Source organism: Ochotona princeps, chromosome 2 (genome assembly GCF_030435755.1).
Source record: "Ochotona princeps isolate mOchPri1 chromosome 2, mOchPri1.hap1, whole genome shotgun sequence".
Taxonomy (NCBI): domain Eukaryota; kingdom Metazoa; phylum Chordata; class Mammalia; order Lagomorpha; family Ochotonidae; genus Ochotona; species Ochotona princeps.
The window spans coordinates 94,246,780-94,390,132 of record NC_080833.1 but is presented as its reverse complement, the minus strand read 5'-3'; the positions used below and the strand labels follow the sequence as shown (position 1 = coordinate 94,390,132).

The 143,353-nt window shown below is 42.0% G+C and overlaps 4 protein-coding genes across 15 annotated transcripts; 2 read left to right on the top strand and 2 right to left on the bottom strand.

Annotated features, from left to right (window-relative positions):
* Positions 1-11,696: 11,696 nt before the first annotated feature.
* On the bottom strand, positions 11,697-29,680 carry LOC101517227 (chitinase-3-like protein 2). 5 transcript variants are annotated; one of them, XM_004581930.3, is made up of 11 exons: positions 29,260-29,676; positions 27,531-27,560; positions 27,122-27,323; positions 26,821-26,877; positions 20,471-20,621; positions 19,136-19,260; positions 18,433-18,562; positions 15,428-15,610; positions 13,856-13,972; positions 12,911-13,050; positions 11,697-11,716 (listed from the first exon to the last, which is right to left on the bottom strand). In XM_004581930.3, exons 1-10 carry the CDS (start codon positions 29,297-29,299, stop codon positions 12,913-12,915), a joined length of 1,173 nt encoding a protein of 390 aa, XP_004581987.2. In that variant the 5' UTR covers positions 29,300-29,676; the 3' UTR covers positions 11,697-11,716; positions 12,911-12,912. The 5 variants fall into 5 exon arrangements, with proteins under 5 accessions (XP_004581987.2, XP_058516022.1, XP_058516020.1 ...); XM_058660037.1 differs by lacking the exon at positions 11,697-11,716 and having other exon boundaries at positions 12,635-13,050; positions 29,260-29,677; XM_058660038.1 differs by lacking the exon at positions 11,697-11,716 and having other exon boundaries at positions 12,636-13,050; positions 27,122-27,289; positions 27,399-27,560.
* Positions 29,681-56,388: 26,708 nt separating this feature from the next.
* Positions 56,389-73,464, top strand: DENND2D (DENN domain containing 2D). Of its 4 annotated transcripts, none has more exons than XM_004581933.3 (12): positions 56,389-56,564; positions 61,527-61,702; positions 62,527-62,639; positions 63,203-63,272; positions 63,992-64,069; positions 65,063-65,203; positions 66,288-66,436; positions 68,604-68,781; positions 71,540-71,581; positions 71,994-72,078; positions 72,274-72,513; positions 72,959-73,464. In XM_004581933.3, the coding sequence occupies exons 1-12, from the start codon at positions 56,507-56,509 to the stop codon at positions 73,033-73,035; spliced, it is 1,407 nt and encodes a 468-aa protein (XP_004581990.2). In that variant the 5' UTR covers positions 56,389-56,506; the 3' UTR covers positions 73,036-73,464. The 4 variants fall into 4 exon arrangements, with proteins under 4 accessions (XP_004581990.2, XP_058516019.1, XP_058516018.1 ...); XM_058660035.1 differs by lacking the exon at positions 56,389-56,564 and adding an exon at positions 56,980-57,107; XM_004581932.3 differs by lacking the exon at positions 56,389-56,564 and adding an exon at positions 60,171-60,950.
* A 2,952-nt stretch (positions 73,465-76,416) lies between these two features.
* CEPT1 (choline/ethanolamine phosphotransferase 1) lies at positions 76,417-115,001 on the bottom strand. Of its 3 annotated transcripts, none has more exons than XM_012926076.2 (9): positions 114,870-115,001; positions 107,320-107,730; positions 100,097-100,244; positions 97,831-97,972; positions 92,444-92,528; positions 78,929-79,060; positions 78,306-78,464; positions 77,790-77,915; positions 76,417-77,199 (listed from the first exon to the last, which is right to left on the bottom strand). In XM_012926076.2, the coding sequence occupies exons 2-9, from the start codon at positions 107,656-107,658 to the stop codon at positions 77,080-77,082; spliced, it is 1,251 nt and encodes a 416-aa protein (XP_012781530.1). In that variant the 5' UTR covers positions 107,659-107,730; positions 114,870-115,001; the 3' UTR covers positions 76,417-77,079. The 3 variants fall into 3 exon arrangements, with proteins under 3 accessions (XP_012781530.1, XP_012781528.1, XP_058516013.1); XM_012926074.2 differs by lacking the exon at positions 92,444-92,528 and adding an exon at positions 84,681-84,765 and having other exon boundaries at positions 114,870-114,999; XM_058660030.1 differs by lacking the exons at positions 92,444-92,528; positions 114,870-115,001 and adding exons at positions 84,681-84,765; positions 114,454-114,833.
* Positions 115,002-115,003: 2 nt separating this feature from the next.
* DRAM2 (DNA damage regulated autophagy modulator 2) lies at positions 115,004-141,505 on the top strand. 3 transcript variants are annotated; one of them, XM_058660031.1, is made up of 8 exons: positions 115,004-115,149; positions 124,859-125,003; positions 130,019-130,086; positions 131,218-131,357; positions 138,411-138,588; positions 139,105-139,187; positions 140,105-140,197; positions 140,646-141,505. In XM_058660031.1, the coding sequence occupies exons 2-8, from the start codon at positions 124,873-124,875 to the stop codon at positions 140,751-140,753; spliced, it is 801 nt and encodes a 266-aa protein (XP_058516014.1). In that variant the 5' UTR covers positions 115,004-115,149; positions 124,859-124,872; the 3' UTR covers positions 140,754-141,505. The 3 variants fall into 3 exon arrangements, with proteins under 3 accessions (XP_058516014.1, XP_058516015.1, XP_058516016.1); XM_058660032.1 differs by having other exon boundaries at positions 115,028-115,144; XM_058660033.1 differs by lacking the exons at positions 115,004-115,149; positions 130,019-130,086; positions 131,218-131,357 and having other exon boundaries at positions 124,886-125,003.
* Positions 141,506-143,353: the final 1,848 nt, after the last annotated feature.

Genomic DNA, 143,353 nt, shown 5'->3' with positions numbered 1-143,353 from the left:
TGGACTAGATCAGGGAAAAGCCAGGCTGGGCTGATTGTTCCTACTGGTGCAAGCATAAATTAGAGTGGGTGAGGGATGTATGGGCTTAGCCGCAGCTGGCACTGGGGACTAATTCTGTCAAGTCAAACCACAGAACCACCTAAAGAGTGCATAAACCAGGAGTGAGAGAGACCTGGGAGGGAAAAAGTGGGTTCCCCCTTCTTGGGTCACTAGTCCCGCAGGAGGGCATGAAAACTAGGACGGGGGCTGGGGTGGCTAGATAGAGAGGCACTCAACAACACCCGTGAGGGCTGGATGATTGAGTTGGTTAGATAGAACTAAGTTTTAATACCCATTGACAAGTGCCAGAGCCAAATGGGATGGGGGACAGACTGGTCTACTGCTACACATACTGGCAAACCAGGGTAGGGGGCGGGCCTGGTGGGGGTTATTGTGGGTCGCCCCGACTAGGCTGCAGCTCCCACTGGTTGATGTGAGGGCCAAGTACGTGCTGGGCAGAACCAGACTGGACTGCAACACCCATTGGTTCCAGTGCAACTCGGGACTGAAAACAGAACCAACCCAGCAATTGCAACCACCAGCTGATCGGGGAGATGGACTGTGCCGGGCCCTGTGCTTGCTAGAACATACAAGAAACTAGTCTGGGAATACCTCAAAGTTTCTTTGGAGATCTCCCCAATCGAACTGCTGGACTCAGAACTCTAATCAAGAAAAGACAGAAGACAGAGCAGATCAATCATTCATCTCAGCTATATGTTGGCAGCGAAATATGGGGCAAACGGAGACTTTATAATGGACCATATCAATCAGTGGACAACCTCATCGAGCGAAACTGGCAGCGATTCATAACTGGAGAACTATTAACACCACTTGAGCACATATCTCAGAGCATGCCCCACATCCGGGACTCAGGGTGGGCGGGAAACCGGGTGGGGCTTCTCCCTCAATATCCCCCTTTACCTCAGATACATGATGGAAACAATATGGACATAATAGTATTACCCACTTCCCTATCCCCCTGAACCTTTTTTTTTCTTTTTCTTTCTTTAACTGTAATTAACTATGTAAAGATTGTCAACAACAACACAATAAAATAGATAAAAAAAAATACCCAGTGACAAGTACAAGAGCCAAATGGGATAGGGGACAGACTGGTCTACTGCTACACATACTGGCAAACCAGGGTAGGGGGCAGGCCTGGTGAGGGTTATTGGGGGTCACCCCGACTAGGCTGCAGCTCCCACTGGTTGAAGGGCCGAGTATGTGCTGGGCAGAACCAGGCTGGACTGCAACACCCATTGGTTCCAGTGCAACTCGGGACTGAAAACAGAACCAACCCAGCAATTGCAACCATCAGCTGATTGACTGTGCCTGGCCCTGTGCTTGCTAGCACATACAAGAAACTAGTCTGGGAACACCTCGAAGTTTCTTTGGGTAGCTCCCTAATTGAAATGCTGGACTCAGAACCCTAACCAAGAAAAGACAGAAGACAGAACAGGTCAATCAACCATCTCAGCTATATGTTGGCAGTAAAATACGGGGCAAACGGAGACTCTATGATGGACTATGTCAATCAGTGGATTCTTCAACAACCTCATCGTGCTTGGAGTGGTGAAATGGGCAGCGATTCATAACTATTGAACTATCAAAACCACTTGAGCAAGTATCTCAGAGCATGCCCTACATCCGGGACTTTGGGAGGGTGGGAGACTGGGTGGGGCTTCTCCCTCAATAACCCCTTTACCTCAGATATACAATGCAAACAATATGGAAATAATAGTCTTACCCACTTTCCTATAGCCTTTTTACCTTTTTACCCTAATTAACTATGTAAAGATTGTCAAAATACAATAAAAAATGAAAAAAAAGAATTTTTCTGAGATTTCTAAAAAAGGAAAAGGGAATATGGAAAATGACTCCTCATTTCTTTCATGCTACAGTTCTTTGTGGAAATGAAATATAACCCACAGCCCATTGGCCAGAGGGAGGCGCAAGACCACAGCTAATTTCACAATGTACTAGGGAAACACAACAGTTGTAAATATTGCTACCATATTTGGAGAAGAAGAGGAAATGTAGTGTGTAAAATAAGCAATGTTAAAACCTTCAAAAAAACAAAAGATCTGAGATTCTGGAACTGGAAAATTGAAGTTTGAATCCAAGCCCTGCCACTTACTAGTTTTGTGATCTTGAGCACATCACTTGACCCCGCATGCCTCAGTTGTCCTCCTAAGATGGTGAGAATATTGGTAACACCATTGGTGATGAGTGTTCAGTGAGATGATATGTAAAATCACTTAGAACAAAGCCTGTCGTCCATGTCAACCAGGTAATAATCAGCAACTACTATTATTAAAAATGCACACTTTTTACATTTTTAAACTTTTAGTATTGTTGTAATTTTATGATACTTTCCATAGGCCCTGGGATTTTCAGTGAAGAATTTAATGAGAAAGAAAGTGTTTTGAAGAAATGAAATGAAAAAGAAATCAAAATCCATGAGATACAGTTTCCACTTCTCTTTGTTGGTGAGATATGTCTTCTGTAGGCAACAAATAGACAGATTTTGTTTTTTTAATCCAGTTTTTCTTTGTCTTTGAAAATGAAATAAAATTCTTCCATAGTAAAGAATAGTTAAAAGAATTTGCCTCTTACAAACCTACCCTACAAAGGATACTTAAAGATGTTCACTTGAACGAGAAGAGGAATAGCACTCATCAAAACCAAAGGCAAATGTGAAGAACATCCCAGTAAAATAATAACAGAAGACTAAATCAACGAACAACCCATTGCTAAAATGACAGGACCAAATTACCACCTGTTTGTATTAACCCTGAATGTAAATAGCTTAAACTCATCAGTCAAATATCATAGACCAGTAGACTGGATTTTTAAAATGCACACTTTAAAAGGTTAGAATTTCAGATGTTTTTAATCAATAATTCATCTACTGTTCTCTCTCTGCCAATGCAGTGCCATCTACAACAGGGTATCCTGCCTTACAAATCAGAGTGTAAATTTGCCCTTCTTGGACTTATCTCAATCATTGGAGCAGAGAGGGTGGGACTTCTGATCCCCAGGTCCTCTGAGGACATTATCTCAAAGCAGGCAAGAGTCTCAGTCAACTGAGTTTAGGGACCAGAAATCTTACACCCAGTCACAGGTGGGTACATCTAGTCCATAGTTGGCAGAGCTAGTGAGAGTGAAGCTGTGGACACCATTATTTTCTTATCAGGAAATCTTGGCTTTCTAATAATTCATGGCAGTGATGGGTTCAGCTAGATTCTTCAGAGCAAGAGATTTCAATGGGACACTTTAGGGGTCACAGTAGGGGACAACAATGACCTAAATTCTACATCTTTGTTTTGTGTTTTAGCTGCCTCATTATTTGCCAAGACACATATTCAGCTATGTAGCCATTCATTCAACATCACTGGAGTTGTTACATATAGTGGTTAATAAAATTGAGTTTCTTCCCTAAAGGAACTTCTATAAAGGAAGAAACAGATAAGTAAGGAGGAAATTTAAAATGCAATGCGATGTGAACACAAAGGAAGGACATACTTCAGGGGAAACTTCTGGCAGGTCTCAACCAAGATCTGAGGCCAAGGGGCACTTGTCGCAGAGATTCTCTAGCCTTTGGAGTCTGAAAGAGACTGAACAACACACATGTGATTTTGCCATGAATCTCCTCCTTCCCTAGGTCCAAAGTCCCAGCCACCAATAGACAGAAAGGGTTCGTTTTCTGTTCTACTAGATAGATAGTGATATAAAAAAATTCCACATGCCTGTGTTATCTGTTGGACAATCCCTCCACCCTTACAGCACATGTCTGGCCTTATGTTGGGAACAAAGTTCTCTGTAGGATCAGAGGAGCAAAGTGCCTCTGATCATAGATAGAGGCATGGAACACTTAATCTGTCTGTGACTCACACTGAATGATTTTTCATGTTATCCACTTCATAATGTTTTGAGAGTATGCACAGAATAACATAAAATATATAGTAGTAACCCATTAAATATGCTCAGTATTTAACAGGAAGCATTTCAGGTGAAATCAGAAGCTAGTCTATAGTTTGTAGTGGGGTCACACTGCAACATGAAAAACTCCAGCAGATACTATTCACCATGAATCCTTTTTGGAAGGTACCTCCTGGGATGTAGACTATAACACATAAAATGGCAGCTCCAAAGATAGTGTGCAGCTCAGGGACCAAGAGGATTGAGTACTAGGTGCTAGAGAGAAGAAGGAATAGTCAGATCCCTGCCCTGGAAGAGCTCAAAATCCGGTCAGGAAGTCATACCTGTAAGCCCACAGGTGTAAGGTGAGGCAACAATGATAACATTGAGATAGGAACTGAGGATTATGGAAAACAGGTCGGAGAAGGCTTCCCTGGATGTGTGTGGGGGATTTGGATTAGTTCCCCCTATTTTCCCCATGGGCATTTGTGCTTATCCTACCTCAGTGTGTATCGCACTGAAAAACAATTGGTGCTCTGTCCATGAGACTGTGGGCTTCTAGAGGTCAGTGGTTGTGTTTAAAACTGAGAAGTGGTCACTACCCAGTAGAATAACTAGCATGTATTAAATGAACAGATCCTAAAGATAAGACAGATTGGTAGGGAAGAGGAGGTTTTAGGACAAGGGGGGCTCTTCTCACAGCAGTCTCTTCTCAGTGGGATCTGAAACCCACCGTGTCCAGAACCAACATCTACTCTGTTCAGGTGTTAATTATAGATTTAATGCCTTCCAACCCATTCAGGTATACTCCATGACATGCTGCTGTATTTCATCCAAAGGCCATTCTCACTGGGCAGACAAGATTCAGTGAGTTCAGGGCAGTATGGGCAGGGATAATTAGTTGACTAATCTTTGTGTGTGTGTGTGTGTGTGTTAAGCACCTGCACTGTGGCTGGCATTGAGCAGGGACTCACAGCACATTAGACAGGGATGGACTGGCTCTCTTTTTACATTACATTGGGAACTGCCTTACCTTGGACCCATTTTCATACAAAGTCCTATTTGTAAGTTCAGATCTGAATGGATATTCAATGGCTTTTTATAGGAGAAAACACATGTCCTCCACTCTGCCCTTGCCTGGTTTCAGCAGGCAACATCATAGATCAAGAATAAAGGGGTATGCTGGCACTTCACTTTCTGAATCTTACCTCTTTTCCATCTTGAGTAATTAACCCAAGAACACAATAGAGATTTAAAAGGCTGTTGACTCTTTAGAAGAAATGGTATGCTTGGCACAAGTAGGATGTTGACCTGGAATCTAAAGTCAGTATAGGTCAGAGTATGTTCCACGTGTTAAGAGACCAGCTGGATCTTTGGAAAAGAATATAAACAAAAGAAGCCATGCAACCATTTAGTTGAATAACAGTGTGGCTAGCTCCTGATCAGGTCTTAACTATTTGATTCTACTACACATACTAATGTTGAGTAATGGCTACAAGTTAGTGATTTTTAATAGCCATGCTTGGAGTGAGAACTCACCATTTTGCATGGTTACTTCTATTTATTGAAGATTGCCTGGGTTACAGAGAGTGGGGAAATTTGTCAGGACAGGTATTTCCAATTAGGCTTTGAGTCAGCAGGAAGAAGTGGCAGAGCATGCAACAAAGTCCCAGGGACCTCCCTTGCAGAGGAAAAACAGCTGCAAAAATGCCCAAAGATTGGATATTTAAGTCATAATCTTCAGACTGCCCACCCCTCTATTCCCAACCTTACAACAGAAAATGGTGCTACCTACAGGCTGCCTGCCATGATGTCATGCCATAAGTTTCTAGACCAGGGCTGAGGGTCCTTCTGTTCCAGGAGGCTGTGGGAGGAACAAAGATGTGCTATGCTGCTAAAGATTGGCTTTGTTCTGCCTTTGGCATTGACATAAACACTAGGGCATCCACACAGCCAACATTCCTAACAGGAGAGGTGATCACTACTGGATGCACTGCTCACACATGCTGAGAGATTTCCTTCTTGTATACCTACCAAGTGAGTTTCCAAGATTTTCTGCAGGATGCCACTCAGGTCCTTGGGAACTTTGTGTCCATTTAAAGGCAATCTGGGTTCACACAGATCACAGGAATGGATCGTTTGGACTGTGTTGTTGTGCAGAGCTAATGGTGTTCCTATGGCTAATTACCCACAATCCTCTCCCATCCTTCCCAGGGTTGAGAATCAGTTTAGCCTCTGAAGTCTAGGAGACCACCAAGAAGTGTGGGAACTCAAACTGATATAGTATTAAAGCTACGAACACCTAACATGCATCCCAGACTTACAATGTACCAGGTGCTTCACATGTATTGATTTATTTAATCCTCAAGGCTTTCTCTTGATGCAGAATACTATTATTTTAATCTGTTTTATGAATTAGGAAAACTACGATACAAGAAACTAAACAATGAACATCCAGACACAGCCTGACTCTGGGGATAGGTTACTTTAAAACAACCACTTAAACACTTGCAGCAGTCAGAACTGGCCAGGTTGAAGCCAACAGCTTGAAACTCCATATGAGTGGCAGGGATCCAAATGCTGGAGCCATCAGCCGCTGCCTCCCAAGGTGCCCAGAAGCAGGTACTTTTGGCTGGAAGCACAGAAGTCAGGGTTTTAGCCAGGCACTCCAACATGGGTGCAGGTGTGCTAAACAGCAACTTAATTGCTACATCAATTTCTCACCTGGGGGTGGGCTCCTGTGATCTATGTATTGCCTCTCACCAACACCAGCACAGTGCAACTCTGATAGACTCTGATAGAAGACTCAACCTTTAAAGATCTCCCCAAAGCTATTTTCTGATAAAAAAAAAAAAATAGAGAAGCAGGGGAGGGGGTGGAAAGCCTAACTGGCATCCTTCCTCAACCCTAGCTCAATTTCAGACTTTCATAGTCCTAATCTTGCAATGCTAGCAAAGCACAAGATTTTTCTCTTCATAGTAGGAAGGAGTATTCTACAAGGCTCAGGGCTTAGAGCTCAAGACATGGACCTTCACTGGACTGATAGGATTCATCAAGGCTAAGGTGAATATGTTGTGCAGCCTTTGCAATTCATTTTCCTATTTCAGCAGCAAGATAATGAAAGTGTTCAGCTGAATTGGCCTTGAAGCTGTCTCCTTACTTTGAGTTCCTAGGTAGTGAGCTGCAATCTAGATTAAGCATGCACACTCTGGCTCAGGAGTCCGTAAGCAAGCCCCAAGCTGTACTCAGTCAACTTATTGCTATACGTTACTTCCCTTTTCTGTCTATGAATATTAATTACGCTTATCGCAAAGCCAGGCTTTCTGTATATCTTCTGGTCCTGAGTACTATCCAATTCTAGAATCATTCTTTGCTTAAATAAACTAAGATTTACTAATTTATTTTGTAAATTTACTAATTTAGTTTCCTCATTTTAAATCATAGGGCATGTCAAAAACAATTTGTTTTAAAAATTTAACTTAATAATTATATGTATTTATGGGTGCTATGTAATGTTGTGATGCAAGTACACAGCATGTAATGAATAAATCAGGGAGATTTTTATATCTACCACCTTAAACTTTGATAATTTCATCTTGGTGAAAACATGAAAAACATATAGCTATTTGGAATGTGTAATACATGATTATTAATTATAGTCAACATGCGGTAAATCACAAGAACTGAGTACTCTTAATTGTATTGTTGTACCTGCTGACAACACTGTCTCTTTACCGTCTGCCCATAGCCTTCTCAACCACCAGAGTGTGGCAATTATTCTATTCTCAACTTCTGAGGTCTATCCTTTTAGATTCCTCATGCTTTGTAAGATCGTGCAGGACTTCTTTCTCAATCCTGGATTTTTTCTTCACACAGTGCAATGTCCTCCAGGTTCTTCCCAATTTGCTGTAAATGAAAGGATTTCATCTTTCTGAATTGGGTAGTAGTCTGTTGTGTGTACACATCATATTTTTCTTGATGTATTTGTTCACTGATGGATACATAGGTTGATTTCATCTCTTGGTTATTGTGAGTAGTGCTTCAATAAACAAAGGATTGCAGATGATCAGTTATGTGATGCCAACTTGACTGGTTGAGGCAATACCTAGGAACTTAGGAAAGCATCATTTTGGGTATGTCTATGATGGTGTTTCCAAAGCAGCTTAGCACCTAGTGCAGCTAGTCTGAGTGGACTAGCTGGGAAGATCCAGCCTCAGTGTGGGCAGAATCACCTACTGACTGGGATTCTGGAGGGACTAAATGCAGAGTGTGATTGGGATACTGTTTACTGTTCCCTTGGAGGTCAGATGCAAGCCTTTGGATTCCACGACTAACACTAATGGCCCCCCACTGATACTTAGACAATTAGCCTTGAACTAAGAGTTGTGCCATGTGCTTCCCTGGGTTTCAGGCTCTCCTCCTACTTGGACCAACCCATTTTATCAGCATCCCAGAGTTTCTAGCTGGCAAATGTTGTAAGACTTCTCAGTTTGCGTAAAGATGTGAGACAATTCCTCTAGTTTACCCCTCTTCACATATTTATAGACATAGCCTATAAATTCTATAACTTTAGACGATCTTGACTCTTACGCACAATATTGTAATTGTTAAATCATACAATAATTCTATGTTTATTTTTCTGAGGACTCTCCATACCATTTCCCATAATGTCTATGAATATACATCCCCAGTGTACAAAGTTTACCTTTGATCCACAACCAAGCTAACATTTATCAGTGGATGGGAGAACTTTATTTTCTCTCTCTCTCTCTCTCTCTCTCTCTCTCTCTCTCTCTCTCTCTCTTTTTCTTTTCTCTCTCCAGGGAGGAACAAGAGAATGAGGGAGAGGAGGAGGGAGAGAGAGGAGGAGAGTGAAGGGGAAAGGGGAGGGCTAGTTCTAGGTGGTACTGAGTGTTATGCTCCTTTTTTTTAAATTTTATGGGACAAATATGCAGGGTCTGGGATCCACCCCCCCAAAATTCCCACCCCCCAGCTGATTTTCTCCATATTGTTACAAAAGTATAGTCCTTCATAACAAGTCATAATTCCATCAATCTGTTATTTATGTGTGCCCCAACATTGCTGGTACAGAAAATGTCAGACAGTCCAGCATCTCATTGTCTATATATGTCCAACAGTTTCACTGGGAATCCATCTTTGATTTGGAAGTAGGGATGCATATTGCATTGTATCTTCACATCTGGATATGGTAGTCTCTGTTACTCCATCACTATACAGTCCCTTAAATGAGAAGCCACAAAATAAGGTTGACAACAGATACGAAGTTAAACAAAGACAAAACGAAAAAGGAAAAAAAAATACATTATCATAGAATTGAAAAAAACATGCCACCAAATAACCAACGCATGGGTGACAAAAAGAAAACATGAAAGTGTAATTTGCATGATGGCTTCCTTATACTGGAGAGAATATATGGTATTTGTCCTTTTGGGTTTATTTCACCGAGCATGATGATCTCTAGTTGGGACCATCTAGTTGTAAATGGTATGATTTCATTCTTTTTAATGGCTGTGTGATATTCCATGGAGTAGATGTACCACAGTTTCTTTAACCACTCCTCTTTGGATGGGTATCTGGATTGTTTCCATGTCTTTGCTATAGTAGATTGAGCAGCTGTAAACACAGGATTACAGATCGCCTTCTCATATGCAGTTTTCATTCCTTTGGGTATATTCCTAGGAGTGGGATAGCTGTGTCATTTGGCAAATTTATTTACAATTCTCTAAGCATTGTTCATACTGATCCCCATAGTGGTTGTACCAGCCTACACTACCACCTGCAGTGAAGACGGGTACCTTTCTCCCCACATGCATGCCAGCAGGTGTTGTTATTAGAGTTCTGAATGTAGGCCAGTCTCACTGGGGTTAGGTGGTTTCTCAATGTGGTTTTCATTTGTGTCTTCCTGATGGCTAGGGAGCCTGAGCACCTTTTCATATGTCTATTACCAAACTAACACTTACACTTCCTCTTCTTGTAAGAGTTGATCTAACTGGGGTCATGTTCAAGTGACAGATCATTTTTGATTACCATTTCTTTGAGGACTAATGATGCTGAGTGCTTTTCATACACCTGTTGACCATCTGTACAACAAATATCTGTTGACCATTTGTAAATCTAAAAGCAGTTTTGGAAAAGTCCCTAGGTATTTCCATCCTATTTCCCTTCAGATCATGCAGTTCCTTCTAGTTGTGCCCCCATCCCTCACCCACAGATTCTGCTGTCATCACATTCTGAGAGTCAAACTAGTTACCATTACATTTCAGATAAATGCTTCAGGTGAGCCTCAGTTAGTGCACCTCAAAATTGGGATAATGCATCATACTTCAAAACCATTAATATTATATCTGTGCATCAAAGTGTTGTTTAGATATTAGAATAAAAATAACTCTTTTTTCTAGAGCAAATGAATGGAACAGAAAAGAGAAAGTGGGGGAAACAGTGTATCTTAATTTGTCTGACTCTAACTTAATCCAGTGCAACTGGTTTCCTGCTGTGAGTACCATGCTTTAGAGAAAACGCTGGCAAACTTTCCTGTAAAGAACTGAATGCTAGATATTCCAGGCTTTGCACAATGTACCATCCGTGCTGTAACTCTGCAATTCGACCACTGCAGAGAGAAAACAGCTACAGACACATCCTAAATACCAAACACAACAAATCAAATGTAAAGAAATGGAACATAGCTGGGTTCCAGAAAAATCTTATTTAAAAAACCTGTGAGCAAGATTTGATCCACAGGCCAGAGGTTGCTTAGCCTGTTTCCAAAGAGACTGACTCTGAGCCTCTTGCACCTGTACTCCTCTGCATGAGCAGAGGTGATTGCAGGGTGAGAGACACATCTTCCTGGAGCTCACATCTTCCCTCCTAGAAAGCATGATTCTGGAATTCATGAGGGGGGAAGGGTTTGGGGTGAAGGGGGGGAATCCCAGTACCTATGAAATTGTGTCATGTAATGCAATGTAATTAATGAATAAATGAATATTTTAAAAAAAAAAAAAAAAAAAGAAAGCATGATTCTGATACCCAGATTCCTGCTCAAGTGGCCCCATTGCTTCTGTTCACTTTCAGAGCCTGCCAAGTCCTTTTCCAATGGCCCATCATCATGGGGGGATGGCCCCCAAAGCTGGTATGAGACACCCAGCTCAGAGACCCTTATGTGTGTATTTTAGGAAGTGAAGAGATGGTATGGCTGAAGCTTGGATGCAAAGCCCGAGATGTCCACATGTGTGTATATGAGGGCCCTGCTCTGTAAGAAAGACTTAGGGTGGGGAGAGAGGGGACTGTCTGTGCTCTGGGAACCAAAACATGGGCTGAATCACTGGTGTCTGAGAATTCTCATTATGAACTTTATTTTTTAGGCCATTGTGAAGATATATTTAAAAATGAAGGAATGTTAGTCATATTGTCACACAAAGTAAGCTCTCTAATATTTATACATGAATGTGCAGCCCTTGTAGCAGGACAGGACAGTCTAACATCAGTTGGTCAAGGGCTGCACAAATTTGCTAGGGCACATTTGTTGCAGGAAAGTGAATTTCATTTTATTGGACCTCTGGCCAGCCAGTTAACTGCTGCAGGAAAACAGAGCTTGGCCCATCCAAGGTCTGACAGAAAGTCAAAAAAAGCTTAGCACTGTGAGATCTAGAAGCCAGTCCACAAGGGCAATCTCATTATAGATGTTCTGGAAAGGGAGTAGACAGCAGGATCACCTTGCCTTTTCAGCTGTGAGCTGAGCCTGGAGATAAAAGAAAGAATACTTCAAATCCCAGCCTGGTAACCTTAGGTCTGTACCAAGTTACTAAATCATTGATGCTCAGAGCTAGTAGAGTGCTGCCCAATCAAATAGCCAAGAGTGTTCAAATAGTTCTGGATCCTGTTCCAAGACAGTATGGCCATTCCTCCTCACTGTTTACAGTAAGCCTTTGTCAGCTGCTCTTTACTCCACCCTCTGCCCTGGAACCAGTGGATCTCAGCATGGATGGTTGGTCATCAATGGGCTTCACCTTCCCAAGAGGACATCCAATTTACCTAGGGAGGCTGGGGACCACAAATGAAGCAGAAGCAAAGCCAGCAGATTTTAGCATAGCAGATAACCTTGGGCAGGAGCATATCAACTATGACCATGGAACCTTTGAAACATCTAGACTAGGTAAGATTAGCTGTAGTCAAGGATCAGGGCATTAGAAAATGACCAACATTGGACTTCTCATCAGTCCAGTGAGTTGAAGGAATGGGACCAAATTGATTCAGATTTAGGCAATCAAGAGATGCTGATCTTTTTGTAGTTGAGGCCAATGTCTTTGTAGCCAAGAATTGTAATGAAATCAATATTTATTTCCACTATATGAATAAATAGAGCCCACAGCTCAGTAAATGGCAGCCAAATAATTCTTGTTTTAAAAATTTAATTCAAAAAGAGGTCGCCTCTTAGCCTTTTGACTAAGACCAAGTGTAATTTAATTCAGAGATACAAGTGGCAGGTAGAGCAGTCCCATACATTGTCTCACTCAGCAAATGCTTGCAATGACTAGGACTTGGCCACACCAAAGCTGGTAGTCAGGAATTCAGCCAAGCTCTCCCACATGAGAGGTAAAAATTCAACAAATAAAGAGACAGTGCTGCTGTTTTCCAATGCCTGCACCAGCAGGAGCTGGAACCAGACACTAAACCCAATCACTTCAGCATGAGATCAGGCAAGTTAATAAGAGTCTAGGGTAAATGCCTGTCCTGAAAATTATTGCTATTCTAAAAAATGATGGGAAGCTGACCAAAGGATAGATTCTGCCCACACAATAAGGAAACAGCAGAAAATGCAATGGCACCTGAAGAAAGGTCAGTCCACATATGTGAAGATGATCTGCCTCAGCATCTTATTCCTATTCTTTCTAGTTCTTTGCCCATGTCCAACCCTAACCCCAGGCTCTGTTACCTTCACAGGGAGTCAAGGCTTCTCTTCACAGCTTGGACAAGGGGAAAGGGGCCTTGGTTGCAGGATGTGCCAGTGAAGTCATCCATGTCAATGGACCAGATCGTGGCCCCTCCCATGTTTAAATTCTTTAAGAACTGAACCTGTGGGAGGCACAGAAGGACAGAAATCAGAAGAGACCTTTAAATACCCATGACTAAGTCAGGTTCAAATGAGGGTTCAAGCTTAGAAGGCAGCAGTAGATGGATTGTACAATGTTAGAGAATCCCTGCAGGAAAAGATGGCTCAGAGAGATCCTGCAAAGGGCCACAACCTACTAAGAAGCTCTCGTCTGGTTCATGGAGTCAACACTCTCTAGGTTCAGTATTCTTGGAGGTTGTGAAAGCTCTGCTGGATACAGCAGAGACTAAGAAGATTTTAGTAAAAGCAAAATGAACAAGCAAAAAAACAAAACCAACCAACCAACCAACCAAAAAAAAAAAAAAAAATCCAACACACCCTGGTGTTGTCAATTGCACTAATTTCTTCTTCCTTTCCTGAGCCTTAAGGAAAACAAACGCCAAGGTCTGTGGATTGCTATGTACAGAAATCTGGAGCCCATTAGATGAACAAGCCATGAGAAGGACTGAAGGGTTTATCCTGAGAGAACTGACAACCATGTAGGCACCAAGGTTTCTTTTATTCCCTTTACTTTCTCTTCTTCCTTTTCACCTTTACTTCTCTACTTACTCTCAACTTTGCTTGCATCCTTATTACCTTTCTGTGTGTACCACAGGATGCTCAGATATATAAACCTGGGCTATAGTGGAGCCTTGGGTACAATCCTGAAGTAGGGGGTCCCAGAAGCTCCTCCATTTTGAAATTAAGGTTTGGAGGAACTTTGCCACACATTCTTGTTTCCCATCCAAGAGAGCACCTTTCTCTTTCCTGTCCCTTTTAGCTACCTACCTTGTTCTTCACACTCTCCACGTCATCGTAGCCCACCCACTGGTTGCCCTTGACTGCATAAGGAACCTGCTGATCCTGGAGCCTTGTGATCTTGGCTCCTTGTAGGAATTGGCAGATCTGATGAGGAAATGGTAAACAAGACGGTCAGTAACAGATTTCTCTTGAGACTCAATAGGGTAGATTTGGCAGACTAAGGATTTGGTGAAATAACAAAATCATCTCAGGGATCAGACTGGGAGAGAAACTATATGATACACTGTACAGAATGGATGGTTCAGGATGAACTGCTGAGAACTCTTTGTGCTAAGATCTCATTAGGAAGAGCTATCCAAAACAATCAGTTAGAAAATACCAAGTTTTAGATTAGATACCGGTATTGACTAGTTAACCTTCCCGTTTCCTCATGTGCAAAACATAAATAATCATAATCATGCTATCTACACACATTTTTTATATTATCATTGCTGGGATCAAATTAACTGATACTGTGTATATTACCACATTTGGAAAATAGTGAAGTGCTCTGCAAATGTGTGTTACTCTGATGACCATCACCATTATTCTGCACCTTGTAGTTATCCCTAATTCAATCTCATTATTTTTCCCCTACCCCCTCTCCCTTTCCCATATGTCCTGTCCTGGAATTTCCTCTGCTATTACCAGCAGCTTTTGCATTCTATTAACATAAGTAAGAGCTGATAAAAAAATAAACCGCTAGTGGGGGGGAAAAAGGCTCAACATCATATAGAAAATGCATTCTTGATTATATACACTTTGGGGGTTTTCTATATTCACATTCACCTCAGTGAAAGCAGAAAATTAAAGTTGCATATTTTTAAAAAATCAGCTTTTAATAAAAATTTATAATGACCTTTGGTGACAAATTAGATAATCCAATTAAATTGCCCATGAGATGGGAACTGCATGTCTTTCCAGTGGTCCATATCAACATCCTACCAGCAGATTCTGAGTAATGGGCTTCCTAGCTTTTACATTAGGAATGTTGTTGCCACTGACGTAGAACTATCCAAGCATGGGTCACCTTCTTACCCACCCCCAGTCTGTCAGACGTCCTGAGAGTCAATGAGGAGTCTAATGATGAGTCATGTGCTTTGCCCCTTGCCAACTTAACTGATGGTGAATCCATAGTTCTCTATGAGCTGGCGGGGGGGGGGGCGCGGTGAGGGGAAACTTTACCCTGATCATGTATCATAGTGCATGTCAAGTTCACTCAGCACGGACTCACGACATACACATACTGAAGAGGATGGGTCAGGCTTCGTCTTTTCTCACCTCTGTAAATGCATTGTTAGGCACCTACTTACTCAAGTCAAGAACTGGGACAGTATCCCTTTTCCAATCATATATACCTTTTCAATACCCTTCCGCATTCTCTGCAGCTTATTGCACTTCCTCCAAGAAGTATTCCCAGACCTCTCCCCAGAATTAAGAATTTCTCTTGTGTGTTCCAAGAATATTCTGTATCCCACTTCTCCCCTCATAATATCTCAGTAACAATTGCTCTGTTATTGCCTCATTGACTGCGAAGCCCATTTTGGGCATGGCAGGTACCTCATAATAAGCTAGGATGCCTGATGACCCAGTGATGGGACCAGGGGCTCCAGGACCGGAGGCAGAGGCCCCAACAGCAGTGTCTGCAGAGGCCAATGTGAAAGAGCGTCCATACGTGGGGATTCCCATGATTATCTTCTCTGTGGGCATGAGCTTGTGTGCCCAGTATCCAAGAGCATATTCCTAGAAGGGAAAGAGAGATTGAAACCCAGGGCATGAGTAAAGAAAGGGGCCAAGCTTTTCTCAGCCTCCTTCCAAAACTTCATAGAGATGACTCCTTGATGTCTCCTTGTATATCTGGGCACAGATAGGCCCACAAATGTAACACATCCAATCTCCTTCAGCAGCTAGAAGTTTGCTTTCTTTTTCAAGTTGTAAAAGAGAACTTGAAAATAGGTCACAAGAGAAATGAGACAAGAGACCTAGAAAAGACCAAATCAGGATTCTTGTCCTCCTTCTTCCATTTTTGAGCCAGTTGCCTATAAAATATGTCTACAGTGTTACTGACAGGAGTAACGGCCAGAACTGTGTCTGCAAGGCCTTGCAGCAACTTGGACCCAAGGGGATTGCAGGGAAGAGGCACCTTTGGGCCTTCCCATCCTCCAGGATAAAATAAGACAGCCAATAGACCTTGGAAATATTTTCTCAACCCTTCTGCAATGAAGTAAAAAAAATGCCTCAGAATTATCAAAACCATTCAAGTAGCACCCTTAAAAGCTTCTTCCTCACACTGGAGTCTAAGGTGTCATCAAAAGACCCTCCCTTGTCCCAGAGTGCAGATGTAGTTTGACAGCAAGGAATGGCTCCTTCACCTTTCCCCACTTCAGACACAGGAGAAAAAAAAAAAGAGGACGTGAACAGTTGCTGCGCCCACCTTCCTCCATACCTCGACCCTCCCCACCCTAAGCAAATGCCCACATGGGTGTGCATCTCTTTCAATTACATAAACATTATTAAAATTAAATATAGCTGACAAAGGGGAAGAACTGAAGAGGGCAAATGTAAGTCAGTTGTGTAGAGTCCCAGGAAAACTTCAAGCTGGAAATCCAGAAATCTAGTGATAGACTAATGATTTTTTTAGTTGCTTTTGTACTTATGATTTTGTACCTTTAAAAACAAAGGCCTGCTCATTGGACAGCACGAACACCAGGACAGGGGCAGGGGTGGCTGTACAGAAGGGCACCTGCCAGTAGGTGTGTGGGCTGGATAGTAGGTTGGTTAGGTTGAGCTGGGCTTCAATGCCCATCGACACGTGCGAGAGCTAAACAGGATGTGGGACAGACTTGACAAGCCTGCAGTGCGTACTGGCAAGCATGGGAACCAGGGTAGGGGGCAGAACTGGTGGGGGTTATGGGGAGTCGCCCCAACCAGGCTGCAGCTCCAATCAGTTTGCGTGAGGACCGAGTATGAAGTGGGCAGGATTGAACTGGACTACAACACTGGTTGGTTCACGAAGAAGACAGGGCTGGAAACAGAACGGACCCAGCAATCCCAACGACCAGCATGAGCATGTGACGGACGCTGTCGGACTCTGTACTAGCAAACTTGTGCAAGAATCAGGCCTGGGATCATCTCAGATGAAGTTTCTTTGGAGATCCCTCCAACTGAACTGCTGATCTTAGAACCCCAACCATGAAGAGACTGTCAGCCAGTGGATTCTGAATAGGATTCATTGTGATTGGAACTGAGAGATTGGCAGCAATCCAGAACTGAGGAACTATCAAAACTGTATGAGCAGGACCCTCAGAGCGCGCCTCCCGTTGGGGATCTGGGATGGATGGGAGGTTGGGTGGGGCTTTTCCCTTTGTTTTTTTCCCTGACCCCAGATACAGGGAAAAATGATATTGATGTGGAAACAATGGTATTACCCACTTTCACCCTGTAGCCCTTGACACTTTGTTCCCTAATCAACTAAGATTATTAAAAATTAATTTAAAAAAAGAAAAGAAAAAATATAAAGAAGAAACATTAACCTCAAAAAAAACAAAAAAAAGAGATTACATTTTTGCACTCTATGTATTTATCTTCACAGACAATAAAAAACATTGTGACCTTAAAAAAAATAAATAAATAAAAAATAAAAACAAAGGCCTGGGGCCCGGCGGCGTGGCCTAGCAGCTAAAGTCCTCGCCTTGAACGCCCCAGGATCCCATATGGGCGCCGGTTCTAGTCTCGGCAGCTCCACTTCCCATCCAGTTCCCTACCTGTGGCCTGGGAAAGCAGTTGAGGACGGCCCAATGCATTGGGACACTGCACCCGCGTGGGAGACCTGGAGGAGCTTCCTCGTTCCTGGCTTCAGATCGGCACAGCACTGGCCGTTGCGGCTCACTTGGGGAGTGGATCATCGGACGGAAGATCTTCCTCTCTGTCTGTCCTCCTCTCTGTATATCTGACTTTGTAATAAAATAAATAAATCTCTTAAAAAAAAAAAGCCTAGCGGCTAAAAATAAAGGCCTGAAAACATACATCCCAAACCACATTTTCTCTCCTCAAATTTTAGGAATATACATTCTCATATATGTACCAGAATAGCAACAGCAATATTTTTTCTTACACTTCACATTTCCAACTTTTCATGACTTTCATATCAGCATATCTTTGATCAATCATTACATTTGCTAGGCTTCCATTTCATCACTAAGACATGTCAGCCGTGCCTCCTGCTTGGACAGTCTCAGGGGGTTGTTTTGAAGATCATGTTAAATAAGGACTGTGAATAGACAAAGGAAGGTACAGGTTTGATGCACATGCAGGTGTAAAGTATACCAAAAATGAAAACTTGAGAAAAGACTTGGATGGATGATGTCCAAAAACAGAGCTCAGGCACATGAACCATCAGTTCTGACAGCTTCCAGGTGGCATTTTCCTGGTTTCTAGCCAAAGCATTTCCCTGCACTCACAATCTGCTCTTGGACTTATGGCTGCTGCTTCCATCAACTCAGGAGTAACTCCAGATGTGCTGGACAAGAGCCAATGTCCCCCTGAACGTTCTGTGTATCACTCACCACATTGAGGTAGGAGCTCATCCCCCGGTCTCGATACCCCTTCCTCAGAGGACTGTTGTGGCCTGTGACTAGAGGCCTTTCCCAAAACCCATGGAAGTCAAAGGACAGGAGGTTGATGAAATCCAAGTCTCTAAACATCAGAAGCAAGGAAGAAATTTTAGGGTGAGCAAAGGTAGAATCTATCCTATATATTCTGGGGGGTTTTGTTTTAATTTTTAATTTAAATTTTACTTTTATTTAAAAGACAGTTACAGAGAGGAGAGATAGAGAAAGGCTTTTCATCTGCTGGCTATTTCACTCCCCCAATGGCCACAATAGTCAGAGATGAGCCGACCCAAAGCTAAGAGCCGGGAGTTTCCTCCAGATCTCCCATGTGAGTACAGGTGTCCAGGGACTTGAGTCATCCTCCTTCGCTTTCAGAGGTCATAAGCACGAAGCTGGATCAGAAGTAGAGGTGCTGGGAAATGAACCAGCAGCCCTCTGGGATGCTGGTGCCACAGGCAGAGGCTAAGCCTACTGTGCCATGGCAGCAGTTCCAGGAGGATTTTGCATATTATTAGGATTGAAAGCTGTGAAACAGAAGACAGTCCTGGCTGTGCTACAGGGTTGACAGTGACCATGCCTGTCTGCTTCTTCCCCTTATTCCTTAGACATACCAACACATGAAATGCATGGACCTGGGGAAGCATGCTGATATACTCACTTGGCCAGTTTTTCAATCTGATAGCTGTTATCAATCATCTGCCTCCACGCTGCCACGCCTGCAGTCAAGAGAAGCCTTTCTTTGTTAGTATTGGCGAACTCTTTCTGAAAGGCTTCTGCTAATTCCTATGAAAAGCAAGAAAACAAGGTGTCAGACTTTTCCTCCCACAGCACAACACTGAACATCTGAGGTCAACCCTTTCCTGCCTAACCCACATGGGGCTATCTCAAGCTGCATATGCTCCGGATGTCTCCACAGTTGGCAGGAAGACCCCAGCCTCTCTGCACTCAGGAAAGAACTATCTGTGCTTCCTCCTGATAGGTTTTCTGAGCCATCTAATAGCATTTTCTGTAATGTTATCAGTGCACAGGAAATTGTACAATCCTGTACTCTTACATGGGTATTGCTTTGCTTTGGTGTTACTTGTTCACTGCATACGGAGCTCTGTTGGATGCTGTTCCTGCCCTACACTAGAAACAGAGGTTTTTTTTCCTGTCAGTGGGGGCTTCTGAAAGGCCCAAGCTGTGCCTCCCAACCCATCTTAACTGCCCCTTTTTGTCTGCCAATGTGGTCATGAGTTTGTCACATTAAAAACATTGAGTGTGGGGCCCGGCGGCGTGGTCTAGCGGCTAAAGTCCTCGCCTTGAAAGCCCCGGGATCCCATATGGGCGCCGGTTCTAATCCCGGCAGCTCCACTTCCCATCCAGCTCCCTGCTTGTGGCCTGGGAAAGCAGTTGAGGACGGCCCAATGCTTTGGGACCCTGCACCCGCGTGGGAGACCTGGAAGAGGTTCCTGGTTCCCGGCATCGGATCGGCGCGCATCAGCCCGTTGCGGCTCACTTGGGGAGTGAATCATTGGACGGAAGATCTTCCTCTCTGTCTCTCCTCCTCTGTGTATATCTGGCTGTAATAAAATGAATAAATCTTTAAAAAAAAAAAACAAAAACAAAACAAAACAAAAACATTGAGTGTGGACCTGGCGCAGTAGCCTAGTGGCTAAAGTTCTCTCCTTGCACATGCCGGGATCTCATATAGATGCCAGTTCTAATTCTAGCAGCTCTGCTTCCCATCCAGCTCACTGCCTGTGGCCTGGGAAAGCAGTCGAGCACAGCCTTGGGACTCTGCACCTGCGTGGGCAACCCAAAAAGGCTCCTGGCTTCTGGCTTCGGATCGGCTCAGCTCTGGCCATTGTGGCCACTTGGGGAGTGAATTATTGTACACAAGATCTCTTCCTCTGTCTCTTCTCCTTTCTATATATCTGATTTTTCAATTAAAAATAAAATAAATCTTAAAATAAAACCATTGAGTGTAAGTGTAACAAGGATTCTAACTCACATGAATCAATGCAGTGAAACGAATTTTGTCTTTCAAATCTGGATAGATCCAGTCGACATCCAGGCCATCAAAGTCATGGTTCCTCAGAAATGATATCACAGAAGCAATAAATGCTGATTGTGAATTAGGAGAATCAGCCATAGGGTGGAACCTGGGTAGAAGCAATGCAGATGTTTTTCAGAAAGAACAAGGAATACCCATAGTGGAACACATTTTTCTACAAGAATTCTGAGACAGTCTCTCCCTCTCCCAATCCCTGCTCCTATTGGAGCAAGTGAGAGGAAGAAAGACTATGGGCCAAAAAATTGACCCAGTCACAAAGGGGGTGGGAAGCAGAGGGGGGATTAGGAGATCTGCAGACCTCCATGCAAAGTAATGGAGCTGCCTTGGAGGAAGATTCTCCTTGGTCTGACTTCAGAAAGCTCCTCTGAGCCCTCTGCTCAGCTCCATCTTGACCATTGGCTGTTTATCTTCAAAGATTCTGGTTTTAACAGGAATCTTGCAGCGTCGGTTTAGTGGGAAATCTTGGTATCTGATCACCTTCAAAATTTTATCCAAATTTCCACTTTTGACCATCCCTCTGATCATCTTAGCCTGCCTTTTGCAAAGTAATAATAAGAAATCCTAATGGGTCAGGTTAGCAAGACTCTCGTAGTCCTATTTCCTTATCCCATTTCCTACCCATCAATCTCTGACACTTGCTTCTTGGCTATCAATCTCTTGCTTTTGCTATAGTCAGAATTCATCCCAGCCCTTTTCTCCTACTGTCATTATTCCTGGGTAAACTATATCTTTAAACATTGTCCAGCTTTGGTTGCCTTATACCTTTGGAAAAGCAACCTGTAGCATGCAGTGTGGTAAACTAAGGGTTCACGTCCCAGGTCAGAATACATTCTGGTGAATGTTTTGCTACTAACCAGACTTCTAGGTTTCAGTCTGGCTAACCCTAAGTTGGGATTGAGGGAACTAAGCATACTTAATGTGCCTCAAAATGATTACATTTAGGGAAACCCCATGAAAGGCACTGAAATTGAAAAAAAAAAAAGTAAAGATCCCTGGTTGCAAATGAGATATTGTTCACACATAATGCTAAACACTCCACCAAAAAGCTGTTGAGCTGATAAACCAATTTAGTAAAGTTGTAGATTATAAGATCAGCTTACAAACAATATAGCATTTTTATACAGTAATGATGATCTCACTGAAAGAGAAGCCAGAAAAGAAATACCATTCATAATAGCTACAAAAATGAAGCATTTAGGGTATAGAAGTGAAAGACGATTTTTAAAAATTGATGGAAAAATCAAGGACACACACAGAAACAGAAGCATATTCTTTACTCATGAGTTGGAAGAATTAATATATAATGAAATATGTTACCTAAAATAATCTATGGCTTCAATTATTCTCTCCCAAAGTACTAATGATATTCTTTATAGAATCGGAAAAAAAATCCTAAAATTCATATAGAATTACAAAAGATGAAGAATAGTCAAAGTAGTCCTTAGCAACACACAAACAAACAAAAACAAATGGGAGGCAGAAAATACTTGATTTCAAACCAAAGTATAAGTAAGGCTATTAAAACCACATGGCGTATAATTCTAACAAGACATTTGTCGACAATTAAGGTGCAGAACATTTTTTTAGGAGGTGTGTGCAGAGAAATCTTCAATACCATGGTGAGCAGTGACTAATCTTTGTGTCCCACCTAGTGAGGTATGAGTAAATCCACACTAGCTCTTTCCTGTCTGATTCTAAGCTTTACTTGTTGTTGTTTGTCTATTTATTCTAGGTTTTTTTTTTTTACTTTGTTTGTTTGTTTGCTGTGAGGGGTTTCCGGAGCGATCCCGATGGTCAATGCGAGGGAGGGCGGGGGTCCAGAGGTGGAGCCAGGCTCGGACCAGAGAAAGCTGTCCTCCCTGGTCCCGAAGGACGTTTATTGTTCTTCTGTTTCTGCGGACCGCTCAGGGCTTCTGGTTGTCATTCCGATGACGTTGGTTTCTGCACGGTAGTGTTTGGATTTCTTCCATCCCCTGCAGAATCTCCGGCTGGGGTGGGTGACCTCAGAGTACTCGGCCTCCGAGGGCATCCAATTCCCCATGGCCTCCTTGGCGGTTGGGATATGTTCTGCATCTTAATTGTCGACAAATGTCTTGTTAGAATTATAAGCCAGTTTAGATTATCCTAAAATCTGCCAAGTTCAGCAAAATTATGCTTCAACACTATAAATGGCTAAATACTAAAATGAAAATAGACACAAGACAGCTGAATAGTACCCTATAGCCATTTTAAGGGGTATAGCAGCTGGTTCTGTATATAAACTAAAATTGAATTATCAATGAACGAATCACAGGATGTGCCTAAGAACTTGCATTTTTTTTAACATATTGGTTACTCAAAACCATGTCAATTCCATAATGTTGTAAATTGTTGTTGATGTTATGTTGGGACTCTTAATTGATTGGGATGATATTCTGCCGGCTCTACCTTCAGACCAGAGATGGTCACACCAAGAAACTGCTCAACTTATCTGGACAATAAGATGCTGGACTCTATGCTTGGTATAAGTTTGCAAAGAAAGAATCTTGATTGAATTTGAGCTGTTAATACTGCAGCAAGGTGGAAGAATCCACCATGGCGGAATGGCATGGGGAGGGGTTGGGGGAAACCCAGAGCCTATGAAACTGTCACATAATGCAATGTAATTAATAAAAAAAAAGTTTAAAACAAAACAAAACAAAAAAAAAAACCCTATGGCACTGGCATAAAGACTGCCACACAGATAAATGGAATGAAATAAGCAGGCAAGAAATTAGTTCACACCAATACATCCAACTTATTTTTTTTGTTTTGTCTTTTTTTTTTTTTTTTAGTTTTTTTTCCAACTTATTTTTGACAAAGCTGCTGAGAACATATACTGGAGAAAGGACAATACTTTTAATTAACGGTCATGGCAAAATGGGATATATGTCCTTCTATATGTATATATATAATTACATATGTATGGGACCTGGCGGCGTGGCCTAGTGGCTAAAGTCCTCGCCTTGAACGCACCAGGATCCCATATGGGCGCTGGTTCTAAGCCCGGCAGCTCCACTTCCCATCCAGCTCCCTGATTGTGGCCTGGGAAAGCAGTAGAGGACAGTCCAAAACTTTGGGACCCTGCACCCCCGTGGGAGACCCAGAAGAGTCTCTGGGCTCCTGGCTTCGGATTGGCTCAGCTCTGGCCGTTGTGGCTACATAGGGAGTAAATCATTGGATGGAAGATCTTCCTCTCTCTCTCTCTCCTCCTCTTTGTATATTTGACTTTCCAATAAAAATAAAAATAAATCTTTAAAAAAAGCATATTTATAATTATATATGTATATTACTAGATCCCTACCTTGCACTATATACAAAGCAACTTAAGAGGGATCAAATATCTACATGTAAGGCTGTAAACTATGAGACTGCTAAAAGAAAACATAGGGGAAACACTTCAAGATGTTGGTAGAGGTGGTTACTCTTTGCATAACCCCCTGAAGTGCAGGCAACAAAAGTAAAACTAGACAAATGGAATTTTACCAAATCCAGAGATTTCTGCACAGCAATGAAAATAACCAGTCGAGTGAAGAGCATCCAATAGAATGGGAAAAGTATTTAAAAAGCACTTATCTGGCAAAGGACTAATATCCATAATGTATCATCAACTCAAATAATTCAAAAGCAAAAATCAACCAATCCAGTTAAGAAATGGACAAAACATTTTAACAGTTTGCAAAAGAAGACACACAAATGGCCAAAAAAAAAAACCATGAAAAATGCTCATGATCATTTAGTAAGTACAGAGATAAAAATAAAATGAAACATGAAATATAATTTCATTCCTGTCAGGATGCTGATTATCCAAAAGGCCGAGAGCAACAGTTGCTAGTGAGAATGTGAAGAGAAACTCTAATATATTGTTTATGGGAATTGAAATTAATGCAGCCTTTGTGAAAAACAGTATGGAGTTTTTTTTTTAAGTAGACATAGAACTGTGATATCATCTTTCAATCCCACTAGTAGCAAATACTCAAAAGACATGAATTGATTTTATCAAAGAGATACCTGCTTCACTATGCTTACAGAAACACAAATTTGGCTATTCACAATAGCCAAAACATGAAATCAACCCAGGTGTCCACCGTCAGATGAATGAATAAGGAAAACGTAGCAAACAGGAGGATCGTGAAACAAATCTTCAGAGTCTCTCATCTGGATTCAAAACACATGAAGTTTGTTGCTGGATAGCCACACCAGGGCCACCAGTAGCATTCAACATCCAAAGCCATAAGTGCGATTCTGTATTTTCCCACGTTATGGCACTTCTGGCTCTCCCATCCCTGAACTGACTTAGAGACTTGGATTAAGTCTGTCTCAGTCAATATCAAATTGGTATTTTGATTACTGTATGTGTCTCAGCTGAATAGTGGTAGATAAACTTAGGAACTGGGTCATTACTGTAAAGTACGGTAGAAATCAATTGCCAGGTTATGTTTTGCATTGCCAAGTGTTTACCATGACAGAGCCATTGCATCTGGGCCTCAGGGCCAATGTCCCTGATTTCAGGAGAGGTGCCTGTTGAATAGAACTGTGCCAATTTACTCCTTAGAAATGAGTCTGTGCATGACATGGATCCTAGTTTTCTACATAGCACCTGACACAGAGCTTCGAACTCACCCAGTAATGGCAGTTATACTAATGTAATGACTATTGCTATCACTGAGCCCTATTGCAAATTGACACTACAAGGCAATTTGTTTGCATTACCTGCCTTCATAATTTTACTCTGAGGTAGATTCTGTTATCATCATTAAATAGTTAAAGCAAACAAGCTAAAAACAGTACCAGAGGCTTAGAGTTGTTAAGAAACTTTCCTAAATTCGCATAGCTTGATACAGCTGCAAATAAAAGGAAAACCCAAATCAATATGTCTGTCTTCAAAGTCCTATTTATAATTATTAAGCTGGCATGTACTGGGCACTCAATTAATTAATATATGCAATTAAATATATGCAATTAAAATGAATGAGTGAAAACATGTTTAATTGCATCAAAATTTAGGCAAGTATTAACAAGGCATATTTGAGAATCAGAAGGATAGTTATTAAAAAAAAAAAAAAAAAGAAGGATAGTTGCCCTGGAAGCCTGTTCACCATTGAAGGGTGTTCATGGTGGAGGTGACGTAGTGACAGCTAAGTTAGGTATTCTGATTTTTCTTCCTTTATTATGTATGCAGAAATCCACACAGGACTTCAACCCCTGCTTCTCTTCTCTGCCTCTTTTAGCTTTAACTGACAAACCACATACAAAGGTTTTATGAACAGATTTCTGCGGAATAAGACTTTTTGCTGACATTAAGAACTCTGAACTTTTAAAAGTGTTAGCATTTTAGAAGTGGAAGCAGAAGGAATTCAAAATTAGACTAACTGAAGTTGAATACTGAAAACAATGTATTTGCGTATTTGTACCTTGTTAGCTCTTGATATAAATGGGATATCACTTTCATGTGAGTGGAAAATGTAATTTACAATGCATGCTTTGCCTTATAGCAACTCTTTTCCAAGCAAAGTCATCTCCTCTGCTGTTCTACTCTTCTTCGGCCATCTTGCTGCTCACTCCTGACCCAAGAAAACACCATCCACAGGTTGCTATGGACCAACGTTAACTTTATAAGTGCAAATAATGCATTCAGCCTATTCCATGGTGCAAAGTCAAACCCTCAAGTGCTTAAAATAACGACATTTCAGGCCCAGCGCAGTAGCCTAGCAGCTAAAGTTGTCACCTTGCATGCGCTCGAATCACATATAGATGTCGGTTCTTATCTCAGCAGCCCTGCTTCCCATTCAACTCCCTGCCTATGGCCTGGGAAAGCAGTCGAGGACAGCCCAAAACCTTGGGACCTTACACTTGCGTGGGAGACTGGAAGAGGCTCCCAGATCAGCTCAGCTTTGGCCATTATGGCTACTTGGGGAGTGACTCAATGAATGGAAGATTAAAAAAAAAAAAAAGATAGCCACATTTCATAACTAAAACCATCTCCCTACTATCTATAATATTTACAAAAATAAAAATATTGCTCACAGCCCTGTTTCTCCTAGGCTTTCAGGAACTGAATTTGTGTTAAGTTCCTGGTGCATTTCTTCAAACACTCCAGGAAACCTAGTGCTGTACCTCTACTGTGACAAACATAAATCCATTTTGACACCTGAGCAAGGGGGAGATGTGTCATTGTTTAATTCAGTACCCCTTTCAGGAGACAGGGAAGAGGTGATGACCAGACATTACAAGGGAAAATGAAAATTTGAAAAAAGAGGCAGTCTTACCCTTCAGAACCAAACAGGTACCCTCCAATGGACACGAGGATTTTCAGGTTGGGATTCCTAATGTTAAAAAGCAAGTTGATTATTTCCCTTTTGGCTACCTGGGATTAATTCCCGATGTAAAGAATATGAACAATTAGGGGTCTGGCTGCTTAGCAACTGAGTTCAGTGAAGGAATCGGGCACCAGGAGAGAATATAACCCAAGGAAGTGCATGGAGATGAGAGAGTAGGTTGTAGATCAAGTTGTAACTGACATATTTCCTCCCAGACCTCCTCAGATGCTCCCACCCCCATTCCACTGACTTGGTTTTGAGACTGCTGATGGCCTGATAAAGCGCTGTGGCATTCTTGTCGTCAATGGTGATCTTGTTGTTACTGATGTTTGCGAATGCATAGATGAGGTGAGAGCATAGGAAGGGGTCAATGCTCTCAGCGGTGAATTTTCCTGGTTCCTGCCGGTACTGGGACCAACTGGTAAAGTAGCAAACCAGTTTGTAGGCAGAAGCTGAAGTAGAATGGAGAAAGCAAAAAAGGCACAAGTGTTGTTGCCTTGGAGTTCAGAAAACTACAAGTTTCTCACCCAAGATAGCCAGCACGATGGGTACACAAAGGGACAGTCAGAGTCATAAACATGTTAGTGTCAGAACTGGAGGGAGCAATGCATGTAGCAGAGATAGGAGATTCAGGCAGTGGTGACTCATGACCTACTCACCTCCCTGGAGAAGCAGTGAGACCACTAAACCTGTAATGGATGGGCAGAAAGAGAAAGCTTGTTGATCCCAATCTGGATCATCCCGCCCAGACAATGACGAGGTGTTTGTGTGAGTGACTACAAACAAGAAACAGCCTTGCTTCCTCTGAGCTCTCTAGCCACAGCTGCTGTGGCTCTACTGACCTTGGCTGCCCCAAGGCTGAGACAGTTTTCAAACTGGTTATTCACTTATCCAACAAAGTTCTACTAAGTCACCTACTCTGTGGCAAGCATCGTCTAGAGTAGTAGAAAAGCTAAAATCACATCTCTGCCTTCCCTGCTCTCCAGGAGCTTGTCTGAAATGAAATATTCTTATAGGGAGAGTGACCGTAGACTTTATGGTCCAATTATTATGGACCATAAATAAATGGACAATTATTAATAATTTATCTAGGGCAATAACTTGGGACATAACTGTTGCGGGAAAATGGAAATGACCGGTTTCTTTATGTATAAGCAACTCTCAGAACAAGGCAGGGTGAATGGAGAAGTGTGAGTTGGCACTGGTGGTGCTTTAAGCCTGTGTCTTTGATGTCATACCCAGCCTCTTCTCCGTGGCATGCTTTGCTTGGGAGTAAGAATGACCATGAAATTGCTCTCTCCTTAATTCATCCTCCAAAGTGGAAAGTAAATGTAGAACCTTGAGTCTTAGAGATGTTTCCTAATGAGCAAGACTCTTTTTAACTATGTTTCTACCAGCCTAAGAACATCATGCAGTGTTGGGGTCTGAAAATAGAAAAAGGGAAGTTATAAAGGAAACAGGACCAGGCACACAGCTGCTGGAGCTGGGTGTGTCCCTTGCAGAGCTCAGGTTCTCTCCTGCTCATTCACATTCCTGCCAGGCAAGGGGCAGGGTAGGCAGAAAACTGATTTTCCTTGCCCTCCTTAAGTGGGCAGAAAAATTCTGGTTAGTACTTCTGCTTGTCAGGACTCCCTCCTCCAGGATTTTCTCCTATACATTGCCTCCCTACTGGCTACTTTCCTGAGGTCCCATGGCGAAGAGCTTCCAACAGGCTCTAGCTAAGTGTATTGCTCATGGCTTGAGAGTGTTAACAAAGGAAAAGACATACAGTTGGCACTGTTGTCTGCTTTCTCTATCAGACATACCCCTCTCTTCCTGGTCAACACACCTTGTTTATTTATTTAGTCTCATCTCCATCTTCTAGCAAATTCTCATCACTATGAATGTCAAAGTTTTGTCTCTGATTTCTAGAATTGGGAAAGGGGGGAGGATTACATAGTAATGTTTAGAAAACTATGAATACAAACAGTTATCCTGCAAGTGAGAAATGGGGGGTCCCTAAAAGCTTTAGAATGTACTCAAAGCACAGCCCATGAAGGGTATGACTCCCAACACAAGACTCACACGTTAAGACACTGGGAAAGCATTACCCTCCCTGTGTTTTGAGCTCCAATCCTAATGCAGGCAAGTACACCTCCGTGTAGAAAATGTCCTGAGAGTGCAGAGGACTTTGGCCACTGCTGCTCTCTTGCCTGTGCAGGGAGCATTACATGGCACCCCCTGCGACAGTTGTCTTACTTGATTAGTTTTTTTTAATGTACTGAAGTGAACAGAGATTGCAATCTCAAGAAAGCAGCTAGATCACTTTTCCACAGTCTGCACTCTCCCTTCTCTCCTCACTAACTGCCCTGCTGAATTATCAGGACTCCCTCCCTCAGCATCACTCACCTGCCCAGAGAGCTCTCTTGTCCATGATGCTTGTTCCCATATCTCCCAACAGCTTCTTCTGGGATGCAGATGCTCTGACCCTCTTATTCCCTGAGGCTTCAAAAGCCTGCTTTAACTGGAAGGAAACAAGCACAAATCCAGGCAGTTTTAGGGACTTCCCTGCAGCTACATCTTACGAAACTTCCAGGCAATGAAGTGCACACTTGGGCAATCACACCCAGCAGAAAAGCATTTCTGTGGACACAGCCACTGAGAAGCCCTAGCTTCATCCTGCTCCGTGAACTTTTTTCAAGCCTTGAGCTTCTGGCATGCAGCTTATGCATCAGCTCCAAGCTACACAGGGAGGAAAAATGGCCTGGACTCATTTGAAATTCTGCCCAAGGAAGGACAATGTGCCCTCAGCAGAGAAAGATTGCTGCTTAGAGCACTGAATCAGGAACACAAGGGTTGATGAGAGAAGTGGCTGAAGGTGTTGCTTTCAGGGTGCATGCAGATGAGGGTGGGTCTGAAGAACCCACAAATACCTTCAGGAGAGAACAACAGCAGGCTGAAGCATTTGCCAGGCACTGGTGGCAAGAAGCCCTGTTAAACTCACCACAGTTAAGTAAAAATCGTTTCTTTCTTTCTTTTTTTTTTTTTTTTTTTGCCACTTCTCTCTCCTCTTGCCCAAAGCTAGTTCAGAAACCATGCTAGCAAAATGAAAGGCTAAGGGTGAACATCTACTGTAAGGGAAAATGAAGATGAGAGCAAGTGACAGTGTACAGCAGGCCTGGCTGGGGAAGGGGATCAGACTCCACATTGTACCACACTTGGAGTCATGATGACAATATGAGCCTGTCTTATAACACGAAGTTGGGTTTGTAATTTACAGTGACTATACAACTTCCTTACCTACAGCGCAGCAAGGACAGAACAGAAGCATCTTCATCAACTGGCAGCTGCAAATGGCTTGTGAAAGTAAAAAATGAAGTTCCTGGGGCTGGCACCATGGCATAGCAAGCTAAGCCTCTGCTTATGGGGATGGATTTCATATGGGCACCAGCTAAAGTCCTGGCTGCTTCACTTCTATTCAACTCCATGCTAATACTACTGGGAAAGCAGCAGATGATGGTTCAAGATTTTGGGACACTGTATTCACATAAGTGACTTTAAAGAAGCTCCAAAGCCAGGAGCCCGGAGCTCTTTCAGGTCTCCCACATGGGTGCAGGGTCCACGGCTTTGGGCCATGCTGGACTGCTTTCCCAGGCCACAATCAGGGAGCTGGATGGGAAGTGGAGCTGCCGGGATTAGAACTGGCTGCCATATGGGTTCCCAGTGGGTTCAAGGCAAGGACTTTAGCCGCTAGGCCACGGTGCTGGGCCCACAAATCTTTGTTAAAAAAAAAATTCCTTTGATAACCACATCCTTCTAGTCATGAGTCCAGTGCACCAGCCACTTGCTTTTCCATGAAGAAATGCAGTCTCATGCATAAATAGAAATATAATAAACTCATTTTCTATCCTTTTCCTCTACTTAACACGGATATCATTCCAAATCATTGCCCATTTTTCTCATTCTTTTTGTTGGCTTCATTAAATTCCATTGTATGGCCGTATTATCACCTACTTAACCACTTTCTTCTGATAGACATTCAGATTATTTCTACTTGTTTTTGGTACCGAAAGATTCTTGAAAATATCTGTTCTTTATATGTGTATGAATTTATCTCTAGGAGAAAACCCACAGAAGGAGAATTTACGTGTCCAATATTATTTGATTTTTAGGTGCTGATATTGTTTAGTGCTCAACAGTCAGTTGAGCCACAACTTGCAGCCCAGGATCCCACATGAAAGTGACAATTTGTGTCCTGGCTACTGAGTGACTAATGTGCATGGGAAAGCAGCAAAAGATGGCCAGAGTGGTTGGGTTCCTGTCGTTTATGTGGGAGACCAGGATGAGTTCCTGGCTCCTGGTTGCAGCTTCATCCAAGCCTGCCTCCTGTGACCATTTGGGGAGTAAACCAGCAGATATAAGAGCAGTAGCTCTCCTCTCTCTATTCCCTGTCTGTCTTTCTATCTCTCTCTCCCCCCTGTCTTTTCTTCCCTTTCCTTTTCTCTCTGTAACTCCAGTTTTCAAATAAATAAATCTTTCAAAAAAAGCATTTGATTTTTAAAAAATTTTTACTTTCTTGGTTTTCTGTTGCTACCAAAAAAATGCCTGAGGCTAGGTATTATATTTAACAACAAAAAGAAAGAGTTTGATTTAGCTGACAGTTCAGAGATCCATGAGAATGTGCTGGCATCTACTTTGCAAGGACCTCATGTTAGATAGCACCACAGTGAAGGAACAGGTGCAAGAATAGTGAGCAGCACGTGAGTAAACAATTCAGGAGTGTTCCAGGTTCCCTTGCAACAACCCATTCTCCTAGAGCAGAATATCTTACTCACCCTCCCCCGCTCCCATCTCTTAAGGGTTGCACTATCTCAGGATGGCCACACTAGAGACCACACTTCTGCTACAAGAACCTTTGTGGGGACAGACCACATTCAAACCACGGCAGAAAAGTACAAAACTATCTTCCAAAGAAGTTGTGCCTCGCTCACGGCAGGCGAAAAAGTTACCTCATTGTTTCAATTGGCATCCTTTCACATGAGTGTGATTGCTAATATTTATGAATCATTTTTCTTTGTCAGAGTATCAGAGAGATTGTCCATCCTGATTGACTTCCCAAATGGCAACTAGAGTGGGGTTGGTTCAAAATCAAGAGCCTGGAACTTCATTGAAGTCACCCACATGGCTGTAGGGGCTCAAGGGCTTGAGCCATCCTCTGCTGCTTTCCTGAGCCATTAGCAGGGAGCTGAGCCACGTCGCTCTTGATGCTGAACCAGCTATTTTAGGCACTTAGGGAGGAAGCCAGCAAGCAGGTGAGAATGCTCTCTCTTTCAAAAACAGGTGTAAGGGCCCCAGTACGGTGGCCTAACAGCTAAAGTCCTTGCCTTGAATGTGCCAGGATCCTATAAGGGCACCGGTTCTAATCCTGGCAGCTCCGCTTCTCATCCAGCTCACTGCTTATGGCCTGGGAAAGCAGTCAAAGACTGAGACTGAGTTGAAGACTGAGCCCAAAGTCCTGAGACCCTGCAGCCATGTGGGTGACCTGGAGGAAGTTCCTGGCTCCTGGCTTCAGATTGGCACAGCACTGGCCGTTGCACTCACTTGGGGAGTGAATCATCAGACGGATGATCTTCCTCTCTACATCTCCTCCTCTCTGTATATCTGACTTTGTAATAAAAATAATAAATAAATCTTTTTTAAAAAGATGTAATCCAAATCAACTTATGTGTTTATTTTCAACAAATCAATGATTTCAATTCATTTGTGGACTAGAGAAGAACTTGGGCTCAGTTTTGTTAGTAGTTGGCATGGAGCTTGGCTAGTCAAGAGTTCATTTTTGCTGCCATGCGCTGAATGTTTATTAACTTAAAATCATGTGATGATTCTTCAGTGTGATGCAATTTGGAGAAAAGGATTTAGGAAGACAATTAGGTCATGATAGTGTAGACCTCTTGAATGGAACTAGTGTCCTCAAAGACAGAGGTAAGTATGCAGTAAAAAGACAGACTTCAAGGCCTGGTGAGGTAGCGTAGCAGCTAAAGTCTTCTCCTTATATCCCAGGATCCCATATGGGCACCAATTCTAATCCCAGTGGCCCTGTTTCCCATCCAGCTCTCTGCTTGTGGCCTGGGAAAGCAGCAGAGGACAGTCCAAAGCTTTGGGACCCTGCACCCATGTGGGAGACCCAGAAGAGTCTCCAGGCTCCTGACTTCAGATTGGCTCAACTCTGGCCGTTGTGGCTACATAGGAAGTAAATCATTGGATGGAAGATCTTCCTCTCTCTCTCCTCCTCCTCTTTGTATATTTGACTTTCCAATAAAAATAAAATAAATCTTTCTAAAAAATAAAAAGATGAAGACAAACTTCCATAAACCAGGAAGAGGGCCCTTAGCAGACTTTTAAGCTGCTGCAACTGGATTTTAAACTTCTCAGCCTCTGGGATGGTGAGGAGGAGTTGTTGGGTAAGCCACAGCTATAATTTGAATGTTGAATGTTCTCCGAGGTGCAGGTGTTAAAGATCTGGCTGCAGGGTTGGTGCTTCCTGGGAGGCAGTAGAACCTTCAGGAGGTGGGACGCCATGGGAAGTCTTCAGGTCATTAAGGCTTGGCTGTAGAATATAGTTCTCACTGCAGCGTTGTTACAAAAACCCGAGTGAGGACCCACACAGTCCCTTCCTCCCTTGGCCTATCATGTGATCCTTCCTCTGAGTAAGTTCCACCAGATGCCACAAGGCTTTCATCAGATCCTGAACTGACAAATTGGCTTCTCTTTCCTTCATAAACAGTCTTTGCATCAGGTAATTTGTTGAAGTGATGAGAAGTTGACTGATTTCATCTACCCAATCTATAGTATTTTGTTACTGTGCAACAACAGCCATCTACAAGGACTCCTGAAGCCTGTGAAACTTGGATCAGTGCAAAAATTACCTGGCACAGCCTCCTGAGACAGTGCCAAACAAAGCGCATGGAAAGCCCTGGTTTCATCCTTGCTCCTTTAGTAAGGAAAAATACACAGTATAGATTGCAAAGTGCACTAAGGGTTGTTACAAAGGTTTTTATGCATGCACCTGTATTAATCCTCCTTGCAAATTAATGAAATTTAACAAAGCACTTTTTGTTTGCTCATTTATTTAGGAAAAGGGTTAGATGGAGCATTGGCGGGTTTGTTTTGAGCCATCTTCCGCTGCTTTCCCAGCCATTAGCAAGGAGCTGGATCAGAAGTGGAACAGCCAGACTAGGATTGTTATCCATACAGGATGCCAGCACCACAGGCAGAAGGTTAGCCTGATATGCCACTGTTCTGATTGCAGTTCAGGAACTTTGGCACCAGTCTGTAGAGAAGGTAGCCTTGCAGGAAGAGGTGGCTCCAGGCTTCCATGCCAGCATCAGTCTGAGCTGGCCCATCTCAATATCCTTATGCTTGGTCCTTTGGGCTTCTGTCTGTCTTCACCGGAAGCAACAGTCCCGAGGAGTTAGCAACAGCAAAGTATCTAGAAATCAAGAACCATTTTAATTCCCTCATTTTTGAAAGGAGAAAAGCTGGAGCCTGGAAGTGTTTGCTTACAGGTGCAATGTCCCACCTCTAGCTAGAACCTTATTAGTGTGTTGTTCTTCGTTAGTTTGACCTGAGGCTGTTCCACCTCAAGCAGAGCACTCCCTGTCCAACTATCCAGGGTGAGCCCAGGAGTTGCACTGCTGCACCAAGGGGCACCCAGTGTGATGAGTCACACACTTGTTGGTGTCCCTCGGCAGGGATTGATCTGGAGTTGGAATTAGAGAGCCAGGCTCACTGACAGCCACTAAAGACAGTCAGGAATATTACATCTTCCTATAGTACATTTAATATTCCTAATGCATAGAGAGGTGGAGTTTTTTACTTCTTTCATTGTAACTCTAGAAAATGATGAACTTTATCTCCAAGACTAACAGAAAAAAAACCTAGATTTTTACTTTTGTTAAGAAGGTCTTGATAGGTTTTTGAAAACTCTTTTTCCCGAAGGATTTATTTATTTGAAATCTGGGGGAGGGAGGTTGACTGAGTAAAGCAGAGAGTGGGGGAGAGAAAGAGAACTGATCTTCCATCTACTGTTTTATTCTGCAAGTGCCTACAACTGTCAGGTCTGTGCTAGGTTGAAGTTGGGAGCCAGAAACTCCACCATCCAGATCTCCCACATGTGTATCAGGGAGCCAAGTTCTTCAAACATCATTTGCTGTCTGGCATGTACATTTGCAGGAAGCTGAATCAGAAGTAAACTAAGTGGGAGTCCTGAATAGCAGCTTAACCCATGGCATAACACCCACTCTTCATACATTCTTCTTGAACAGGTGCCTTTCCTGGGTCAAGTTGTGGCTTCTCTCCTGACAAGGTCTTCTCCTGCTCCCTTGTCCTTCTGATTTTAGACCTATTTTGGAAACATTCCATACTAGGCTCATGCTGTTTTCCAGCCACAAGTGACATCAATATGTCCTAAACTCAAAGATTCATTGGAAAAGGGAAGAAAGTATGGAGGTGGAGGCCGTAGAGCCAAGAGAAGAAGTATGGATTTCAATCATTCTGCATTCAACAGGCCTAGCAAACATTTATGGGCAACTTACACTTTGTAATGAATTGCTAAGGATTTATACATGGTGCCTTCAATTGCCCCTTTATTTAAGGAGGAAATATATAAATATAGCAAAGTTTGTAGCAGGGGTGGTGAACACTCATGGTTTTATAAGGGCCTCCAAGGCAACTGCAGGCAGCACTCGGAATCCACTAAATTTGTAACTAAAAAAATTTTTTTTGTCTCTGTTACTTTTTTTCCTTTTCCTTTTTCTTTTTAATCTGTTTACATAGTTGAGAGGGTCGCACACTTATGTGGGTCTTTGATTAGGCAGGGGGAGGTTGAGGAGAAAGGTGGGTGGCACAAATGTTTCATTTTGCTTTCTCCTGTGTAGACAGAAGCGGATAGGGAGGGGGCTATTCCTTGCTGTCAAACTACATTAGCACCTAGGGATAGGGGATGGTGATTTGATGACTCCTTAGAGACTTGAATGCAGGGAAGAGTAATCCAAGGGTGTTCTTTGAGTGGTTTAGATAATTCTGAGAAGTTGTTGGTTTCATTGCTCCAGAGTTGGGACCTTGGTGCATCTGCAGACCCAGGAACATGCTGGAAAGCTTGGCCAGGAGAGCTGTGTAGCTTGTTCTGCTTTCCATCCTCTAACAAGGCAGTCAGCAACCCTTGCTGGCCTAGATGAGCTGGCTGTTATGTCCCCTGTGTGCATCTGGACATGCTGTCCTCTGCACAGGCATCAGCAACTGAGGAGGTTCAGTCCTGAAACATGCACTCCAATGTCAGACCACATATCCTTTGATTTTTTTCCCCCTGCAGCCTAGTTGGGGTGTCCCCCAAGAAACCTCATCTGGAATGACCTTGGACTTAACTTCTGTGCGTACCAGTCAGTGCAGAGCCAGGTTTGGTCTGTCACCTGCAGCAGGCAACACACATACCAGTGGACGCAGCTGCCACAACCCCATATATCACATGAACTAATGGGTGCTACAGCCTAGCCCAACCAGCTTGCCATAGGCCCAGTCTTCACATACACTATCAAAGACCATGGCCTAGTCGGGGTGACTTCCAAAACTTCTACCCGCATTCCTAGTCTTTGCATATAGCAGTTCCTGCTGTGGACTACTCTGGCCCGATCTGCATCCCATCTGGTTTCCATGCACACGCATGAGTGCTGCAACTTAGTTTAGCCTGATGCACCCAAAGGCCCAGCCCTGACACATGCTAACAGGTGCCTCCCTGTCCAGCCTCGCCTGCACCCAGTCCTGACTCTCATGCTCACTGGCAGTAGGTATAGCCTAGCAGGGAAGTGCCCACAGTTACTCTGCCAGGCATGTTCCCAGTACTGGATCTTGCACCCACCAGGGAGCACCATGGTCCAGCCTGACATGATTTAGACCCAGTACTTATGTCGACCAGCTGATGTTATTGCCTAGTTCAGCTGGCCCACTCCTATTCTGGCTCTTGTGTGCACTAGTGGGTGCAACAGCCTAGTGGAGCCTGGCCTGCCCTTAGACCAATCTGCCCCTAGTCCTAGCTCTCACAGCAGTGGAAGCAGCAGCTCAGAAAGGCAGTCCCCAAAGTCTGTTTACCATGTCTGCTCCCAACCCTAGGTCTGAGATGGTCTGCCCTGAGTCTCCATATTCACAATAAGGTGCTGTAGCCTGGCTCAGGCTGGCCTACTCCTAGTCTCAGAGTTTGCTGATGGGTGCAGCAACCTAGCACAGTCTTGTCTACCCCCAGCCCTCACGTGAACTGGTTGGTATTGTGGTCCAACTCAGCCTGGCCTGAGCCCTGACCTACCTAATACTCGTGCTAGTATGTGTTGTGGACTGACCCTCGCTCCAGACCAGGCTTACATGTGTGCCAACAAGTGCTGTGGTCCAGCCTGCTCTGGCCTGCTCCCAGCCCTGGCTCTTGTGCTCGCCAGTGGGAGCTTTGGCCTAGTAGAGGAGTTCCCCAAGTTTCCCTGCCAGGCCTGTTCCCAGTAATCAATTTTGATGGGTGCTATCATGACTGATACGGTCGGCTGACAGTCCTAGCACTCATTGGTGGGCACTGTGGCCTAGCCTGACTGGCCTGCACCCATTCCAGCTCTCATTGATTGGAACTAAAGCCTAGCCCAGCCTGACCTAACCCCAGACCTGTCTCTTCTGTGATCCAGTGGGTGCCATGCCTGATCTGTCCCACACCCATTCTTATGAGTGCCAGTGGGTGCTTCAGCCTTGCCCAGTCTGATCAGCTGATGGCCTCACTTCTGCCACTCACCAGTGGAAACTGAAGCCCATTAGGGGAGCCCCCAGAGTTCCCCTACCAGGCCTATTCCCAGCCCTGGGTCTCGTGTGTGTTGGTGGGTGCTTCAACTCAGCCTGGCATGGCCCACCCCCTGTCTTAGCTCTCGCAGGTAGGTGCTGCAACCTAGCAAAGCTGGGCACAGCCCATAATCTGTTCTGGCTAAAATATGTGGCCAGCAGGTGCTGAAACCTGGCCCAGTCTAGCCTGTTCCCATACGCGCCCCATACAAGTGCTGATGGGTGCCGCAGCCCTGCCTGGCCTGGCTTGCTGCCAGCTCCAGTTCTTACTCTTTCCACAGCCCTGTTTGTCACGATCTGCCCTCATTCTCAACCTTTGCGTGTGTTGGCAGGAGCTACAACCTGCTCCACCTGGCCTCCTCCCAGTCTTAGCTCTCATAGAGTTGACACAAATTCGATTGTCCAAAAGTGCCGGTTCATTTTTGCTGTCTCTGAGAAGCTCAGTTAGTATCTCTTGATTAATAAAACTTGAAACTGGCATTTGTACTAAATCAGTCTCATGGCATCTTTATCACATCTTTTAACTGGGTGTCAACCAGTTCCTGTCATGTCAGTTCAGTGGTCCAGATCAGCTCAGCCTGTAACCAGCTCCAGCTCTGCATAAACCAGTAGGTGCTGCAGTCCCACAGAAACAAATCCACATGTCCTCACAGAATCTGCCCCCACATCTGTTTCTCTCGTGTTCTGGTGGGTGCTATGGCCCGGCCTGATGTGGTCTACCCTCTGCCTTGACACTTGTAGTTGGGTACTACAGCCTAGCCCAGCAAGACGTACTCCCCAGTACCAGCTTTTAAATGCACCAGTGGGTGGCAGGTGATACTATTTAGCCTAGCTCAGGTCTCCTACTTGGGTGGGTGTCTTGATCCCACCCAAGACACTCCAGTTCTCCTCTCTAGACCATTTTGTCTCAGCTCCGTCTCCTACCTTTGAGTGCAATAACCCAGTCCGTGGAAGCCCCCCAAAGTAATTTTTACCCTATCTTCAGCCTCTCCCACTCCAATATGTCCCTGGACTCTTCCCTGGGCAATCTGCCTCCTCCCCAGCCTGGAGGCAAAGGTGGTGTGTCCCAGCTTGGCATTCCCCAACTTTACCACATTATCTCCAAAAACAAACAAGTAATTACGCAGGCATAATGGTACACCGGTATGGTTGACACAAATTTGACCTTAACCAGGCCCAGAGTGCCTGCCAGATACTGACGGCTTTTCTCTCCATAGTGTAACACGGGCCTAGATACAAGGTAACCTAGGCAGTTGCCTACAGCTGGGACAGCTAGAGAACTTTTGAACTGATCATTTTGTTTGGTCAATGAACAAAGCTATAAATATTCAACACAGGAAATTCACCACTAAAGTTTAACGCAGAAAGGCATGATTGATGGAATATTTACTCTTTGTTTGCCATGACATAAGCATGACATACACAATAAACCAGGTATGAACCAGCTATGATTTGATTGCAGACTTGTGATCACTTATGCTTCTATTGGGGAAGACAAACGTATAAATAAATTGTTCCTTTTTTCCAAAAACTTAAAAAAGATATGGTAAGTGTACATTGCAGAAAGTGAAAACAGAGAGAACTTCAAACACTCTGGTATATATCATTTCTAATCTCTCTGTAAACACACAAATACCTTTCCCCTCCCCTCCATATCAACTCACCAATTATTGCAAAGAATCCTTTCAGGCCTTCAGAGCAGTATAGAACCTGTGTGCCCCTTGGAAAGGCTACCTCTGTTGTTGATATGTCACTTGTTTCTCAAGGTTCCCAATCACTGCTAACTTTGTAATATGAGTTTGCATAAAAAGCATTGAGTATTTCTATTCTCCTTTTGGAACAGTGTTTTGTGTATCTTCCTGTAACCGTGGAAGTTAGCAAGGGGATGGCTCTTATTTTCCCTAATGTATAATGTATCTTTCAGCATTTTCTATCTTTTATATTAACGGGCCTTGCCAAGAGGGGCTGATAGTCTTTCTTCTTGTCAGAGATCTCAGCCTTTCCCCTTCAGATTGGACTTTTTTCCAAGCTAGATATTTAGGAATTCTGTCTGAATTACATGCAGGAATCCTTTATCCAGATAAATGTAATTTTTCCAATTTTTTTTTTACAGATTTATTTATCTTTTATTGTAAAGGTAGATATACACAGAGGAGAGACAGAAAGCGCTTCCATCCACTGTTTCAATCCCCAGCAATGGCTGGAACTGAGCCAATATGAAGCCAGGAGCTTCTTCTAAGTCTCCCATGCAGGTGCAGGGTCCCAAGGCTTTGGGCTGTCCTCTACTGCTTTCCCAGGCCACAAGCAGGGAGCTGGATGGGAAGTGGAGCATCAGCAGGAAGAAGAAACAGAAAAAGCCTCTGCAGCCAGCCCCAGGTGAAGAAGTCCCAGGGTGAAACCAGGGAGGCAGAATGGGGAGTAAGAGTGACTGAACAGGCTTTAAAGGGCCTCGCCTATTTCCAAACTCCAGGGAGGTACGAATTTCCGAAAGCCCGTCTCCTCACAGGTGGGAGAAGCGGTGTTTACTAACCCGAGATGATTTTAGTAGTATGCTTTAGGGATTTGCTGGAGGACACCCAGAACCTGGTTCTGTGCAAAGGACGTACAGGGGAGATGGGACTTTTATTAGTGCGAAGACCCGCCCAGAAGCAAGGCCAAGGCTGGAGCCTGCGGGACTTCTGAGCCATCCAATGACGGAGGAAGACACCCAGGGACCACATGGTAGGATGGGGTGAGCCGTGGCGCCCTCTGGCGGTGGTTTGTAGGCGTCGCCGCCCTACTATCTTCCCATGTCCTCTCTTCCTGGTCCAGGGCTTGTCTCAGAAGAGCTGGAGGCTGTGAAGAGAAAGAGGGATGCTGTCTTGGTCTTGCTTAAGTTGGAGGCGGGTACGGGCCACGAAAGAAGAATTAGGCATAGAATGTTGGGGAAGATCAAAGGAGCAAATTCAAAAGGAGGACGAGGAAGAAAAGAGGAAGAAATGCTCCGTTCCATATATGGCAAAGTGAGTGTTTCTTCTTTGCCCCTCAGGCTTGCATTCCTGAGGCTTGGCCTTCTTACCTTGTTTTCTTCTGGGGCCTGGTTCAGGCCTAGACTTGGCGTACCTAAGAGGAAGGGGCTATGGTTAGCGTGCCCCAAGGTTGATGCAGAGCCCTGTTTTCACCTATTTCAGCATGGGGCATGAGAGAGACTTGCTAAGAGAGGCTCATCTCCAAGGCAGGCCACTGCAAGGAAGATTAAAGTCACCCAGTGTCCACACAGCAGGTGCAAAGAGGCATGCTTCCTCCCTGCTGAGAACTTTGGGCCTGGGCATCCCCCAGAGAGGCCAGTGAAGAGCACAGACTTCCAGAGGATCCAGAGCACCCATTGGGGTGAGAGCTCTTTGTGAATGAGAAATGACAAGCAAACATGAGCTTCAAGTCTCTGTGCATCCTTCCAGGCAGTGTGAGTGTAGACTGTTCCAGAGTGTTTGACAATGGACTTGAAGGGGTTTATGTTGTGGTACAGTCAATTTACGCTGTTATTTGCAAGCCATCCAAGAGGCCAGTCCCCACTGATCTGCTTCCAACCCAGCTCCCTGCTCATGTACCCAGGAAAGCAGCAGAGGATGACCCAAGTACTCGGGCACCTGTCATCCATGTGGGAGAGCAGGATGGAGTTTCTGGCTCCTGGCTTTAGCCTAGCCCATATCTGGCTGTTGTAGACATAGGAGTAATGACCCAGTAGATCAGGGACCCCTCTGTTGGGGGGGAGAAGAGAGAGAGAGAGAAAAAAAAAGAGAAAGAGAAAGAGATTCTGCTTTTCAAATAAACCAATAAACTAATCAGTATTTGAGAACATGAGATAAAACTGTTTCTGCTCCCCATTGTCAACCTAGAAAGCCAGTTAGGGCACACTCCATGTGAGGATAAAGAAATTTTTTTCACTGGAGTAAAGATGTTCACCTAGAAACAAACATGCTAGAACAGATGCTCCAAAACAGAGTCCAAGAAGTTTGAATGCACAGAAAGAAATGAAAGAAAACAGAAACCAAAACCATCACCACAAAGTGACCGTTGCAATTTCAATGGTTAACAATAGCACCAGATACTGATTGGCTGTTGATCACCTCAGTTACACAACCCAAGAGAAACAGCAGTAAGTGGGAGCAGGCACTTTGCATGAATGATTCAAGGGAACACATGTTTTTGTTGAGTCATTTACTGTCCAAATGGCACCAGTTATCTGGGAAACATTAACCAACATTTTAGCGTCTTAAATGACAAGGATTCCATATTAGCATTTCAGTGGACTAATGATTTTTAGTGAACCTCAATTTTACTTGAATTTATCATTACTATATTTTCAGGACTTAGGCTTCAGACAAAAACAGGAGCTCAGGGACTGATGCTATGGCATAGCAAGCTAATCCCCTGCCTGCAAGCATAGTCCTCCCATACAGGCACTGGTTCGTGTCCTGGCTTCTCCACTTCTGACATAACACCCTGCTTATGGTATGGGGAGGTGACAGAGGATACTCAAGTCCTTGGGTCCTACACCTGCTTTCGAGATCTGGAAAAAGCTCCTGTCTCTTGGCTGTGGATTGACTCAGCTCCAGCTATTGCAGCCATTTGGGGAGTGAACCAACAGATAGAAGACTCTCTCTGCCTTTCCTTCTCGCTGTAAGATGTACCTTTCAAATAAAAATTTTAAAATATTTTTTAAAATTAAGAGTCCAGTAAGTGATTGATAAATGAACACAGCTAAGAATAAATACACGAATTACCCATCTATGTGCTCCTAGCTGGCCCCTGTACACATTGGGCTCATCATTGACATCTCATCTTTTATTGATGAATGAACAAGTGACCTTTTGGGAATCCAGATTTGGTGGTTGCTAGGTTAGGTGTGAACTGAAAGATGTTGCATAAACCTCTGCTTGGGTTGAACCACTGGTGGGAACTTTGCTCAAATGCAGGATGTGGGCTGAAAGCTTCTCTTCTTCCTATTTTTGAGAGTGGGGGTTGGACACACAAAGTGCCTCTGTGTTGCTCCTGAGTCCTGAGCAGTGGCCACCAAGTCTGCAAAACTGAGAGCTGGGGGAGGAAGGAGCCAAAGGCGGTGTGAGCAAGAAGCAATAGTGAATGTGAAGTTACCCACAAAAACTCGTGCCATGGAAGGTAGAAGAGACTGGAGGGGACAGTTCACCTGTCCCTGTGTCTGACCTCCAGTCTTCATCAAACACGGACTAGGGAAGTACTTTATAAAAAGGATGGTGAAGCTGCCTCCCCATAGAAATGGGGAAAATGGGAATTAAATATTATAATGTACATGAAACACTGGCTTTGCAAATAGACTCAGATATTACCTAGCCATGTTCTTTGGTGATTTCCAGGTGTTGTTTCAATTCCCAGCCACAATGATAATGAAAAAAGGCACAGAACTGTAAGAGTTTGCAACCTGTGGTACTGAGTTGGTCCTTGCATGAAGTCGTTAGCCACTGCTTGACATTGCTCTGGCTACAAGGAACTTGGACTGACCTGTGGCTGCCAAAGCCCAGCAGTGGTTCCACGGGCCAGGCTGAGTTTTGCAGATACAGGTGTAAAATTGATGTGAGTACAGATCGTTCATCAGGAATAGCTGTTTGCAGATGGAAAGGAGGGAGCCTTGATACAACTGTATCATACCTGGACAGAAGCTTCAGATTAATGTCTCACTTCAGACTCAGTGCCTGGATCTCTGAGTACCCACATGGTTCCCTCTTCAGATCTGAATTGCCCATGACCTTGGGTGAAGTAGACATCTGCAAATAAGTATACCCACCAAATATGGCAGCAGGAGGCTGTCTGCTACCTATATACCCCCATAGCAACCATCTAGAGCAGTGGGCCCCTGGAACATGTACCTCTTTAAGGAGAACCTGTTTTGGTCACCCCTCAGCCTAAAACACACAGAGGTGAGTGCTTGTTGCTATGTATCTATTGTATGCTATGTTGATTCTATTGGCTTAAGTGCCACTGTTCACAGCCTACTTTCACGGACATGGTCTCATATTTCACATGTCAGTGACAGGACTTTGGGGGCTAATCTGAAGCAGAGGGCAAAGAGTAGGGGAAGAGAATCAGAAGCTTGTCCTATTGGCTTGTGATGGAACTTGGGGATATCAGTCTTTTTAGTGGCCCACTACCCACAGGCCTGAAGGATACTTCCAGGATAGATTCCGTGGGGATATAGGAAAGCCTAATACCAAAATTCTGGGAGCTGGAGGGCAGGAGAGCGGGAGGAGAGGGTAGCTGAGGGCCAGGGAGTGCTCAGCGCAGCTAAGCTGAAGAAAGGATGATGTGGCTCAGACAGCAAAGAACATCTTGGGGCACCAAACACCTGGACACCCAACTGTGCCCTCACAACAACCTTGCCTTGGACACATCACTTCCCTTCCCCAAACTTCCACTGCCCTACCATGTGTCGCAGGTATTCTAGCTCATCTTTGTTCCCTGGTATCTAGCTTGGAGGTGGAAATCCTCCAAAGACTAGCAGATATCTATGACCATTACAACTCTAGTCACAACTGAGTGATCCTCATTCCACGAACCAGGAAAGCTAGATGAAATGCATAAATGTATTGTTTTTAGACATCAGGCAACATGCAATGCTGGACTCTGATCCTAAGAGAAGGAAAATGGATGAACTGAGTCCAACTGCTGCTGTAAACTTTTCCACCATGGCACTGTCTCCAGGTTGTAACCCAAAAGGGAGAACATTCAATGAAGAGCCTGAACATTCCCCCTGGACTGAGAAGACCAAGACTGGAGTTTGAAGAGGCTGAGGCATGTGGAGGTTGACACAGGGCAGCAGAAACTAGGGAAAGATACAGAAATGGGGCTTCAGAGGACTGAATAGGGTTCTCCTGGATCCGTGGCTGAATGCTAGCTGTGCACACACAGGGTGAGTTTCCGGAGCAGGACAAAGAATGTTCACCATGTAGTGAGTATGGGGACAGAGCTGAAGAGTCATGGGAGCTTGCACAGTGCTTGCAGGTGTTCAAGTTAGGAGAGCCAAGAAGGAGAGTCCCTGCTGAACAGCTGGGAAAATTCGTGGAGACCTTGGAAGGGCCCAACATTAGTAAAGCCTATACTCTGGAGTAAAGACAATTATAGACCAGTCCTAAGGAAGTCTAAATATAAGCTTCAAAATCTGTGAAGACACGAACTGCATGGTAACAAAATCTGAACAGTCAACATCCTGTTGTATACAATGTTTAGCATCCAATGAAGAGCTACTAGATGTGCAAAAAACCCAAGAAATGAAAACTCACAGCTGAGAAATGACAGAAATGATCATATGTATGCTAAAGTGACTATTCTATAAATGGGCTCAAAAATTTCTTAGGAAGCATGAGTATAATGAAGAAAGGTTGGAATTGTGAAACAGGAAAAAATGGAGAAGAGCTGGAATATACCATATTTTAAAATTAAAGATCCATGGTCTTAATAGATGTTACAGAAGGACATATTAACAAACCTGAAGTCGGAATAACACGTCCCTCCCCGTAAAAGCTAGAATTTGGCCAAATTATGCAGTTTTCCTACAGGTCATTTTAAGTACCTTAACTTTTAGAAGCTGGTGCTGCTGCATAGCAGGCAATGCTGCTGCCTGCAGTTCCAGTATTCCATCTGGGCACAGGTTCAAGTACCAGCTGCTTTGCTTCCAATCTAGCTTTGTGATAATATGCCTGGAGAAAAGGCAAAGGATGACCCAAGTGCTTAGACCCCCACATCTACCTGGGAGTCCCGAAGGAAGCTCCTGGCTCCTGACTTCAGAGCAGCCCAACTCCAACTGTACAGCCATTTGGGGAGGGGACCAGTGGGTGGAAGATCTCTCTTTCTCTCTTAGACTCTCTCTTGGCTTTTGAGTGAATAAATAAATCCCTTTTTAAAAAGAACTTTAATTTGAGTAACATGAACAACATTGGATGGTTTCTATGAGAAAAGGCGTACCATCTGTCTTAGATTTTAATAAAATCATTCTGGCTTCTGTATTGAGGATAGATTGGCAGGTCCACCAAAGTGGCTGGATTCAGAGACTGTTGCAGCTTGTGAGTGAAACATGGCAGCAGTGGCAGTGAGCTTTGGGCAGGATTTTGGTGGTGGTCTGATGAGAGAGCAGGTGATACTTGTCTATGTGGTAGAAGTAGAATCAGGAGTGACTCCAAGGTGTATGTAAGTGAGCGGTTGGCTACTTCTTGAGAACAAGAACAACACACTGCTGAGAACCCCTTTCAGGTATTCACTGTATAACAGAAAACTCAACATAAGCAGATGTGGGCTCATCTGTTTCACATAGCTGGCCAGACCAAGGTTTGTCAGTCCCTAACGATAGCCATTAGTATCGCAGGCTCTCATTTTCTTGAAGCTAAACTAGACTGTAACATACTTGCCTGTGTGGCTTTCATCTTGTGCCTCATGACTGCTATACTTCCAGGCATCATATCAGTGTTCCAAGAAAGAAGAAATGGCAAAGAGATTAAAGAGTATCTGCCAGTTAACTTGTCCTTTTCTACCTAGAAAGCAAAAGCTTTCCTGGAAGCCACATCCAGTGAAGTTCCCCCTTTCATTTCATTGGGTCACATAGACAACCTTACTCTACTTTGAGTGAATCGTAACTCATTCTGGAAAACCGAAGTCTAGGATTTCCCTTCCTTTGCATCAAAGGATGTCTACTGCTGTGAAGAAAGGACATGGGACAATTTTGACCATTGATTGGTGTTTGTAACTTGCTTTTAAATGCCTTTTCCCACCTTCATGTTCAGCAGGTGTATGTAATGGACATGTTTTGGCACAACAGCACTTTGGTTACGGAGGCTTCACAAAGAAGTTGGTAGAAGCTCTGTGTGGCACTTGACAAAGGGAGATGGGTATTACTTTGGAGTGTAAAGTCCTGGCCTGTGACAAGAACAGTTCCCTGGGACCTGCAGAGCTCATGTCGAAAATGGAAGACCAGCTAGACACAAACACGTTTCCTCTCTCTCTCTCTCTCTCTCTCTCTCTCTCTCTCTCTCTTTCTGTCACTCTCTCTCATCCTAAGTTCTCTGACAAGGAAAATGAAACTTGAATAATTGGTATACTGAGGGGGGAAAGGCACCTACTTTAAGACTGGAGCCAGAATTGCCCTCAGATAACTTGCTGTTGGGAACAATTAAGTGGATGGCCACTTAAATAAAAAAGAAAGAAAGAAAGAAAAATCACTGTTCAAAATAAAAGAAACAGAATGTTCAGGTTTGGCTGGTGGTGCAAGCAGAAGGATAGGATCCTGGGAACTGAGAAGGAAGGGGGAAATTTGAAAGTTAAACAAGTGGAGAGAAAGTTATGTGAGTGACCTTCAGGGTCAGTGGCCTTGCTTCCTCACCCCATCCTACAGGGAAGGAGACCATCCACTTTCAACCAGCTGGACCAGGATTTAGCTACAGAAATTTCTGGCTCAACGCCTGGTGTTCTTTTATCTGTAGCCTCCTATCCAGTCAGCCCGTAGTTCAGATTTGGCCTGGGAGGCTGGGGATTAGTCATTCATAGACCTGCCCCACTCCCCACCTCTGTCTGCAAAGACCCAGAGGGAGGCCCACTTCAGTCAAGAAACGTCTGGCAGGTGCTCTGGCAGGAAGTCCCACTACAGCTGGGAACAGGCAGTTTCCTCTGGTTAGTGCTGTGGGTGATGGGTGACGGTTCCACCTCCTTGCCCAGAACAAACTGATAAACAGCCTTAACCCCGCCTTCCGCCCTTGGCCTCCTGCAGCCAGGCAACCTCTTTGCCAGACCAGCAGAGACAAGGTTTCTTGATAAGAAGGGGAGTGGTTTTTAGTCCCTATAGAATAAGTGCCAGTTTGTATGGGGTTCTCTTTATAGAGAGAGGGAGAGAGGAGTGTGTGTGTGTGTGTGTGTGAGAGAGAGAGAGAGAGAGAGACCGCAGAACGAAGCAATTTTTCACAGCCTCGTCACCCTGGGAACTCGGTGCACATGATTTCTCACAGTATCTACACCTTGTGTGCTGCTCAGCCCTTCCACCTGTCAGGTGCTAATCACTACTGTGCCGTTCCTCCTGTCAGTACAAGGACACCAGTGGGCTTTGTTGTACCTACCACTGGAGTGCAAGGCAACAATATTGAATGGTTTTCCTGTCTAAACTTTCCCTTGGCATATTCAAGAATGTTGCAGCTTCTGTTGCCTTTGGATGGTGTCTCCTTGGGGCTGAGTTTGTGTGCTTCAATCTTCAGAACCCAGCAGTGTGACACTCAGGAAATGACAGCTGTGTGAAGGTTTCCTTTAAAAGAAAGAAAAAGATTTGTTTATTTAAAAGGCAGGGTAACAAAGAGAGAAGCAAAATCTTCCAACTGTCAGTTCATGCCATAAATGGGGTATGCAACAGCCAGGGCTGAGCTAGGCTGAAGGCCAAGCTAGAAATTCCATCTGAATTTCCCAAATGGATGACAGGAGCTCAAGTACCGGAGCCACCATTCACTGTTTCTCCAGATACGTTAGTAGGGAGCTAGATTAGAAGCCAAGTAGCTGTGAGTTGAACCCAGGCACTCTGATGTAAGATGCACGCATCCCAAGCAGCAACTTAACCCAGTGTGCCCTAACACTCGCCCCGTGAAGACTTGCTGGAATAACATAAAGCTGAACTGAGAAGTGGAGAGATGGAGGGGCAGGCAGCAACCTTCCTAGCTCTTAGAAAGATCTGAAAAGATCTTTTCATCTGAAAAGGTGAAGCTGGCGTCTATCCCCTGGTTCATATGTCATCCCAACAGCACCAGCTCCTAGAGGGCCCTGAGTTTAAGTGGCCTTACTTCATTATGGGACCTGTGTTAACATGGCAATCCAGTTAAACAGATAGGTGTACACCTGTGCATCTATGAACTGTGTGCATCCTCACTAAAGAAGACATAAGATGCACTGACATTTTCTGCAGGAGCCTAGAGGGAGAAAGGAAAGTACTTTTTTTTCTTAAAGATTTATTTATTTTTATTGTCAAGACAGATTTTCAGAGAAAGCGAGATACAGAGAGATCCATCTACTGGTTCACTCCCTGGATGGCAGCCAATGGCCAGAGCTGAGCTGATCTGAAAACAGGAGCCAAGAGATTCTTTGGGGTCTCCCACATGGGTGTAGGGTCTTAAGTCTTTGGGCTGTCCTCTACTGCTTTCTCAGGTCATATGCAGGAAGCTGGATGGGAAGTAGAGCAGCTGGGACATGAACTGGTGCCCATACGGGATCCTGGTGCATGCAAGGTGTGGATTTAGCCATTGAGCCGTTGCACTTGACCCAAGAAAAGTAATTTCCAACACCTAAGTGGATGACATGATTGTGAGGGTTATACCATTTTCCCCAGCCCCTTTACCCAACTCCTAAGCTTTTACCCACTGCCAAGCTCCCCCTTTATTCTCTTGCTTGTATTCCACAAACTTTCACAGTTTCCTTGGCTTCCCATACACGTCATGGTCACTTAGGAGCTAGCCTTTCTATGTAATGAAGTTGTCAGTATGATTCCTCCCAGAGCTAAGCAGGGCTGAGGGGAGATGAGAACTCTCAGAACTTGAGTGTTTTATTTTCTTGGGCTTTGTTATTGAAGTGCGTCAGTGCCTATAGTCAGAATATTAACCAGTAAATTAAGTACCAACTGACTTCCATATTGTCAGGATTGTGCTTAACAGCCCACTGCTCTGTGCTATGTGTCTCTGCTCATTAAGCTAACAAAGAAGGAGAGATAGAAGATAGACTTCAATCACGTTCCTATGATTGGTGTGGAGGGGCTGAAGGTAGGGCTTATCAAGACACCTCTTCTGGATTCTAGTCTGCACAGCCAGCAGTGGCTGTATAGGGACAAAGCTTCACACCCCAACCAGGGAGCCCAGAGGCTGGCAAGCCCTCAGTGTTCTGAAGGCAATGATTTTCCCATTTCAAAAGCAGGCTCCAGCTCTTGGCAGGAACATCCTGGGGCATGTGAATGTTTCTAGTGTGGTCCCTGCTTGGTCCCTTCTAACGTAACAGTCTAAACTGCTTCCAAAAATAGACAGCTGGGGTATGGTAGTTCATGAAGCATGTCAGGTGTAGAGGGGCAGTCAGGTGCAGGACCACAGGATGAAAGAAAAACTTTAATCATTTTCAATTCAAATAAGAACAAGAGTTTCAATTCAAATTAGTAGATTAAAATTCATCTAGAAAACAGCTCATTAAAATATTACAAACAGCTACTGTTTGAAAAAAATTAAAAAGGTGTGTAAGAGGCACTAGATTGCTGGAAAAGATAGAAGACTGGGAAGTCTTATGTCTCCAAGAAGAGCCCTGTTTATTAACTTACGGTTCATCTTCGATCTTGGAATTAATGCTCAAGTCTTGTTTCTTATCCAGTCGCAGATCAAACCCTTGCTCTTAATTTTCAGTTACTGTCACCGCATGAGTGAGTAGGTTTTCAAGTTTCCCTTGGCTGTTGAGAAAATTCTGAGCGTTGTGATATTGTACAGATAATCAGAGTCGATAAGGAAATAAATTCAGGATCAGCATTTTGGGTCGATTGTTTTCACTCAAGTAAAGTGATTTGTTCTCATACTATTACCATGGTTATTCTCTACATACTCAATTAATCAGTGGGCTTGTTTATTTTACAAGATTTGTTTTGGAACGAGCACTGTAGATTAGCAGGTATAGCTCCCATTTATAGTGCTGACACCCCATGTAGCACTGGTTTGAATTCTGGCTGCTTTACTGCTCATCCAGTTACCTGCTAATGCATCTGGGAGAGCAGTGGTAGTTGACCCAAGTGCTTGGGTACTCAAGTGGGAAACCTGATAGATGCTCCTGGCTCCTGGCCTCAGACTGGGCCAGCTCTGATCATTGAGGCCATTTGGAAACTGAACTAGAGGACAGAAGATCTCTTTCTCTGATTCTGTCTCTCTCTCTCTCTCTCTCTCTCTCTCTCTCTGTAACTCTGCATTTCAAATAAGTATACTAATACATCTTGTTCAAAAGAGAAAAAGAGACTTGCTTGGTATTTTAATTGTCAGATTTAGAAGCCTTTTCTGATTTTGAAGTGTTGTAGAAAATTGAGCATCTTAAATGATGATTGTAGATAGAAACATCTAAGAATCTTTAATGAATTACAAAGCTCCCTATGATCTTCAGTCCCCCTCCTACCTCCTATCTTGACAAACAGGGGCCCTTAACCCCTGTTTTAGGGTGGAATTATGTGGGTGCCTTATCTCTAGGTGGTGATTAATATCTCTGAGAACTTCCTGCCACTGTGACACCTACTACAATGAACCTCTCTCCCACATAGGAAAAAGAAAATCAAACAAGTTCTACTGTTGGGGAATATCTCAGTGTAGAATGTTGAAATAGGCTGGGTATTTTAGAGTCAGTAAGCAGACTAGCTTGACTGGCCTCACAGGACACCTATTGGGGGACATCAGAAGGCTTTGTGTACAGAAGCACTACCGGCAATGTGGGGACTCCACACATGCTGAGCACCCACTGATGTGCTCCACCAACCTGGAAACGTGGTTCTCATGTGACACTGGCAAAGGTTCTTCACATCCCTGATCCGGCTTCTTCATCTATAAAGCAGGAATAGCAGTATCTAGCTCAAAGGATTATTGGTCATGCTGATTTGAGATCATATTTGTAAAACACGTATCATAGTATTCTGGAACACAAGAGAGTGATCTGTTTCCCTTAAGTAAACCATTAAGTAGGACTTGGAACCCCCTAAATGTAATCAAGGTGCTGAGCCTGTAATTCAGCTCAACAGTTCCATACTGACCATCTGCTGCTGTTGGAGTCCCAGGGCTAGGGATTCATCCATTCATTTGCTCAACAAATATTTATGAAGCAGATGATTCTGAAGGAAATTGGCGAGGCCTCAGCATTCAAAGCCCCATGTTGCCCTGAAAACGCAATTTTAAAATTTTTTAAATTTTTTAAAATTTTACTTTTTATTATTACTATTATAAAATGATACAGTTCCATAAGCCCTGGGGTTTCTCTTACCCCCTCGCCAATTTCCACCCCTTCATGGAGTTCCTCTATATCATTACTAAAGTATAGTTCTTCTTACACAGTCATATGTCCCTTAATGTGGATATGGACAATGGCAGAGAGTCCAGCATCATATTGTCAAGATATAGTAGACAGTTCCACTGGGAGTCCATCTTTGTCTGGAAGTAGAGATGTGTAGTGCATTATATCCTCATGTCTGGACATGATAGTCTCCGTTACACAGTTACTGCACATCCCTTAAATGGAAAGCCACAATTACAAAAAAAACAACAGGAAGAAAAATAGAAATTTACAGAATGCAAGCTCAAGCTCTCTTTTTCTTAGGCATCCAATCTGCATCCAGACTGATTTTTAAGTGGAAAGTAGATAAGTTTAAGTGGAAGAAACATGTGTGACAAGGTCACATTCCCTATAAAGCACTCTGGAAAAAGGCAAAATTATGGAAGGCATTTAAAAAGGTCAGTGTTTGAGGGGTGAGCCAGGAGAAGAATGGCAGAGCACAGAAGGTTTTTAAGACAGTGAAACTATTCTGTGTTACACCATCACGGTAGACACATGTTACTATACACCTGTCAAAATACACAAGATGCCCAGAAAAACAGTAAACTGTAATGTTAACTAAGGCCTTTAGTTAGTAATAATAGTGTGCCAATGTGAACTTGCAACAGTAATGAATTAAAGATAACTAAAATCTGTGTGGGTAGGGATCAGAAAATATCTTGGAATTTTGTACTCTCTGCTTAGTCTTTTTAAAAACATATAACTTCTCTAAAAAATTAGCCTAATTTTTTTAAAAGAAAATGGCATTTTTAGAAAAAGTAAGTAAAAAGCTCCCAAACCTACCTCCCAGAGCCTAGATCTGGTTCTTTAGGGTGCAATGTAGGCTTCTTCTTCATGACCCTGGCCTTCGCTGCGTTTACCTCCATCCCTGTCCTTCCACAGTCTCTCTTTCCCATTCAAGTGCTAACGTCATGCTGACAGAGGCCACATCTTACTTCTTTTCTTGGGATCCTGCCAACTTCCTGTTCAGACTTCCCAATGGCTTTCTATCCCATGTCCTTTACATGTACTAATTCATTTAATCTTTAAAACAACCATATAAAACAGGCACCACTATTTAGCCCATCAATTATGAAAACGTGGGATCTCAGGGAAGGTAAGAAACTTGTCCGATGTCCCAAAACTAGCGTTGGCAACGTTAGAATACCAACTCAGGTAGTCTAGTAGCAGAGTTATCAGAAAAAGTATCAGAAACCAAAAAATTGTTTCAAATTGCTAGTCACACACATTTTTGGAGTGGTGAAAATATTTTCAGGCACCACAAACAGGCATATTTTTTAAATGTATTAGAGAATGAAAAGACAATTGAATGAAAACTCCTGCTTACACACAGTAAAGCGGTACTGTGTTGTGAGCTTTTTGTTCTGTTTGTATCTTTGGTGTGTGTGTTTGTGTTCGGATGCCATGTAAGACGTGCTTAGATGGCTCACTGCCTTGAACCCAAGTTATTATTTTAGGTAAACAGAAGGCAGAATAGGGGTGACTCCAAGCCTGCCAGCAATCCTTGGCTCCTGCCCCATTTGCATTTTCCTGGAAGTACCTTGTTCTTGTACTGCTGCATGTTCTGGCTTCATCTCAAAATTTCCTGCCATGGCATCCAACCCCAGGGATGCTCAGAGGCAGAAAAACATATCACTCTGCCATCCCAGATGGGTGTTAGGCAACCAAAGGGTTTGCCTCTTAGAGCTTAGAAGATCAAAACTATTTCCATTAATTTTCTAGCTCCTACAGACATAGGATTAAGGTAGACTACCTTTACTTATCCATTTACTCAGCAGGTATTTCCTGAGTATCTATGCGTGCTGCTGCTACTGTTCTGGGCAACAAGAGTCGAGCAAAAGAGACACAATCCATGTCACCTTGGGATGACTCTAGAAAGGGAGATAGTATTTATACAGATAACCTCAGCAACCTACATATGTCTACACATTACACTGAATGTGCCCAAGGAAACAAAGGCAATAGTGTGACTTGAGGGCATAACTGGTGGATCTGATTTAAATGGAATAAGGGTCAATAAGGCTTCTCAGGAAAAGCCTTTTAAGCAAAAATAGGAAGAATGAACAAAAGTTAAAGGATGAGGACCCTGTGGAAGATTATTTGAGGCAGAGGATCAGCAATGGGGGAAATGCTTGGAGTGAATGTATCTTGGCACTTTGGGAGAACAGGAAGCATGATCTAAGCAGGGACCAAGCAGCACAAAATGAGGCCAGACAGTAGCAGGACCAATCAATCACACGGGAACTTCAGTCGAGGAGGATTTCATGAATGAATGTGTCCTCAAACTTGAACAAAAACAATTGTCCAGAAGAGAGGAAGAGATTGAGGATGTTGGCTCCAGGAACTCTTAGTAGTAGTGTAAAAGATCATCTTTGTTTCCAGTCTTCAGATACCATTTCCGAATCCTTGCGTGTACTTCACTGAGCATTCTTTATACTCTATGCTTAAATGTTTTCTGTCTGTGCGTGGGGCTTTGATTTTAAAAAGATTTACTAAGAATGCATTTCACTCCCCTCATTAATGCCACCCTATCTTCTTAAGGCATTCTTAGTAAATCTTTTTAAAATTAAAGCCCCATCACAGATAGAAAAAATATAAGAATCAAATGAGAAATTATTAGGATGTGGGGGACTGAAGTTTGTATCACTGATCGCCAAAGTACATTTGTCACCAGGTTAGCAAATAGGGCATCACCAGCACCCCGAAACATTTGCAGAATTTTCCCAATCTTGATTTGATTCTCTTCCTAAATGTAACACCATCTTCACTATCCTTAACTTAGATTAATTTTGCCTGCTTTAAACCTTGTATGAGTGGATTCCTACATTATATGCTCTTTTGTGTCTGGACTCTTTCGCTCAAGGTTATGTTTGAGCATTGCGACCATGTTGTTGTATGCACTGGTGTCTTACTTGTCTTTAACACTACGTAGTATTTGGGTTGTATGAATACTCTGTAATTGATCATTCTTCCTCTTAATGGACATGTGGAGTTCTGTCCAGCTTGAGACTATTTCAGATATGATTTTATGAACATTTTTGTCTTTCTGGCATACAAGGACACACTTCATCCTTTTTAATTTGCAAAGTTAGTGCTACAGAGAGAGGGAAAACCAGAGTGAGACAGCTGCTTGTTCACTGCCCAAGTGACCACAGTGGCCAGGACTAGACTGGGTTGAAGCCATGAGCCATGCAGCTTTCTCCAGGTCTACAACATGGATATCAGCGGTCCAAGCACTTGGGCCGTCTTCCATTGCTTTACCCAGGCCATTATCAGAGAGCTGGATTGGGGACGGAGCAGCCAGGACAGGAACCAGAATCCACGTGGAATGCTGATGGCACAGGCAGTGGCTTTATTCATTATGCTACAACATCAGCCTCTCTTTTTTAAAGGAAGGATGCAGTTTTGCTGGTCAGGCTATGAAATAGGTTGCGAAAATTAAGGTAGAAAAATAGTCAACAAATTGAGTAAGCTTATGAGCAACTGCTATTCTACCTAGAGAGACAAAGACAGTCTAGCCATGCGAAGATACTTGGGAAACAAGTGTGTCCTTGTGTTTGTTAATACACACAGACTAGAACAGAAATATACTGTATAATCAAGTACAAAATTGCACACGCCCAGAATAAAGTCAACTTTTAGAAGCCTTGTGCTAAAATTAGACAGTTTAATACTAGGGCTGGCGTCCCAGCTCCTGCTCACCCATAGTCTGTAACCAGAGTCACCTGAAGCCAACATGAGGATGGGAGTCAGCTCCAGGGGCCAGGGACAGTTCTGCTGGAGAGTCTTCTTCCTTTTGCCTCTTGTTTCTAGAGCAGGGATTAAATGCACTCTCATCCCCTGGATACCCCTCCTGGGCAGGGGTTAGAGCGGGGAGCTAGGGTCAAAGCCTAGTGGCAAGTGACACTTACCAACCATAGAACATTCTTGACTGAAATTGCAGGTTGAAATCTGGGTGTCTTTGGGAGTGAGGGTGAAAGGAGGGAGAAGAAGCTGAAGGGCTCTGCATTGGGGACCTGGGATTGGGTAGGAGAAGAGGCAGTGGCATCAGTGATGTCAGTAAAAGTCCTTTAAGTTTGTGTCACAGAACACATTTCCTAAGTTTCACACCTCTCAGGGGTAGCATCAGGGGAGCTGCCCCAACGTTTCTGAGCTGCCTAATACCAGACTGGGTGGCCAGCAGGCCTAGCGTTGTGATCTACATCATCCTAGGGCAAGATACGGCAGGCCACCTGGAACTGGCCAGAAGCTAAAGCAGCAGCCGGAGAAAGGTGGAGGGGACTGAGACGTACGAAGCCTCCAAAACTCTGTCCGCTTCTGGGATTAGATGGGGGCGGGGCTAGAAGGTGCGCCTCCCAGCCCTCACCTTGGAGGTTGCCTACGTTTGGGAACCTCGGATGGGTTCGCCAAGCCTGGTGGGGTGCGGGAGCGCGAGGCGCCTCCCCTCCCGGATGCCGGCACGAGAGCCTCTGTCACCCCACGCCGCGCAGCCAGCTGCCGCGGGCAGAGCAGGCCCGCCCAGGTGCGCAGGGGTTGGGCCGGAGCCCGGAAGGTGCGCCGCTCCGCCCCCGGCCAGACTCCTGGGTTCCCCATCTCCTGACTCCCCCCACCCCCCGCGTGAAAGTGAAAGTGTCGGGGCCCGCGGAGGTCAGCGACTGGGGGGCGGGGCCGGTGCGGAACCTGGGAACTGGCGCCGGGCGCTGCAGGGGCCATGGATGGGCTCGGCCGCCGCCTGCGAGCCAGCCTGAGACTGAAGCGCGGCCGTGGGGGTTAGTGCTGACCGGGGCGCGCCGGGCCAGGGGCGCGGGGACCGAGGCGCGCGAGAGCCCGAGGCTGCCGCCTGGGGGCGGGTGCCGGGGAGGGTGGCGCGGAGGCACGGCTGCCGGAGCAGGTTTGCTAGGGAGTCGGGAGGACTGAGCTGGGCTGGGGGTCAGGTGAGCTGGAGAGAGGGCATAGGTGGAAAGGAGGAAAGGGTCAAGAGGGGCCGGGGACGGAGGTCCGCGGAGTGGGCAGACCTGCGGGGGTGTCGGGGAGGCGGCTGGTCCAAGGAAACCGTTGTGGGGCCCCCAGAGCCACGTGTCCTGCCATCCAGGAAGCTGTGGTGCAACCGCAGGGTGCCCCAAGTGCCCGGGTTGCTGTGCCTCCTGGAAGGCACCAGCTCAGCCCCGATTCGGCTCCACCGTGGGGCTCCACTCTGCTGTGTCCTTTGCCCGGCTTTTGGGAGCCAGGCTGTCCCTGTCTATCTGACAGCCACTGGCGGCTCCCTGATCACGGGCTGGCACCAGCAGCGAATGCCCTGCAGGAAGGTCTGGGTGAGTCGAGGCCGGCAGCTCCCACCTCACTTCTCCAGGCTCATCAGGGAACTGGGACCACGTCCCCGCTTCTGGGGTGGTGGGGTTGATTTGAAGTCCGTAGTAGTTTCTCCCTTCTCAGCGGGAGCCCTGCACTTTGGGAGGCAGTCAGGACCTCACACACCTATTCATTCATTCAGCAGACTTGTTGCTGCACACCAGCAGCGTCCCATGCACAAAGAGCCCCAACATGCTCTGTCCAGAGGCTCCTGTCTTCTGAGAACATGAGTCATGCCCAGGCAACCCACCCCTTCTGACACTGGTGAGCCAAAAGGCTGCTCTAAGCCCCTGGTGAGGGCCACCCCAGGGGGTGAGGCGGTGACCTCTGAGTGTGTTCTGCCTTTATTTCGTTCCACATCCTTGTTGTTCCTCATGAACACACGGTTTCCTGTCAACACACCTGGAGGAAGAGCTGAGCAGATCGAGGCCTGGCCCTGTGCAGAACGGTGGTGGGGGGAGCTGGACGGGGGAGACCCGGGAGAGCTAGCTGGTATTTTGTCTTCTCTTTCTTCTCCTCTTGTTTTCCTGGGAAGTCCGCGGAGGGCAAGGGGCTGTTCCCTGCAGGCCAGAGGACATTCCAGTGGTTCCAATTCACCAGTGCCTGGACATGGGGCTGGTGATGGTACCAGGAAGAGCTTCCTGGACCTTGGGGACCTGGAGCTGAGAGGACAATACTAGATGTCCTGAGATACAGCACCTGCCAGGCTTGGAGAAGGTGGTTTCTCCATCCTTCACGTTCCTGGCCCTCAGGGGTTGTATATTAGGAGGGGGTGTGTGTGTAAGTCATGCTGGTGCAAAGGAGTAGTGTAGAGGTTGTCATGGGCTGAAAGAGAGCGGAGGGGGAAGGATTCCCAAAGTCTTCTCTGCTGTATTCTTTTTTTTTTTTTTTTTGAAGTTTTTTTTTTTAATTAATTATTTTGCATTATGTGACAGTTTCACAGGCTCTATCAGCTCTAACTTCGGACCAGAAATGGTCTCCTCAAGAAACTATTCAACCCATCTGGACAATACGTAGCTGGACTCTATGCTTGGTATATGTTTGCAAGGGGGATTCTCTGCTGTATTCTACAGGGCTGTGGCACTGCAGTTAGGTGGCTGTGGGAGGGGCCTCCTGGTGGAGGAACCAGTGTAACCTGACCCCTGATTTCCCTAGAAAGGGTGGGTCCCTCCTTGATTAAATTTGGGGATAATTGCTTCTTGCTAGGGCGCAGGGATTAAAAGTGACGCCTTCTGTGAAACATGTGTCTGATGGAATTTAGTTTTCTCTGACGCTTTTCTGTTGATCACCCCTTTTGGAAGTAGGGGAGAAAGCCATCTTTTTCTGGATTACTAGAAGCCTCTGCTCACAAGTTCCTTTTTATTTGTCAAGGTTTTTTGAGCTTTGGTGTTCTGTTGACTCTTCTGATAAGGTGGGAGGAAATGGGCTCAAAATGCTGCCCGAAGGATTTAGGAAAAGGCATGATTTCCTGAGACTCTCAAAGATCAGCAAGAAGATGCTGGTTCTCAAAGTGCACTGTGACCCTGTGGAATGCGGGATGTGGAGTGTGCCCAGACAACAAAAGGGTGCACACGAACGTCCATAACCTGCCTGTCATCAGTGAAGCTAGAAAAATTTTTAAAAATATTTATTTATTTTTATTGGAAAGGCAGATATACAGAGAGGAGGAGAGACAGAGAGGAAGATCTTCCATCTGTTGATTCACTCCCCAAGCGGCCACAATGGCCAGAGCTGCGCCGATCCGAAGCCAGGAGCCTGGAGCCTCTTCCAGGTCTCCCACAACCGGTACAGGGTCCCAAGGCTCTGGGCCATCCTCAACTGCTTTCCCAGGCCACAGGCAGGGAGCTGGATGTGAAGCAGGGCTACTAGGATTAGAACCAGTGCCCATATGGGATCCAAGTGTGTGTAAGGCGAGGACTTTAGCTGCTAGGCTACTGCACTAGGCCCAAAGCTCGTAAATTTTAAGCAGCCCTTTAATTACACTGTGCCTCAGTCTCCCCAGAGAGGAGATGAGGACTGTTCAAGTCTGTACAGGCTGTGAATAAGATGTGGCTGACAGCTTTGAGGGTTCCAGCTCATGCTTCTTACCCACTACAACTTTCCCAGCATCCTTATTTACTGTGCTTGGACTTGTCCAGGAGTCATGACTGGACCACTGGGTCCTGGTTTTTATTAGTCTGGTAAAAGCCAGGTCTAAAACTCCTTTTAAAAAATTTATTCTTAATTTATTTGAAAAGGGGAAAGAGAGAGGAATAGATCCAGAGAAACAGAGATCCCTTGTGTACTGGTTCACTTCCCAGATGGGCGAGGCTGAAGCCAGGCATCTGGAACTCAATCCAGGTCTCCCTCATGGGAAGCAAGGCCGCATGCACTGGGCTCATCCCCTCTGCCTCTCATGGTGCACATTAGCAGAAAGCCAGGATTGGAAGTAAAGCCAGGATTCATACCCAGCAACCTCCATGCCCGATGCCCACCCTGCATCTAGCAGTCTTAGGAGAAAAGTAGCCTTTCCCCTACTCGAGGACCTCCCTGTCATCCACAGGGTGGACAGCTCTTGGCAGGCGTGGCAGGCAGATGCTGGCACCAAACCCTTTTACCCCCTTTGTCTTCTTTGAGACAACTCCGTGCTAAGAGGCCTCTCCTCTGATCCACGCAGACTTTTCGTTCAGGGTGTCTGTGAGAATCCCAGGTGATTTGCTGCTATTCTCTCCTCCCCATCTCCAGATACAGAAGTAAGCTAGCAGCTCTGCGTATAGCATTGAGCAGCCCGATGCTTTCCAACAAGTGGCCCTCATGCTGCTGCCACCCCAGGTCAGTCTGAATCAGAGCTTCCTCTTTCGGGAAGAGAAAATCTGCTGGAGCCCCTGATCAGGGCTCCTTGGCCTTACCCTGGACCGTTGCCTGGGTGAGCAGTTCCCTGTAACAGGTACTGCGGAAAGAGCAGGAATGCTCAGCCTCACTATCAGGAGACCCTCAGGCGTGGGAGGCAGGGTGCAGAGGAAGGGTTGGGGGTAGCAGAGGCAGTGAATTCTGGGATTCCCTCTCCCGCTAGAATTGCTCCTTTTACAGAATTAGCAGGCCAACTTATCTTAATCCAGGGAGGACAGTGGCATTCGTTGTTTAGTCCTGTGCTCTTGGTTGGGGTCCGGAAGTCCTGGAAATCCTAGAGTGCAGCAGATGGCCGTGCAGGGATGGTTGGCTGTTGTTGACCAGGTTGAGAAGTGGAAGGTCAGCAATCCAAGTTATGAGGCTATCAGATGTCCGTCTCGAGAGCAGCGAGGATCCAGTAGCCACAGCCTGATGCTATCAGACATTCTTCTTCGTTGTCCTGAGGTTGTAAACCAACTCACTGCATGCTTGCTGCTTGCTGGCACGTTCAACGCCCTGAGCCCAAAAGCAGCTGGGCTCTCTCTGGAGGTGTTTGCTCATGACCTTTTCTGTTACCACACCCTGGGGCTCCTGGGAGGAGCTGAGACCTCAGCAGCAGTGCCAGGATGCTGCCTCTGTCAGTGCCTGCTTCTGACTGCCTCCTGGGTCCCGTCACATCCTCCTAGCTCCCCCCGCCCCCCCAAGAGTGCAGAGGATGGAAACTGCCCTCCCTGCCTCCGCCTCCGATAGAGGACTGCTAGAGGCTCCTGTGGCAGGGGACTGACGCGGCAGCTCCTGGCTCGCTGGGGCTCTCTGTAGGCAGCCTGTGCTGGGAGCAGGGGTGTACTCCATGCCCCGAAGGCCTGGGAAGATGGAAGGACGAGTGGTAGGCCAGGCACTCAGGGTCTTCCGAAACCGGCTGCTTCACCGCCGAGCAGGTCAGGACTGGACTGCCCACTTCCTTCTGGGCGGAGGGTGGCCCTTTCACATGGGGCTGCTGCTTCCTTAAAATGCTCCTTTCCCCCTGCCCTCGTGTCTCCACCTCCTGTGGTCCCCCATGTGACGGGCCAGAGGTTTTCCTGGTGCTGTGTGGAGCTGACCAGGCACCTCCGTGGCGTTGTTGGGCTCAAGGCCATATGCCCCAGGGGCCTGTTCTGACTGTGGGGTCCTGGGTTTTTCTCTCTGCCATACAGTTCCAGGAGTGCCCTGGGACACCCCCGGAGCAGGCTGAGTGTGGTGGCCCCCGGCCCAGGGCCTGCTGTGGCCCCTGCAGTACATTTCCTTGGCTTTGCACCAGTGTTTTCTGCCCTCTTCCCTCCCAGCTCCGCAGGGTTTCAGGTCTCCCAGGGCAGGTGTGGAAACTGCCCGCTTGGCTCTGGTCCCAATTCGTGACCGCTGGTGCAGTCCAGGCTGGTGTGGTGGCTTGGAGGCATGGAGGCTTGCCCAGATTCTCAGATTCTGCTCTGCGGCTGGGTGCAGCAGCGAGTGAGTGGGTCCTGCTCTTTTGGTTTCAGGATCTTCCCAGGACAATCAGAATGAAGCTGTAAAGGAGCCAGAAAGGACCCAGGAACACCCTCTGCCCAATTTTGCTGGAGGGCAACACTTCTTTGAATACCTTCTTGTGGTTTCCCTGAAAAAGAAGATTTTAGGGGATGATTATGAGCCCACCATCACCTACCAGTTTCCCAAGGTACGGCCTGGAGGGAGGAGTGTTTACATGGAAGCTGCCTTAGGCTCCGGTCTCCTGCTCCCTGTCTTGCCAGGGCTTGATTCGAGAGCTGCTCTGAGCTCTGAGCTCACTGCTCTCCATTTCCTTCTTAGCCAGATAACAGAAAACTGTTATCACTTGCAGAATTAAGCTTTGCCCTAAGCTCCTCAGCAGAGGAATAAGGCTAGAGCTGCTGCTTTTTGTGGATCCCCCACCCAAGTTCTTCTAAGTTCTGTGACCCTTCTCTGTAGAGAAACATATCTTCTGCTGGACCTCCTGGAAGGATCACCTCGCTAGGCTGTGCAGAAAGAGTGGTGGACAAGTGCCTGGCTGGTGGGCAAACACTGTGCTCTGTCACAGCACAAGCATTGGGCTGCTTCTTGGGTGACTATGTCCTGGTTGAAGGGGCCCATTTAGCCCCTGTGTTAACAGGTGCAGCAGCTGAGCTGGCTGCTTCTCATCTGTGATGTGGGATCTCACTTATGTCATCCTCCCACTTGGCTGTGCCATCTCAGGACCTTTCTGTCTTCAGGATGGCCCCTTGACACTCTTCCTGAAATATATACATCTTCAAGATAGTGAAAGCCAACCCAGTTTGTGTTGATAGGACCCAGGAGAGCACATCTTAACTTCAGGGCCATCCAGGCAGTCTCCAGGATGTAGACCATGCAGGATAACAGGCTACAGCAAGTTTGGGTGCCCAGAGCAGTGGGAAGGCTTGTCCTCAAATGGCTGTAGTGATCCAAAGAAGCCTCTTAGCCCCCAAGTCCCCTCCTCCAACATCGTTCTTCTCCTTTTCCTTACAGCGGGAGAACCTGCTGCGGGGCCAGCAGGAGGAGGAGGAGCGGCTGCTCAAAGCCATCCCATTGTTCTGCTTCCCAGATGGGAATGAGTGGGCACCGCTCACTGAGTATTCCAGGTAATGCTCAGCCCTGGGCTAGGAGTATCTTATAGAGGGCAGAGGGACAGGGTGAGTCATGGGGCTCCTGTGGTCCCCCTCACCTGTGGTGTATAATAATATATTCCCAAGGATGTTTCCCTGCAAACATCCTGCCTAGGATCACTTAAGGCCAAGGATCTTGGCTATGTTTGGTCACTGTGCAAAGATGGGTGACATTTGGTCACCTGTCCTCGGCACAGTAAGCACTCTCTTTGTCTCTGCTGCTGGCAGCACTGGGGCTTTGCAGGAGGTCTTGGCCTCGAGAGGAAGACTGTATAGCAAAAGTCCTTACTGCTGAAGCCCTGGAAATTGGCTGAGATTGCATTTTGAGTTGATTGAGCATGGATGAGAAATGCCTTCTCAGAGCCTTTGAGAGAGTATAAATACGGAACCTCTATCAAAACATGGTTTGGAGAACTAAATGAGATGAGGCACTTAGGACTCGACACCCAGGAACACTTAGTAGGCATGTTATTACCACCATGATTGGTCAGCAGCCCATGGTTGACCTTGACACTGACTGCCCATCTGCTCTTTCTTAGGGAGACCTTTTCCTTCGTCCTGACCAATGTGGATGGGAGCAGGAAGATCGGCTACTGCAGGCGCCTCCTGGTCTGTACAGCTCAGAACTAACCCCTCCTCAGCTCCACAGCTGGGCTTGCTCAAGCCTCTGCTGCAGAAGCATAGGCTCCCTGGGAGTGGTGGTTAGAGAGAGAGAGAGAGAGCCCAACCCAGCACCTGCTGCTATGTTAGTGCCCCACCCCTGCAAACCCGCGAAAATGATGACATAATGCCCCTCCTCACTCATCCGGGGACCTTTGCTGTCCATGCTGTAGTCTGAGCTCTCCTCCTGGCCTTTGCTCTCCGAAATTCCCCTGTCTTTGGGAAGGGATTCAGCTGATTCCTGTCCTTGCCTTCTTTGTCCAGGCCTGTTGGCTGCAGAGCGGAGCCTAGGATTTGGGCAGTGAGGTTTAGTTCTTGTGTCTCAGGAGGAGCCTCTAAGCCGCGTTCCAGTGCCGCCTTTCCCTAGCCATTTCTTCATCTCCACGATGCACTTGCTTCCTGTGTCTGCTGAGCCCCAGCTTGTGCTGGTCCTGAAGGGGGCAGTATTTGCCTGGGGGCCTGCTGGACCCCTGAAGGATCTTTTGACCTTGGTGGCTGTTCTGACCTCCTTGCTTCATGACCCATGGCACAACCAGGCCCTGCTCCATGTACCCCCTGCCTTCGTTCTCCCTTCTGCCCAGCCCTCTGCCTTGTGCCCCATCAGCCCCAGATTGCAGAAGTCCCTGAGGAGGCTGCAGCATTGAAGGTGCTTCTCTGTCCCTCTGTAGCCCGCTGGCCCTGGCCCTCGCCTCCCCCGGGTGTACTGTATCATCAGCTGCATCGGTTGCTTCGGCTTGTTCTCCAAGGTAGGAGTGGTATGGGATTCCCTGGGGCCTGTTGGGCAGGTTCGGCTTCCAGGTGCTGCCCATCTGCCAGTCCTGCCTGTGCAAGCTGAACCCTGAGTCGTAACCACCCCCTCAGCCTGGGTGCACCCCCTCAGCTTGGGTGGGCATCAGGACACACCTGGGAAAACCCCCGGCAGAAGTGCCTGGGCTCGACTGACTTGATTTTAGTTTAGAGAAAAGTGAAGGCCACTGCAGGGGGAGCTGCTGTTCTCACTGGTCAGGTTAGGAAGCAGTTGGAGCAGCCAAGGGAAACAGCCTTGGGAAACGTCTGCCCCGAGTTTCTACGTTCTTCTGTCACGTGGATATGATGATCTGCAGAGCATGGCCCCTGCACTTTTATCTCCAGACTTGTAATGGTATCAAATAAGGTGATGATGTAGGAGAGGCAGAGCACTGAACAAATAGCAGGAATTTTTTTGAAGCTCAGTTGAGTGTTGATGCACCTGTGCCAGGATCAGAGCGTGTTCTACCTTCAACTGGACCCTGGGAGGAGGAGGGGGGGAAATGCTGTGGCTTTGCGTGGACTCAGTGTTCACCTCTGAGAAGGGGAGGCAGCTTCTGATGTGGGAAGCCTCCAGTACAAGCTGGAGAGCAGAGAGATTTCGGTGTGTGGGCTCCCGCTCTGAGCAGTCCAAATGAGTGTGGTGCTGTTGTGGGTAATGCCTTAGCCCTTGGAGGACTTCCTAGCGGGCGGTGTTGTGTTGTTAGGAGAAAATAGGCATCTGGTGTGATGAAGAAGGTGAAGGCAAAGGAAGGAGGCAGGTGCTGTGCAGGCAGTAAATAGCAGGTTGTTTAGCTCAAGAGCAGATTCTGTCAAGGAGGGAGCAGGAGAACCAGCAGGTGGAGGCACCACGTGAGACCCTCGTGGTGCTTGGCACATGTGAGCTCTCTGCCCTCTGCCCAGTTGCATCCTCTAAGCTGTGGCCCTCCGGTGGGGGCTCTCCTTCCCTGCAGATCCTGGATGAAGTGGAGAAGAGGCATCAGATCTCCATGGCTGTCATCTACCCATTCATGCAGGGCCTCCGCGAGGCAGCCTTCCCTGCTCCTGGGAGGACTGTCACACTCAAGAGCTTCATCCCTGACTCAGGCACTGAGGTGGGTTAGCCCAACAGGTCCAAGCCACCAGACTTCCCTGGCATCTTTCACCTCCATTCAAGTACAAAGAAACTCAGCCAGATGGAGACTGGCACTTAGAGTTCTTGGCAGACCTAAAAAGCAAATGCAAACTTGGGGGTTCTTCTAACCTAATGCCCACAGCTCTAAGTTATTGTGAAAGCCCTCAGACTTTTTAATTGGTAATCCACAAGCCTTGGAAGTGGAGATTTCTGATGCTAGAAAGGACTTTGGCCCCAGCCCCTAAACAGCCCCTTGTCCTCACACCCCATCCTGTGGTCCTTGTCTGTCCTATTCCTCTACCTTACAGCTTCTGTTGTTTACTTATCCCCTCTGCCCTGAGTCCCACCCATTCCTTCTGAGGATGTGATTGTTTCAAGGCACTGAACAGACTGAGATAGCAAAAGCCACATTCATTGTTCTAGAATTACAGTTCCGGTCCCTGGGTTGGGGGATGGGTGCCCCTCTGCACCTTGGCTTCCCCATGGGAAAAATAAGGTGGGAGGCTTAAGTTTCCCATTTACTTGAAAAATAAGTCCTCAGTGCTTACAGTGTGCTGAGTTATTCTCTGGACACACAGTGTTGAACAGTTTGGCCCCTGACTTCGTGAAGCTGAAATTCCAGTGGGGAAGACAGACATTAAGTGAGCAAACTCAGCAATCTATGCATCATGAGAAATGGCATAATTGAGATGGAAATTGCACAGCCACAGCGAAGTGCAAGGTGGCCAGGGAGGAGCTCTGAGACCTGAAGGTGGGGGAGGAATGCAGGCAAGTGAGGCACCTGGGTGCAGCCTCACCCAGGAAGGCAGGCGGCAGGAAGACTGTGGGTTTGGAAGGCCAAAATGTTGATGTGATGCCCTGTGGGGCTAGAGAGTGGGCAGAGCTAATGCTGACCCCATGGTTGTCCTCAGAGTGGAGTAAAGCAATATAATGTGGGTTTTTAGCATGGAAGGAGAGGAGAGACAGCATCAGCTCTCTCTGATGGGGAGCTTGGAGTAGAGGCCCAGTACTCAGGTCTGTGTGATTTTGTGACGACTTTCTCCTTCACTCTTGTTTCCCCACAGTTCATCTCTCTGACACGGCCCCTGGACTCTCATCTAGAACATGTGGATTTCAGTTCTCTGTTGGACTGTCTCCGTTATGAGCAGATTCTGCAGATCTTTGCCTCTGCAGTGCTAGAGAGAAAAATCATCTTCCTGGCAGAAGGTCTCAGGTGAGTTCAGCCAGAGTGACTGCTCTGGGCGGGATGGAATCCCTGGGCTTAAGGGCACAGCCTGGGGTTCTCCAGAGGAAGTCGGGCAGTAGAACCCTATGTGCACCCTCCCACTCCCAGGTCTTGGGGCTACACTTGAAGTCTAGAGAAGCAGCTGGTGCAGTCCCCCTGTCCCACTCTCCAAATGGGATTGTTGCTTGGTCCTGAAGGAGGTCCCTGACTTAGCTCTGAGAGGAGCAGGAAGTATTCCTGGGACAGCCCAGGTGGGACTGGCCAGGGTAGATGCAGAGATGATCCTGCCCTTGCAAAATGGAGGGATGGAAGGAGGGTGGAGAACAGGATAGGAAGGTCTTGATGGTATGGAGGTTAAGCCCATTTATTTACCCACTCAACAAACATTTATGATGTGCCTGCTGTCCACCAGTTGTATGGCATTGGGAAGACACAAGAAAGACATGATCCTTGACCTTGGGGGCTGCAGAATTTTCTGGTGATTGAAAGCACAAGGTCATGGGCAGGAGCAGGATGAGGATCAAATCTGCCCACCTTTAGTTATGAGGTTCCCTTGAGTTAGTTTATTAACTTCTTGAGGTCATGATCTCTGTAAAATGGAAATGATTATACCTTATGAGGATCTTCATAAGGTTAAGGAGAGAATTAAAATAAATCATACACACTAGGTATTTGATATCCTGCTAGGCACATGCTAGTAAGTGCTGGATATTCTTTTTATCAAGTTCACAGTTGAATGTATCCTGCCTGTAGTTGAAACAGAGTGTTTTCAAGTCTAAGAAACATGGAGAGACAAGTGATAGAGTAGAGAAGAACAAAACAAAAATGAATACAAAATAGTAGGTGATTGACCTGTCACTACCTATCTGGGGATGTAGAGAGGACTAATGGCATTGGACTAATAACTCTGGTTCTAGCTTTTCTGGGGAAAAGGATATTAGGGACTGAAATGAGAGAAATTGGCAGGGTCAGGTGGATGTCATGGGTGCCAGAGGAGAGGGAAGCTTGGGCAAGGAATGAGTTCTGCTTGTAGAAAAGTCTAACAACATCCGAAATTGGTGATAACCGAGAAGGAACTAGTTTCAAGCTACTGCTCCTGGCAGGCGTGGCATGATCTTTTACTTAGGAAAGCTCTCTCCCTGTATGAAAAGGAGATGTTTCTGTGGCAGCTGCGGCTGGAGTTCTGACTTCTCTGCACACACAGGTCAGCATTTAGGAAGCAAAAGGGGCAGAGTGTACAACCTGGCATGCTCGGTCTGCAGACCCCTGAAGCCCAGGCAGGAAGGGGACTCCCAGAGATCTTGTGCCCCACTGGGACTCTCGGAGTGCCCTTCCTTGTAACTCAGAAAGTACAAGCTTTCACAGGTTTCCACATGTGTGTTTTTATTGGCCTTGGCTTTGGGGCAGTTTGGCTGGCAGGTTGAGGATCCTTGGAAGTTAACAGGGTGGCACAGGTCACAGGGTGCGGAGGGAGGTTGAGTTGTGACTTGGGCAGCAAAGACACGAGCAATGCTTTGTTGAAAAGGCTGGAGGGGCCACCTCTGTGGGACTTTCCGGGTAGGGATTCCTGGGCAGGGGTTCCTGGAACCCAGGGATTTCCCAGGCTAACTCAAGCACCAACCTGGTAACTTTCAACTGGCTCAAGCGGCCAGAGGGCGCTGTGTGAGGTCGAGGCTGGGCATGAGGGTGGTCAGGTACAGAGAGGAGAAAAAGTCTTCCCCCCAAGTTCTCCCCCTCATGTGTCCATATTTGCCTCCTTACTACACCGCAAGTTCCTGAAAAGCGGAACCAATGTCTTCCTCTTCCCAACACCCACGTCCTGAGTTCCACTGTGAAACACTGCAGAGTAGTTTCTTCCCTCCCTTCTTCGGAGCTGCTCCTATTTCCTGCCAGTAATGGGCTGGGAAGACAGAGGGAAAAGGCAGATCAAACAGAGACCCCGCCTTTGGTGGAGCCTTGGCCTCTTCTGATCTCTGCTCCTCCTCCCAGACAAGTGGTTACAAGCTCTATGAGCAGTGGGGCTCCCAGACTTGCCTCTTTCACTGAGCCAGTCAGCACTTTTGGCAGCTCCCCCGGGGCAGTGGGCTGTGAGGCAGGTTTGGGATGGAGGTGCCCCGGGCCCCTCTGAGAGTCACTTTTTCATGTTCTGTCCTAGCACCCTGTCTCAATGCATCCACGCTACTGCAGCCCTGCTCTACCCCTTCAGCTGGGCACATACCTACATCCCTGTTGTTCCGGAGAGCCTCCTGGCAACTGTCTGCTGCCCTACCCCCTTCATGGTTGGAGTGCAAATGCGCTTTCTGCAGGAGGTTATGGACAGCCCCATGGAAGAGGTATGATGCCAGAAGACAAGGGCAGGACGGCAGAACTTGGATCTCTGCTGTGCTGCTAACAGCCCTGAGATTGGGAACCAGTGGCATTCCCTTGTTGAGCCAAGCTTTCTGACTTGTAATGTGGGGATGAGTGCTCAACTCCTAGGGATTCTGGGGGAAACAATCTTCCTGAGTGCCCAGCACATAGTTGATGCTCAAGAACCTGTGTTCTTTCCTCTGCAGTGATTTCCTGTTGGGCTGAAAAGCAGTGACACAAAGCTTATGTTTAGGGGTCGTCAGACTATTGTATGCTAGCTAGCGACAGTCATCTCTGAGATGCCCTGTCTCTCTGGATGGATGGTCCCAGCTGGTCTGTATAACATACACCCCACTAGAACTCATTCAGATTGCTTGGAAGTGAGCTCAGACAGCCCTGAGACTGTGCAGCAAGAACCATGTTTCTCAGTAACCCAGCACTCAGTTGGCTCTTGAGGATATAGGGCCACATTCCTTCTGATGTTTGCTAGCTTCTTACTTCTGGGCAATATCCCAGACCCAGAGGGCTCAGGAGTGAAAATGGGAATCAGTAACATGAGTTTATTGCTAATGCTGGAAAAATAACTCCAAACACATGCTCTGTTTTGATTGTCAGTAGGAACTTGTAAAGGATAGTGAGTTATGACATTGGAAACCAGAGAGATCCCTGGGAACATCTGTCCTGGCTAACCGTTGATTCAGGCTATGCCAAGATAGTGGAGAGGCGGAGTGTGGAGGAAGCTACTACCGAGGTGTATAGCCAGCACTGCAGGGAGGTTTCCCCACTTTGCTTAAGACAATTAAGGTCCAGAGAACTCAACTGACTTAGGTGAGGCCACAGAGGGAGCAGTGGAACCTGGCACAGGAATCATCAAAGCCCTCCCTTATGGGAAGTACTGCTGGGAGATAGAGAGGCAGGCTGTGTGTTTCCCTTCATTGCTTCCCTGGCTGCCCCACCCCTCCTCGAGCTGCTGAGTACATATGCCCTTTGAACCACCCTGAGCCTCGTGACTAACTGGGACAGAGTATTAGCTCTGTGTTTAGCAATAAAACTTACCATGTCCCAACCCCACAAGTTAGGAAACTTCCTGACTCTGCAACTCCTGCTTCTGGGGAGCTTCAGCCCTCCCAGCAATGACCAAGCAGGAAGACAACCGAGGCTGGAAGGACCCTGGCTCCTGCCCTCCAACATGTGGCCTGTTTTATCTGTCATCAGCAGCTGTGAAATGGGCAGGGAAGGAGGAGGAGGAGTGAGGGCCATGTAAGCAGGGTTTGTGTGTGGGGGGGATCCCCTGACTTCCCCTATAGACAATAATATGCTTCATCTCTGGAAAGATTTCCGGGAACAATCCAATTAAAAAAAAACTTTTGACACACTCTTTCCTCCCAACCTCTGTCCCCCTGCCCTGGTCAATGAACAGCTTTCTCTGCATGCAAGTTTCTGAGCCTATGGTATAAGTGGTTTCAGGCCTGGACTAGTTCAACTTTTCTCTCTTGCGATGCATAATTACAATACACGTCTGCTTTTTGGCATACTTTTTATGTGCTGGGAAGGGAGCAAGGAGGGATTGTTCACACTCAAGAGTAAATGGAAAAGACAAAGCCAACACAGGCCCCTAAATAACTGGCCCAGGATCCAGGTAATTAGTGCAGCCTGGTACGAGCATGTTGTGTTTAAAGGGGAAGAGCCAATGGTCACTCTTTAGAAATGTAGGTCAGGGTTTAAGTTTCTGACTTTTCAGAAGAGCTCAAAAGTCTACATTTTATGTGAATTCAGGTTAAATACTGGAAATTAGTTATTCAGAACTACTCTTTAGGATCAAAGAAATGGAACTGCTGGTTGTAATCAGCCAGCACAATGTCCATTTGTAATGGGCTGGAGACCCCTAGGTTGACAGTGTTGGGCTGGGACTCAGGTGTCACAAGATCCAGCCACACGCTTGTCTCACTTTCAGCCTAGACACATGAACTCCTTCCTCACTTCCTTTTGGTTTCTTTTCCTCTTTGCTCCGGATTCATTTATTTCCCTTTGTTCCTTGAACCTGGGCCTGTCTCCTTCCCTCCTAAGGCTACTGCTGAAGGCCCAAAGGTCTGAGAGAATTGTAGCTGGAACTCCCAGCAATTGTACATAAAGCTATTGCAAGCATTAAAAGATCAAAACACTCCACTTCTGTCCTGAAACAGACCAGAGCAAAGGGAGTTGGAGCACAGTTGTAGAGAGGAAACTGCAAACCCAAGACAGAGCAGTGCCATCCTGGAAATTGGGGCTTCTATTTGTTAGCAGTAGGACTTCTGGGTATTTAGTTACTTTAGTCCTGTTTCCTTATCTGCAACACAGAGATTGTATTTAGGATTGTGGTGAGGATTAGATATGAATTACAGTATGCGAAGTGCTTATGTATGCTACGTATTAAAATGTTGCAATTGTAAAAGAAAGCACTACGAGCAATGTTTTATTAGGGGAGTCACTGACTATGATTTTTCCATGTTGCGTTTTCTTTCTTAGCTCTTTTTACTACCCCCTTTAAAGACAGACACTCACAGGCAACTTTCCACAGGAAGGGAACTATTTCCAGAGCTGAATGGTGGGATGAGAATGCCAGCAGACGGGCCCTGAGGATTGAAGATGCAGATGTTTTCACTGCCTGGGCTGAAAGAGTAGCTTCTGGCAGAAATGGAAATGAAAAGAGCTCCTGAGGTTTATCCTAAAGGGCAAGAGATAACACCATTCTATTTATTTCAGGTCCTGTTGGTGAATCTCCATGAAGGAACCTTCTTATTGTCTGTAAGTGGCTGGGTTCAGAGCCCTCTGCAGGTCTACTGCTCACCCAACAACTCATTTCACCCAAGTTCCACTTAATTCCAACAAATAGCAGTACTTTTGCTGTATGAGAATCTGTACTAACAAGACGTTCCTTCTCTCAGAGAGTCCAGAAAAATACCCACAGGTCCCTAGTACAAGGCAATCAGTGGCATTTTGCCTTTCAGGCGTACATCAAGCACTACAGGGAATATGGGGATCTTTTGCTAATGTCTGGAATCAGGCCAGCATGAAGACAGAGCTTCTACTATGTCCTGATTATTTGGGGGTGGGGTAGGAATGCAGCATTCTTGTCTTCCTTACCCCATCCTGCCAGTCCCCTTCACCCCACGCCTCCTCCCTGACTGCTCAACTCTGGGTTGACTTGGTGTTCTAGGTTGGCGATGAAAAAGACATCCTGCCGCCAAAGCTCCAGGATGACATCCTGGACTCCCTCGGTCAAGGGAGCAACGAGTTTAAGAGTAAGTGCTAGCTAGCCCCTCTTGGCTTGAGGGACCATGCGATTTGTACTCTTCTTCAGCAATGGCACAGAACATAGACCTGATCTCTCCTTTACTTGCCATCAGCAGCTACAATCCCTACCCAACCATTTTGCCCAGGAGCTTTCCACCTGCAGCAAAAGCCACCCTGACATAGCCTTTATGTGTCCCCTGCAGCTGCGGAACAAATCAACGAGCATGTTTCAGGCCCTTTTGTTCAGTTTTTTGTCAAGACTGTAGGCCACTATGCTTCCTACATCAAGCGGGAAGCCAATGGGCAAGGGCACTTCCAAGAACGGCCCTTCTGTAAGGCTCTGACCTCCAAGACCAACCGTCGATTTGTGAAGAAGTTCGTGAAGACACAGCTGTTCTCCCTTTTCATTCAGGAGGCTGAGAAGAGCAAGACTCCTCCTGCAGGTACACAGGAACAGCCCCCAAGCAATCCAATACCAGAGTGTCACCTGTAAGATGGATAAGGTGGAGAATACAGTATTTCTCTAGAGGCCCACAGAATGGCTATAGTTCTCTTAGGATTGGAAGGAGTTAACCTGAAACCCAAGGAGATGCCTCAAGGCTGCACATTTTTCTTTTTTTAAGTTATTAACTAAGACAGGGCTCTCTGTTAGGTTAGAACAAATTCCTGCTGAGTGGTTGTGTCCTAACCCTCATTCCCCCTGCCCCTGCCCCATCCACCTTTTGGGACAAATTGAATACTTAGACCTTTATAGGTTTGTGAAGGGAGGGGGATCCCAGCCCAGTGTCTGGGGTACAAAAACAGGTATCGCTGGATGCAAACTCCTGAGCTTGTTTTACTTTACCTGAGCAGATTAGATATCTCCCATGCTTGTTTCTGAACCCACAGGCTACTTCCAACAGAAAATACTTGAATATGAAGAACAGAAGAAACAGAAGAAATCAAGGGAAAAGACTGTGAAGTAAGAGATGTGCTCAGTGAGCAACTAGACCTACAGGCCAGTCCTGGACTTGGGCCTCTGCCAGTGTGGTAGATCAGTGAAGCTCCCAGGCCTTGGAATCCACAGCCTCCCCCGAGTCCTGGGGACCAGGGTTTGCTTCAAGCTGGTGTCTGAGTCTGGGATCTCCAGTATCACCGTTCTGAACTTTGGAGGGTTCTGAGCCCAAGCTCACAGGACTGGGCTACACGCTGCATGTCTGGCAGCAGTGATACAGGACAGGTAACGATAGCACAGGTGTTACAGGCACTTAACTAGAAGTTGCTGTAAACACCCTTTCCTGGAAACCAATATTAAAAAACCAGCAACGCAGTTGTGGCCCAAAGGCTCAGCTCCTCCACAAACTTAAAAGGATGTCCATGGAAACGTGAGGATGAGAATAAAGATGAAAATCTTATTGTTTGTGTGTATCTTTGGCTACCACTGGAGGAAAAGAATGAACAGAATCAGGAGCACGAGACGTGTATGTACGAATACACTGGATTAGAATTAGACTGCCAGGTCATGGTGGCCCACAGCCCTCGGCTGTTCAAAGGTGTAGACTTGTAAGGGTTAGCAGTTGCACTTACAAGAAAGAGAAGTACTGGTCAAAGTAGTAACACTACTGGTTTTCAGTCATGGCTGAAGAGTCTGCTAGCCATAGGAAGGCCAGTGTAATCTAGGGTAACTCCAAGTAGTATCAAATCATGTAACTTGACTTGATTTCAGTCGGGAAGCTAGTGAGGAACACTGCACTGCTTCTACAAAGAGGTCTGTTTTGGACTAGTTTTCTACTTTTTGTCTTAGACATCCTAGCTCCAACTGGCTGCTATTTTTGGGATGCCTACAGGTCACAATCTTTAGAGTTCAAAGGAGTTTAGGGATCACCTGGTCCTTTCTCCCTTTTTACCTCTAGGATAGCTTCTGCTTAAAATTGTAATATGTGGGAAACGTCCCAAGAAGCATTTGATTGTTTAAAACATTCAACCTTTTCTGATGGTGATTTACTTTTGGAAGGCAGAGACACAGAGATCTTGTGTTTGCTAGTTTGCTCCCCTCAGCACCCACAACCACCACGCCTGGGCTAGGCAGAAGACAGGAGCCTAGAATTCAACCTGGGTCTCCCACATGGGTGCGAGGGACTGAAGTACCCAAATCATCATATGCAGCCCCTCGAGTTGAGAAAGCTGGATGGATGGGATGTGGGTTATTTCATGTACTGTTTTTGGCTGCTCCATTAAATGTCTGGCCTTACTTTTAAAATGTGTTGAGGAGGACGTCTGGCCTCACAGCTAAGAGGCAGCTCAATACATGCATTGCATATTTGGGAGCCTGAGTTTAAGCCCTAGCTCTCTTCTTAATTCCATCTTCCTGGTAATGAGCATCCTAAGAGGCCGCAGCTGATAGCTCGAGTACTTGCGTCTCTGCCACCCACGTAGAAGACTTGGATTGAATTCCTGGTTTCTGGCTTAGGCTGCGCCTGGCCCCAGGGGCTAAAGTTTTTGGGGAGTGCCAATGCCTCTGTCTTTCAAATGTGTCAAATAAGTAAAAATTCTAAATGTGTTTATGTGAATATGGTCCCTGAATTCTATGCACAAAACAAATACTTTTAGAGGGTGGGATAACAGGAAGTTGGGGTGGGGAGCTCCCAATTATAGTTAAAAATTGACATTGTTTGACTCTGGCAACGGAGACCTGCTACAGGTAGATGTTCCACTGCCACATATACTAAAAAAATGGATGTAACTTAAAAAGGGTTCAGAACAGGAACTAGAATCCTGGGAAGCTTGCTCTAGGGATGTAGACTGACATGGCTGCAGCCATTTTGGTTGGTACTTCATCTTGCTCTTTGGATAAGCCTGACAATCATCTAAAATCTTGTAAACAAAGTCATTAAGATAACCTTCTGGGCTTGTCTTACTGAATCAGGCTCTGGGAATGTCCCTTATTTAATACCTGAAATGTTGATTTCTTGAAAAAGTACAGGTGTACTTAAGTTAGCATGGGCCACTTTTGTTTATAACATTCAGATTTTTCTGCAGCCTTTCTGTGTGCACTTTTCCTGTCTGCCCCCTCCGCTGAGATTACTTTTCTCCCAACATCCACCCCTACCTACTACCTTGGCCTCCAATAAAGTATACTCTATGTAATCTTGGATTTGTCTGATTTTTTTCTTTGGTTTCTTGGCCACTGCTGCCTTTGGCTGCTGGTGTCTTTGAAACACTTGTGAAAATATTCTTTGAAGCCCCATCCCAAATCTGTCATATCATCTTTACAGTTAGGACCTGGAATTCTGTAATTCTTTAAACCTTATTCAGGATATTTTTAATACTTGACCAGATAAATGAAGAATTGGGGCCAGTTGAGGATCACTACAAAGGTACTCTGGATCTGATGCTGATGGCAGTTAGAAATCCACACCAATACCTGAAGATTGGTTGTAGCATTAGCTCACTAAAGCTCAGTGTGATGTAGGGAAGCACAGTGGAACAAGACATAGAAGACTTGGTTCAGGCTTTGTGTGAAAATGGCAGTGCTATGACACCCTGGTCACACTATTCAGCTATAATTTTCCCTGCTGGCAATTAATACCTGCTTTGCTGTAACAAGTAACATAACAGTTGTACAGTACAAGCGGAATTTTTCTTCCATATCCTGCTTTGTTCTACTCTCCAAAACATTACTGGTATTTTCCTGCATGTATCCCTCTATTCCAGAGGTTGGAGAAGTTGCCAGCAAGGTAGTGGGAGGTTTCTTTTCCTGTACTGTCAGGCAAAGAAATCATGGTTTTAATTCTCGTTGCTAATCCAGATCTATAGGATATTGATAGAACCATTAAAAGTGCAAGAAAGTAGGCAAGGCATTGCAGCTACTATTTATATTCCTGATTACAGTACAAGGTTCAAGTAAAAAAACAATATGCTACTGTATTTTAGTCAATAGCTTAATCCTTTTCTGCTAGCCCTTCCTTCATTCAAGCAACTGAACATTCTACATACAACAGAATCACACCTGGTTCCCATTTCAAAGTGCAATATAGACACTAAAGGACAGTATAAAAGTAACTCCGGAGAGGAGCCCAGGCAATCACTGCACATTTAGGACAAAGGGTTAAGATTTTAAAATGATTGGCAATCACAAGAATTACTGATGACTAAAATACAAAGAACCTATCAAGAGGGAAGACAAACACAATTTTTTTTTTTTAAAGTAAAATGGTTTCTACAAAATACAAAGACCATAGGACACATCACAACAATGCAACTGACCGGATTTCCTTATTTATTAAAGAATAGAAGTAAATTTTGCTTAAAATTTTAAAAAAGACATTGAAACTTTATCTTTCCATTGAATAAAAGAGAGAAAAAAATTGGTTTTTAGATCATATATTTATTTAAAAAAATAAAATGGATTGACAAAGTTAACACATTATTCTGCATGCTAACAGGACTTCCCAAGCCCATGAGAGATACTTTTTCTTGAGCAATAAAAAAAATTACTTCCTCAACAATGTAAAGATAGGAAACCTTTCAATCCAAGCTCAAGGTCTTTCCACTAGTTTCACCTCACAAGCTAGTGGGATGCATCTGTGTCACAAGCTGAGCTCCTTAGTAAAGAAAGCTTAAGACACTTAATGAGGATGTTACTAAAAGATGACAATTGGTTAAAATTATGAAGTAACCATCTTTTGGCCTGTAATTATTCTACATTAGAAATCTCCGCCACTGGGATCTGCTTCTTAGGACATGATTCCGTATCCAGGATAATTACAAACATAAGGCATTTTGTTTTTCCTGCATGCTTCCTTGGGCCAAACTCTGTATGACAACTTGTACAATTTACAAGATGGGACTTGAATTCCCATTCTCACACACAGGATAGTTAGGGAGTGTTACCGGTAACAAAGAATAAAGGTGACACAACATTGATTATTATAAATTATATTTGTTCTTATCCACCCCCTTTCTCCTTAATGTGTTCAGATTCTTCCTTGCAGAAAACATGAGCTTCCTATAAAACATAAATTACATCATTAATGATGATTAGAATGAGTTGTCGAGACCTTGATTCTGAAGACATGTATGTGCAGGTGAGAGGCAATCTGATTGCACACACTGACGCAGTAGCGGATCAAATCAAAGAAAGAGAAGACCTAGAAAAGAAAGAGACGATTCTCAGCATCTGCGTACACCTTCCCGAAGCTTCCTGAAAGCAAATCAAGGTCACCTCTGATCTGTTTCTCTTCAGCTCAAATTCACCCTCAGTTCTACATGATTTAATAACTCAATCTGCACATAGTCTTTTCTTTACACTATAAGGACCAACAAATGCTTAGCAAATTTTTCAAGCGCTGTAGGTCGCACTTTGTCACAATTGCTCAAGTCTGTCACGTAGTGTGAAAGCAGCCACAGAGAATATATAAATGAGGTATCCTGCAGAGACCTAACAAAACTTCATTGAAAAAAATACACTGTAGGCTGAAAGAGTGGTTTGCCAGGTCCTGCTTTCTATAACCAGAAATTTGGAGTTGATTACTGGTGCATGTAGGACTAGTGAGAATAACACCCAAGAATGACCCAATTATGAAGCCACAGGTTCTCACAAAGTTTTATAAATGTGTATGTGGATTTTCTGGAGCCTCAAATTATTACAAATATATAATCTGTTTTAGGACTGGCCTACCAAAACAAGAAAACAAGTAGCTTACAAAAACATAAAATATAGCATGTTATAAATACCTACCAGGGCAATCCAAAGTACAATATATTCATCAATAAAGCTGTTAAAATACTGGTCCAGAAACAAAAGTGCTGGACCTATGAAAGCTGTGTCATGCAAATGCATTTCACTTTTCGTCATGTGTGCAACCTATGAATAAAACAGAATCAGTGATGTACACATTTTCATATTAGAGCAACTGTGAGCTATACAGCCAATCAGTACTGTGTTCAAATATGTATTTCAAAAATCAGTTACACTATGAAGTGTGAATAAGAAGAAAGGGATCATTGGGTTAAATAATTCCACAGAAGGTGCTGACTGTGCACTCTTAATTGGAGCTGAGCTCAAGAGAGTGGGTGAAGTACCAAGGACCTCAAGCTCTAGCTTTAAAGGGGAGTATAGTTTCCTCGCCGATGTCAAGCAGACTATGACTTCAAACTTTAGAACTGCTTAGGAAGTCACAGAATGAATACTATGGCCATAAAAACAAAATTAGATGAAAGCTAAATACTAAATAAGGAAAACTTCAGCACTTACCACAAGCTTGTTAGTGATTTTAGCAGACACAAAACCAAATGTCAGTATATAAAGACAAGGATGCTTTTCAAAAAGCTGCACTGCTGATTTCTTGTATATCATTGCAGCTAATGTAATCACTGATCCAATATGGAGAAAAGGAGAAAGGACACTTGTCCCCTGTACAAAGTGAAGAGAAGAGTTAATAACATACTACATGGTACTGCTGCAAAAGCGTTCAATTCAAGCTTTCAAGAACCTCATATTGCCTGATCACTGGAGATTTCTGTAAAAAAACACTTGTTCACTGTTCCCAGAATGGCTAATGAAAAGCAGCCACACAAACTGGTTAGGCAACAACTAAGAATGTGATTTAAGTAGTCAGGATTACTTTCACAAAGCAAGCCACACTGTCAAATAAATACTTGTTAAAGTGCGTGTGTGTTTGTGCATGTACAAAAATCTGCATCTGCTGCATACGTATCTATCTATATATCTACATCTATCTATAAAACTGAGACATTCTGGAATATTACTTTTTTCTTACGGATAATTAAATTCCGAATTACCAGGTGCTTTTATACATTCAAACGAAAAACAAGACCTGGCAGAAACAACTGCTGGACAACTTAAGCCATACTCACTGCTATTGTTGATCCATTTTTGCCAACACCACCTGTGAAGATTACACGGAAGTAATTTGTACAGGAAAATATGGTCCCTGCGACAGTGCAAAGTGCAGGAAAAATTTTCATTTGAATATTCAGCACTGGAATCTTTAATGGGTAGAGAGAGAAAGCAATTAAAACATATATAAACAGTATAAATACTTTATTCACATACCCAAACACTCTCCATTCCCTCAATTTAGTTTATACTTGAAGTTTCCTCTCTTCATTTCATGCAGTGTAACTGATCGCAAGACATGAGGCTGTATAAAAATTATTCTCATTTCTGGAACGAGCTTGTGACTTTATTAATCTGTGTCATAAACAAATGCATCCTAGAACTGGCAGCAGTGGAACAAGCTGTCTCCTAGCTATTTCCTTCAAGTAGTGTACCTGCTTTTTTCAATATGCACTTTTTAAATTCTACCTCTAAATTTATGGTGCATTCTTGATTATGGTGTGAGAGAACAAATAAAATATGTAAGAATGGGGATATTTGCAACTGGATTAAAAAATCTGCAAAAGAAAAAGAAAAGTTCTATTCAGAAGAGTTATCAATGTAAGGAGCTAATAATAAAAGACAGTTAAGCAGTCATTCACATGCAGGAGAAAAAAAGCCAAGTCAAGCACATCCAAACAGGTCTAAATGGTGTATCTACAATTTAAATATAAAAGTTTTCTTTTCAGAAAAGTAATCAATGTACTGTCCTAGTATTATACATTGAAAATATGTATGAATTTCCGTAAAATTTACCTGAGTGGACTGATATAATTCATTTAATCTTGCAAACACGATATCCACCATTTAAAATGGAATGTAATGCATTTTTTATATCATTTAAGATTTTTGTTTTTAATACCTCTCTTACTTTTTTGGTCTTAATTTTTCCTAATGTGAAGTGAAAACAATGCAACATGAAAGTGAGTTATATGTTTTAGTAACAAATACAAATCATAGCAACAAGATTTCAAATAGGCAAAGGGTTCGTGCAGTAAAAGCCATTTCATTAGGATTATTTATACTTTTTAGGACTGCCATCTGTTAATGCATGACACTGCCTATTTTTGCGTGTATAAAACCAGTAATATTGGCAGAAATATCCTTAATGTTTGTACACTTCATTCCTTCAAATGCTCAAGAACTCACTTTGTTTATACAAGTCTATCAGTTCTTGCAAAACATGCAGTTCTAAAAAAAAAAACTGCTCAAATTTCAAGTTCTACTCAGCAATGTTTAATTTGCTCAAGTGAAATAAGTCAACCTAAAAATAAAGCTTAAAACTCTATGGAAATCCACCAAGGGTATTCTCCCTCGTTAAGCTCATATACATTTCTACAATCTAACTTATTTTCAATACAGGAGAAAACCATGGTTACTTTAAATTTCAGATTTTTTTTTTGTTGTTCCAGTTCAGAAAACTAGGGACACTACAGTTTAAATCTGATGCACCTGGATGAAACCCAGTAATCTGGCTAGTTTCCTGTTCCTGGCCTTTCTGCCACTCTGCTCTTTTATTTACAGAGACAAAGGCCTTCCGTGGCAAAAGGGGAAATACTACACTGATTGCAAAAGAGGGTATGCCTGTAGTTGGACCAGGATACTGAGTTAAGTGCCAACTCAATGTGAGAGTAATCTGTGGCATGATGGAACTAACTGGTTATAACTGCATTTACAATTTGGTAAAAGTGCTCTAGAGTCATGGAAATTGCTGCACTTTGAAAGACAATAAACACAAATGAGGCTTAGATCACAATGTAAGCAAGCAAACTACAGGTGGTATGAGCAAAGTGTTGTAAGTATTCTCAATTCCTATCACTTCTGTCATGTTAAGTTACATACACCAACATGGAAGCTCTGGGGTTTTGCTTCAGTTCATTTTTATACTCTCTCTAGAACCCTGGTCATTGTAGGCACTTAATATTGTAGGCACTTGAAAGATTAAGATCTTTTCCTTTTCTCTTACTGTCTATAACTTTGAGAGTACAAAGAAGCATGAGGTCTCATATAAACAAGGAAAAAGTTGCCTATAAGAAATAAATAAGAAGAGAAAGCTGCAGTCATAGGAACACTAAACATCACCTCTTAAAACACTAAATGATCCCTTAAAAATTGGTATAAACTGAAGTATTTAGATAAAATACTGTGTAAGTGTTGCTGTTTTCACTTCACATTCAAGATAATGGTGGTTGGGCACATTCTGTTTCCTCCCCCAGATCACAAAGGGTGGTACATTTGGTCTTAAAAATCGTCTGGATTCACTACATGAGAATATGTATAATATTAATCCCATGTAATTCACTTAAAAAAAAAGATACCAGAGGTTAAAAAACAAAGTCAATTATCTGCATCTTTTACCAAATTACATGAACACATTGGTTCAACTGTTTGGATTAGAACAGATTAGTACCAGTATTAAACTATTACACTAGTTTGCTAGTGAGTATAAATGACAACATGGTTCAGCAGAAATACAAAGTATCTTTCTGAAATTAAATACTTTCTTTCAAATAATGTGGGAATGATTGGTAGTAAATCATAAGCAAATGCCACCAAAATACAGAAAACAATACCACAACTTAAGTCTCCACCATGAGTTGGAAGAAACCATCATGTCTGAGGAATATAAGAATAAAGGTGGCATTTTCAGTCTTGGATTTTTTTTTTTGTAGTTCAGGATGAGACACAAATAATTTGTACTACACAGCAATTATTCAATCAATCCTGAAACACATCTGCAAAGACATTCTCCCAGTTACCCTAATTGGATTCCAGAAAATGGCTCATGATATAATATATATTTATTTAATCAAATGCCACATTTACAAGAATCACCTATCAGTAACACTGAGTAGTTTATATGTGTTTCTCTTCAAAAAATGAGGATATTCTTTCTAAAATTTTTATTCAGAGAAGTGATTGAGAAAAAGTAGAAATTCAAAACATGATTTCCACATCGGTAGTAGGAGCCCAATTACTCGGGCCGTAACCCCTTGTGGGTTTGCATTCACAGAAGCTGAAGTCAGGAGACAAAGCGGGGAGCTGAACCAGGTAACTATGTCCCACTAGGCTAACTGCCTGCTCCAATCCCCTTTTCCTTTTCTTCTCACCATAACCCTAAATAATGATGCTATAGATGGTAACTCCAAGACATTTCAAAAGGAGATAGTTTTCTGGGGGAATCAATACACAAAATATTGTTTTGCCCACCCCCCTTTTTTTGCTTGTTTGCAATGTATGAACCAAAGAATAGCTTTTGCGTATGTAGATGTAAATCACCCAGCTTTTTAAAACAGCTGATTGGCTGGAATCAACATTATGGAGATCTTGGCACTGGTTTTTGTTTGCTTGCTTGTCTTTTCTTCTTTTTAAATAATAAATCTGCTTTTTAAATATCAGTAAAAGCCTTTCAAGGTAATGAAGATTTGGACAGCAACTTCAGCCTTATGGCCACAAACTTAAAAGAGATCATTAGATCTCCCCTCCATTTTGGAACACAAATAAGCAGGAACCTCACATGAAGTACATGTTCCTAAATTAACAAATCACATTCAAAATGGCATTATCAGTAATGACCCCAGAAGCACATACATGTAAATAAAAAAATACTGGTCAAACAAATCCCTAACCAAAAAGCCCCAAAGGGCTCCAAAATCCAAAAATCATTCAAGTTTAAACTTGTGAATTTTGGAGTATTTCAGATTTTCCATTTGTGCAGTAGGGATGCTCAACCTATAAAGTATATGTAAATATTGCCAAATGGAAAAAAAATTAAACTCTGTAACACTTCTTGTTCCAATTTGCATAGTGGTCTGGTATCAACTGTGGGAACATGTACTGGGAGTTGCTCAAAACACACTATTTCACCAAGTCTTCAAAGTCAGGTTCTTCCTTTTAGCTTAATGATCGTAACAGTAAGACCACGGATGTTAAAACTTTGGCTGGTCCCTGAGAATCTGCTTTCTTGCTGCAACTGGGTCCCCTTCATTCTTGAACTGGACTGCTAGCTTTAGTAACTCCACTCAGCCCTGAATCTCAGAGTTCCTCAGACAACTTGAAAAGTTGAGCATTTTATCTCAATTACAACTAAGCATAGGAACAATCTGCATCTGTTATGCATATACATAGATTTTAGGTGCTAATCCTATTTGAGAAGCTCAAAAGTACAACTGATGCAATTTACTCCCACGTACTACCTAAGGAATAAGGCAATGTCTATAACACATGCATAGATAACTTCATTTACAATGTTTTATGGCATTTCCATACATGCCACGATAGTTATGGATATAAAATGAAATGACATTATTTATTTTCAAATGATTAAGCCAGAAATACCATTTCTGGGATAACAGTCTAATGAACTGTTCTAGGCAATTTTTTGTTGTTGTTGTTTAAGATAGCCCAAATATTTCTGTGGGATAATTCTGGTATGCAATTTAAGTTTTAAGAAATAACAATCCATATGATCAAGGGATATTAAAACAAGTTAAATTGGGTTTGAGGTGGCTTTACAATATGGTTTCAAGAAAACAAAATCTATGCTGTTCTTCCTATAAGATGAATTGTACCAAAAAAACCTGAATCTACTAAAGAACAAAAATTCTTATCTCTGCACATTAGTTTTAAAGCCTATGCAGTCTCTATAGTGAAATTTGATATAAACCCACAGAGAGAGGTTTTAAATAATTTAAAGGTTTTAAATAGTTTATGGAAAACAAAACTTGATTTTGATGTGTATTTTTTCAAACTTTTTGAAAACATGATGTATGCACCCATATGCCTGTGCATTATTATACATGACTGTATGTGTGTGTATAGTTTATATATGACAAAATAGTTTCATCAGCCCCAATGAGTCTAATTTTTTTAAAAAAGTGATGTTCATTTATAATTAGCAAATTAGAAAGACTGCATTCTGAGGGTGACAAGATGACCAAGGAGTACAAACTACTTTGATCCAAACACGGAACAATATCTTCACACCCTAAGAGCAGCAATGGCTTGTATCAAGTGTTCATTATTTAACAGGCACTATTATGACTTCTTTACATATATTAATTCACTTAATCAAATAATTTCATGAGATAAATACTCTTATTGTCTTCATCTTACAGAAGAACTAGGCTAGAGAGTTAAATACAGATTCAACTCACACAAAGGCAATGGAGCCTACAGTCAATGGAGTCTGGTTCCAGAGTCTGTGCTCTTGGCCCTAATATTGTAGTTCCTCTCTCACAGGTTTGTGGAAAAGAGTATGTTTGTAAGGTGACAATAGTTTAGTTCTGGCTGGAAATCCATGAAAACTCCTTCACAGCATGGATTACATCCACTAAGCACCTAACCTATTTTGGGGTAAGAATGATTCAGCTTAATGCAAGTGACAGAAAAATATGTAGATTCACATAGCTCAGAAAGAGAGTAAGAGGTTAATATTGTTGCTGGTTAACTTGCTACTTTACCTGCTGTTTCCTCATCTGTACAATTAGCTGACAACAGTAATTCAGATTCTGGGAGGTGTTATAAACAGCCCTGGAACAGACCTAATGTACTGCAGTAGTAAACTGACCATGCTCTCAAGAGAAGTCCATGTTCTACGGTTTGCTGTGACTTTTCATTTTCACACAAAAAATAATCTAACACATTACCTTTCAATTGGATTCTCCTATATTAGAAAACACAAGCAAGATAACATGCATTACAAGGGATACACAATGTGAACAAAGTTACCATAGATTGCCAAAAAGGTGGTCCTCCAATCACTGCCAGCAAATGCATGATTATTATGAAGATTTGCACTTCAGTCACATCAATTCTGATTAGGTACAAAAAGCCAAAAAAGCAGAATTACTCAAAACAATTTCAGGTTAATTATTTGCAAGCATTGCAGCATTCCTCTATCATGCACAATAGGGAAAAAACTCAAATACTGAGGAAAAACAAAAAAAGTGTAAAAAATCTGTTATGACCAAAAATCATGCGGTCCAGGCTTTCAATTTAGTGGATTTCACAGAGCAATAAAAAACCCCCTTTTCCAAATAAATTTGAATCACTGAACTCAGGTTGAAACTATAGCTTAACCTTTCCCACCAAAAAAAAAAAAAGAAAAAAAAAAGATGTGAATGTTGTGTTAAAATTTGGGTATGGGTATCAAGCAGAGGATTACAATGCACTGATATGTGACATGAAACACTGAAGTAATGCTTTGTAATAGCAAGTAAGAATGTGGTAAATCTTAACTAATATAACATAAATCACAGAGACTGTGCAAAATACACTACCCTATAGATGTATTTATGTAATGTCTGTCAAGAAAAAAATGTAATCCCATTGTCAAGCCAATTCTTTCTTTCATTAGGCTAACTACCTAAGATTTCTAGAAAGAAGATTCCAAAACAGCGAAGAATTAGCTTTGGGATTCTTGAAAATGTTCTTACAGTTAAGAGGAGATAAACCTGGTGCAGTAGAAATTAGAAGACTGAATGCCTGAAAAAAACAGTATGGAAAAACGCCTGAGAAGTGCAGCTGAGACTGGTCTTTCTTTTGCAAGTGAGCACTTTGAATTATCTTCAAATCATCTCTCTTTAACTTATAATCCAAAGTTTTCTTTTTTTTCACTTTTTGAGAGGTCTTCCTATAAATATATTTGCACACTGACACAAAACTATTTTTTTTTACTACAGGATTATTTAAAACAGCAAAATGTAAAAAAAAATATATCCCTTAATGAGGGAGTGGTTATATAAATTATGTGTTTCCACTAATGGAATATTATATATTCTTGAAGAAGCGTGGAGCTGGACAGCTCCCCACATATTGATACACAAAAATACTAAGGCTATATCAAGTAAAAAAAAAGTTGCAGAATGCATTATGGGCTACTTACATGCAAAAAAGCAAGGAAAACAATATTCCATTTTTATTTTTGCCAGTTAATCGCACAACGAATTCCTGGAAGGGTACATTATAAACTAAGAATAGTAGTTATCTATTAGAGGGTAGGGTAGCAATGGGGTAGTTGAGAGGTAAGAACGTGATTTGTTATTATATACCTTGATAATGGTTATTATCAACAGAGTGAACAGTCTACCTTAAAAATCATCCTAAGGAAAGCAGGTTATCAATAACAGCACAGGGGGACAATTCTTAGAGAAAGGAACCCCCATTTCTAAGACAGATACTTAAAGCAAACATTCTATAATGTAAGCTTAAGACATATCAGCTCTCGGGCCCAGTGGTGGCCTAGTAGCTAGAGTCCTCGCCTTGAACACACCAGGATCCCAGATGGGCACCGGTTCTAATCCTGGCAGCTCCGCTTCCCATCAAGCTCTCTGCTTGTAGCTTGGGAAAGCAGTCTTGGGACCCTGCACCCACATGGGAGACCCAGAAGAGGATCTGGGCTCCTGGCTTTGGCCTGGCACATCACCGGCCATTGCAGTCACTTGGGGAGTAATCATTGGATGGAAGATCTTTTTCTCTGTCTCTCCTCCTCTCTGTATACCTGACTTTACAATAAAAATAAATAAATAAATAAATCTAATTATATATATATATATATAAAGATATATTAGCTCTCATGTTCATGATAAGTATTTGTCCTGGAACCAGTCTCTTGCAATGAAGATTGATCTACGCGCTAAAATATTTTTTAAACAAAAGCTTATGTAGCTGTAAACATACAGTAATGTAGTTATACATACTTACTGGACAAAAAAAAAAAAAGGACTGAATTAGGCTAAAAACAATCTGTAGAGCTAACCTGGTGAGTGGTGTTGCCAATAAGGGGAATTACACTCAGTAGCAGACTCAGGAGACTAAGCAGGTAGGTGTCGAAGATGGACTCTGTCTTGGGTGGAGGAGGGTAGACATCTTACAACATTTTGCTGCATATATGAAGTAGCCTTTTGGAAGGGGAAGGGCCAGAAGTATAGAATTACAAAATAAAAATGGAGGGAACCTCATGCAATTAACCTTTGTATTATGGATGAATATAAAAAAGAAGAGGAGATATGAAAGATGTTTCCAAGGTCTCAAGTTGGGATTCTTGAGGACAGGTATATGGTAGAATTTTGCGGAGATTTAACTATTGAGACACTGTCACTGTTTAGATTAAAAAAACAAAACAGAACAAAAAACAGGTCTTCATGTTAAAAGAGCCAGGGAGTGCTTACTTACCAGTTGGTAGTCAGAAATATTTCTTCCTATTTGTTTATCTGATTTAGAGCAATTGTTGGAACTTCAATCTGTTCTGAAACATGAGAACTGCCTGCCAAAACTCCTAAAAATGTGGGTCTGATCTTGACTGTCAATAAGAAAGGTGCAGTGTAAAGTCATTTCCAGAAATAGGAACTAAGAAACTTAGAGGGACAGGTGTCAGGGAGTGATTAACGGTTCATGATTTTGTTGAGAAGATGACTAGAGTGTCTATTGTATACCTTTTCATTAAGAAGTCTCTTTCTGGGGCTGGCATGATGGCTCATTTGGCTAATCCTCTACCCTCAAGTACCAGCATCCCACATGGGCGCAAGTTCATGCCTGGCTGCTCCAGTTCCCACCCAGCTCCCTGCCTGTGGCCCGGGAAAGTACTGGAGGATGGCACAACGCTTCTGAACCCTGCACTCACAAGGGAGACCCGGAAGACGTTCCTGGCTTCGGATCAGTTCAGCTCTGGCCTTGTGGCCATTTGAGGAATGAACCAACAGATGGAAAACCTTTGTCTGTCTGTAAATCTGCCTTTCCAACAAAAATAAATTCAAGGGATATGTGGTACAAGAGTACCCAAAACACTAGAGTGATTTTAAAAAAAAGGGGGAAATAAATCTCTTACCTGGAGCATTTGATTTCTACAGCTTAAACTAGACAATAGTAAACCCAATTTTCTGTTGTTTTATGACTACATGTAGGAACACGTGCAGGTATTTGAGCATCTGTTCTGGTATTGCTTCCCATTTTGAATATTTTCATAGGAATATGCTTCAATTACAAGTCAGAAAGAAACTTGTTCTGATCTTGTCATGAAAGGAAATGGGAAAAAGCAAATCAGGTGTAAAGCCTAAGTTCTCCCACTGTGCTGGAGAGAGACCACAGAACACGGCAGTTTAAGGTAGAAATAACCTGTAATACTCATTATTACCGTGCCTTTCCCCACCTGAGTGGGTCAGTCGATCCTACAACACCATAACGGTCTACTCATTGAGAACCCGGGTGCAGAGAACAAAGTACACACAAGTGATTAGTTGTAACTTCTAAACAAGGGAGCAAAGAACCCCTTCTTTGAGGAAGGATGTCAGGAACCGTCATCACTACAAAATGCACTTGTCACCCTGGAACTTTAAAACACTTTAAGAGTGACAGGGTGTTTATTCCATATTGTTCATACACATGACTAAAAGTTCTGTTTTGAAAGTTTCACTTCTATTTTTAGTGTTGAGAGAAATCTAATAAATGTACTTTGTAGGGATTCCGAGACAAAGTATTGAGGAATATGAAAGGTTTTAAATGGCATTCTCTACGAGTTGATAACCATGCTAACCATCAGGGTCCAGAATTTTTAATGTGTCTTTTCTCTCTAAAATAAATAAAAGACAACTAAATTTATGTTTCTCCCACATGTAACTATATTTTAAAGACATACCTGCCTTTAACTTGTAAGCACATTTTAGCTAAACTGTAAGGAGTAAATATAAATGTGCTAGAATTTGGTTTGGCTACTAGTTTAATAAAGAATATTCACTAAGGCACAGACTCATATGTCAAAGAAATCTCCATCTGTACAATTTAACTAGTGAGTTACTGTTACAAAAAAATGTTTAAAAGTCACTTATTTGGGGCCTGGTGTGGTAGCCTAGTGGCTAAAGTCCTCTCCTTGAATGCACTGGGATCCCATATGGGCACCAGCTCTAATCCCAATGGCCCCGCTTCCCATTCAGCTCCCTGCTTGTGGCTTGGGAAAGCAGATGAGGATGGCCCAAAGCCTTGAGACCCTGCACCCACACGGGAGACCTGGGAGAGGCTGCTGGCTTTGGCCTGGCACAGCTATAGCCGTTGTGGTCACTTGGGGAGCTAGTCAATGCACGGAAGATCTTCCTCTTTGTTTCTCCTCCTCTCTGTATATCTGACTTTCCAATAAAAATAAAATAAATCTTCAAAAAAAAAGTCACTTATTTGAAGGCAGGTGTTTAGAACTGTACTTGAGAATTACTATTAACTATGAACCCGTAAATGCAGTTCAAGTTGTAGGGAACTTACATGTAATTAGATCATATACATTTTATTGGAAATCCTAGCTGTGGGTTGATATGTGGGTGCAGTTAATTAAAGATTAGTCTAGAAATTCAAAATATTGCTTTCCAATATGCTCTGGTTTGGATATTAGTTTGACCTACCTGTCTTTTAGCACAGGTAGGTCCCTAACATCTTGTTATTGGTTCATGCTTAGAGTAAGGATGTCCAATGACGGTGTTTAGCAGATAGGCCTTTTGAGTGATCCTCAGAACACTGGGGGTTGGGAGTGTACCTTTGGAAAGTAGTTCTTACAGAATCTCTTGCTGTTTTCTGGGTTACCAGGTGATCCTTCCTTCATACTCAATGCTGTGACCGCACCAATGGTTCCTGCTGGATCTTGGACTGAGAATCTCCACAAATCAAGACAAAATAAATCTCCTTCCTTTGTAAATAGTGACGTAGGTGTTCAGTTGTAGTAATGAAAAGCTAATACATAACATTTTTACTTTCTATACTGATAAGAGGCATATTGGGCATGGCAAGCTTAGCTTATGGTCAATTAACATTAGCCATAAAGCCAAGTGATAATTATGTGTATTTTTTTTAAATGAATGTATTCATTTGAAAGTCAGAGATACTGTGTAGTAAGAGAAGATTGTAAGGGGAAGGGGAGAGAGAAAGAACTTCCATTTCATTCACTGTTTCACTCCCCAGTTAGTCCCAACAGCTAGGGCTGGGTCAGGCTGAGGGCAGGAGCCAAGACCTTCTTCTAGGTCGTCCACACAGGTGGCAGGACCCCAAATACTTGGATCATAATCCATTGAATTTCCCAGTACATTAGCAGGGAGCTGGACTGGAAGCAGAGCAGCAGAACACAAACCACTGCCAATACAGGATGCTGGTGTTGCATGGGGTGACTGTATCCACTAAAACACAATGCCTGCCCCAATTATATATACCTATTATTATAGCATTATTTTCCAGCATAGAGTGTTATACACAGGGGAAACAGACAAAGCTATGTGTCTACTGTTGAAATAAGCTGAGTTATCAAAAACAGTATTTCCTTTGATATAAATCACAATATGAATCCTCAGACTTTCCGAGACTAAAAAGGAAAATCTCATAAAATATCTTAGAGTAATTGGGGAAAAGTATTTTGAAAGGCTAGAGCAGAACAAGTGCTCTGATATAAGAAGGAATAAAGCAGAGGACTCACGTCAAAGGCATAGCCTATTACCTTTGTAAACGGAAGAACAAAATGGAAATTTGTCTCATCTTACTTAGTGTTGGTCTTAGAGTTAGTAATCATGGACTTACTTCTCTCTAGCACAATCAGTTTCAGAAGAAATCTGTAACCTAATGGGAGTTAATAACACAGGTCTTAATATTATGGATACTGGATACTTAATTCTGTGCTAAGAGGCAGGGTAGGAAGCACAGTACACTTGTAACTCTTCTAATCACCCCAAATACCCTAGGAGGTTGGGGGGAAAATTCACCTTTTACTCAGAAAGATTGATTTTTTCAGAGTCACAGAGAAAAACAGAGCGTTCATTTAGTGCTTAGACTCTTTTTACTCTACCAACCAAATGGGCAAACATCTATTCTAAGCTTCTGATTAGCTACTGTTAAGATATCTGAGTTTCAGGACAATGCCCTGCATTTGAACACAATTTCACTAACAATGCTAGAATACAATAGGCAAAAGCTGATGAAAAGTTTAGATGCTGACAAATTAAATTTATTTAGAAACAAATTAGTGAGAAAAACTTTTTAAAAAAACTTTGCAAAAGGAAAGAGTGTATCAGATAATTTAACTTTAATGATCAAAGCAACAGAGTAAAAGAAGCAAAAACAAAAACAAAAACAAAAACAAACCAAACAAAAACTCTTCCAGTTAGTAACCAAAAAAGTGAAATCAATGTATCTGGAGAAAATTTTAAAAAGTATTGTGAAATATCAACAATGTCAACAAAAAATCAAGTCATACCTATTGATGGCAACAATGAGCATAAAGTTACAAGTTTTTGGAGAAAAGCAACAGAGAATAGTGTAAAGATAATAAACAGAACTAAAGACATTGAACTATGCACACTGCAGGAATGAATCTCACAAATAATTATGCAATACATTGCAAATTTAATTGACAATGGCATTAGCTTTGTTCTTAATTATCTATAGTACTCAGTACTGTCCACACTAGAAAGTTATTTCACAAAAATGCATAGAATATTCCTAGTTGTCACCCAAACCATTATTAAAATGCTACACTATGCCTTCAGAAACAACTCTGTTAATAAGAATTCATTGTTTCTATTATATTTTGAATTAAAATTAATTCTTGGGTGGGGAAGCAAGAAGACTTAATGTAAAAAACCTAATATAGCCTTGTATTGCCAGAATGATCTGCTAAATTTGCATATGAATAGCTTCCCACCATTCCCTTTGAACTATAACATAAATTAAAATCTAAGTGTTTTTTTCCTTATAAATAAACTTTACATACTAAAGTATAAAGGATCCTGGGATAACTTGTTGAGAAAAATTTAATAGGAAATGTTTTGAAATTTAAAAGCAGTAAGATCAAAATAATATCCCTGAGAAGAGATGTATTCTATGTGGCACTACACAAGAAAAAACACATACTACTAAACAAAGGAGAAAACTGAAAAAAGAAGGCATTCAAAGTATGACTACAGTGACATGGAAAGCCAAGTTTATCCTGCTTTAACAGCACAAGGAAGAGAGGAACACATTAAGCAAAGCAAACAGAAATAGTTTCTGTCATACACGTTTAGATCGAAATCATTGCTAACCTAAGCGGAAGAACTAGCTCCAGAGTGCTCAGGCAATTTGCTTCAGAAGCTGAGAATAAATAAATTTTTCTCCGTATTAGGAGCTTTCAACTATCTAAAAAAAGATCTGCTTGCTTCATTGTTTTTAAAATAGAAAAAATCCTGTTTCATGGTGGAAAGGTATTTGTTTTAAAAAACAGAGAAAAATATTATGCTCAATGGATAAATGGAAAAGAAAATTGGCTTTAGCAGCAAATCACAAGAAATTTTACTTTAAAAATTGTTTAAGAGGGTGGATTTTTATTGCCCTATTATATGCTGAAATTATTTCTTCCTAATGAGTTGTCTGTGAAATATCACAAGAAACACTTTTGAGTTTTCACTTTTTAATCACTCTGTGCATGACAAAGGTGCTGCCTTTATTGAGTTCACGCCATGTTCATCAGACAGCATAAATACTCTAGCAGTTACCGTGAAGTTCCAGAACCAAGGCCCCAGGGTTCCTGTGAGAAGCTGGAATACTACAATTATGATCTGGGACTCTGTAACATCGAATCTATGCATAAGGAAACAAACATTTCAATATAACTTTACTCAGAACTTTTGCTAGAGAGGTCTATTAAAACAGGTCGCAGAAGCAGATTTAAAAAGTAACATTCTCCTTATAAAGACACTTACATTCAATGATGTAATTTATACAATAATGGACTGTCCCTATGCATACACAAATACTTCATACACAAATTCAAATGTAAGCTTAAACAAGTAGAAGACTAACCCATTGACTCAGAGTATGCAGCTAGAAGCATCAGTGCCAAAATATAGTGTTCCTCTCAATTGCCTAGAGGCGGTGAGGATGACTTTACAAATTATCACACTGTCTAGGATGCAGGTCATCTAAGTACCAGAACCTATTCAGACTGTGTGAACTAACAAGAATCATCCCAAGTAGCTCCAATATACAACGTGAAGGACCATCTCATATGATATCACACTCCCTCACTGCTCCAAACCTCATCACACTCCTACCTCTGCTATCTCAAAAACTTAACATATATAGGTGAAAATGGTAACAGGAAAAGAATCTAGTTAAGAGAGACTTCTCTGGACATAGTAAAAACACAAATCAAATTGGCTGTTTCCTTATTCTATTTCTTGAGAGTTCCTAGTCCACAATCTTTCCTTTCTCTTTAAACTGATACCAGCACTGCAATTCTCTACCACATTAAGTTTATTAGTTATAAAAATACGCAAAACATTCTGTCAACCATTAAAGTAGTTTCAGAACATTTCTGGTTACAGAAAGAGTAGCAGGAAATAGGCTTCTAATAGAACTAATCAAAATTAAGAATTGAAGAACACAAATGAGACTATAAGTCTACGGCTTTATTTGATGAGATGAGAATTCAAATACAGATGGGTGTTTTAGGGAATAATCCATAACAACTGATAAAATTAAATGGATGGAATTGGAGTCCAAATAAATGAATCACTGCTCAGAAAATAATATACACAGGAAAACTAGAAACTAAAAGCTACAATGAAGATCTGGTATTTGATGACTAATGTGTTAAGACTTAGACATTTAAAGATAGGCAGATTCTATACAGGTGTTTGATAGAATGTTTCTAAATTCTTAATCCATTAATTATACGTTAGCAATTTTAATTACTTGGAGTCCTTAAATCAATTATTCCTTAGAAACTGCTCACAGAATTAAATTAGATTTGAGAGATTCTTATTGGAGCACATTGATTTTTTTCTAACTACAGAAAAATGGTAAGTTAATTTACTTATATAGAAATAAATGGTGGCACAGTATGACACTGTAGAAGCGTGAGGTGAAAAATGTAATGAAAGTGAAGATCAATATTCTGCCTACAACGAGCACACCAGAAACTGTATCTATAACAGTAACAGCTGCAATGATTTTACAAATTGAACATTAGAGATAATCTAATCCAAATCTCTTATTTTGTAAGTGAGGTAATGCAGCCTGTGAAAGCTTTGTTCCTTGCCCAAGCTGAAATACGATAAGGTAATTTGTTGATAAGACTTGTTAACATTTGAGCCAAGATATACTGGCCTGAGTTCAATTTCCTTTATTCTTCAGAAAAGAAAACTTTGGGAATATTATTATTACTATTACTGCTACAATTGCTGAAGCAGTAATTTAAATAAGAGTTCTGCCTTTACAGTAAGCAACATTTTTTTAAGACCCATTTTTTCCTTACGTGAAATTTTTATTAAAGACTGTTTAGGGCGTCTATACATCTAATTTATGAAAATGATTCTATACAAACAAGTTACATAGAGTTAAGGCCATGTATCTCAGCATTTGCCTTCTAAAAACCATTCTATACAATACAGAGGATTAGGTTTTAAGAGAGGGCTTCGGACAATCCATAAACACTTTAAGTCACATTTTTTTTTTACAACTATTTACTAATGCTTCAACTCACAATACCCGTCTTCTATGAACACAATCCTCCCATGATGTTCTCTAACTCCACTTCCCACCATGAACTTTTAGATTCTGGCTAATGAACATCCTCAGGGTTGGCAAAGCCAGGAAGGACAATGAATGGCACTCATCTGTCAGCTCTCTACTTGGCGTAGTCAAGGGGCAATACAGGGAGAGGGATCTGCCTAGTTATCTAACAAAGGCATTAACATGCTCTGCAACGCAGCTTTTAGCTGTGTTCAAACTATATTTGATAGGTAACTTTGCCCTTTCTTCAATAACCAAAATAAATATCTGAGTTTCTCCTATGTACATAGAGGATTTACTTCAATATTTAACCTATTTTATGTCTATTATATATTACAAGATGTGAAATGTAAAATAATTAAGATTTCTTTAGGAATGTCCATATATATTCCACATGCTGTCACTGTGTTGGTATTTTGACAAATATCTTCCTAAATGTAAGGAACTCACAGTGTAGTCTATGAATGCTGTTGACTGCTCTTTATTCAGAAAATAATTCAATGTTGCTTTAATACAAATGCAGGGTTTCTGAGTGCTGAATACAACTTCTCAGAGCGAAACCAATCCCTTTATACACTAACAATTTCTATTTTTTTTGTGAAATTCAGTTGGCTTCGATATTTTTAGATTTTTAAGCAGCTTTACAAGGAAACACTTCAGTCTGTTTCCTGCTCTCTAGTCCATCTTCGTAATCCCTTTAGTCTTGCTCTATAAATCATCCTTCTCTTTTCTTCTGTATCTTTAATCTCTTCTTTAGTAGATTTTTGTCCATATGCCTGTAATTTTGCCATTAAAATATAAAACCCTCTTTCTTCGGAGCTCATTCTCTCCCCTCTAACTAACACTTTTGTTCTTCCCATCACAGCCACTTATTTTTATAAGTGACCTTGGGTAATGTGTGTAAAGTAGTAATCTTATTTATTCCACTCATATCTCTCTCCTTACACAGTGGCTTCTATCCCATCATCACACTGAAACTACTATAGGCGGCTCATCCTGCCAATTCAACACAGAATTTCCTGTCCTCATTTTGAATTATGTTTAAAATGTACTCGTTTTCTGGCTTTTCAATTTAGAATTCTTCCTCTGACTCTTGCAATTCAACAATTCTCATGGGCTTCTTTGTAAGTTTGTTCTTGAAGTTTTCTGCTAGTCACAGACAGTCTGAATGTCTAAAATCTCTCATCTACATTTTTCTCCCTAGCAATCTTACTTTAAAGGGAGTCCTGTTCCAGCGCCTTTTTCTATCTTCTATCCAACCCGTGAAATATGGGAACAGGGAGTCATTCCGCTTCTGCCCTCAAATTGGTTTTTCTCTTTTTTTTCATCTTAACAGACTGTCCTATATTTCTGCCTCTTAAGTCTCCCTCCAGCCTATCCTGTTCCCTGCCATAGCAATTCCACTGTGTTCAGGCAAGCTTCATCATTCCTCATGTTAATTATGATTAAGCTTCCTAGGGGGTTTCCTTATTTGTATCTCAGCATACTCCAAATTACCTTCTGCTACAATGACAAACTGGTATTTGTAAACAGTACTTTTGTCTGTCCCTGCTGTAGGTCTTGCAAAAGCGCCCTACAGATTCGGGAGGATCACATTTCTTGGAAGAACACAGAAGGTCTGCGAATTTTGGAATCTTCTTCAGCTTTACTGCTAACCTCTCCTCTGCAGACATCTTATCATCTAACCATATAGACATGCTTGCATTCTCCAAAAATACACTTCATTAAAAGAAATTTCTATGGGGAAAATTCTAAGACTGGAAGATAGAAAGCCAAGATATCATCACTCTTGAAAACACTGCTTATTTCCTCTCCTCCTACTTTAATGGTTAACTCTTTCTCTTTTCTTCAATTTCCACATTGTATGGCTGCTGCGCTATTCAAAAAGGAAGCAGAATACATTAGGACTGGTAAACAAGTTTTGAAATTGAGGGTTTGGAGGGTTCCTGTGAGATAATAACCAAAGACATTTAAATGATATGAAATTCAACTATAATAAATTCTGCCATTTTTGGAATAAAAATTAAAACCAAATTACTACAAAACCAAGCGATCTTAGAAGTCTATTACATTTTGTAGTTTTACCTAAAGCAGAAACACTCTAAGAATACTAAAATAGACTATGATAATACTGAGGAAGAAATAGCTGTACACATTTTCAATTACTCTATCAGAACTCTTCACTATTTTCTGAGCATTGATCATTTTATAAACTGATACTAAACCCACAGGAAGATAGCTTGCACATGGACACCTGTGTCTCCTACTGTTTCTAATAAAGTTTCCACCTTTAGATGAGTCATAATTATATTTTCTAACTCCAATTATCTTGGAATCATTCCGAGACAAGCTTTTAATAGTTTATATCCAAAGTACTAGTAATTATTCAGTTGTTGCTATAATCTCATCTTAAATTATACTTTAAATCAATTTAGCAAAATTTATTTAAAATGAACTTGTAATGAATATATGAATTTATATGCATCCTGGTTTAAGACCTGCAAAAACTAAGTTCACCAGGGATTGAATATGAAAAAAACAATTTGTAATGAATCATCTTAAAAATGATTAAGATTTGTTCTGTCATTTACAATCAAAGACTTGTATTTTGCTATTTCAAGAAGTACACAGCTTTTTCTGTTTGAACTTTTGTGATGAAAAGTTAAAGAACAACCTGAGCAGTGCAAATAGGATCTGTGACAACTAAGCACTAATTAAACTAGTAAATGTCTCAACCGTCTTCTGAGACTGGTTTTTCATTAATATTTATGAAGAAGAATGGACTATCAGGTAGGAACGATTCATTTTTACACGTGGAAACAGTCTGTGCTTCCTTTTTAAATTATCTAGTTATTTGGCTGAGAGTAATACATGATGTGCTTATGTTAGCAGAATTATTAAGAGCTAAGATTTTTAGAGATGTAATCTTTCATCTTAGAAACTATATTATCTTTCCTGAAAGTGCATTTCTATATGTCAAAATAAACATGGAATTAAAAATAATAGTAAAAGTAAATAACAGTAGAGGAAGATTGTTAGCATGTCTGAAAGGCAAATGTAGGTGAGCAGCAAGGTGGGAGTGGGGAGAGTCCTTTTTCTCTGTTGCTTTACAAACCCTGGATGGAAGGCTTTGATATTTTTTATTCAAAAACAAAACAAAACAAACAAAACAAAACAAAACAAAACAAAACAAGCCAACCAGTAATGGGGTGATGTGATAGAATCTATTAGGGAATAAGTGTAATGATAATGTTTTAAAAGTTCTATGTATTAAACTAATAAAGTGATATGAACAATTCTTAATATTTGTATCTGTAAGAAACATGGTTCATACTTAAAATAAAAATTACTATTAAGCATTACTTACATTCCAAATCTCAGTGTTCCAGAAACATATGTTTGCCAGTGAGCACAATAGAACATGAATGTTCCAGCAAAACAGCAGAAGAACATCCAGTCAGGGTTTGTCCCCAGCTGCACTGCAATACAAGTTCCAAGAACCACAAAAACTGCAGAGGAAAGATAACAATAAAGACTGAATAATATGAATAACAACCATTAACTGAGCTCAAAATGATTCAAGACGAGGCAAATATACATGCAGTGAATGTAAAATCTACTCTCACATGTGGTAAAAGGAAACCAGGATATTATCTTTTATATTATCTTTTACTACATAATTCTAATCTCTTCATTAATCCACTTGATGAAACTTAAGTTCTTGAAAGCAACAAAAATAGTCAGCATTTTTTTATTCTCACCTGGTGTCAGTGGCACTGAGGAGCAATAGAAGTTACAATGTAGGGGAGACTGTTCAGTTTCGCGATCGAGACACCTAAATGTTAAGGGCCCAACACCGTGGCCTAGTACCTAAAGTCTTCGCCTTGAATGCACTAGGATCCCAGCAGCCCTGCTTCCCATCCAGCTTCCTGCCTGTGGCCGCCGTGGCCTAGTGGCTAAAGTCCTCGCCTTGAATGCACCAGGATCCCAGCAGCCCCGCTTCCCATCCAGCTCCCTGCCTGTGGCCTGGGAAAGCAGTTAAAGATGACCCAAAGCCTTGGGCCCCTGCACCCACATGGGAGACCCAGAAGAGGATATGGGCTCCTGGCTTTGGCCTGGCGCAGCACCGGCCATTGCGGTCGCATGGGGAGTGAACCATCGGACGCAAGACGCTTCTCTCTGTCTCTCCTCCTCCTTGTATATATCCGACTTTGCAATAAAAAATAAATAAAACTTAAAAACAAAAACAAAAATGCCTGTTAAGACACGTGTGTGTTTCACTCAAGTGCCTGGGTTTGATTACTGGCCCTGTGCCCCGTATGCCTGTGGTTTCTGATTCCATTTCCTGCTAATGTGGATCCTGGGAGGTAGTGGCGATGGCTCAAGTAGTTGGGTTCCTGACATCTACATGGGACACCTGACCAAGTTCCCAACTCTGGCCCAGCTTTGTATGCTTTGAGGGGTTCACTGCAGGTTGGGAGCTCTTGGTGTCTCTGTCTCACAAAAAAATTAGTAAAACTTTAAAGTATCAAAAGACAGGGGCTGCATTTGGCCCAAGCTGTCTGGATTCTGTATTCCATATCAGAGTGCCTGGGTTTCACACATGGCTCAGCTCCTTACTCCAGATGCATGCTCAGTTAGGCCCTAGAATGCAGATGGGATGATGGCATAAGTGATGGGGTTCTGGCGACTGGCTTTGGCACCACCTGTGGGGACATTAGGGAAACGAAGCAGCATATGGAAGTATGCACTTTGAATTTCTCCTTCTGACTCAACACAGCAACCACAGCAATGAGGAAATGTTCATTAGAAGGCAGAACACCAAAAAGAAAAACAAAGGGCTGACATAAGTCACAAAGGGACTGGTGTCATATTTGCAATGGTTTTTCTTATTTAGCAGATATAATTGTGAGGCACATACGTTGAAAAAGACTTGCTGTAACATTTTTGAACTCAAACTACAATAGAAATCTTTCATTTAAAACAAACCAAAAATAGGATAGCTGTTATTCTATGGTTATCTGGTTAAATGACAAGCTTTTCAAGATGGCCAACTACCGTTTACAAATCAGAAATTTTGAGCTTTTCTTGACTCAGAGCTGTTAACAGTTCAGCTGCCACTCTCCCCTTAATAAGCAAGCTGGTGTCAGGATATACTGAAAGAATGCTTTCGACATGCATCTCTGTCTGTAAATATTTATCAAGGAGGTAAAACTGTTTCCTTTAAATTATTTTAAATGCATGTCAAATGACAAGAAAACAACTGAGGAACTAAGTAAAAATGGGGAATAGTACTTATACTATACATGTATACTTATACATCACTTACTTTCCAAATTTCTGCTTTCTGTCTCTAAAAAATACTAAATCATTACTTGGAAAAAGGAAAAATAAAGACTGATTACCTAAAATCCAAATATAGTAACTATCTATTGCTAACATGTTAATAATCTTTTATGACAAAATGTACCAAAAACAATCATTAGGGTTCAGAACAACTGAAATACAAAGAAACTTACTTCTGAAAATTTCCAATAGTGTCAGTAATAAACAAATTTTAACTAGTCTTTCGAAATACATTCTAAAAACCTTTTTAAGCACACTGTTTTGAACACTGATAAAATTAACCATACCTGTTGACAGTGAATCACAACCATGATCAAAAAGTTCCCCCAAGGGAGAACTACTGTTAGTTCTTCTCGCCTGCTTCCCATCTATGGCATCCAAGGACTGGTAAATGAAGAGGCCACATGCACAAGCGATATACGCCCACAAAGGTGCCTGTAACATAAAATAAGGAAAAGTTTATTCAGACAGGCTAGTTACTATGCTTAATACATTTTTTATGTGTGGATATTTTATTTTTACATCTAGAGAAGCACTGCTGCTTGGAAGCTACAGAAGACAAGGTTTGAGTGCTGCACAATGAAGAACTTACTGAAACCATTCAGTTTGTAAAATCAAACTCCCTGCTGAAAAGGGGTGTCTTGGCAGATGCTGGATAACAGCTTTGTAGGGATATTATAGAAACATTATCATAGATTCCTCCCCACACTTAGATTCTAAGCGTTGATTAAAGAATAAATTTTTCCTAAAGTGATGTTTAAAGGTAATATACAAAAGCAAATTTCATGCTTCTTAGAAATTCTGGGTTAAACAATGTTAAACTAATTTCTCTATTACAAGATTTTTTTCATGCAAATTAGTTTAAAAAATAATTTTTAAAATTTATAACTTTTAATAAATAATTTTTAAAATATATGGGCCATCTCTTCATTGGCCCATAGATTAACACTAGGAAAATAATGATCTTATACACCGAGTATTCAGAACATTATATTCCAAATATTTCTGATAACATTTTTAAGGAATAGCTTCTCTTCTTCCAGAAGAAAATTGGATCACTGGTATTGAATTCAAATGTTATGTATAAATAAAGCTTCAATTTGGCTTGTTATAAGAATACAGAAGAATGTTCTCTAGAACTTTTCATTAATTCCTCATGTCTAGCATATGGAAAAGAAAATTTATAATCCTAAGACATTTTTCTCAGTTTTTGGATATCAAGTTACATTGCATCAAACACTCAGAAGCACAAAAATAATATTCCATACATTCTATGCTGCCAAAGGTTTCCCCTTTGATACAGATCTATTTAGTAATGAGTTATTGAAAGATAATTTGTTCAAAAATTTCTTGGAGTTCTATATTTTAGGCTGTGTAAAGGATCATAATACATACCTGTCCTAAGAGAGTTCTAAAGCAAAACCATGGTTAAATAGTTTTACTTTACATGTCAGCATACTGACTAGGGTAATTAACCCTGTAGGCCCAAGAACCTTTTCTTCTGGACTTTGGATCTACATTTTCTTCTCTTAAAGGATACAACAACTTCTAGAGCAGTGCTGTCTTACAAGAGTGCTACTAGCCATGTGTAAACATTTTAGTTTAAATGAGTTAAAATTAAAACTTCAGTTCTTCAGCTGCACTAGGCGCATTTCAAATTCGCAACAGTGACACACGGCTAGATTCACCAGACTGGGTAATACAGACATAGTATACTGATGAGCTCTGCTCTAGAGAACTAGAAACCTACAAACTTCCTAGGGTAGAAAGTTAGCATTTTAATGGGGGTAAAGTGTTATGCTGGAACAGACATCTTCAACGTTAAGCATACAATCCTAGAAAATACCAAAATAATTATTACATACTTAGAAAAGAGAAAGTAAAACTTTCTTTTTGAATTTTCCTTACTTCTATGAACCTGTAAACCTGTAGATGCTATAGAACCGTTCTCCTTAATTTCATTATTTCACAGATCTTAGAAGTATTTCAAGAATGGCCTTCAATTCAAAATAAGAACTGTCTTAGCTGGGTTAAAAGCCCGGGAGAGACACTGAAGGAAGGAAGGAACTTTGGTGTCAGTCAGGAAATTGCTATACTTTGATAGGTGGGTGGGGAAGAAGTGGCAACGACAAACAACCTCATCATAGTCTGGCAATTATCCAACTTGGAAACGTTTATAAAGGCTTTGTGTTATTTTGCTTAAGTAAGAAAGCCTAAGGGTTTTACAAACTGAAGGATACACACACACACACTTCTTCAAAAAGCTTACAGAAGGGACAGGCACAATGGCGTAGCACGCTCAGCTTCTGCCAGTGGTATAAGCAACCCAAAAGGGGGCTGGTTCTAGTCCCAGCCATTCCACTTTTGGTTTAACTCGCTGCTTATGGCCTTGGCAGAAAGCAGATGGCCCAAGTCCTTGGGTCCCTGCACCCAGGTGGAAGACCTGAATAGAGAGTACCTGGCTTCTGGCTTTGGATCAGGCCAGCCCTGATCCTTGTAGCTATCCAGTGGAGGCCAGTACATGGAAGATCTTTCTCTGTTTCTCTCCTCTATGTAACTCTGATTTTCAAACAAAATTAAAATATGGGAAAAAAAAGCTTATGTTAAAAGGGAAAAGATGCTTATTTATATGCAATTTTTAAAAGATCTACAGTCTTTTATAATACATATTTTCTAAGAATTTTTTGATGCCCCCTTGTATGTCTACACGTTACTGGTATGAGAGCAATGTTTTTAGAGGAGAGGAAGGAAACATTAAACAATTATTAAATCCTGTTATGTTTGGAAGGTGCTGGAGAAGAAATAGGAAAGAAAAACACATAGAAAGGGGAAGTTTTAACTTTCTGTTTCACAACTTTCTTCACTTGATTCATCATAAGTTTTTCTCTCTTTTAATGTCAGTAGAACTGGGCAATGTACCACTTTAACTTTCTTTCCTGATTTTCTTCGCTAAAAGAATTCCACCAAATCCTTTTTTAGTGAGAGAAATCAAAAGCATTGGCTGGCATTGTGGTGTACCAAGTAAAGCCACTGCAATGACACAGGCATCCCCTATGAGCACTGGTTTGAATTCTAGCTGTTCTACTTCCCAACCCACTCCTTGGGGAAGCAGTGGAGGATGGCCCAAATGCTTGGGCCCCTGAACCTATGTGGGAGGCCTGGAAGAAGCTCTTGGAAGACCCCTCTCTCTAACTGTGCCTTTTAACTAAATAAAATAAATCTGTAAAACAAAACAAAATAAAACAAACAAAAAACAAAACAAAACAAACAAAAGTGTAACACTTAGCAATATAAAAACAAAAAAAATGGGAATTTAAAAAAAATTCTCATGATCAGATTATAAAAACGTATTTAGTTTGGCAAAGTCTTATTGGTAATGGTATAGTTCAGTTCTGGTTTTCATTCATATAAAATAGGCAACACCAACTCTTGTTTCTTAAGTAGCAAGGACAAATCAAGCATACCAATATATGTGTATACTGTGATAGTATCAGTATTAAAATCAAAACCAGTATTACAAACAGGAGTCCCAGTTCCAGTTCTCACTGTTCTTCTGATTCAGCTTTCTGCCAGTGCTCCTGGGAAGGTAGAAGAGGGTTTAAGCACCTGCCACCCTGCCACCTGTGTGGGAAATCAGGATGGAGTGCCTGGGTCCCAGCTACAGTTTGGCCCAGACCTAGCTATTAGCAGCCATTTGGAGAGTGAACCAATGGAAGACCAATTACAAATTAACTTATGATGCAACTACCTGATACAAAGTCTAAATCTTAGTAGCAAATACATCAGGGAAATCTTGATAACCCACACAAAAAGAGAGGTCTACATTTCTATCTCAGGAATTTTAAAACTAAGAATTTATTTTTCTTTCCTATCTACATGAGGTTTGCTCGAACAACAAAACCTATCTAAAAATCTCTACAACAATGACTTTTCTTGTCTTTCACAAAGACTGGTATCTAAAATTCTTATCCATTAAGAAGAAAAAATAAATATACAAATGAAACTTAAGGACTACAGAGGTATAAGATCCAAAAGGATCTCTGAAAGAGAATCTGCCTGAGTTATAAATTTATGGTGCTCTTTGACTCCAAAACACTATTTAAAAGTAAGAACTTCAATAATTTAGATGATTTTAGATTTTGTGATATTATAAATTATATATTATCAGAGAAAGTCAGGAATAGAGGAAAGGGTTGCTGGAAATAATGCAGTATGTACTTAATCTTTCTGACCAACAAAGTAATCTAACATTAAATGTTATGTGCTAGGTGTCTGGCATACATGATTATTTAATCCTAATAACAACAACAACACAAAATGAGATTTAAAAAGATTAAGTATGACTTTAAAATTTATACAACTTTCTCAAGATGAGTGAGATAACAGTGCCTATTACAGATTGCCATGACCTATCTTAACGCATTCTGATCTGTGCCTAATGATTTCCACCATGAAGCTATCAGCACATCCAGCAGTATTCTTTTTCTTTTCTTTTTTTTTTTATTGCATTTCATTTTATGACGTCGTTTCATAGGCTCTGAGGTTCCCCCAACCCTTCCCCATACCCTCCCCCATTGGTGGATTAGTCCACCTTATTGCAGTATTATAGTTCAAATCCAGTCATGCTTCTTTCATTGCAAGCATGTACCATGCATAGAGTCCAGCATCTTATTGTCCAGATCAATGCAAGTTTGTTGGGGAGACCATCTCTGGTCTAAAAGCAGAGCTGGCAGAATTTCGTTCCGACCAATTAAAAGCCATAACATAACATCAACAACAGTTTCCAACATTATGGGGTTAACTGACATGGTATTGAGTGACTGATACGTTAGAAAATGCAAGTTCTTAACCACATCCTGTGACTACTTCACTGACATTTCAATTTTAGTTTGTATACAACTGGCTTCTATCCACCTAAAAATGGCTATAGGATACTATTCAGTTGTCTCATGTCATTTTTGTATTTAGCAGCTTATTGTATTGAAGCATTATTTTTCCTGTACTTGGCAGATTTTAGGATAGTCCAAACTGGCTTATAACTTTGACAAGTCATATGTCAACATCTGAGGCACAGAACAGTTTTAGGAGGGGTGTGCAGAGAAATCTTCGATACTCCAGTGAGGAGTAACTTATTTTCTTGTCCTACCTAGTAAGGTATATGTGAGTCCCCGCTGACCGTTTCCTGTCTGGTTCTAAGCTTTCCTTGTTGTTCTCTATCCTAATTTTTTTTGTTGTTGTTTTTTTGTTTTGTTTTGGGGGGGGGGGGCTCTGGAGCGATCCTGATGGTCATTGCAGGAGAGGGTGGGGATCCAAAGTTGGAAGCAGGCAAGAACCAGAGAAAGCTCCTCTCCCTAGTCCTGAAGGGAGTTTACTGTTCTTCTGTTTCTGCAGACCACCCAGGGCTCCTGCCTGTTGTTCTGATGACATTGGACCCTGCAAGAAGGGATTTGGGCTTCTTCCATCCCATGTGGGAGATTCAAATGGGGGTGGATGACCTCAGAGTTCTCAGCCTCCGAAGGCACTCCAATTCCCTGCGTTCTCCTTGGCAGCTGGGATGCAGTCATTGGTGCCCGTACTGATAGTCCTTGGTGAGGATCCAGGAGTCTCCAGGATTGGGATACAAGCCTCCCAGGAGTACTCTTTGTAGGACATTACATTCCCTTGCTGAGCACCAAGCAGAGGCTCAGTCATCACCTACCATAGCTCCTCCCAGAAGCAATTCTGAAAAGTTCCCTGGGAACAGAACAGTTCCCATTCTGGAAGACTCTTGAAATGACTTAATTTGAGGGTTACTCCAGTAATTCCTAACTTTAGAACAGAGGTCATAGGAAAAGCATAAAAGGGGAACACAGAACTTGGCAGATTTGGGGTGTTCAAAAAATGACCAGTAGTGGCTGAATTACCGCTGAACAGGCTAACATGCTTTCCTTCTCAGATCTTCACTGTAGGCCTGGCTTAGGACCGCCAGAGGGCTTCTGCTACAATCAGTCCATCTCCTGCTGTTGCATCATATCTCTAAAGATAAAACAAGATCTGGACCAAAAGCTTTCGAACACAGCAGTCAGGGCCTCAAGTAAGGGCCAAGTGAACAGTTCAGAGGAAACATGATAAAGGATATCCACACATACTTAAATTGTACTGTGTTTTGTTTTGTGTGTGTGTGTGTGTATCCTAACTGAGGTATAGCATGACAGTTAAGAAAATGAGATACAATCACATATATACAATCTGTATGAAAGACGATTTAAATCAGTTGAATGTGGAGGGAATTAAAGCTGAATGGTGGAGGGAAATGGGCACCTTGAAGATGATAAAAATTACATGTTTTTTCAGTTGTGAACTTCAACAGTCGTTCACCATTGCAGAAATATTGTAGAAACCAAAGAACAGATGAAGATATAAAGGATGGCAGTAATTTTATTCCAAAATATAAATCATCTGAAAAAAATTTTTAAAAATTACTTGAAGCTTAAAATCAGGGATGCTGTGCAACTATAACTGTGTATATCTGAGTCATTTCACTATCTTCAGTTGAAGATAACCTAATCTTCTTTTAGTACCTGAGGCTGATCATTCTATTAATACAGGCGTAACAAATGCTTCAGATGCTCATCCACTCAACTATGTTAGTTTTGGAAACGGAGATTTTAAAACCAAAGAAACAAACATCAACTTAACACATTGTGCTGAAGAGTCAATTTGTTTTGCTTTTGAGTAGTGAGTAGACAGTAAGACAGGGTAAGCTAGGATTTGTGAAGACCTATGTAAACAGTCTGCATAAGCAATTACCATGCAACCTTTTCTAATGGCAGCCAGAGGACACAGAACAGGAAATTTAGAAACTTCCTTTTTTTTTTTTTTATATTTTCTTTGCCTGTTACAACAGTAATAATACATCCAAAGTCTACATGCCATAGACAGTTTCCAATTCTCATTGGAATGAACAGGACAAAACATTTAGTAAGATTGGCTTTAAAGTCATGTCATTTCTAATAGAGACTTTCCTGTGTGATTATTTTAAACTTTGTTGGACATAACTATTAAGACTTTTTTAAAGAGCTAAAACTCTTTTGTAAAGAACTGAGAGATGTACTGACTTTTTAAAAAGGATCACTGTGTTAATCCCTACTAACATTCTTTGCTTTTGAAATTGAATAAGCGGGCTCGGCAGCGTGGCCTAGTGGCTAAGGTCCTCGCCTTGATCCCATATGGCCACTGGTTCTAATCCCGGCAGCTCCACTTCCTCTCTATCTCTCCTCCTCCCAGTATATCTGACTTTGTAATAAAAATAAAATAAATCTTTAAAAAAAAAAATTGAATAAGCAACAGTGTGCAAAGTGGGTTGCACTTAGGAGCCTTATCACAGTGTGCATAGTATTTTCTAAGAGTTGACAAATAGCTGTTAGTTTTTTTTTTTTAAATCTTTGGTTAAAATCACCTCCCAAACCCCAACTGTCATGTTACTGGTATGTATTAAATGCTAGTATCTCTTTTAAGAAATTCTTCTTACCTGCTCTGTAGCTGTAGGGCAATAGAAGACTAATAAAATAGTTGTACAGATATTTATTGACAGTCCAATGATGGTGATGAGATTTGGGGCAATCCAGGAGGGAACTCTTCCAACTAGCCATTCCCAATACCCTTGCATTAAGGGCTCAAGCAGGGACCGTCCAGCACTCTGATATCTGTGTTCTTCTAGCCGCTTTAGCTGGTGTCTTGACAGTGGTGGTGTGGGTAACTGGAACAACTTATTTAATACACACCCTGTAGTACTCATATGCCCAAAGCCCACAGGGGACTCTGGGTGAGAATCTCCACATCGTTTTCTTGTTGACCGATGCCCACTCATGGATCTTGGTTTTCTTTTATTTTGGAGATAGTAATTTATCTTGTTTTACAGCTTTTTATGGCAGGTGTTTATCTGGGGGGGTGGGGAAAAAGAGTATATTTGTAAGCCATTTTTTAAATCAGTATCACTAAAATCAGTTTAGTAATAGAATAAAAATATCAAACTGGCATCAGAAAATGAGGGACTTGATTTTAGTTCTAGTTCTTATTCAAAACGTATGACCCTCCCCCTAATCAAAAAATATTATGGAACTTTAATAGTGATAGGCTTTCTGTTACTTTATAGTTTATGTGACTTTATACTCTGCTTTTCCTATCTCACAATGCTTTCACTAATGTCATGAACAGAAGTTAGAAACAATCTCACTGTGTCACACATAAAAATGAAATCCCAAGCCTAGCAAATCAGTACTAATACTAACAGAATAATTTGAATGAAATGGATTTAAAACTACATTTTCAGGGGCTGATGTTGTGGCACTGGCGGTGAAGCCACCACCTCTGATGTTGGCACCTCTATGGGAGCCAGTTCAAGTCCAGCTATTTCACCTCTGATCCAGGTCCCTGATAATGTGACTGGGAAAGCAATGCAGAATGGCCCAAATCCTTGGACCTCTGCATGCATGTGGGAGACTCAGAAGAAGCTCCTGGTTCTTGGCTTCAGAACAGCCACGCTCTGACCTTTGTGGCCATGTAGGGAGTTAACCAGTAGTTGGAAGATCTCTCCTATACTCTCTCTGTAACTCTGCCTTTAAAATCAATAAATAAATCTTGAAAAAAAAAAACCACTAAATTTCTCTCTAATGATAAAGCTAACATTAATTGAGCGTTTATTTTATATCAAACAGCTCAAAATATTATGCGCACACACATACACACATACTCATTTAATATGAATAATCCTAAAAAGCAGGGGCTGTAATTATCTCCATCTTTATAGAAAAAGAAACTAAGACAGAGTGAGGCTAATTAATCAACATGCCCAAACCACATGGCTGGTAAATGATGTTTAAACAAACATATTGTTTCTGTTTAAGCTAAATTAAAAGACAAAACTAAATAGTGACAAGGGTTCCAGACAGAATTCGAGGTGGAGATAAGTAACAGTGAAAAATTAATTTTATGAACTCATGCCATGATGAAATGACAAAATAATAAGTAAACACAAATGATGAACTAAATGAGGACTATGGATAAAGGACCTTGAGATTGAGCCCAGAATTTTTCTGGACTTGATTTAGGAATCATCAGCAATGATGCAAGTATTACAAGTAATTAAACAGTAATGAAATACTTACAAGGGTATTTCCAAGATTAACAGGGTAGCCATAGATAGCCATCAGGATGGATAAAGTAGTGAGAACAATAAAAAATTAGCACAGTGACTTCAACTGTTTGTAGTGGTGGCAGCCACTGGTGGTAAAACAGAAACAGAACAAAGTGCTTAGGTATTAGAGATGAGTGGAGCAGCGGGAAGGTAAGCAGCACTGGAATCAAGCGGTACTGCCGTCAAAACAGAAAGTTAGGAAAAAAGTCAGCTAATTATATGTTGGCCTTTGGGATGTGCAGGTGAGAGGGTAACTGGGGGTGGCGGTAGGGAGGAAAGGCACACATGTAACTTAAGATGCCTCAGGTAAAATCAAGCCTGGAGTTCAAATAAGAGATGAAAATTTTAAATTACCGAGTTAGAAGCTAATGACTAGCTAAAGACCAAAAAGATTTTTGAAGTGATTAAATAGGGTATCTTGTGGAAAATACATAGTGAGCAAAGAGAGGAAGGGAAGTCGAAACATTAAAAAAAAAAAGTCTTAATTGAGTTAAAAGGAATTGGCATTTAACCAGAAAAGGTATACTTTGACCCTCTGGTTGAAGACTATACAGAAAGAAATATGAAATTCCCAAAAATGGTGTCCTGTGAGAATACAGAATGTAATGCAGGGTCTAGAATATCTTAATAATGGATCTATGATGGGAACAAGCCCAGTTGTTCTTATTAGGATTCAGCTTATTCTGCCTTGGAAGGGTGGTCTTGAAAGGAGCAGGTGCCCTATGGTCCCAGGAGGATAAAAAGGCCAGTCCTTAGCTTTTCATCCAATGATGAAGAGCTGTGGACAAGTTCCCCTTGCAATGCAGCGAGTCAGGCTGAGACCTGAAAGCAGCTGTTCCTTGACTCTTACTAGGTCATGACTATAGAATCAGTGACCCAGACCACACGGGCACCATGGGAGGCAGGCACACTGTGACACGACATGAACTATAAAACACAAGAACATGGTTCATATATACAAAACACAAGCAAACAGACAAGTGGGCACAGATTCACAGCCAGAGGGACAGAGTCACAGGCAGGATGGCCATGTGAACAGCATGTTGGGTTATGTAGGTACCAGGAGGTTTTTCTCTACACTCTCACAAATATCAAATTCCCAAATGTCAATGTCAGTAATGCCTTAAGGTGCTATCTAAAACCTTTGTATCTCAACATATGGCTTAGAAAACAGTCATTGTGATCAAGGTAATATCCTTAAATTTTCCTAAAAAAATTCAAAATAATCAGGGATAGAAGTAACCACTCAGGTGCTATGAAACAAAAAATATTTAATATCTCAAACCAAAAAGGGAAAGCAAAGCAAATTCCTACTATTTCAAGTAAGTCTTTCAAAGAAACATATCACAAAGTTATTAACTGAAACTGTTTTTACACAATTTTTAAATAACTGGTGACAAAATTATGAGATCAACGGCCCGACGCAATAGCATAGTGGTTAAAACCCTTGCCTTGCACACGCCAGGATCCCATATAGTCGCCGGTTCTAATCCCGGCCGCCCTGCGACCCATCCAGATGCCAGCTTGTGGCCTGGGAAGGCACTCAAGGACAGCCCAAAGCCTTGGGACCCTGCACCCACATGGGAGACCTGGAAGAGCTCCTGGCTCCTGGCTTTGGATTGGCTCAACTCTAGCCGTAGTACTCACTTGGGGAGTAAACCATTGGACAGAAGATATTTCTCTCTGTCTCTCCTCCTCTCTGTATATCCGCCTTTCCAATAAAAAAATAAATAAATCTTTAAAAAAAAAAAACTGTGAGATCAAATGATACATCAAACACCACCAAAACACTGAGCTTCACATGAGCCAAAATGAACGGCGCATTTTCAACAACTAGGAAGCTATCATTGGGGCTTGTGGAATTCCACTTACAATGGGAATAAAGTTTAGTTAATTTATATTTTCTTGTTGCTGTGTTTTCTTTTTCCACTACTAACAAAAGGGGGTGCTATACCGAAGGTGCTAGTCTACTCTTGGCACTACCAGCTACAAGCAACTGATCTTAACGGTTTGAAGTTTGAGCATTTGGCAGGAATAGTATAAACTGATACTTTCCTTGTGAGTTTTTCCCTACTGTGACCTACATTCTTTTTTTAACCTTCTAGTTCTCTTTTAGAAAAAATAAAATCTACATTTTTTTTTACAAACAGTTGTAGATCTGGCTGTTTTTATATAACACACACATGATAAGAGTCAGAGTCCAAAGTTTTCTTTGGCAACATTTCAATCAGGCAACATTGTCTCTGTGAAGCTATCAGCAACATCGCAAATATTTCGGAGAAGTATTAACACCTATGATACCCTGGGGACTTTACATTTGGCACATAGTAGGTTCATCTAAAAGTTCATAGAAAATTCACATTATCAGGCCCGGCGGTGTGGCCTAGCAGCTAAAGTCCTCTCCTTGAAAGCCCCGGGATCCCATATGGGCGACGGATCTAATCCTGGCAGCTCCACTTCCCATCCAGCTCCCTGCTTGTGGCCTGGGAAAGCAGTCGAGGACGGCCCAAAGCCTTGGGACACTGCACCCACGTGGGAGACCCGGAAGAGGTTCCAGGTTCCCGGCATCGGATCCGCGAGCATCAGCCCGTTGCGGCTCACTTGGGGAGTGAATCATCGGATGGAAGATCTTCCTTTCTGTCTCTCCTCCTCTGTGTATACCTGGCTGTAATAAAATAGATAAATCTTTAAAAAAAAAAAAAAAAGAAAATTCACATTATCATCTAATTTCATCTTGTATGGACTTCCTGGAGTTCCCTCATACAAACAGTGACTTCAGTTGTCACTGACACAAATCTAGCTCCACTGCTCCTTCTTCTATTACCTCGAGAATCATTTCCAAAAAAGAGGAACTTCTGAATTATATCAAATAAAAAGCAAGTATACCTTATGGGAGTAGGAAAGGTGGCTACAATAGCAAGATTAGCAACATGGAGAGAAAGGAAAATAGAAAGTGAGATGAAAATACGGAAATGAGGTACAAATACCACAAAAGCTATGTTAACAACTTGAGTATGAAGTCTGTGCCCAAGAGAGTAAGCAGAAAACACCATTTTCTTATCTTTAGAAAGCCAACAAATAAATGACTGCTAGGTAGTGTAGAAACCTAGCCACCAGCAAGAGTTTTGACAAGAAAATGGTTTCCAAGTTCCAAATGCATTCAGCCAATATCTGAATGCAACAAACAAAACACACATGGCCTTACCTCTTACGTCTAGAGGAAAAAACAAGCAAAAAGCAGTCTGAAGAAATAGCTCGTACATAAAATGCAGAGGAAAAGAAGGAACCAGCAATTTTAAGAACAGGTGAAGAAGAAAAGAAAATGAATCAGGACCTGAAGCAGGAAGCTACTTGTCTTGTATCAAAGATCACTATTCATGGGAAAGAGTAAACCAGATAGAAAAGTGGGATACAGTGATGTTTGCAAGAATAATACAAGGCAGTGGTTTATAAATCATGGCACAGGGTTTTTATTCTGATGTGAGATTAAAAGAAGTGAGATTAAAAGACTGTTACTAAGTTTGTAATACAGTGCAGTTGTTAATGGAAAATATAGTTTTTTAAATCATAATGTATTTTTTAAATATCTATTTATTTGAAAGGCACAATGAGAGAGAGAGAGAGAGGGAAGAAAGTGGGGAGGAGGAGAGAGAGAGAGAAAAAGAGTTTCCATCCACTGGTTTATTCTCTAAAATCTCAAAACACCTGGGGCCCAGCCAGGGCAAAACAAGAAGCCAGGAACTGCACTTGGTTCTTCCACGTGGGTTGCAGGGACCCAAGCACTTGGGCCACCATGTGCTGCCTTCCCAGGTGCTTTAGCAGGAAGCTGGACAAGAGGCACAGGTGTCAGGAGAAGAGGTAACACTGACATGCGAGTGCCTCAAACAGTGGCCTAATCCAATGCACAACACCCACTCCAGTCAGTATTCTCCTACGTTAACCTAACTGAACTGTGTTCTGCTCCCTTGAATACATTTCGGTTACCACACTTTGAACTTCTTGTATTTGTTGTTTTTTCATAGGAGAGGCTGTCTTCTCTACACTCCACACTGCTCTGTAAGCTGTACTGACTGCCGTGCCTGTCTTCACATTCTTTCCCCCCAAATCTCATACCACTCTTAGAACTAAGTAGTTAATCAGTACTTACTGAACAATGAACAAATATGATAAGCAGCGTTTAGCTGTTCTAGATTTTGAGAAGAAAGATTGAAATATGGCATTTCATACTCTACTTGAAAGCCTAGACATGTAGAGTACTTTTGTAAACACCCTAAGGTCCAACACGTTCACAACAGGCTGTGAGTCCAAGGAAGACATATGGTTTGACAAAGAATTCTCTTTGTTCAGGCATCAACATGAACGCAAAAAGTACAATTCAAGGACAAAAATACAGACTCACAGATCACTTAGCAAATTTACCAAAATTACACAAGATTTGTAGGTCTTAAAAGACTGTCATGTAGAACATCTGTGCAACAGCAGCTGAAGCTAAAGGAACACTGCCCACATAATTCCTGCATGGACTTCAGCATAGGGAGTAGCTGACACTACCTGACACGTAACACATTTAAAAACACTCCAACTGTTGAAACGAGCATAAGGTAAGCTTACACAACCTGCAACCTGCTGTTTGGGATTCCAGCTTTCCCATCCTCCCCATCCCAGGTCTGAGGGTGCCAAGTTTTGATCTGCACTGATTCAGCACTATGTTGGCAGTCCTCTCACAGGCGACAACTAGGGACTGTACAGTCCTTATGGCACCACTAGATGAAAATTGGGAAAGTCCCTCAGGATTAGGGAGGCAGGGCAAACGGTAAGGAACCAGGAAGGAAAAGAAGGAAGGGAAGAAAACCAGTGGGGATCAAGTCCTGCGTTATCTAACAAGCAGTACATACAGCAAGTCTCCCGGAACAGAAGCCTTTTCAGCAGGAATGAAAGGCACTGTGTAACACAACCTAGACCTGGTGTTTTGCTTAAGTGAAATCTCCCATCCCCTCACAGAGGAAATAACTCTGCTAGAGAACCTACGTAAACACTTGTAATTTCTTCAACAGCAGGGTCATATGACAAGCCGGACAAGGGGCTTTCGTTTTTTTCTCAGCACAGAACACGCAGCTTATGGTTTTAACTTCAATCCTGAATTTTAGGTGATCCCCAACGGTACTGCCTGGGTAGTCAGCTAGGCACTCCCTTTAAAATTACACACTCCATGCCCATGTCCAAAAATGAACCAAAAATGCCTCTCATTGAGTTGAAGAAATCTCGACACACACATGGCCAATTGTGCAGTTTGACCCCATTTCTGGGGAAAGCGGCACATACTAGTACTCCTGCTTGCCTTCCAAGAATCCTGCTCAAACACACCCAGGCTTGCCTGTGGCGAAGGCTGAAATTTCTAGAAAAGTTGCTGACCACCACGCGAGGCCCAGCCACGCAACCCCAGCACCCTCTCTCAAAGGAGAAACAAACCTGGGAGGAGGATGCTGCGGCCGGACGGGAGGGTGTGGATCCGACCGGCCAGGTCAGCTCGGCGCGGGCAGCACCCCCCAAGCCCTCGGCCGCCCCGCGCGGGCCCGCCGAGCCGCTCCCCGCCTCGCCCTCCGCTCCTCACGGCCGCCCCCCGGGCCCGCGCTCCGCCGCCTCGGCTTCGTTCCAGGGGCCAGAGGGGAGCTCGCCCCTTGTCCTGCCCCAAGCCCCCAGCGCGAAGCCACTGTGCGAGGCAAGGGGGACGGCGTCCACCTCGCCCAAGTCCGTCCACAACCGCAGACTAACGCTCCACCCCGGAGCATCCAGCCGTCGGCCCATTCTTCCTGGGAGACGCGCCCCTCACCATATCCCTCACTCCCTGGCCATGTGCCCACAGATCGAGCCCCGCCAAGTCTTACCCCGTCCCCCAGCCAGCACACCCCCAGGAATAACAACTTCGACTTCACTCCACTGGGTGACTCTGATCCGCGGCAGCACGCTCACGACACTTTCGCGGTAGCCGTAAAGGGAGATGATGTCGGCAGGAGCGGCGGCGCGTGCGCGCGCTCCTGGATCAGAGGAGCGCGCGCCCAGGCCTGGCCTGGCCCCTCGGGAGCGCGCCGCGGTGCCCCGCCCTGTCTTCCGTGCTGCGGGAAGGCTCGGAGCGTCGGCCTGCCCTGGCAGGGTCAAGCTGGTAAGGTAGGTTAGTATTAGGAAGAGGGCGGGAGGATGAAGCGGTCGGGAGTCCGCCTGCGCGCCGGCTCTGGAGGCCGCTCAGGGGGTGGCGTGGGGTGGGTCGGAGGTGGGCGCAGCCTGGTGCCCCTCTGCGCATGGCGCGCGCGCACGGGGCACCTGGCAGCTCGCTCCGCCTGCCCCCAGGGCGACGCTGTACCAGGCACCCCAGAGTTCTCGGGTTGAGGGGAAACTGGAGCAGCTCCCGTGCTTGCGGGGGACCCAGGGGTCGTGGAAGAGTGCATGCTTGCCCTGGTCCCCTTGTCCCCCCGCCTCCGCATGATGTCCTTCCCACGCCCCGCGTGCGCCAGCTGGTGCCCAGGCTCAGCTTCAGCTCCTGCAGCTTTCCTTGGCCTCGGGCAAAGCCCAGCCTAGCTCTTTACTCCAGTGAGAGCCAGTGACAGTCTAAATAATTCCTCTGGTTTTAAGTGGTCACCTAGAGCCGGCGTCTTAGTCCCACGAAAATGAACGGTTGAGCGGGCGCCTTGGTGGTGGCGGCAGGGAGAGGTTTGAAATTGAGATCCTCCATGACCTTGTGTTTACAGAAAGCTGGTTCAGAGGTGGAATTCTGCCGCAGGGAGTAGGCTCAAGAAAGGAAATCACTAGTCCCTGGTGCCCTCACATCCGTGCTTTATATGAAAATCACAGGAAATGCAACCCATAAATATCTAGTTTTCCTAAGTTTTAATTTATAAATAATTACAGAAATGTGTACTTTGTGTTGCGTCGTGAAATTTGCCTCATTTCTCTCCATTTAACATTTGTTCTTATAGAATCTTATGTAGTCTTCTAGGGTCCAGAATTTAACCATTTGAGAACAGTGTTTTGGTCAAGAGGCCAAATTAGGGTTTTTGTGATGCTCTGCTTTGGGATTGATGAATGGGTCTGTGTAATTGTAAAAGCAGCCGGAGACTTTCTGTAAACTTGGAACATCTAGCATTTCTTTCTTTATTTCAGTCATTTGTCTCCTCACCTTCCGAGAAATGTCTCATCAAATGATGAGACATACAATGTTCATGGGAACATTGTATGGTGTACTTACATGAACTTAGACAGTATAGGTCTGTAACAGGATACAATCCAGAGACCTAGTAAACACAAGATACGTGTATGCTGGTTGATGCTACTTTTTTTTTTTTTTTAAGATTCATTTATTTGAAAGGCAAAGTGGCAGAGACTGAGATCTTCCATCTGGCTGGCTCACTCTCCCAAATACCCACAAGGGCCAGAGTGGGTAAGGCTGCAGCCAGGATCCAGGAACTGCATCCCAGTTTCCTTTGTGGGTAGGAGTGACCTTAATACTTGAACTATCACCTTTGGCTTCCAAGGCATGTTAGGGCAAGCTGGATGGGAAGTGGAAGTGGCCAGACGTGACTGCATTCGGATATAGGAAATACAAGATGTGGGTATCCCAAGCTGCAGCGACAGTTTAACCCTTTGCCCCACAACACTCACATCTACACTTCTGCTGTTTATAAGTCGAAGGAGTATATTCTGGAAAAGAAGTTTACAAAGAATTGGATACTAGAGACATCAACCAGTAAAAGACATCTATTATTATAATCTGTGTTGTACATAATTGTGTCGTGCTTTTATACTACTGGCAGTGCAGGTTTGTTTGCACAAGTATTGCCACAAACTTGTGACTATTGTGTTGTGCTGGGATGTTGTGATGGCTGCAACCTCACTCACTAGGTGACGGGGAACTTTCAGAGGGAGCTCTGTTGTGTGTTCAGGTGTCATTTGCCATAGTTGTGTATTCAGCTGTCATTTGCCATAGACTGAAACATCTTTGTGCAATGCCTGAGTATTTCTTAACAGTCACCACTTGACAATATAGTTTAAGCAATCAATCTTATAACCGATGCATTCAAGTATTTGTGAAAAAAATTCAAACTGCAGTTTTGGTTCATGGAACACCAAAGAGAGCAGAGAAGATAGGTGAGATGCAAGTCTATTTTGTTAAAATTTGTCACTGCTGTATGAAGTTTATTCTTGCATATTTAAAAATATTTTGAAAGGTTTCTTGAATTAAGAACCGTTAAAATCTTAATTTTGCTTGGTTGGCAGTTACCCAGCCATACCTTACCTTTCCAAGTTCAAAGTCCATGGACAATTAGTTATCTTTTTCCTCTAGGCCATGCATTTTTCTTAATTGTCATTATGAAATGAATAGACTACTTCAAGCTAGGCTTCTCTTCTGAATTGCCAGTTTAAACAATTGGAACCCTTACAGCCTTAGTAGATATGAATCTAAGATGGCTCATACCTAGAAAGAATTTATGCTTAGAAGATTTTTCCCATACCCATGGCTAGTTAATGAGTATGCAGAATTAGCAAATCGGTTATCAATGCTATATGCTTATGTTCCATTCTGTTCCATTGTCTTTTGAGAATTTGATTGTTTTACAGATCAGAATTCTGTAACTTACAAGCTAAGTGATGGGGCTGGTGTAGTGGCTCAACAGGCTCACCCTCCACCTGCAGTACTGGTGTCCCCATATGGGTACCAGTTCAAGTCCTGGCTATTTCATTTCTTTTTCTTTTTTTTAAAGATTTATTTATTTTTTATTACAAAGTCAGATATGCAGAGAGGAGGAGAGACAGAGGGGAAGATTTTCCGTCCGATGATTCACTCCCCAAGTGAGCCGCAACGGCCAGTGCTGAGCCGATCTGAAGCCAGGAACCAGGAACTTCTTCTGGGTCTCCCACGCGGGTGCAGGGTCCCAAAGCTTTGGGCCGTCCTCAACTGCTTTCCCAGGCCACAAGCAGGGAGCTGGAAGGGAAGTGGAGCTGCCGGGATTAGAACCGGCGCCCATACGGGATCCCGGTGTGTTCAAGGTGAGGACTTTAGCTGCTAGGCCACGCCGCCGGGCCCCTGTTTCATTTCTGATCTAGCTTCCTTCTTGTGGCTTCAGAAGGCAGCATAGGGTGGCTGAAGTCCTTGGATCCCTGCAAGGAGGCTCTTGGCTCATGAATGTAGATTGGCCCAACTCTGAAGGCTGCAACCCTCTGGGGAGTGACCCAGGGAATAGAAAGATCTCTCTCTCTCTGTCTCTCTCCCTCTCTTTGCTCTCTCTCTCTCTTTCCTTTCTCTCTCACTATATATATATATATATATATATATATATATATATATATATTCTATCTTTAAAATAAAAATAAATACATCTTAAGACAAATAAGAAGAAGCAATGGCTAAGCAACAAGCCTGAAATCCTATTTGTCTAACTAGGAAGTGGTAAAGGTAGGATTGTACTTAGATAAGTCCATTCTCATAGTTGTGTTTTTTCCATTAATCCCATGGGAGTTGATGCCTTATTTTACTCAATAATAGACTGTCATTCTTTGCTCATTTTTTAAGTCTTTGTCTATTAGAGGAAGTCAAGTGTTTTTCCTTTAAGTTTATTCTTTTGAAGGCTAATGAAGAAAGGTGTCTTCTGTGGAAAAGGATAAGAAGCATGTGATTTCAGATGGCATAAAACATTACAAAAAACTCAGGTGTTAATTCTTTAAAGCCAAATAGCATGTTAATTATGCTACTGCTTAGTGTTCTTTGTGATGGCTGGAAATTGATATTTCAAATCACGTAGATTGAAACAACAAGCTCTTATTTTCTTTGTGGATTTCAGGATATCCATAAAAGGTGTAGGCTGGACAGTTTGAAGACTGATATTTTGTACACTCCTACAATAGATAATTCATCTTCACATTAGAGAAGACAGCAAATATTTTCTGGCAGCCTGGTATTACCTTACATATATTTTCTCATTTAGTATTTTAGTAAAGCTCCATAAAGCAGGTACCGTTTTATACTAACAGACAGCTAAAAGCTTTTAGTTATACTAACTAAAAGCTGTTATTGTTTTGCATCAGCAATGTCCTGGCTTTGTCATTTGTGCTGTCTTCGCAACCCTTACAATAACTATCCAGCACAATTTACTAAACTTTTCCACATTTAGAAAATATGCTGTACTCTTACTAGACACGTAAGGCTTTGAAAATTTGAAATGTGAGTAGTATGACCAAGGAACTGAGCATTTTAATTTAATTTAGTTGTAATCTAAACTGTAATGTAAATAGCTGCATGTTGCTGGTAGCTATAGTTTTGGACAGTGTTGCCTGTAATGATAATATAATTCCCATTTCTTCAAAGGACAATCTGTTCAGAGCAGTTTTGAAGCTTGCCCAAAGCCTCACCATTTTATTTAGATGAGTCTGTGAGGAGGAGAATTCTTTAGGAATGATAACTTGGTAAAGGAGTCAGAATAGATGAAGAAGTAGAAAAAAAAGCAGGTAGGCCAAGAGAATTGAGAATCTGAAAGGAGCGTTTGCCATGTGAACTGAGAGGGAGGATGTTTCTGAATGACTTACAAAAGTGAATTACCATCACTAGTGACAGTGTGGAGACTTTCAAGGACAAAATGAGCCCTGTGTTACTTTCAGTTCTTGGAATCTGAATCTGGAAAAGGCGTTCATGCTGCTTACTGAGATAGAAAAGCTGTTTTTGGTTGTTCATTCGACACATCCTGAGCTAGCACAATGGGTAGAGTTCTCTGCTCTGCTTGGTGAGAAAGGGGGATCGTTTAACAAGGAGTTTATTCCCTCCAGACAACCCTCTAAGTTTTCAGGTTGCATAATAAACTAACAGATGCATAAATCGGGTGTTATTGGAGGAAAAGGTATCTATTTCCAGACACAGAAGGATTAGGGAAGGTTCTTTGTGGAAGACAGAATTTGACCCTGGTTTTGAAAAATAGGGAAGATTTAGACGGGGGAAAAAGCTCTAAGAGAGGGAACAGATTATGTTTTTAGCAATGGAGTGGACAGAATGTTTTGAAGATCCCTTTAACCAAAAATTCTGAATGTTAAATAAATTGCATTAGCATTATCACTTAATGTTCTTTTAAAAATTTTTAAGCATTAAACTTTGTTTTTCTTTCTTTCTTTTTTTTTTTTTTTAGATTTTATGGTACAATTCTATAGGCTCTGGGATTTCCCTTACTCCCTCCCCAAGTCCCCTTCCCCACAACTGATTGCCCCCATATTATTACAATAGTATAGTCAGTCCTTCATAAGCAGTCATAAAAGTCCATCACTCTGCTCTTTCAGTGTATTCTGACATTGTGGGTACAGACAATGATAGACAGTCTAGCATCCTATTGTCAAGAAATATCCAACAGTTTCATTGGGAGTCCATCTTTTATTTGGAAGTAGAGATGCGTACTGCATTGTATCTTCAAGTCTGAATTTGACAGTTTATTAATACAGTTACTGTGCATTCCCTTAACTGAAAAGCCATAAAACAAAATCAACAACATTTGAAGTTGTTATCAAGTCTTTGTAAGAAAGAAACAATGACCCCCCTCTCTGCCTCTTGGCTAAAATGCCAGAGAAAGCTGAAACCAGAGAAGTAACTCTGTGTGTCTCCCCTGGGGAGGTTTGGCTGAAGTACTGAAGCAGGATTACAGATAGGTGATGGGCTCCCACCACTTCTACTCTTAGGTGGAGAGAATGCCTGCTCCTGTGACCCCCAGCATACACAGCTCCAATAGTGCGGCCTGTATTTCACTAGCTGGTTTTTTCACTGAGTGAAGTAGAAGTAATTCCACTTACAAGTATCCAACTTGTGATCTTGGAGAAATGCTTCCCCACAAATTTATTCATAGTCCTCAAAAGTCTGCACATTCAGTAAGGGGTGTGCCGAAAAACAAAGCAAAACAAAACAAAAATAAAAGAGGGAGAGAGAGAGAGAAATCTCCTGCCTGGCTAAAGGAGACCACAAAGGAATCTATCCATTTTCACCATTACTCCAGAAGGGAGAACAAAGACCCCACTTGAAAACAAGGTTTGCTACTTCTCAGGCTCCAGGACCAAATCTAGATGTTTATATAGTCAACAAAACACCAAAAAACAAACTAGAAGCCAAAAAATTAATGTACAGTTAGCCCAGTTTGGTAATGTGCTAGAGTGCCTGCCAAAAATAAATACAGGTCCTCGCTGGAATTATTTATCCTTAGTTTAAGCCTCTTAGCATATTCTTGGATTAAGATTATCCAGTTACAAAATCAAAGTTGAGAAGTACAAAATACCTATACAAAGGTAAGTCATAGCAGCAAATAATGGAATTAGTTGTAAGGATTTTAGGTAAGAATTAGTTAGAAATATAAAAAATGTTTTAGGATATAAAAGAAGAAAAACTAAAGATCTTGACCTGATTCAAATTTTTAGAATTATTGTTCTAGAAACAGGTGCAGGAGAAAAGTACCTATGCGGTCTTAGCAAGGAATGTGTTAAGGCTTAAAAGGGAAAACAGAAATGAGATAATAATTTATGCAGGAAATTATTCAAACCAAACCTATAATCATGATTGTAGGGAAAAAGAAAACGAAACTTATTTAGCAAGATGTGCATAATAAGTATATTTAGCAACAAGTCAGATGATCAGAGCAAGTGACAAGTACCCATGAAAAATGGCTGAGATTTCATTATTTAGAAGGCCAAATTAAGAAGAGGAAGCTGAGGGCAGTGGAGGACTGTGTAGAATGAGAGCTCTAAGTGTATTTACAAAGTTAATTAGAAATACTAAATTGTTTAGATTCTCAAATTGTGAGAAGATATTATAATGTGCATAAGAATATCTTTGAAAGATTTCTATATGTTTAAAAAATCATGAAATGTAGTAAAGTTTTCTCATTATTATTGACTCATTATTTTTTTAGAAAAATTTTAGTACAATTTCATATATTTCTTAGGTATAATTCTAACAAGAAAACCATATTTCTTCCACAACCCCTCTTGCCTGCCTTTTTTTTTTTAATTTTTCAAAAACAATTTCAGTCCACTCTAGACTCACATGCTTAATGCACCACTAACCATAAAATTTAACAACTAAAAAGGTGGAAAGTTCAAAGTTCCACAGGAGTATAAACAAGGAGTAAAAATAACAGTGGGATTACAAGGTGTCTGTTTCATTCCTTTACCTTTTTTTTTTTTTTTTTTTTTTTGCATGCTGTATTTACTGCCACATATCTGAGAAAACTGTGGTGTTTGTGTTTTGGGACTGGCTTATTTCACTAAGTGTAATGGTTCCCAGTTCCATCCACTTTGTAGCTAAAGACAGGATTAACCGTGTCCTCAGTCTGGAGTTGTAGGGAAAACATGGTGATGAGTGGCTTGTATGTATTTAGGTTCTCTTTTTTCCTTCCCTTAGATAGGAACTGGAAATACAATGGTGAACAAAGCAGTTGTTTCCTGCTTTTACAGAACTGAAAAGTTCAGTGAGAAAGATAAAACCAAGTAAGGGAGTAAGGATGGCCTGGTTGGGGAGGTAGGGGACACAGGAAAGCAAAGCAGGGAGTCTCGGCTAAAGCTGGGAGAGTCGGGCTTTACAGGATCATGGGTGGGGGAGTCACAGAACCGTGTCCTCATTCAGGAGGGTTTAACAGAGCATGACTGAAAGCGTGCCAGAGAACCTGGCACATTTAAAGAGCTTCAGGAATTCTGCTGTGGCACTGTATAGCGCAGTGATTTGCTATCAGAATCAAATTGAGCTTGAGTCTTGTTACCTCCCAGCCCTAGTGGTTTGGGCCATTTCTCTTAGTAATTCTCTTGAGGGGAATTGATGAGGTCACATATTAAGGTACTTAATAGCATTGCCAATGTGAAATAAACACTAAGTATGTGTCTGTAGTGATGATAAAAGTGATGATGGCTAGAGCAAGGAATTGGGGAATAAACATTAACTATTTGAGAATATAGAAAGGTTAAGTAGAGATAATGTTATACAAAGACCTTATAGACTAATTGTAAGAGCAAAGGCCGTAAGAGCTTAAGGGAACCACTAAGATTCTTTGTAGGACAATAAAATGGTCACAGTGTTGTTTTAGAGTTGTAAGGATTAAGAACTTTGGTTTTAAGGTAGAGTAGTTGTGGCCAAGAATGCAGTAGGATTGAATAACATAGGAAAAACCAATGTTTTTTCCTTTTCTCTTACTCAACACTAAGAAGGAAATATTCCTCTGGTCACCAAGAAGTATGTGGGGGTTTTCTCCTACAAGTCACCAACTGGTAATGTGGCAGATCAGTGGGCATCCCCTATGTCAACCCTGAAGTATCCCACAGGCTGAGGGCTCAGCCCTGCAAGACTACCCCTTTCTTATGTCAATCAAAAAGCCCAAGTCATTTTACCTGTGTTTAAGATCAATGTGCTGTAAATGGGGCTTATCATGATCCCCTCCTTAGTTCCACTAATTGGCTAAAGCGGCTCAGAGAACTCAGAAGCACATTTAATGATTACAATAAAGGACATTACAAAGAATACAGGTAGGGGTGTGTGTCAGCACAGTGATTGAGATGCTGTTTGGGATACCTGGGTTCAAGTGCCCTCCATGCTCTGATCCAGCTTCCTACTCATATACACTACAAGGTGGCAGTTAATGACTGCGTACTTTGGTTCTTGCCACCTACAGGGGAGACTTAGCTGGAGAGTTCTGAGCTCTTGGCTTTAGCTTGGCCTAGCTCTTGCTCTTGCAAACATTTGGGTAGTGAAGCAGCATAAGGAATATGACCCTGACCCCTGTCATTCTGCCTTTCTAATAGTAATAAATAAATGAATACAGGTGAAGATATGCATAGGTAAGGAATGTGGGAAAGGGTGCAAACCATCCTTCAGGAATCCTCCGTGTGCTCAGTTTTCTTTCTGGAATCACTGAACTCAATCTTTTCACGTGATGAAACTTCATTACATAGGCGTGATTGAAACTGGTGGTCATATGGTCAACCTAACCTCAATGTCTGCCCTCCCTGGAGAATAGGGAGTTGGAGTGAAAGCACAAGCCTTGCTTACTGTGCATTAGTCTTTCCTGTCATCAGCCCCCATCCTGAAGCTACTTAATGGTCGCCAGCCCCAGATCTCTAACTAACACATTTAATACACTGGTCACTCTGGATTCCAAGAATTTTAGGGAATTTTTGCCAGGAAACAGAAGAGGAACAAATATAGTTGGTCATCCATGTTTGTTAGTTCTGCATCTGTGGGTTCACCTACAGGTTGAAAATAGGCAGAAAAAGTTTATTTGTACCAAACATGCACAGGCTTAACTCTTTATGTTCTTATTCCCTAAATAATGTGATACAACTATTTACACATTGCATTAGGAGTAACCTAGAGGTGACTTGAAGTGTACTGGAGGATATCGGTTATATGCAAATACTTTTCTGGTTTTGAACATTGGTAAATTTGATGTCCATGGGAAGATCCTGGAACCAGTTCCCTAAAGTCACCAAGGATAGCCACATACATTTAACAGTATCACAAGGACCATTTAGAGAGTTATGTTACAGATTTGGCCAAAAGATGATGGTGGTTAGTTGGAGTAGTGGTAATGAAGATGGAGAGAAGGAGTAGACGTAAAAGAAATGAGAATAAACAGGCCTTGGTTCTTGATAACATGTGGGAGGTTGGGGCAGAAAGTAAGTTCCTGCGTGTGGCAGGTAGGTGCATCTTGGTTGCGGTTCCTCAGAGTGAACAGCCGGTGTGGGGACTGGTGTGAGGAATGATTTCAGAAGTTGAACAGCTAGCTCAGTAAGTACAAGGTAAAGAAGGTGGATGACCAAAGTAAAGTGGACGAGGTTCTAGTAAATTATCTTTTCTAATTTGTGTTTCTGACTTCAGAACACCTGTTTGAGATGTGGTGGTTTCAACAAGGCCTCAGTTTCCTCCCTTCAGCCCTTGTCATTTGGACATCTGCTGCTTTCATATTTTCATACATCACTGCAGTAACACTGCACCACGTGGATCCTGCTTTGCCTTATATCAGGTCAGTGAAGTGAATTTTTTTTTTTCCTTGGAGTATGTGTCTCACTCACTTGAAACATTAAAACCAACATTTTTGATGAAAATTTTAAAATTTACGTTTCTACATTGACATTATAACAATATGAAATGACTGTTAAAAGGAACTTGCATTTGTCTCCATGTGATACAGAAATGTAGAGACAGTGGAATAAGATATAGTGAACTGATTATTGAATTGTTATCCCTAGTGGCTAGTCTTCTAAATAAGTTTTAGAGGCTGTCTCAGAAGACATAATTGGAATTATTATTCTCTTAAATTTTTTTTAAAAGATTTATTTATTTTATTGGAAAGGCAGATGTACAGAGAGGAGGAGAGACAGAGAGGAAGATCTTCCGCGTGATGATTCATTCCCCTAGCAGCTGCAAAAGCCAGTGCTGTGCCAATTCGAAGCCAGGAGCCAGGAACTTCTTTCTGGGTCTCCCACACAGTTGCGGGGTCCCAAGGCTTTGGGCCATCCTTGACTGCTTTCCCAGGCCACAAGCAAGGAGCTGGATGGGAAGCTGGGCTGCCGGGATTAGAACTGGTGCCCATCTGGGATCCTGACACGTGCAAGGCGAGGACCTTAACCATTACGCTATTGCGCCGGGCCCTCTTAAAATTAAAGCATGCCAGAAACAACAATAAAATGAAAAGGTAATAATAATGAGAAGCATTTATTGGCCTGCTTATTATGTTTAAGGTAACATTCTAGCTGTCTTCATGTCCTAAATAAATGCAGTCTTACCAAAAGACGTGGGAATTGTGATACTTGTTTGAGAGTGGAAAAACGAGAATCAAGGGGGTTAAGTTTTTGGGTTAAGAGCACACAACTCAGAAACTACTGGAACCAAAATTCAGGTGTAGGCCATTTGGTTCTTGGGGCTGTGCTCTTATTCTTTCTGAAATGCTGGTTTGATATTTCTTGACAAATTAGGTACCAAATTTTACTTGTAATTTTTTTGAACCTCACACCTTTGATGTTACTGTAAGTGCTCAGTACGAATGATACCATCTTTTTAAAAATTACAGAAGCAATGATTATTATGATAAATTATAAACGCTAAGAGGAATTACAAAAAAATAAAAAGTAACTTTCTCTTCCCGACCCTCCCCAGTGTTGCCTCCAGAAGTGACTCAGAGTTTGATAGCTTTTCCTCCAGAGTTTGGTTTTTATAGTCAGCTGTGTTTATGTAAATGAGTTATTTCCCCCTCTTCTTCTTCCCCTTCATTTCTTCCCACTTTTGAACATGTTTTGGATTTTCAGTTTTGATTCACTCAATGTAAATTGATAACATGTTGAATGAAGATCCCATAACATATACTTGTGTTGATGTTTATAAGAAGTGGATTCCTGCCGGAGACCAGCTCCAGCTGACTGAGAGCTTGCAAAGGATGCGTGGATCGGCGAGATGATAAGAGGAAAAGATTAGACACGGACCACTATGGCTTGATGCTCATAATGGACAACTCAGAAAAGTTGCCTTCTTTATTTATACACAAATCATCACAAACTTTTGCACACTATCCAGTTGTTTCATTTTTACATCATGGTTAAGAAAATGCAAAAAACAATTCTAAAATATTATTTACTTTAAAGAAAACATTTTTGGCAAACCATTACTCATTGAAATCTGCAGTGACCTGGCTGAAGCCAGGAATTCCACGGATGGCAGCGCATGCAGTTACATAGTGAGAAGTTGTTTACTTATACTCAAAGTTAATTTTATACTCAAAATCAATTTTTACTAAACACAAACTAATATTTATTAAAATATTAAGAGTACAGAACTAAAAGATCATAAATGAAAGGATTTTATAAAAGCATATAACATAGATTCTTTGCTAAATGTTATAATCACATCATGCATTAATTACCGTCACCTTCACCTAGTGCTGATTCAATTGTTTTTCATTCTTTTGTTAAAGGGCAGTGAAAGGGATCAAGGCAGCACAGCCAATCTACAGAGGGCCTTTACAAGAAACTTTCTTTTATATATATAAACTGTTTTCATTCCCTAAATATAAGTGCCAATGTAAGATAGAAGTTTTTATGAACTGTTTTCTTTCCCTAAATAGAAGTGCCAGTATAAGACTGAGATTTCAAGCCATTTTGAGGGGGTTCACATTTGTTTCCCTTTAGAAGATGCCCCATATACTTTTGCTTTCTGTGGTGAGAAACTAGAATGCGTCGTATCATGTGTTGTAACAGTTCGAGGCGCATGGTAAACAAACTGTTTGTACCTCCATGATTGCCATCAGTTGCAAGATATTATCAAGCCATTTCTTAAGGAAAACATTACTTATACTAGGGCAAATTCCAGGACAAAAGTGGGCACATAGCAGGATATTTAGAAACATAGTGGGCTCAATTGTACTATTGTATGCTTTTAGCTGTGTGTCATAGCCTTACGTCGCTAAAGATGTTTTTATCATAACATGATTGATCAATTTGAAGTGTCATACCAGTTACAGGAATCATTTCACATTAGCAGAAAAACAACAACAACACCCTCAGGAGAATTCTGTGAGACATCAGAGAGTGATTGAGTGTCCATACAATGGGGTGAGACAGCAATGAGGTGACCAGAGACATTCCCCGGGCCTTACCTCGCTGCTAGAAACTCCTAGTAGCCTTGCTAACCGAGGAGCAGTGCTCATCACACACCCATGCCATCCGACCCAACTGCATGGCTCCCCACAGATTCCTAGAGGTTAAATTGCTGTAATAGGATATTGACATTTTTAGTGGGCATTAACAAAGAGAATAGTCATTATCATTATGATGAATGGTTTCCAAGCTATTACAGTTTAAATTTCGATATGCAGGTAAATTAATTACAATGAAGAGGGGCAGAAAGAAAGATTTCTTATGAAAGTAATGTGATTAAATAACTCCCCAATTTTTAAAAAAGCTTTACTTATTTATTTGAAAGACATTGTTACAGGGAGTGAGAAGCAGGAGAGAGAGTGAGAGAGTGAGCAGGTGCTTTCATCTGCTGGTTCACTTCCCAAGTGGCCACAAAGACTAACTGGGGACCTTGATTATGTTCTTTGATCCTCTTGAGAAAGTTTGTTCAGTTGCAAAATAAGGCCATTATTTCCTCTCAGCCTAATCAAGTCAGTATTAAGGTTGAACTGAAATGTGTGGTATTACATGTAAATCCACGCTGATTTTTATAACACATACTTCTTACAAATTTTTGAAGACATTATATAGTTCCTACATTCTTAGTCCATATGCTAAGTGTCAGTAAATTTTTAGCATTTTTAGATTAAAACATAAACACAGATGCTATAGCATTTTCTTCTCATATCCCAGTCTCTCACATTTTATTTTGGCATATGTGACTTGAATCAACCAGCTAAGAGAACACCTCAAATTCCATTGTGGTGAAAGTGCCTTCAATATGAAATTTCCGAAATTTGGATAGGGACTACAAGCAAAGGAACTCTGCAGAGTAGTTGAATTTAATCCTTTTGAAGATGAAAGAAATGAACCTATGAGAATTAAATGGAAGTATTTTATCTCAGGACAATTTAAGGTTGAGAAAGTAAAAAGCGGAAGGAGAGGGAGAGAAGTACCTTGGAAGTCACATGCACTATCAACAGAGAACTGGAACTCTTCAAGAGAACTTGACGATCTACATTGTTTAAAGCTGTTAAGAGTGGATTAAGACAAGTTCTCAGAAGGGAAAAGTAACAATACTGAAGGGAATGTCCGCCTGAAATATGTGGCTTGACTTGGAGTTCCTAAAAGTAGTCTTAGTCTTTAAGGTACATGTTCCTTTAGCACAGTGATGACTATCAAGTTATTCCTAGAATCAGAACCTTAAATTCTGAAGGAATTGGAGGTTTTGTAAATCCTCTCACAGTGCTCTCAGTTGGGTTACATCACTTGACCACACCACCTCGCTTTTTCCTTGACCATTTTTTTTTTTTTTTTTAAACAGCAGCCAGGACACAAAAGCAGCACCTTTAAGGGATGTTATTGTGGCTGGGAGGGGTTTTGCCCAGCACTTGACAACAGCAGCTTCACTTTGACATTTTAAAAAAAGATAAGTTATAGGGGCCAGTGTGGCAGCATAGTGGGCTAATGCTCCACCTGTGGCTCTGGCATTCTATGTAGGCTCTGGTTTGTGTCCGGCTGCTACACTTCCAATGCAACCCCCTGTGTATGGCCTGGCTTCCACATGTTCCAGTCTTGGCTGTTGCAGACCTTCGTTTGTCTCTGTCTTTCTGCCTTCAAAGTAAAAACAAAACAAAATAAAAAACTAGTCATCTCTGAAATGGTGTCTAGCACATCACAAACCCTTGATAAATATCTTTTTAGTTGAACAATAAATGAGTGTTAATTGAATTATAGAAGGAGCTATTTAGTGTGGAAAGAGTGTCACAAGGCCTGTGATGTATAAGGAATATTGCAATGAGACAGGTAAACACACCTTTGTGATTGATAGTAAGTCAATAGCGCAGTCCTATCATGGCCAAGGATAGCTTCTTTAAAATTGATCTATGTAGGTCTGCATTGTGTCACAGCAGGTTAAGCTGCTTGGAACGCCTACGTCTCTTAGCTGACTGTCTGGGTTCTACCTCTGCTTCCACTTCTGATCCAGTTCCCTGGTAATGTGCCTGGGAGGCAGCAGATGGTAGTTCAAGTGCTTGGGTTCCTGCCATCCATGTGTTCTGCTTTTCCCTGGCCCAGCCCCAGCAGTTGCAGGCATTTGGAAAGTGAACTAGCATATGGGAAGTCCTTTACTTTTCTACCACTTTGACTTTCAAATAAATAAATCTTTAAAGAAATAAATTTATGTTCATTTCTATTATGTAGAAAGGAGGTAATCTTAAATGATGTGACATAAAAATGAAGTAGGCAAATATTTGTAAGTCCAAAGATATAAGCAATATAAGAGCTGTACTCCTGGACTTCATTTTCCTTAGAAGAAATACTTGTGTGTACCTATTGTAAAAAACTCACATCCCTTCTTCTTTTCTTCCAGTGATACTGGTACAGTAGCTCCAGAAAAATGCTTGTTTGGAGCAATGCTGAATGTTGCTGCAGTTTTATGTAAGTAAGAAGTTTTGTGTAAGTCATAACAAAAGTAATATCAGATTCCTACTTTATTTGTTAAACAGTACCTTATTACTTATATTCTAGTTATACTTGAAATATTATCACTAAAGTATTGATCATAATTTTGCTCTTAAAAGAGAAATACTTTTCCAGAAAAGCTAAATGATGAAAATTAACCTTTAAGGAATACCTACAGAGCTAGCTAACTAGTCATCTAAATAGAAGTTGTAAGAATAACCAAATATTCCTTGACCTTAAGTAGACTTCTTAGGAAACTAGTGGGGGACAAATTGCTGTAGACAATAGAATAGAAATGGAACCATGTTTTGATTTTTGAATAATACACTACTACTGTCACAGTATTTTACATTCCTATTCCTTTTGTTTTGAACTAAATTTTTTCTAATGGTTTACCAAAATTATTGTGATTTTTATCATAAAAATACTGCTTTAAATATTTGCAGTCTTTCCAATTATATTACTTACCAATATCAAAAATAAAAATCAGGAAAATGATTCAATTGGCTAAAATTTTTCTTATGACTAAACTCTTAGAAATACATCCATAGAATCTTATCTTTGTTTTTATTTTTGTTTTTTTTTACTCTTGAGCTGTTTGGCAATATTTTTAACCATATATGAATGGCAAAGTATTATTTTTTTCCTTTGTATAATTGACTATCAAAGAGTGGTAATTTGGAATAAAGTGATGTGAGATTGAGGCAAATAACTTTTTAGGTGTTTTTTTGTTTGTTTGTACCCATTTTATCCATTTTCTAAAACTAGTTACCTTTAAATTGAATAGTGATCATTAAAGTTTTTTTATATATGACTCTTAATGATTTTTGGAAGGTACCAAATTTCTCTCTTATGTTTCAACCTAAATCTCTAAATATTTGTAGATTTGAGACCCATGAAGGCAAGTGACTTGCTCCATCAGGCAGATATCAGTAGTTCTGTGGTGAAATATTGGAAGTTCTTAAAAACTTAAAATTATTTTGTCTTCTCTCAAATGAAAAAGGAAATCTGTGTTCCTGGGTAGCAGTGGCCTTTGTGAGCTCTCCATTGGCAGCTTTATTCCCTGTTTATTTATTACTTTGTTGTTTTTGGATTATCTCTTCCCAGGCATTGCTACTATTTATGTTCGCTATAAGCAAGTTCATGCCCTGAATCCTGAAGAGAACCTTATCATCAAATTAAACAAGGCTGGCCTTGTGCTTGGAATACTGAGTTGTTTAGGACTTTCTCTTGTGGCAAATTTCCAGGTTTGTGTTTTAGTCAAGCACAGTTATTTTTCTGAAATACATAAGTATCCATGCTAAAAAGGAAACCTGAAGCATTTAGTTATATGCTGTCATTGTTTCTTTGCTTAACAAAACAGAATCTACCTCTTGGAAATAGTTACACTTATGTGAGAAAAATTTATATTCAATGATCTGAACAAATCTAAATTATCCTGACTGTTGTTTTCGTATCCACAGGACAATTATTAGATTCCTTGTTACTGCTTAGGTGGACGTTACCTCAAGACCACAAAAAGAATTAACAGATTTAAGTGGCACAATTGTGGATTTAAATATTAGTTGTTTTGCCTTGTATTTAACATGGTTAGCAAGTTAAAATCATTTACCTATTTGTATTTACTGCTTAGATGTTGCCATTGATTGCCTGTATCCCTAGGTATGCAGCTCTGAATAAGAGAGGAAGGGTCTGCAGCTCTTGCAGCTTCTGTTTACAAAATCCGTAACATTAAAGCAGCACCTGTGCCGAATACTCGTGCACTCTGTTCTTTCCATTGACATGCTTTTGGATGAGTCATGGATAATGTTAGCTGCATCCTGCACACCTAGTGCTTTTTGATTAATATTCTGTAGTCTTTAAAATTCCAGTTTAGACATTGGATAATCCATTTGACATACAGTAGCATTTCACTACCCACACTCATCATTACAAATGCACATAGTCAGGCGTATTCTACCTGTCTCCTATTTAACATTCTCCTTTCCTATACTGCTTCTGCATATAATCCAGCCTAGGGTAGTGTTAGTTTTTCTAACAAGGTGTATGTTTTCGGTAGTTTAATATGTAGAAGTTTATTTCGTACACATAATGTGCATCTAGAGCACGTGTTTGGGGTTGGCAGGTAGCTCTTCTCCCACTATGAATTAACTGCCAGATTCTTTCTGTCTGCCCATCTGGGGACTCTTCCATTCCCTAGGGCTTTATTGTCCTTTGCACCCAGCTGACTGAAGTAGTAAACACACATGCTTCTTATAACCTTGACCTGTGCTAAAGAAAAAAATTATTCAGTGACTCTAAGAAGAAGGGCTCTGTCTGAATGAGAATCATTATGAAAGGTGAAGGAGTCATTGTAATGGGGTCTTGCGGTAAGGAGGAAATTGAGCTCAATTCCAAATATGAGAAAAAAGCAAGAATTTATAGCCAAAGATCAAGCCAGGGATCAATGAAGGAAAATTACAAAGCCGGGAAAGATTCTTGTTGAAGGCAGGCCAGAGTGATCAGGTGTCGCCTGAGGGATGGTGAGCATTCTGATTTTCAATGAGGATGATCATATAATAAGGATGGGAATTCTGGGTCACCTGAGTTAGCAATATTGTTGCTAAAATTAAGCAATGCGAATAAGAACATAGAATTGCAAACTCAAAATTTACTTGAGAACAGAGTTCTGAGAAACCTGAGTAGTATTTGGTCAGAGGAGAATTCTGTGTCACCTGGCAGGGGCTCGTATTGTTTTACTGACAATTGCTGGGCATAAGGGGAAATGGGAGGTAGGTGGTGTAACTTGAAAATGTCATTGTGGGGCCCGGCGCAATGGCTAAATGAATACATCCTTGTCTTGTATGTGCTGGGATCCTATATGTGTGCTGGTTCTTGTCCCAGTTGCACCACCTCCCATCCAGCTCCCTGCTTGTGGCCTGCGAAAGCAGTAGAGGGTGGTCCAAAGCCTTGGGACCCTGTATCTTCAAGAGAGACCCAGAAGAAGCTCCTGGCTCCTGACTCCTGGCTCCTGACTTCAGTTTAGCTCAGCTCTGGCTCTTGCAACCACTTGGGCAGTGGACTAGCAGACAGAAGATCTTTTTGTCTCTCCTTCTTTGTAAATATGCCTTTCCAAATATATAAATAAATAAATAGATCTTTAAAAAATAATGAAAATGTGATTCTGCTCAGCATTAGTGCCTAAGGGAAACTCTACATTATGAAAGGGAGCAAAAGTTGTGGTGGACAGTTAGCCAGCTATCTGTGATAAAAATAAGACCCTTCCAAAATCAAGCTGTCAGTGTTAAGGCATGCTTTGGGGAATTGTTAGGGTATGAATAAAGATTCCTTGCTCCACTTGTCCTGTGATCAGCTTAATGATATCTGATCACCTGTCTGTGCAGAACAAATTAATCTCAAGTATTTGTTTACGCAGTCCTGGAAGTTCTGACAGCATTTCCTGATAGCCACCTACAGAAATTATCTATCTCCTTTCATGTCATTCACCTTTTCAGAGCATTAATGTATTTCCTTTATTTGGCTGATTTTTCACTCATTCTTGTGATTTTTGAACCAGATTACCTTTTCTGTCTCCATTGCATCTCTTTTTAGTATGGTTGAATGCATTTTTTGTGTTTCACTGATGGCTTTATCGCCTGGCTGTTTTTATAAGCACACCTTGGAGCATTATCCAAATATCAAACTGTTCCTTCTTTCTTCTCTTTCCTCCTGCCTTCCATACTTCCATTCTGTCCTTCCTTTTTCTTTCTCTTTTTTTTAAGATTTATTTTTATTTTTTATTACAAAGTCAGATATACAGAGAGGGGGAGAGACAGAGGGGAAGATATTCCATCCGATGATTCACTCCCCAAGTGAGCCGCAACGGACTGGTGCTGTGCCGATCCGAAGCCGGGAACCAGGAACTTCTTCCGGGTCTCCCACACGGGTGCAGTGTCCCAAGGATCTGGGCCGTCCTCAACTGCTTTCCCAGGCCACAAGCAGGGAGCTGGATGGGAAGTGGAGCTGCCGGGATTAGAACCAGCGCCCATATGGGATCCCGGTGCGTTCAAGGCGAGGACTTTAGCTGCTAGGCCACGCTGCTGGGCTCTGTCCTTCCTTTTTCTTGTAAAATACTCATTATGTTTATTTAAGAGACAGAGTAACAGAAAGAAGGAGACTTGGTTGATTTCCTCAACTGGTCACAGCACCTGTGTCTAGGCCAAGCTGAAGCTAGTGACCAGGAATTCCATTCTGATCTCTTACGTGAGCGTTAGGGGCCTAAGTATTTGTGCTGCCTGCCGCTTCTTTCCAGGTGCATTATCGGGGATGTGGCTCAGAAACAGAGCAACCAGGACTGGTAACCAGTGCTGTGATGAGGGATGCTGACGCTTGACTTGCTGCACCACAGTGCAGGCCCCTTTGCTTTCTAATGTAAACTTTTAATCTTATTTAAATTGATCTTATATTAAATTGTATTTCCTTCCTTTTTGTGTCTCTTTTACAGAAATAAACACTAGTTGGATTATCTAGAATAAATTGTAGGGCCCAATGCAGTAGCCTAGTGGCTAACGTCCTAGTCTTGAATGTGTAGGATTCCATATGGACACCAGTTTGTGTGCCAGCTGCTCCACTTCATATCCAATTCCCTGCTTGTGGCTTTGGAAAACAGTTGAGGACAGCCCAAGTCCTTTGTACTTTGCACCTGTGTGGGAGACCCAAAAGAAGCTCCAGGTTCCTGGCTTCAGATCGGCTCAGCTCTGGCCATTGCAGCCACTTGGAGAGTTAAGCAGCAGATGAATCTTTCTCTCTGTCTCTCTTTCTCTGGGTAAATCTGACTTTCCAATAAAAATGAATAAATAATAGAGTAAATTGTATACAAACAAGATCTTTGAACTATTTACAAAGAGAGATCTTGGTTTGGAAGGGTGGCCAGCAGTGTGCTTTTGGTAAGTAGGGACTTAAGGTTTTACCTCCTAACTATTTCTGTATCCTTTTCTTTCCTTTTCTGTCCTTTCCTCCTGTTCTCTTCAGTCAGTTTAGATTTCATCACCTCTCTTTTAAAGAGATTTGTGTATTTATTTGAAAGACAGTATGACAAACAGAGAAAGAGGAAAAGATGAGAAAGAAAAAGCTTCCATCTGCTGGCTCACTCCTCAGATGGCTACATTGCCAAGGACTGGACCAGGCCATAGCCAGGATTGTGATATTCCATCAGGGCCTCACATTTGGATGACAGAAGCCCAAGAACATAAGCCATTGTCTGCTGCCTTCCCAGGAGCATTAGCAGGAAGATGAATTGTAAGCAGAGCAGCTGGAACTTGAACCTGTGCTGGAAGGGATGCTGGCATGCCTGGCTTGGCTTACTCTGCTGTGTCATGACACCATCCTCAGATTTCATCATTTCATACCTAGACCACTGTCTTAGCTTCCTCAATGGTTTGTGTGTATTCCCTCATCTTTTCCTTTAGTCAATTCTTTCTGTGTTTTGAAAATGTAATTCCAAAGTAATATTTTGGAGTGTATAGATATCTCACTGTGTTTCTTTATATGTTTACTTAAACCTGAACATGTTATATCTGTAAGAACAAAGGTAAAATGAAGATTAAATACGACTGGAGAAGCTATCAAACTATTGAAATAACACCAAGATGCTATATGATCTGAATCCTGTTGACTTCTCCAGGCTTATTCTGTATCATTTCTGCATCGTTGCTCCTCTTAATGTGTCTGTAGTTTGTAGATTGGCCTCTTTGTGCTCCTTGAATAAGACAGGCTTATTTAACTCTTTTTCACATGCTGTGTCTTGAGCATACGACAAACCCCAAACCTGACCAGATCTAGGTTGCTAAAGATCTCAAGACAGACCATACTTTCTCAGGGAAGCCTTTCCTGTCCTCTCTTCAATGTTTATCTTTCAAGTTTCTTTTTTTAAAAAAAAAAAACTTTCTGAAGCTTCTGATCCTGCATGGCTCTATTACAGTCTAAATTTGTATCAGTGATGTGAAATACTATTTAAATGTTTTAGGTGACTTTTTTTAAATTGAGTATAGCTACAGTGGTTTTGTTCACCATCCTATCTCTAGCACCTACTTAGCATAGTACTTAGCACAAACATGTACTCATTTATTATTTAGACACTTGAGAGGTCAAAGGGACTACATAGAATGGAAAAAGAAATTCTCTTATTACTGTAGTTGTCTGCATTTAAGAGAGATGGTGTTTGAAAACCCAATTTTAAAGTATGAGTTGAAATTTCCTTGAAAACAGTTGTATGTATAGTAAGTGTCCTCCATGTCAGCTGAGAGGAATTCTGCCCCCTTAGAAATGTGTCCTTACTGAGACTTGGAAAGGCCTGCGAAGCAGAAATCTGTATTACTGTCCTTGGGGCTGCCATAACGAGATGCCGTAGACAGAGGAAGTCAGAATGTGGTTCACGGTGTTGGTAGGATTGGTTCTCTTCTGGGGGTTCATAGAAAGGATGTGTTCCAGGTATTGAGGGATGCCAGGAACTCCTTGATATTCCTTAGTGTGTGGTCACAGAACAATGTGTTTTTGTTATCAGGGGGCATTCTTTCTGCCTAGAAAATTGAACTTCAAGGAAACTTGGGATAATCATAAGTAAGAAGGAGATTAGTTCCTAAATTTTCATACAAAATCTATTTTTGAGATTTACTCCTGATGAAACCTCCCTCTGTTACTTTTTTCTTGTATTTGTTTTGTGAAGGGACACATTTTTGTCTTTGTTTTTAAATAAAATATTGTATTTTTCAAAGGACAAAGTAATGATTTTGTGCATGTGTCAAACTTTTATTTGATGTGTTACTGAATGAGCTAAAGAGTAGATATTACAGACCAATTCAAGAGTAGCAAGAGCACCAGGAATGTTTGGATAGCTAAGAAATGCTGTATTTAGGAATGAATGCGCAACTTGGAGAACTGCTCACAACCACAGGGTGATAACACTCGCACCTGCACCGATGTGTGTTTCTCTGGGGAGGGATTGTTTGCATGACTACTAAGCTTCCCACAGGTTAGCTTCTGCCTCTGCGTGTAACTCCTATCTTTTATGAAAGTATCTTCCCCACATAGCCTAGACAAAGCCAAATGAAAGCTCACTCCCACACCACCTGGTCATCACCAGAGACTTTAGCATAGCCAGGGGAAAAATTCAGTGATCTCTTTTGTCCATTTCAAGAGCTTTCTCTGTGTTTCTCTAGTTTCTAAAATGATGAAACTGCATGTAATAACTAGAAATTGTATTGGTTCAAACCATTTTTTATTGCTTCCATTTCAGTTATAAAAATAGTAACTGTTACAATTTAAAAATAGTAACTGGGCCCAGCACAGTAGCCTAGTGGCTAAGGCCCTTGCCTTACACGCGCTGGGATTCCATATGGATGCCGGTTCTAATCCCGGTAGCCCCGCTTCCCATCCAGCTCCCTGCTTGTGGCCTGGGAAAGCAGTTGAGGATGGCTCAAATCCTTGGGACCCTGCACCCATGTGGGAGACCTGGAAGAGCTCCTGGCTCCTGGCTTCGAATTTGCTCAGCTCCAGCCGTTGCGCTTACTTGGGGAGTGAACCATCAGGCAGAAGATCGTCCTCTGTTTCTCCTCCTCTATGTTTATCCGCCTTTCCAATAAAAATAAAAAAATCTTAAAAAAAAGAAAAATAGAATTATTGAATTAAAAATATTTTGATTTTGGGATTTCATTGTGCTGTGTTGTCGCTTTTATCCAGAGAGTATGTGTTGTATTAAAAAGTAAAATGCAAATGGATGCCTGTAAGAAAGGAAACATAATCAAAAGCATGCAGGCCAGAGGTAAAGGAGAATGTTGTAATTTCTTAAATCTGTAGATTACATTGAAGTTGTGTTTGAATAGGAACTCACTGAAACCAGCACTCCCAACCATTCTAATAGTCCTTAATGTGCACTATTATTTTTATATAGCCATTATCACCACCTAATACATTGTGGCATTTCTTATTCCTAAACTGAATTCATTTTTGTGCATTTTCACCAGAATAGAATCTCCATTAGAGCTAAATTTTTGTTCTGCTTTCTAGTGTATTTGGAGACTTAGAACAGTGTCTGGGATCTAGTTGGCGCCCACATACACACCTTGTTTGATGACTTAAAAAAAAAGTTGTTTCCAGTGCTGGCATCTGAAATACTGAGATAGCTTGGTTTTATAGTAATTTGAAGAGATTATTCACTCGCTGAATATCCTTTTGAAACTTCTGCCTTGTGCTGTTAAATGCTGTGTATTGTCCATGTCTTCTGAGTTTCTGTTACTGACTGATTTCTGCTTTGTGCCTCTCAGAAAACAACACTTTTCGCTGCACACGTCAGTGGAGCTGTGCTCACCTTTGGGATGGGCTCATTGTATATGTTTGTCCAGACCATCCTCTCCTATCAAATGCAGCCCAAAATTCATGGCATTCAAGTCTTCTGGATCAGACTGCTGTTGGTCATCTGGTGTGCAGTAAGCGCATTTAGCAGTATCCTTCACTGTCTGGAGTTGAATAATTGAAATGAATATTGTTGGCATGTTATAAGCAAGCTTTTTGTCTTTTATTTTTGTGTTTTTGGAGAGAGATCTTAGGTTAGTAATCCTAAACGAAAACCTTTGAAACATGATACCCAGATTGTACATAGGATTATAGTGTCTGAGCCAGGAACAAAGGTAATATTTAGCTAATCATATTCACGTCAAAGAAATGAGGGATGATTTATTACTATCTCTAAGAACAACTATGTGGGACATTTATGATAGAACTTCTGCTTTGCCAAGTAGAGAGGAGGGGATTGACTGAGAGCCACTTTGTGATTGGGAGTATTTTCAGTTTTGCTCTTGTTGTATGAGAGTAATATGTCTTTAATGAAGTGATTGTGCAGATTGGCAACAAATGTTAGATTTTCCCTTTGGAACCTTTAAAGTGAGTTTTATTTAGAATCTAATTTAAATTTATAGGTTTTATCTGAAATTCTTCCTTGACTTGTTTTTTTCTGTATAGTGCTGACTTGTTCATCAATTTTGTACAGTGGCAATTTTGGCATTGATTTAGTTCAGAAACTTCATTGGAATCCTGAGGACAAAGTAAGAATTTAGTCTGTAAAACTTGATTGGTTTTAATTTTTTTTTTTTTTTCATTTTATCAGTAACAGTGAAGCTTTTTCTCTGTGGAGTAATCAGTTGTATTTTAGGATTTTTTTTCTTAAAATTGCAGCATTTTTGTGGAGTCATCACATTATCATGTCACATGTGTTGGTGAATATTTTGGGTAGATACGCATGGAGAGGATTGTGGTAGCCAGAGTCTTCTTGGATAGTGACCTCCCTAGTTGTGGGAATAGTACACACGATACCCAAATGAGTTCTTTGACTATTAGAATCCTTGCTTCCTGGATGGAGGGGATGTCTTCTCTTGCTTTTCATTGTCTGGGTATTTATTGTGAGCACTGCATATCTGAACAAAAACAGCATCTCTAGTCCTAAGAATAAAACAGAAGAGGAACATGTTTATAACCCATCTTATGGCTTTTGGTTGTAAGTCACTTGTTTAAGAATCATCTCTGAATAGGATATGCTTGTCAGAATAAAATTACAAAATGATTTAGTAGACTTCTTATACTTTAAATACATATTTTATTTATACCTACGGAGTTTAAGGTGAGCATTGGTTAACTTTTCTTGGTGGCACATTATGAATGCATTTTGCTTGGGGAAGGACCATAATTCCCTGATTGTAAAGTTAGAATTCTCTGATTCTGTCATTGTTATTTATTTAAATGGAAATTTTGTTTGCTCTCAGTGAAGTTAAGATAACTGGTGTCATGTGGGGGAATTCCTGGTGTGTGAGGAATCTTAAGTTCCTGAGATATGTTTGATAAATGGAAGGCTGACTTTTCAATGGACAGATTGAGTATTAAAGAATGTGGGTATTTTTATTTGAAAAATACTATAGATGATTTCAATGAAATTTCACGGAATTGTTCTTTTGCCCTGTGGTTCAAGGGTTATGTGCTTCACATGATCACTACTGCAGCAGAATGGTCTATGTCATTTTCCTTCTTTGGCTTCTTCCTGACTTACATTCGTGATTTTCAGGTAAGAAAAGCTATCAGATTAATGGAACCAGACTTCTGTCAGTTGGGATAAGAGAATATTTTATAGGCAAATCTCTAAGCTTTTCAAAAATTGTTTAAAAATTGGTAAGAATGAGTTATGTGTGTTTGCAATAGTGTATGCTAACACGATTTAGCCCTGAAATGGAACTGTGAATTGAATTTTAAAAATATATCATCCCTAAAATTTAGGTTTACTGACTCTTAGTAGAAACAAAAGAAAAACAAGTAACTTCCTAAAGTAGGGAAGCTTGGTTTTCTCAGATTGTTGATATTCCTTTGGCAGTTCAGCAACTGTGTCACTGCCATTACCTGTTAGAAAAGATTTACATCTCTAATCTTCAGAAAGTAGTCTGCAGAACATAATGAAAAGGTAATTTTTTTCTCTTTAAGGAGCAAATTTCTGTATATAATTTTCTTTTCTGTTCCAGAAAATTTCTTTACGGGTGGAAACCAATTTACATGGATTAACCCTCTATGACACTGCTCCCTGCCCTGTTAACAATGAGCGAACACCACTACTTTCCAGAGATTTTTAATGAGAGGCTGACTATATTTTTGTGGCTATTGTTATTCTCAGGGATTGGGGGAAAGGTTCACAAAAGTGGCTTATTCCACTGTGTAATTTTCAACCAGTTGATCAAGATGGACAATGATAATGAATACTGATAATCAGGAGACACGAAATAAGCCATTGGATAAGATATTTTAAAGGATATCTATCATCAAGAGGACTATTTAAAAACATTTATACTTTTTTATCCTAGAAAATAAAACCAAAGGAATACAACATTGTAGTTTTCTCTACTTTATTTAAAGGATATAACCTGAATTTCATGAAGCAGTCTGAATAATCCAGCCTTTCACATTTTACAAATCACTTTTAGCATGTGCTCTCGGGAACATTTTTATGAGATTTCTCCATGACCCGCCAAATAATCAGTGTTTGTTGTATTTTACTTTGTTGATACGTCTCTAGTAGTCTTCAAAACTGTTGTTATTCTTCTGGAATCCAAATGGAAGCAGACCTGAACTCCGGTGAGTTCTTTCTTGGCCTCAGCTTTGCACAGAGGTTCTGTAGGTTCTGATTTGAATCTGGGTGCAAGGCCAGATGCAGTGCTGACTGGTTTGTCATACAGTCTTGATTTGTCTTATGAAGCTTCGTTTCTGGTAGAATATTTTAATCACCAAAAAAGGAAAAAGGCACCTCTATATAAATTTGCTTCTGTCATGGGTTATGTAGAAAAGGGTTAGTGTTTATATACAAGGCTGACAAATTCACGAAAAACAACAGATGTAATTAATACCAAACAGAGTGAATCATCGGACGGAAGATCTTCCTCTGTCTCCTCCTCTCTGTATATCTGACTTTGTAATAAAAATAAATCTTTAAAAGAAAAAACAACTCAGCGCAGATTCAGTCAGGGGTGTCTTAAATTTGTCATCTATAGTAAGTCGTAGTTAAAAATAGTCTTGCCAGGTACAGATTGAATTTCTTACTGGTATTTAAGCTTTGTAGAACTCAAGTTAAACTAAGTACAAACTTTCTACCAACCAGTTTTCTGCCTTTTTCCCTGGTTGTGGAAGTGGTTGGGCCATTTCTACTTGAGTCCGTTTGTGCAGATGAAGAATGGTTTTCAGACCTTTGACAAAGTTAAAAAGAAAATACTCTGACTAAAGGTGCTTGGTGGGAAACTGGTCTGCAAAAAAATTTAGGATTCATAAGGCATGTCTGTAGAAGAGACAGTTCCAAGGCCAAATAAGAGGTGATAAGAAGGAGTTTAAAATGTAAGAAAGCATTTAAGAGAAAATAATAATATGATAGAAATAAAAATCTTAATGATCAATAAGCTCCGGGACATAGGAATCAGTGGATAAAAGAAAAACAAAAGCTTCCGAAGGCTCTGGACTAAAGAACAGAAAGTGGAATACAATACTGTTTACCTGCATCAGGTCACAGTGAACATGGGAGGCATCGCAGTTAATATGGACTGGATGCTATCATCACTAGGGAAAAAAAGTTGAGTACAAGTATTAGAAAAGCATCGTGGAAATGCCATCTGGTTCTGATTGCTGTGAATCAAATAAACCATAGATCAAATGAGGAAGGATTACATATGATAAAAAAATTAATAGTATCAAAATTAATAAAATTGCAAATTATGTAAAGGGAAGATGCCTCAGGGAAAAACAGGGATTGCTTGTCCATTTCTTGATATTAAACTTTGAGATACAAACCACACACTATTAAATAAAGCAATTTAAGGGAAAAACTAGTACTTCGATAGTATTTGAATTCCTTTGGTTAACTTTTGCCCTGAATATATTAATAGATTCAGGAAGGAAATGTAAATTAAGGGAAATTTGGATTGCTCTAGACATCTTACAGTATGCAGTTAAGATAGAGTGTAGGGAGAATTCTCCCAGTATTTGAAAGCTAGCAGCTTAGCTGAGAAATGTAAAGATTCTGTTAGAGGGGGTAGAAGGATGGCTCAATTGGCTAATCCTCTACCTGCAAGTGCTGGCATCTCATATGGGCACCAGTTAGAGTCCCAGCTGCTCCATGTCACATGCAGCCATCTGCCTATGGTCTGGTAAAGCAGTAGAAGATGGCCCAAAGCCTTGGGACCCTGCACCATGTGGGAGACCCAGAGAGGCTCCTGGATCCTGGCTTTGAATCATTTCAGCTCTGGCCATTGCAGCCCTTCAGGGAGTGAACCAGCAGATGGGATATTTTTCTCACTATATCTCCTTCTCTTTGTAAATCAGTCTTTCCAATAAAAATATATAAGATCTTTAAAAAATAAAAGATTCTGTTAAATCTTACCAGTGCTAGAACCTCAATCCCTTCCAAAGGAAAATTCTGTCCATCTATTCAAAAGGAAGTGACTAATAACGACTCAAACTGTAGTTGCAACAGAGTCCAACTCCTTCCCAGCTGCAGCTCAGATGAATTTAGACCTAACTTCAGGAATCTGATGGAAGAAGAGAATATCTTTTTCAGCAAGAAACTATTGTTTGTTTTCTTTTCTACTGATTTTTTTAATGGGGAATGTTTGGTACACAGTAAAAGATTATAAGATACACAAAGAAGCAGAAAATATGTGATTCAGGGAGGAAATATTGAGCAGAAACAGAC

Coding starts and splice junctions, on each gene's coding strand:
- LOC101517227 (XM_058660037.1), bottom strand. CDS start 29,299: ATGGGAACAAGCATCATGGACAAGAGAGCTCTCTGGGCAG. Junction 27,561..29,259: donor CAAGAGAGCTCTCTGGGCAG/GTGAGTGATGCT, acceptor CATCCATTACAG/GTTTAGTGGTCTCACTGCTT. Junction 20,622..26,820: donor TACCTGTTTGGTTCTGAAGG/GTAAGACTGCCT, acceptor GCTTCTACCCAG/GTTCCACCCTATGGCTGATT.
- DENND2D (XM_004581932.3), top strand. CDS start 60,863: ATGCCCCGAAGGCCTGGGAAGATGGAAGGACGAGTGGTAGGCCAGGCA. Junction 72,079..72,273: donor AGGGAGCAACGAGTTTAAGA/GTAAGTGCTAGC, acceptor TGTCCCCTGCAG/CTGCGGAACAAATCAACGAG. Junction 72,514..72,958: donor GAGCAAGACTCCTCCTGCAG/GTACACAGGAAC, acceptor CTGAACCCACAG/GCTACTTCCAACAGAAAATA.
- CEPT1 (XM_012926076.2), bottom strand. CDS start 107,658: ATGAGTGGGCATCGGTCAACAAGAAAACGATGTGGAGATTCTCACCCA. Junction 78,465..78,928: donor AAAATGGATCAACAATAGCA/GTGAGTATGGCT, acceptor CACTTTGTACAG/GGGACAAGTGTCCTTTCTCC. Junction 77,200..77,789: donor TTGTACTTTGGATTGCCCTG/GTAGGTATTTAT, acceptor TTTCTTTTCTAG/GTCTTCTCTTTCTTTGATTT.
- DRAM2 (XM_058660031.1), top strand. CDS start 124,873: ATGTGGTGGTTTCAACAAGGCCTCAGTTTCCTCCCTTCAGCCCTTGTC. Junction 130,087..131,217: donor GAATGTTGCTGCAGTTTTAT/GTAAGTAAGAAG, acceptor ATCTCTTCCCAG/GCATTGCTACTATTTATGTT. Junction 139,188..140,104: donor ATTGGAATCCTGAGGACAAA/GTAAGAATTTAG, acceptor CTGTGGTTCAAG/GGTTATGTGCTTCACATGAT.